The following is a 144,179-nucleotide window of genomic DNA, read 5'->3' as shown; positions in this document are numbered from 1 at the left end:
ATTTCTTGTGTAGAGTGTAATGAATTTCACAGTTCTGCGTCGGCTGCATTCAGAAAGGTAAACATCAGGTAATGATGATGACACATGAAGCGACTGATCCGCGCAAATCTTTTAATGCAAAATTTAAAAAAAACAACAACAACAACAACATGGCATTACAGACTGGGATTAATTGTCTGTTGACTGTCGTTGTATGCCTGCCACTATTACAACCTAATCAAGCACACACACACTGCAAATCCCCGTCGTTTGTAAACTTAAATCTTGAATGTACAGCTAACTGATAACGATAAAGAAATAGGCCAAACATTTCATTACTAGCCTTCTATCGACCGTTACGCTTTCATGTGTCTTAATATCAAATAAAACAACAAAACGGGACACATATCAGTGACAGCAGGCCTACATTTCCACCTTTTTGAAAAATATTTTCAACTTTTGATTTTAGTCACATTATTACGTTGTTGGTACATTTCCATGTTTTTTAATATATAGGCTAATTTAAAATGAGTCGTCTCTGCTGTTGCTTGAAAAAAAAGAGCAACTTATTTGACTGGGAGTTATTGAGAAATTATGCATGTATCAGAAACTGCCACAATGACAGAGGAAAAAATGAATACATATTTATAATTATAAAACGCTGTAATTTAAGGATAGTCTACTCTTTCTTCATTACTGGGATTTTTAACTTTTAGCTGGGATAAACCAACCAGGTTAGTCTATTTCGCATTCACTCTTTTACTTTCCAAAGAAAAAAATAAATCTAAACAACAAGAAAGTAATGATTCTGACTCGAATTAGTAAAAAAAAAAAAAAAAGTGAGAGAGAGAGAGAGAATACGATGTTTGCAGTTAAACGCTCTCAGTCATCTGGGAGATGTAGCCAGATAAGTGTGCTATCGGGGATATAGCATAATCTAGGAGGCCATACCCGTGCCCATTCCACTCTCCACAGCATTGCATTGAACTTTCACCTTTCATGCGAGTAGACAACAAAAAACAGGCAGTGAGAATGTTCCTTTCTAACCCATGGAAGCATAACTTACCTCCCATTGCTTCCGACTTCGCATTTAAATTTGATAGTGAAAACACCTTCAAAAACATTGGCATTTATACAGTATGTATTTTTCTTTGAATTCAAATGTCTTGAAACACTTCACTGTCAAAATATACAACAGTAGCCGGTTGAGAATATTTTAAAATTGAACGAAGGAATGGAGAAAAGTGAAGATAAAAGATTAGTGTGTGAATTGGTGAAATGACGCATTCCCCATCACAAAGCAGGAGAACAGCTGTGGATGGAGCGGGTCCTGGTCCAGTGCAGATGCACAAAAGAGGACTAAAACTTTCTTAGAGGGGCACTGGAAGGGACACAGGGGTAAAAACCATTCGACTCACCCTGAAATGAGGTAGAAATCAAGTCTGCATTTAAAACTTTAAGGTTAATCCAAAGAAACATTCAGAGAAGTTGCTACACACACTCACGGCAAAATCGTAAGGATTCATACGACTTTTCTAAATTTGGCTAATTTGTATGATATTGTATGACTGCACTCCTATGAATTCGTACGACTAATCATGTTTACACACTCTACTGATCAGTTAGGTTTAGATAAGGGGTTTGGGTAAGGGCATACTATTAATATGCATGTCCTTAACACCTCATGCCCAAAACTCAGGCTTACTTCTGCATTAGACATCTGGGCATTTGCATGTGATGAAATCGTTCAAAGAACGACCTGGTACGAAATAGCCAACTCCTCAAATATGTACACATTTTCATGAGACTGCGTTGGACCTTTTACCTCGCATGTGTTTTACCATGATTGGCAACAGCTAAAATGTCCCTTTTCAGTCGGATTTAGGAAGCGCTCTCAGCTGTGGTAAAAAAATAAATATCTTAGGGGTTAGGTTAAAGGTGGGGCACACAACACATGGAATCAGCCTCTGTGCCGAAACACTCTTCTCTCTCTATATATTCTTAATCTCAATATATGATTAGCTAGTTATGCCACACAAGAATAATATCCAAGCCCATTTATTTTCCTCATTTGCACAGCCCTACCTAATAAAAAACAGACCCACAAAACAACGACAAACAGGTACACATATATGTTCACATCTTGCTGCTTATAAAGCCAGTTGCATAACTTCAACTTCTTTTGTCTTTGATACTTGTTTTCATTCTTATGCACAGTTATAATTTTGACAAAATGAACTAGTGGCAAATTAGTTCATTACTCACTTTACAAAACGTTATGCCACACTAAAGTGGTTGAAGCAACAAGTGCACAGTAGCGATGAGGTGGGCAAAGTGTTTGGAGACAAATATTTACTGTGCACATGTCACGCGCCACACTTGTCCTGAGGGTCGTGAACAATCACAAGCGCGCGATACAGGTGCCGACGGAATTCAAGGCATCTAAACTCCCGAGAAGTAACCAGGATAGCTTACCATGTGGACCATGAGCTGTCTAATGTAATTTGCTTATAGTTGGGTTTTTTCGTTGACGTGCCTGCATCTTATGGAAGCTGATTTTCTTTGGGTCCTGTTATGCTCATGCCCACTCACAACGCCCCCCTCTGCTCAAACCCCCCTCTGTGTTTTTTTTTTTTTTTTTTTTTGGGTTGACAGGGACGTAAACCCCTTAACCCTATTGACGGGTATAGCCATCACGTGGTTTTTATTAGTAATTGTCACAAGTAAGACGTCCAAAAACGTGAAGGGTCTATTTGCCTTCATATTCGCTACTTTGCTGGTGTTCTGGTCGTGAAACATAAATTCATATTTAGAGATGGACGAACATTCCCAGAGGTCATTCACCGTGCATGTGAAAAAATACAATAGTAGTTATATTCGGTGCTGAAAAATAAATATTTGAATGTATTGTACATTGTACTCTTTTCATATCTTAAAGTTTTGTTTTGGACTTAATAAACTGGGCATGTAACCTCCAATGAAAGCTAATTCAGTTACACTTTATTTTAGTGTCCTTGTTACAGTGTAATTACACACGTAAGTACTAAGTAATATTAACCAACAACATGTACTTACTATAAGTTTATGGTTAGGATTTTGTTTAAGGTTAGTTGCTTGCAATTATGCACAATTAACTGTTAGTCATTATATGTCATATGTATAACAATGTACACTGGACACTGTAAAATAAAGTGACCGCTAATTCTACAATTTTGTGAAGACATTTTAAATGTTATTTAACTAGATTACATTTAATATAAAATACATTATTAATTTGTTTTTTAAACAAGTGTAATTATTTTTGCTGACTGACAATTAGAAAATAAATGAAAGAAAATTAAAAAAAAGAAGATTAATTCTTTACAACGACAGCAGAGAAATATCATCTTTGCACAGGTAAAATATGTTGGTCTCTTCGAAGAAACTGGACATGAGAACAGGAAATGGCCCACGCTATTAAACTTATTAACGAATTATTGTCCCAGTGTTATATTGCTGGCCTGGGTATAGCCAAATTATCTCAGAAGAAATCTAGAATAAATTATTATTGTTAAATTAACCCCATCAGTAATGTTTACACTATGAGATAAACAATTCAAATTTTAAATATTTACTTAAGAAAAAATAACCAAGTAAAAAAAAAAGTTTAATTTGGCAATTAAATAAAAGTATCACTTCTATGTACAACACTTCAATGAAAATTCGATCAACTTGTTTGAATGATCAAGATAATTCATGAGGTTATTACAAACCATAAAATGTGAGTTTTTGTTTCACGTTTAACATTTGAACCCCAAAGGCAAGAAAACGCATTCAAGTTTATACCATTTATAATATGATTCCACATCAATTAGACTATATAGTCTTCTTCACATATATATATATGTATATATAAACACTTGACTGAAATGTTAAACATGATCTTAAAAATCTTTTGATCTGAAGGCGTATGATTAAATGTTTGAAATTAGTTTTGTAGACAGAAATATAGTTGTGCCATCATATTAATTTATTTCATTATAAAAATAAAATTTAAAAAATAAAATAAAAAAACCTGAATAATAAAGAAAAGCAGCCAATAAGTGCCCAACATAGATGGGAACTCCTTCAATACTGTTTAAAAAGCATCCCAGGGTGATACCTCAAGAAGTTGGTTGAGAAAATGACAAGAGTACATGTCTGCAAATTCTAGGCAAAGGGTGACTACTTTGAAGATGCTAAAATATAACACAGTTTTGATTTATTTTGGATTTTGTTTAGTCACAACATAATTCCCATAGTTCCATTTATGTTATTCCATAGTTTTGATGACTTTACTATTATTCTAAAATGTGATATTATATATAATATGGGTAAGTGTTTTAAAACTTTTGACCGGTAGTGCATATATGAAGAAGACCGTCAACGAACCTGTCGTAACAGTGTAGAGAAGAATTAGATACGGTTGTTTATTTATTAATTTTTTTCACTTTCGAAAAAGTTACTGACAACTGCAGCACAAACCAATTTGAGAAAAATGCGTTTGATCTGTGATGTTAATGAAATATAATTTGGGCTGGCGTGTCTGAGAGCACTCTAAATGAGAGTTTTCACGGTGAGAAAAAGCTTGGTATTTGTAAAATGCACCTGTGGCACTTTGAATGTCTTGCATATACAAAGCCAACCATACAGTTGTCTGAAAAAAATTCAAGCGTCTTCAATATATATATACACATTTTATTTTTTACTTTAAAGTTGGAAAAAAGGTCCACTCAACCCATTTTGTCACTCTGGTTCACTGAAATATTCGAAGTGGGATGCCTGAAGAGAGATACATGGCTAAAGCTTTGACTGTCAATGAAGCCATTTTCTCCAAAAAAGGGTCTTAAGATGGGAGCAGCATTCAATTAGCTTGATCCCATCTAAAGAGCCTTAATTAGGTTTGTGGAGGACGCCGCATGCACGGTGGGTCAGGGACAGCAAGACTATGTCGACTGAAAGGAGACTTATTTACGCCAGGACGATCAGACGTTTTAGAATTAAGGGCATTTAAACCTATCAACTCTATCCTCCCAGCGTTTTCAAAGTGTCCACTCTGCTAAGACCCGGACCCCCACAGTTCTCTGGCTTTGATGGAGGAATCTGGATTGAAAACAAGCAGCATCAGTCAGGCATTTAGACCAATACCCACAGAGGTATTGGTTTCACTTCAAAACAGACCAAATATTGGGTGGCGGATTATGGATATTGCTAAATTAATTTATTGGCGGTCATTTTAAGCCATCTTTCTCGTATGAGGTAATACACGACTGTAGATATTATTCAAACTGTACATTTTAAAGTTCTTTACAAGTCTTTTGGATAAAAATATATTTGGATGTCATTTTGAAAATAACTGTCCTCGTGTCCTGTCTGTTGACTGGTGTAGTTGGCTGCTGGATCCCTGTAAGGTGTCAGGAGGACTCATATCACCCCCCCCCCCCCCCAAAAAAAAAGGGTGGGGGTGGGGGGGTTCTCCTTTATATTGGGCTTTAAGCACTATGATCGCTGAGGCTCACTCGCGCGTCCATTCACAAATGGACTCAGCGCGTCAGCACCTATTGTAGTGACTGGGCCAATGGCATAAACTGTGACGTGTTAGAGCTCGAGAGAACCCGAAGACAACACAACGAGGGTCAAACACCAGGCGTCTTAAACCTAAACTGGAACATGGCATCCATTCAAATAAAACTGCACTGTAAACCCGAATAAGTTAAAAAAATTGGAGGTAATCAGTTACATCATTTTTTTTTTTTTTTAACTTAAAAAATTCCAAATTTAAGTAAAAGTAACTGTCAGGTTTTGATTTTGTACTACTTATACATGCTAATTGCTCTTAACTTGAAAAATTGAGTAAGCTAACTCATACATTTTGATGGCACTTAAATTTAAATTGAGTAAACCGCCAGATTTTATTTTATTTTTTTCAGCAAAAATCAGTTATTTCCATCACTTATCACTTATTTCCTGTTACTTGCCTAATAATGGATAAAGCAGTACGTAAGATACACATTTGGTATCGGTCCTCAACCTAAGCTCAAGCTCCACTTTTCACCGTAATGGTAACCCCCAAAATTCCAACATAACAGAAACTCTTCTAAATGGCAAGTATGCTGGGAACAAGAAATCCCCTGCCTAATTTGAGTTTACCACAAAAAAAAAAAAAAAAAAAAAAAAAGATGTGTCAGTTTCGTGAACTCAAACGAAAGAGAAAGTTCTAAATACTCATCCAGATTAATTTATTTTTCCCTAATCAATACAATTAACTACTTTGAGCTTTGGGGTTTACAGTGTGACCTGTGTGCTGGTTGCATCACTGATAATAGGGACTTTATGAAATTTTGTAGGTAACCAGTCATTTCAAGCATCTCCTGTAGCTATATTTTCCACTAGTTGGTGTTTTGATTTCTTTAGATAAAATAAACTTGGCAAAAGACCGAGCACTGGACCGTGGAAGTCCATTTTGTGTGTCTGGTTGTTGTGTGTCTCTGGAGGACAACAAAACTCGTAAACTACCAAAGCATTTCTAAAAGAGTGTAGTTGTGATGTGTACCTGTATTTCACCTGAATCTGTAACAGCATTTGCAAGAATTAACATTTATGCATGAATTATGCACCATAATTTAAATTATAAGCCCAAGCAGCCACCACTGCTTGCTAGCACATTTGACAGGTTTTGTGTGATCAATATTTATATTTTCCTTTCGGTTTCAAACATGAAAATACTAAATATTCATTTTGCATAACCAAGAGTAGATTTTCCAATATGTTTTGAATCTATTTACAAAGACGGTTTCCATTTATCCAATTTAAATAACATAATGGTTGTTATGGACCTTCCAATTAGATATTTTAATTCATCTATATACCAAAGGAATAGGGACAACGTCTTGCACTACACCTGTATGAAACTTAATTAGCCATATAGGTCATGCAAAAAAAAAAATAAAAATAAAAAAAAAAAAAAAAAAAAATAATAATATTGGGACAACATTCGTTTCAACAACAGCATCAAAAACGACAACTATAGTAATAACAAAATGAACCACTTCGCAGGATCTCCAAAATATCACCAAGGGTTATTTTAAACAATATAAAAACGTAAAAAGATATAGCTGTCGACTAGCTACCCAAAAAAACCAAAGTCATGGCCCAACCACAGTCAAGAAAACCATGCACAGCGAAAATATCTGCCTCCGGATTTACAAACAACCAAAATTGAGCGCCAATTTAATGGACTATGCCCATATAATTTCCTTAGGATAATTTAAACAGCCTCTGTACTAGACTGTTTGGACATTTCAAAGTCAATTATATTCGTTATAAATGTTTAGCTTATTTTAAAAAAAAGAAAGAAAAAGAAAAGAAACGTCATTTTTGTACCCAGGAAATTGCTTTTTTGTCAGTACTGAAACGCATCTTTGATGAATAAGGTGAAGTAAATGAAATGTCACCCATGGTATGTATGCATGCAAGTAAACGCCAACACGCAGACAGAAAGCAGACGTCAACATGCCTAGACAACACAGCAACACAAAAGAGGGACTGATGTCATATCCAGGCAAATAAAAACATCAACGTATGTGCCTAACCCCATCCAGAGGGTTTCATTAGGTTACTAGTGCAGTTATGGGTGCATGATAGAGCTGGGCCTAAAAGGAGTTTCTCGTGAGGTGAACGTGATATAAACGTGATATGAAAGACTTGGATTCCTTGAGAAACGAAAACCTTTCAGGGCACACGAAAGTTAAATAAGCTACTCGGGATTTATATTAAAATAATGTTTTTTTTTTTTTTTTTTTTTTTTTTAATCATAGGCTATTTATTACCTTTATTGGCTGTAAGCTATCAGAGACGAGGGTTTGCTGTACATTATCTTACATTATCGCATAACCTGTGTTTTGTTGATGTGGGGAGGGTAGTGGAGTGAAATCATCATAGCCTACGAACAGAAGAGGAAGCAGCAGCAGAGGTGGGGGTAAGGGAAGAGGGTGGTTCATTTATAGCATCGGTAATAACACTGATCTGTTACATTGTTATAGGCCTACAGCAAAGTATTTTAATCACCTAAATGCTGACTCTTAATCATTCCTAGATAGCAGACGTACAACCCCGAGATGTCTATTTGAGATCTTTTCATCTGGAAAGCATCACAATCGAATTAATATCTGATTAACATCTTTAAAAGATCAGATTTACAAACATTCTAAATCATAAACGTCTCAAAGACATCTGCTGAAAACATTATTATTGACATCGGCTACGTCTTACAGACGTATTGCAGATGAGCAAACAACTTAAAAATCGTCTTCCAGATGTAAACACACACATCAAATAGACGTCTGGATGATGTAAGTATGCTATCAGGGTTATAATGCTGGCATGATGCAAGTACTGACATATGCACGTTCGATAATTAATTCATTTATTTTGCGTGTAAGAAAGAAGTAACGGCGTAAAATGCACGCGCGAGCTCAATCATCGTCTAAACCATGGCGAACGTTTCAGCTCTGTGTGTTTTAGAAGAGAGGTTGGGTTAGAGGGTAGACTTCGGCGCTAGCGATCTGTCAACTCCTCCATTGTCTTTCATCCATTTCGCGCATGGAGTCGGTGAATATACTGCGGGTGATTAAAAATTGCTGCAGGATAAAGCCTTGTGTCATTATAGCCAAAGCATCCTTGAAGATCTTATTTCCACCCTTGAAAAGACCGGTAACAGGACACAAGCTGTCCCGCTATGGACTATTCGAAATGCTTGTTGTTGAGGGATCTAGCCTACATCAAGCAACAATAGGCCAATATGAATGTAGCTAATTAAAACAAAATGACTAAATCTCTATCGCTACATGGGCTATTCCTTGACAACAGACTGTGCAACAATAGGATTTCTTAGTTATTGTGCTGCAGTCAAAAAACAGTAAACACAATGCAAGACCGAAATATATATGCAAGATAGCCTATTCCAAAACACCTTAAGATGCAAAATGAAAACTTTATTATATATATATATATATATATATATATATATATATATATATATATATATATATATATATATATATATATTAGGAAATAAAAATATATTTTACGTCAGTTTGGATGGCACGATCCTGCACGATCTTGGCTCGCCCCAGAAACCTCTTAATAAGAAATGCAATTACAGAAGGTCTCTTAAGAAACCTCTTTATTTCGAAAAGCCACACTGAACTTTCAATATGACTAACCATTCATTTTGGCAACAACAACTTGTGTGATGCCTTTACAGATGTTACAGGCTATAGAGGTGTCAAAGATCTTAATCAGATCTACTGAACAAACATTGACATTATTGTTGTAAATGTCGATTATGAAACATCATAAACGTCACAGACCGATTATTATCATAGAATCGATTGTCGGTAACGACTTTGTCAGTGTAGCCTATGTGCTCCTCACTTAGGCCGAGGCGTTTATTATAACTATAACTTCACAGGGCTGCATGAATGCATAGAAAACAAAGAGAACTAAAACCATCAGAATAGCACAGATTAGAACATTTTTATGGATTTACTGTTATGTGGTTTACCTGCATGGCAAATGCGACACAGTAACCGTATCTGCAATAAAAGGTTTAGTCGTTGCCACGGTGCCTGCAAGGGCTCTGGTTAAGGTGGTTAAGACTTACAGACAAGTGATAGTGAAGTCTCCAAAAGCGTCATCTTTGGCGCCTATTATAATATTTTTTTAAGACTTCAGGTTCTTTTTAAAGAGTCAGCAATGAGCATCCAACCAACACTATCATCCAAACAATTAAGAGGGAGTCTCTCTCTCCCATAGCAAAGTATTCTGGGTCCCCTGACTGTATATTGCTTAGGGCCCCTTTCCTATAAAAATTACAGTTTAGAATTTGTTGTGGGCCCCTCCTGGACCTGTGGGCCCCTAGAATCATTACCACCTTTCACCCCACTAGCTTTGGCCCTGCGTGCAGTGTATCCATTAGGGTAGCCTATATGTATGATTCTGTAACAAGAACGCGCTATGTGCGGTCATAATGTAGCTATACAGCATGTCGATGTGCATAACCAATCTATATTATTGAATAACACTATAACATTTGTATAGCTACCACTGTTCTATATATGGAGTAGGCCTAGCTTACATTTCAAAGCATTTATAGAGCATAATAGTTCTTTCATGAATCATGATCGGTTTGTATAATTTGGAAACAAGAACTCCAGTGCGGAAACCATTTCTCTCTCACTCATTCTGGCTTGGCGCATATCATCCATACTTTTTTAAACATTGGTCTACCGGTCTTTACCCAATGCACCAAAACACTGATATGAAATATATATATATATATATATATATTTATATTTTTTTTTTTTTTTTTTTTTTTTTTTTTTTACTTGATTAAAAAACGTAAAACAAGTCAATCATATTGCAATTGTATTGCAAGGGCGAACATTTAACGCTCTTGTTTATGATTTTTAAAATTTCGCATCTTAAAATCTGCGCTTTCGAAAAATCTAATGTATTCAGAATGCAGGCTGCGTTTCTGGCACTGCCTGAATTTGTATTTTGGTGAAGCACTGTGTCTTTAAAAGCGCAAGGATGAGCGTTGTCTGTTACTCTCGAATCAGGGTCATGTGACTTGCTCTAAACTAATCTATTGGTCAGAGGCACGTGTCTATGTTACTGGAGTGTAACGTCACTGGGGGCTCGTATTAAAAATAAGAACAAAAATCCGGAGTGAAAGTATTTCAGGAGCAGTTAGGAGCCCCACTTCTCTGTCCTCAGAGAAACTGAAGCCCGATAGTTGCATTGCGCAGGAAACGAATAGTACCAAACGGGCAAGTTACTGATCATCCACCTTAAATAGAGTGGATACCGTTATTGGAACCGCAAAGCGAAACTATGTTTTTCCTTTGTGACCACGGTGCGCAAAGGCTGTTTATTGTTCCCAAAACTCATTGACAAATTTTCTTAGTCAGTTTTACATTTTTACTGAGGTGAACAAAGTGGACGGAGTCGCCCGTGGAGCGGGGTGCGACTGCCTGAGTGCGGGAGAGCGATAAAGGGTTAAGGACGGAGAGTGGAAAGTGTTTCCCAGCATGGATGAGAATGAGCAGAGCGCAAGAGACGCGGTACAGCGAGGAGCGGCGGACGAGTCCAACAGTGCTATACGACCCCTTCTGCAAGCTCCGGGGAACCTGCAGCTCCCGCACCGAATCACCAACTTTTTCATCGACAACATCCTGCGACCGGACTTTGGCCGTAAGAAAGACGCAAACATCACGCGCGATGAAAGCAATCACAGCCCTACGGGTCCTAGCACGGGACAGGTGGGAAGTACAGTACCAGCAGAGGGAAGTTCCACAACGCATACGAGCAGCGAAGGAAAGAAGCCAGAGATAGTGAGCCAAGAGCCCTTGAAGCCTCGTGGGGAGAATGTGGATCAGTGCCTTGGTTCAGAAACGGATAGTTCACAGGCCAATTCAAACGGACAGTCTGCCCAGCCTATGCTGTGGCCCGCTTGGGTTTACTGCACACGCTACTCGGACAGGCCATCGTCAGGTAGGCTTTCCCTTATGTTCTTGCACCATGCGCCAGGACATCTGTTGTTAAATTGATGCAAAAGCACTAAGCACTGCATTGTACGAATTGTATCACGTATATCCCAAAGGTATAGGGCCATTGTAATTTTTAATTTGAGAAAAAAAAAAAAAAAACCCGCCAAAGTCTGAAAATATTACCAATTCACAAAATAAATTAAACTCTCACATCTATCATATTTTGAACACTTACACTGAAACAGCAAAGATAGGATTATAATCTATAAACAAAACAAAGGTCCGAAAACGCCGAAACACAAGCTTATGTTGTCTTTTAATGTGTTCTGAAAAGCATAAAAGTGGTTTTAACTAAATATACGTAAATCCGACAGATGCGTATGGGTTCAACGTAATGGTTTGGATGTTTTAAATGTCTTTAATTACCAATCCATTCCATGGCTTTTGGTTGATAGCCCAATGATAAAGTAGTTTTTGTTTTGAGAAGAGATATATTCGAGTAGAAGAGTCGAAATGGTTCTACTTTCATAAAGAAGAGCGATTTTTTTTTCTTAAACAAACGCCATTAAATGCTGAATGGTTGTAAATGAAAGCTTTTGCCCTCTAAGCCTTCCGTCTTTGTTGATATTTCATTAGCATATTTTTGACAATGGAGCAGGCCTCGTATCTACGATATCCCGAGCAGTTGCCCATCATGGTTTTTGTGTACCTTAAAGTAGCCTACATTACATAGCCTACCTCGTGTTAAACTGCATTGTTTCACACTGGAAATCAACTAATATTTCATAACTAGTCATTTACTATGTAGGAAAATAAAAAATAAAAAGGTGTTGTGGGAATTTTGCACAACCCTACCGAGGTTTAATGCAGGCTTCCCATCGGAAATGTTCGAATCCGTTTTTGGCACAACATTCCCCTTCTTGCAAATGGTCAATTGCTTAAACAAACTAGTGGAGTGCCCCGATTGACAGTCCACATATTCGCGAGAGAGTGTATTTCATATGATGATTTGCATAGCCTATATTCTTTTTAACCAATCTTTCTATTTCCAATATTGTAAACTAATAGTCAACACCATTCAACTTCGACGTTCAAGTCAACGTCTTTTCGTAATGTTAACGGTATGGTGACTTTTTTTGTAGCCAAATATTCATGAAATGATAGTCAAAGATTAGAAGGTGTCTATGCGTTTTTCATCGTAGTAAAGCTAATTTTGTGTTACGTTTATTTGTTCAGAGTGCTCTTACCATTTCTAGAGCCTTAGACAATTGATAGCAACTGTGCTCGCCATATAACCATACCCATGCTATTCCAAGGCTTGAAAGGGTTTTTTTTAACCAAGAAATGTCCAAATTGGAGCTAGCCGTGAATCCCTCATCAATATTCTGCTTCATCTCTGAGGTTTCCCGCATTACCTATTAATGTAGCCTCCACTGTGCAAGAGAGAGAGACACTAGCGTACTGTTCACACCCAAATGTGACGCAAAATAATAAATAAATAAAGGACACCTAAAACAGATTCACAAATTATAACATTTCGTTAAGAACACGTTTACACCCCTTACTCCAGACCCTACAAGAACATAAACAGATTACACATAGGCCTGTTTTTGCTTCGTTTTCTTGCTTCGTTCTCAAACGTATCATTTTTGTGTTATTTTATCCACACACGCAGGTCCCAGATCTCGTAAACCAAAGAAGAAAAACGACAGTAAAGAGGACAAACGACCACGCACGGCCTTCACGGCGGAGCAGCTTCAGAGACTCAAGGCCGAGTTCCAAACCAACCGCTACCTGACCGAGCAGCGACGGCAGAGTCTGGCACAGGAACTCGGCCTCAACGAATCTCAGATCAAAATCTGGTTCCAGAACAAGAGGGCCAAAATCAAAAAAGCCAACGGCAACAAGAACTCTCTGGCATTGCATCTGATGGCGCAGGGACTGTACAACCACAGCACGAATTCAAAGGACGACAAATCAGACAGTGACTGAGACAGAGAAAGCGGGGAGGGGTGAAAGGTGGTGGTGATGGAGGGGTGGGGTTGGGATGGGACAAGGTTATATTTACAATGCAATAAGACTAAGATTAAAAGAATAAAGGGCCAGTGAATAAATATACCAGCATTACTGAAGTTAAATATAGGCTATATTGAATTATGTCGAAAATACATTTATTGAATTCTCCTATGAAATAACGCTCAAATTATTTCAAACACAGGCTATATTGGTGCCGTTTCTTTGCACTGGGCAGAGTGTCTCTTTTGAGAAACAAGCGTTTCTGTTGCGCGTATTTTTCATGCCATCACTAGAAGAACGAAGCGTTAACTGAGCGTTAGCGCAACTGACGTTTAGTCAACATGCGAAAAAAATGCGAAAATCTTGCTCAAGTCCAAAGAGTCTTTCTGCTGCATCAAGGCAACTGTGAATAGTATCAATTGCATAAGAGTCGTTTTATTTCCACCATTGTCGTTTTATTTGATTTGATATTAATTTGATACAAAATGTAGCCAACGCAGCAGTCGTCGGATCTCAGAATATAATTTTTATTGTAAATAAGTTTAAAGTCTTTGCCTGCATAATTTCAATTAGAGAGTTTGAAAAAAAAAAAATCATCGCGATGGACTATTCAGATCGCAAGAACTTCTTTTACTGTGCATTACAAAGTAGGTGTAATAGCCAATAACATGCGTAATAACAATGGATTAACCTTCATTGCCTGGTCAAAGCATTTCAACTAGGCGCGCTAAATAAATACATGTACCGAAGCGTCTTAAATCGCATACATAATTTTTTATAAAAGAGCAATACAATCATCTTTTGTAGCAAAGTATGTTTTAATCATTTCAATGCTGCCTATAAACGTGTAGCACACTGACAATGATTTACTCTTCTGCGAACTCTTGGCAAGAGTCAGGGTAAGCGCCACAACACATCACACACAGAAATATAAATAAATATATAAATATACAGCTATATATAAACACACACAACCATCAAATAAAAAATGAAACCAGCTGTTTACTGTATTACAGATGTTAAAATACTGTTTTATTGTTGACTTCATATTTGTTATGTATTTATATAGATTATATTAAGGAAAAACTTTATCCAATGACCGGTGTTGCTTTTTATGTGAGAGTAGATTTCTAAAGTGTTAAATTTGCTTATTTATATTGCAATAATTCTTTATGTGAATGAAGCAGTATTGGGGCCTTTGCATGAAAGCTGCAAATAGTCATATTAGGGCATATTCACGCGTGTTAAGAAAAGTTAAAAAAAAAGTATGATCGAGATTTAAATTGCAGACTGTATATCCATATACCAAATTGTGGAGTTTACTTTTTTTTTTATTATTATTATCTTATTTGTTTTATATCTGAAAAGAGTGTGTGACATAAAGCCACCAAACTTAACACACTTTGCCTTACAAGTTCAAGTGCGAACTTAATAACATAGAACTGTGCCGAATCAGATAACCAGTGTTAGTTCAATTGCATATGAGCATATCTATGAAATATGGCCTTCTATCTGGTATACGACTTAATGAATTTACTTATCAGCGGAGATCTATCTATAAAAGCTATGTTGAAAGCTAAAATGACAAAAGATGTGTAATACAATGCTATTTTTATTTTGTGTTTACAAGTACTCTTTGTTACATGTGTAAATAATTTGTATCACGTACGTATTAATTGTGTAATTAACTGCCTCCTGAAATCTTGATAAGAATTAAATAAACAAAAAGAATAACAATTTTCAATGTCTTATTAGCTTGTTTCTTCGTAAAGGTTAAATAACGATCTCGCGCTGCAGCCTTCTCTGGCTCTGGCAGGTTGAAAAGAACGTGCCACCCTCTCATCAAATGGGAGCTGAGCCCAGCGGATGTGACGTCAGGGCGCTGGCACACAAAGCTTTACCAAATCAGGAGTGAGTAGTGCACCCTCACCAACAAGGCATTTGAGGAGAACTGCAGATATTATATAATAAACACTAAACAACGCATAGCCATATGGGTGTTTGTTCAACTTTTGAATCCTCTGTTTAAGCTAATTTTGGTGGACTGGGACTGGGAAGATAAAGTCATTACCATAGAAGCGCTGGATAGTTAACAAGTGATTTAACCGTAACTGACTAGACTCACCAACAATATCGTTTCCATGTGTTTCAGAAATAGCAATATGGCAATTTTAATATATGCTTATGTTTGCTTGCAACTTACAGAAATGTAAGTGTTCACAAACGTAAATTTTCACACCGTAAAAGTACTTGTATCATTATATTTCTAATAAAAAAAAACTGAACCTATTAACGAATTATTCATGTTGAGGACCAGTGTTCGAGCAGAAAGCGGGTTGAGTTGAACTCATTTGTTCGGGATCACTTTTGTAAGGAACTTCAGTTGGAATAAAACAAATATAAGATAAGTCCCAAATAAGCAGAAATTAACATGCAAATTATAATTACTGGTTGTACAGCCTAAACCTGGAAAGTAACAAATAGTAATTTTTCTGGATCTTAATAATAATAAAAAAAAAAAGATTAAAAACGGCCTTTATTAATTCCTGCAAGATTAGCCACTGAAGAACACTGACGACAGTTTTTATAAATATAGAAACGAATTAACCAACAGTGATTTTATTGTTGATTTTATTTAAAATACCCGCCCAAATGACAGTATCCACAAAGGCTTTGTTTTTTTCCCCCCTCGAAGATCATGTGCGCTAACTTTTTAAACAGAAAAAAAGTGTCAAACTTAATCTACTTTCTGTTTACAATGTTCAATAAAATTCATAAAATCAATTCATTATCTCATAGAATTATTTAGATCATCAAAAGTCACAATCATAAACTTTACAGCCTAAAAAATAATAATAATCGTGAAATAACCCTGGTCATTCATACATCGGTCTCCGTTTATGGCCTAATTACTGTAAACTTTGATCAAAAGAATTACACAGTACTAATATGGATAAATGGAAGGCTATATTCTTGCTTATTTTCTTGGCTTTTTGCAGACAAAGAAAAAATACCTATAACAGTTAAAATAAACTAAGGCATGTCAAATCTGGAAAGATGTACTTGGGGTAAAACTTATCACAACAAACTTCATACAAATATTACAGGAAATCTAATACAATGACTATAATATTAACAGGTCAACATATATTTATACATATAAAGTTTGTTAATACAAGCAGCACATTTCGTTTGTCTATAAACAAACAAAGTGAGCTATAACAAACTTTCAGTTATCTATGATATGTGAAACTGTTGCCTTTTGGAAAGCTCATCAAACCAACCAGTCTCAAACTAAATTACATCTTATTATTAAAACTCTCAACAGATGTTGTCTTTATTGGTATCAGTTATGCGCATCACTCAAAAAATAACTTGACTTTCCCCGAGAACATGGAAATGATCTTAAGTTAAAAAAAAAAAAAATCTATTCTACCTGTCCTCTGGGGAAAGTGAAGGGGTGTACAGACAACTGGCATTTCCCATGCACTGACCTGCTCAATGACAATGCCTCATCTACATTTCTTTTCTAGCACCCCTTGTATGAGGAAGTGATGCCCAATGGTTGAGGGCTGACTGGCTCCATTCTATAGAGCAGAAGTATGTGTGTTTGTGTGCAAAGTAATGAGAGAGGCAGAGAGATTTAGAGACAGAGAGAGAGAGAGGGAGAGAGGGAGAAAAAGACCCCAAAGAAGGTCAAAACCTCCTGTCATGGCTGCAGGTGGCTTATTTCCTCTGCAAGAAGCAGACCCCAATCCTTCCCACTCCCCCTTTTACTCTCTCTACCTTACACCCATATTAACCCCCCCCCCCCCAAATAAATTGAATCTCATAGGGCAGTTTAAGTACACATTTTCAGCACCGTAATAGTGCAAGACAGAAAGGTCTAGAATGAGGATACTGATACTATTGTCTGTGATTATTTTTACACTACTGTATCTATGAATCATCATCTTTAAGATGATGCCTTTCTGGTCATTACAGAGCACTTTCATGAATTCATTTAGACTTTCCGAACAAATGTAGTGTGAAAAAAAAAGTAGTCTAAAAAAATCCTCAACTTTGTCTGAATCTTCTGAAAACCACGATACCATTTAAACAAGAGAAAAGCTTGAGGGAAAGTATTAGAATACGGATGTCTACTCATCTGCTTTCCATACAAAAGATTGAGATTCCCCTCCCCGCCCCCCCACTGAGATTCCCCTCCCTGCCTAGAGTTTTCCAAACGCTTCCTATGGACCAGCGAGGAATACGCCTGCAAGGTTCGGAAACGTCGTTAAAGTAGTGAGGGATGCAAATGGAGGACAATAGGGATGACATCAGGCCGATTTCACACCAGGCCCTTGGATGGCCAGACCCAAGCCAGGGTCCTCACTACGCACGGCAGATCAAAAAGACTGCTGCACATATGCAGACCAGTCCAGTAAAGGAACGAAAAGGATGGTAAAGAATGCTAATCCGCAGGACAAATATATTTTAATCTTGTTAGAAAACAATAATGCTGCAGCTAGATGATGGCAATAAGTTGAAGAAAAGGGATGGATGCATTCGTCATCTCATTCCTTACCTAAACACTATCCATCCATCCATCTATCCATCCATCCATCTATATATCTATCAAGTTCCACCTTACAATAACACTCTTTTCAAACAAGAACATACACACAAACTCAGGGGCTGGTTTTTAATTTAGGGGAAAGCTCAACTAGTGGTGTCAGTGACCTCTGCTGAAACCCCAGCAGGGCTCTGACATGCAAAGGAAATGAGTCTGAGTGTGTGTGTGTATGTGTGTGTGTCTGTGTCTATCTTCTGAGCACCTTGGTAACTCTTGATCTCTCATGTATGGAACTCCAGCAATGGGCTCCTAAGAAGTCAACTCAGAGGACAAAAGGAAGCAGAGGCATTGAAACTACAGTCTCTTGCTTTTTCTAGCTCTGTCTCTCTCTAAAGTCTCACACACATACCATCACAAACACAAATACGTCTAATTTAAAGGAACCTTAATAAGAACTCTTAATGAACGCTATAGTGACTTGGAACCTGTTAACATGTGAACCCTTACATTGTGCTTTCAATTAAATGGCTTGCAGATGCATTGTGAAATCTGAACAACAACTATGAAGCCTAAAACCTTCTTGAAGACATTAAAATAATCTTTTGGGTATCTTTAAAAAAGCAGTAATTCACTTGATCTTCAAAGTCTAACTTTCTACACATTCAAAGACAATTAAGGATTTTTTTTAAAAGTACCCTATTTTGCTTAAGGATGATGTCGTATTTCCTAAGAATATCCAGCATTTACAAACAGCATTTTAGAAAGGTGTGATGTGATATCTGTTTTATGCGTTGTATCTGTATGAAAATTAACATTTGTAATTGATAAAACAAAAACAACAATGTTGAAAATACTCCTCAAGGCTGAGTTACTTTAATAAAAACAATTTCCTAAATGTGCAAATAAACACTGATGACATGATATGAATAGGATCTTGTTTCAAAATTAGTAAAGGCATTAATCTAGACATCTCTCAGTGGTGGATTACATACCAGTTTACAAATACAAATACTGTATAAAACAAACAAACAAAATAACGCCCCCACAATGCAGAAACCTGATCAAACGGTGTCCAAATCCAGTGTATACTTACACACCAGAAGCGGTTGAATCACCAAAAAGGGTGTTATTGAGGGTTGAAGAGTCCTTTTTAGATATACAGCATTCCAAAATTCAAATTAAAATAGCCACACATTAAAACGAAATAACTATCTGCCCAAAAGCTAAACAAATCTCACATGACGGTAAAAAAGCTACAGACCGTATTTTGAAGTCTTAATGGACAGCTCTCACCGAGAACATCTGGATGAAGATTGTCATTACACAGGGAGATCTACCATTGGAAACAAACAGTGTGGCTGACCTTTCCAGAATGGTTACTGTCGTCTTTTTAATACAGAACAGCGACTTTTGACCTTATACTTTATGACATTTGGAGACATAATTGGCTGTGGCTCCCACTAACCATGAGCAGGACAAAATAACCATTTAAAACATTCAATTCAGCTTAAAGGTCTACAAATACTAAGCGAATGATGTGTGTATGAGCCAGCTCCTACTTGATATGAAAACTTGAAAAAATGTTTATCCACATTTAAATTGTTTCATTGGACATTAAAGTCTAAACCTAAAAGCAGTAACACTTTATTTTACAGTGTCTGTGGTAGACAAACATTACATGTTAATATTATTTATTATTATTAGTTGTTATTAATATAGTTTAACTTTGGTAAATGGGTCAATAACATGATGCTCATTTTTTTGTCTGGATCAATACGTTTTTCAAAAACCATTACCTGAATACACATCTACTTAAATCTTTTCAGTTTCGGAGTTCTGAAGTCAATTTTATATTTTTATGATGGCATGATATTTTTTATATTTTTTCTAGAGGTTACTGTAAGAAATTAGGTAAAAAAATAAAATAAAAATTAAGTCTCTTTAACAGCTGAAATTCTTGAAAAAAATAAATGCATGTTGGTATAAGTAGTTTATAATAATCTTTTATTATTATGCCTTTAAATAAGCAGTGAAACAATTTTGTTATTAATGTTTGAAACACTTTTGTCCAAAACACCCAAGTCAGATGGTGTAACCAACATGAAAATGCAGGTAGCCATTCTGTTGACGTGAGAGAAGAAAAAAAAACAAAAAACAGAGAGGACCCCTTTAGACTCTCATCCCTGTGTGTTTGTTTTTAAAAATGAATATTAGATATTTTTATTTATTTTTTCAGGTCAGATGGAGTAATCCTAAGAAAACATTAATATTCATGACTCAAAAGAAAATGATATTAGTAAAATGTGTAAATTAGAAAAATTCGTTTTTCGGGGACGTACAAATGTATTTTTTTTTTTTTTAGAAATGGATAAATTATTATTTTAGAAATGTTTTTTGAAAATGTATGAAACCAACATGGACACAAAGATTACATTTACTGTAGACAAACTTGACACTTTAAATTAGATTCTAAATTCTAATTTGTCTCTGACCCAAATACACAATAACATGAATACTGTAAAATAGAATATGACCATAAAGGTCTGCAAATATCCTTTATGAATGCACCTGCACTAAATGCACTACTGTTAAATAAATCAGTATAATGTTATTGCATCTTAAATAACATAAGACTACAATTTCATAATTCACAATTGCTGCACACTATGTAACCATACTTAATGCATCAATATATGATTTATAGGAGTATTTAAGCTGTGGTGGTGGATGGTGGTGATGGTGCCATTTTATAAAGAGGCCATAAGGTTGAGCCTCCAAGTAATAATGAAAGGACTTCGAAAAACTGAATACAGGTGAAATACTAATTTATCTAATAAGACAACAAATAACAGTTGATTTGTTTATATAAGCCATTTCGAAAATTAAGAAAAAAGAAGAATGTGTGTAACTTGTCAAAAGTACTAGAAAGAGCTTACTAAAACTTTAATATGTTTGTCATTGCCTTGTTAACATAAGCAGATAATATGCCATATTTGCATTTATATGAAGGCAGTTAACAGTTCTGCATTCACAGAAAGGAAATAGAGACAGAAAGGAAGTGAGGGTAGTATAGAGAGATATACATACAATTACTTGAATAGTATACCCGTTTTATCTCAGCAGACACCTCATCTCTGTTCCTTTTTGTTATTCCTGTGAAAAAAACAGTCACATTCACAAAGAGAGCATCAGTGAGACAAATTAATGTAAAAAAATAATATATATATATATATATATATAGAGAGAGAGAGAGAGAGAGAGAGAGAGAGAGAGAGAGAGAGAGAGAGAGAGAGAGAGAGAGAGAGAGAGAGAGAGAGAGAGAGAGAGAAAATTGCAGGCTTCATATTCAATGGCACCATCTGAAAGTATGGCATTTAAGTATACAGAGCGTAATTGTGATTCTGACGTGCAATGATCTATTCATTTGAACTGCCGAGCTCCATTTTAAGATCAACTCAAGCTGGAAAATAGGGAGGGTGACATGTTTTCCACAGAGTAAACTTGACATAGTCTCTTTAAATGCTCACATACACAAATACATTCAAAGGGCAATATCAGAGAGGGCAGATACGCTCCATTATAATATAGTCAGGGAGAGCTATTTTACGTTCTTCGTGGATCTGCCCTGCCTCTCTCTGGTGTGCTGGCAAAGCCAAACAAACTGGGTCATTGTTTAGACCGTTTCTTGGCAACAATGATTTAATCAGACACCTCAGTATGTTAAACTTTTCTATGACAGTCAAATTTCAAAATTCAAATTTGCTTACTTTGAACTAGAAATGTAGAAACACATTATTATGTTACATATGGCTTACAGAATCTAAGCGCCCTTCATGGAAAAGGCCACACTTGTGGAATTAATAGTAAAGCAAGGCTGGAGAAAATGCAGCAGAAATTCATAGATTTGACAAATGCTCAGGGTATCAGTGGAAGTACAAACATCGAGTATGTTATGCAAATTCAAAAACTTCATATGTGCATTTTCTATAAATCCTAAATGTGCACTAAATTTGGTAGAACAACAGTCAAGGTTTTAATGGACCCAACAAAACACAATCAGTATGCTTAAGATGTACAAAGAAAGGAGACTTAGCCGAATGCAAACACCTGAGTGTTTTCCAATCATTTGTCATGTGGGAGTACAGCATGACAACATCCATTCATCAGAAATGAGACACATATGACAGCATTCATTAAAACATTCATGACATTTTGACTGCCATAAAATGTATTTACTCGAGTGTCCTCTGTATGAGGCTAAATTAGTCATATTGCATTCTTTGTGGTTATGGACCATTGATTATAAATTGAGAAGAGCTGTGTATGTGCAAGGATAGGCATGACCGAGGGTTAACGGCCACTTCGTTTTCACTAATGAACTGCTATCCGTGCAGTATGTTCAAGCTTCATACACAAGCCAAGACAGTATTAAAAACATGGGCTTGAGATGTGATAGTGGCAAAGAAGCATCGATAGCATCAATGCAAAAGGGGTCGAGACATTCAGACTGCAGAGGACACAAGAATCTAATTCATTTGATCGCAAAAAGGTGACAAAACATTGGAGAAGGAAAATGGGTGGGGGGACTGGGGAATGGAGGGGTGGGTGGAGAATCAGTGTTCTCTTGGCAGCTCACTGCAGCTGCCATTTTCTTGGCTCTGAGTGGCTGGTCAGAGGGCGGGGCAGGAACAGCCACACAGAGTATGCCATAACAACCCCCACCACCCCGCCCGATCTACAAACCACCTTTATAAAGGCGTTCTCTTAGGGCTGTTCCAGGGTCAGATTTATCCAAACTGGTCAGAATTATAACCGACAGAACACTCGACCAGAACAGATTCTAGGTCTGTTGGGGATACTGCTGCATGACACTGGAGGGAACCAGCAAAGCAGCAGTTGTAGTAGTGGTGCGGGCACTCACCCACACAGGAACAACAACAACGGCACTTCCTGCAGTTTCAGTGAGAAAATGATGCCTACAGCCATTCATAATGAAAGGAAAGCCACTGTGTACACACAATATTCACAGCAGCATTTCGGAGATTTTTTGAAATTGCAATATTCCTGCGACCAAATATTTCACCTGTCATCAGGTTTTGTGTATCTAACTCCCAAAAGCGCAATCATCATATTTTAGCAAAGACCTTGACTCAGCATAATACAAGCAAGTAAGGACAATGATGTGGTTTTAAGATTCAGTACCTTCCACCTCACGCATATCAAATAAAAAAATTGATTCACAACAGAGAACAATAACATTATTCTATTTTGGTGTGGGGTTTGTTTCTAATGATTAATTTATACATGCAGAAATTAGTTTACATTAACACTGAAAATAGCATATAGGTAATGCAGAAGAAACATCATTGATGCTATACTTGACAGACATATGGCAGTAAATCTAAATATAACGCAAATTAAATTACATTCCAGTAAAGTTCTTTTAAAACTTTACCCCATAATGACATATTGCTTGGTTGTGATTTAGAATCAATACAAACAGCAAAAAAATAAATAAATAAAAAATACTTACAGAAACTGTGGAGCCTCACAATGTGGGGTTTTCTGACATGAGGTAAATGTCAAGAAAGTTTACTTGGAAGAAACCCAGTCTAAAAGTTTCTAAAACAAAAAAAAAAAAAAAAAAATCTGAATACTTCAACTCCTCAAACTGCAGTGTAATTGTTGACCTTAGTTATCTTGAATGTAAAAAAGAGAGGGCAGAAACTCTACACCAACTACATGAAAAAGGTCACATTATCCATTTGTTAACAGCAGAGTCTAGACAGGTCAAGGTGCAGGATGTTCCTTCCCAAATGCCCTCTTTCAAAATCTCTGGTCGCCTCACATGATTCTCTTTGGAAGGAGGGGTAAGCAGTGGCCAAGTGCAGTTTAATCAGGGCAGAGGGTAGTGTGACCCCCCAGTGTCTCCACTTGGCTAATCAAAGCTGCTAGTTCTGGGTGTCAGGCTCTGGGCTGCAGAAGGCAATGGGGACAAAGATGATGGGGGGAGTTGTGTCCACTCTTCTTTGTCTCCTTTTAGACACAGAGACAAGCTTCCCCTCAAACGGATGACATTAGGGCAGGGTTTTCTCAATAAGGACACCCTTGATTCCAGAACAAAAGTGTAGACAGAAAAACAGACAGACAGAGAGAGGCAGACAAACAGACAGACGCGCACACACACTTACATATAAGCGTGCGCGCGCGCGCTCACACACACACACACACACACACACACACACACACACACACACACACACACACACACACACACACAATACTGCTTTCACACCTCTACACCATCTGGGGCCTTCATATCCCAAAAAGGCTGAGGAGGGAAACCAGGGTTTAGCACACCTCCTCTTTTCTCCCTGCTTCATTCAATCTTCTCTTCTTCATTACTCAGGGCCTGTTTAAACAGACAGCCAGGACAGACACTGCAAACACACTGAAAAGCTCCTTAAAATCCTCATGCAAATCACAAGGCAATCTGTGCAGAGGGAGACATAGGCATTTTGGGTTTGGGTGGAAATAATTAACTCCCTTTTCCATGCTATTTCCACCAGACACGGCTCTTCCAGATGAGTCTGCAAGGCCTGTGCTGTGTGGAGGGTAGAGTCCACAGTTTTCTATGCTAAAACTGGTTTTATTAACTTACCACAACACATTGTATTGTTATTTATTTTTTCTTGTGGAAGAACATCACTGCATCACTCTGACGTTAATCTAAATGTATGCAACAGACTGATTTCACAATGAAATCGGAAACATCACTCTGTTAAAGATTTTCCCATAAAAAAAAAACTGTAAAGAACTGGCAGCAGTGTTGCCAGCAAGTTACTGTAAAATTAACAGGATCTTGCTGTTACTGAAATTTACAGTTTGCTACTGTTTTTGCAAATACAGCATAAAGCTGTAGTCGCCAGCATCATACTGTAAAAATACAGTGTTTTTGAAATTAACAGCTAGATACTGTTTTACAGTTACAGTATACAACTGTAATTTAGCAGCATATAGCTGTCAAATTACATACTATCTACTGTTGTTGAAATTAACAGCTAAGTTCCCAGCATGCACTGTCGCATGAAGAAATTAGATTTTTTACTATTTACTAGTTTATTTTGATGTTGTTTTTGTTGCAGTCTAAGTTACTTGGATTTTAATGTTCAGCTTTTACTTTTTTACGTAAAAGTATGTTTGTTATTTGTCACCATTGTTGAGTTTTGTATGTCGAGAGTTGATTTCTGTGTGTCTTGTAAAAAACTTGCGTTATGCTGCAAGTTCATCAAAAACATCAAACACTCAACTTGCTGATATCATTTTGCTGAAATATCTTCTACTGTTTTTGCTTTTATGTTTGTATGTGTAATGCATCACTATTGTCACATATAGTGCCATTTGCAAGGTAGGATCAGACATTCAGTCTGACTTTAGGTTTTGCCTTCCAAGTAGCACAGTGCAACAACTTGTGTTTTAAACACAAACTGACTGGCTGGAAGAACATGATATAATAATAAAGAAGGTTCAAGTTGCCAGCTCAAGAGAACACTAATCATCATAATGGTGACTTCAAACAAAACACAACTACTAATAACGAAACAACAACACTAAATAAAACTAAGTCTTCTATTAAGTCTGAATAAAACATTTTGTACATGTTTTATATTTTTGTAGCTCCAATGTATTGCCAAAGCATACATACTTATTCAAGCGCAAAGGCTTATGGGTATTTCACCATTATAACCCACAATGCAGTGCTATACTCTTATTTTACTGTGTACAGTTTTTTTTTTTCATAAAAAAAAATTATTATATATATATATATATATATATATATATATATATATATATACACACACACTGTTCAATCCTGGCAACATTTTACATTTAATATGTACATTGCTTCAAAGGTTGATTTATACTTCTTTTTTTTATTTGACTTCTCATTAGACAGACAAGTGAAGGCTGATGTGAGATGATAACGAACAGAGGAGTTGGTCAGAAACATCATGAACACTAGCCATGTGCCAAAAACTTGATTTTTCATGGGGTATTTTAAACTATATGTTTCAAAATGTCACTATAGCTTTCACCAAGATGATATCATGATTTTGAATGTTCATTTTCCCTTAATGCCTTTCATAGAACAGCTATTTACCGTAAAACTAGTCACTTCATAGTGAGCCTGCTCTTGATCTCCCAGAATGCAACATTTTTAACAGCAAACTACTGTATTTAAGAATCACAGTAGATTGCTGTAGGAATTTGCCCGTAAATTTACAGCATTTTTTTTTTACAGTGTAGGTTCACTTCTTTCATGCAAACACAAGTCATATTCCTTGCCCACCATCAAAACACAAAACCAATTATTAAATTAAAAGTAGAGATCATTTTAATCACATCACTTTCATTGTAGCATTTTGTCTCATTTGCATTTAAATTTTTCTTGCACAAAATTTCACAACGCTTTAACAAAAATAAATAAAAACAAAATCAAAGTGTATATGAACTACTGTTGCAAATGATAAAATATTGGAATTATTACAGCACCTACTAAAAAAATAATAAGCAATTATATATATATATATATATATATATATATATATATATATATATATATATATATATATATATATTTCTATGAAAATTATTACTAAATATTGGACAAATTAAAAAAAATGTTGATTCTTAAGCAAGTTTACCAATTGTCGGTTTGTATATTCACTGAATGACACTTGTGTTTTTTAAATGCCAATTTAATTATTATTTTTTTTAAAGTGTGTTTTCTCGGTTCAGTCAAGGACTTGCAAACTTGTATAAATGTAAAAGGAACAATTATTGCCATTAAAACGTTTATTTGAATGATTAGTGTTCAGTTAGGCATAGAAATGCATTGAAGACCCCTTAGTATTGTGTAAAATAAAACCATGCAAACATAAGACAAAGGACTACAGTTCACTCAGGTAACTTGAGCTCACATATTTTGTGCTTGATTGCACTATATTAAAATTACTTAAACAGTGAAATGCCCAATTTGATCATTTTTATTACTTTTTTTCAGCCGAATCAAAGCTGCTGTCATTTTTTTCCCAACATGTCAAAACTCTGTCAAATCAATTACATTACCTCTTTTGAAGTTAAAAAAAAAAACATTTCAGGGTTTGATGGAAATGCACACAGCTGGAAGGCCAGAGAGAGCGTGTGTTTTTATACTGCATGTTTGCCTGAAGCACCCAGTTAATGAAAGTCTGCGGCAGCATCTTTATTAAAACGAGTGGAGAGGAAAAATGACTACAGAATATGACGAGAAGAAATGCACACAAAACATAAAACTACTTACAAAATCTTTTCTATGTGCTAATTGACGATTGAAGCATGAAATATGTATTTGACATTGAGATACATGTTTCAGTCTCCATAAGCACATACTACAATAATTCAGGAGAAACTAAACAGCCTTTCATTAAAAAGGATTCTGATTGGCTATCAGGTGTTGCATAATTTCAAAGGCGGTGCCCTTAAAATTCTTGAAACATATATTGCAACACAAACAATTTTTGACATACAGAAAACAAAAAAGGTTTAAATAGAAAGATAATGTGGTATTTCAGCTTATGTAGGTAGTCCACTGTCTCAGAACAAAATGTAAAGAAAAATCCTTGGCTAGGTTGATTAAACTCTTTATGACAGTTTAACTGGAAAGTTCTAACAAGTAAAACAAAAGGAGAAATAAAAAGCACTCTTTATGTTCATTAAATCTACTACAAGGGGGTTAGGGATAATTTACCCAAAAATGGAAAAAACTCTGTCATCATTTACTCACCCTCATGTTGCATTAGTGTACATTGTGTTTAGCAGCGTGCTGTTTCATGATAAATCGCACAAATTTGAAAAATGGTATATCGGATGACACTAGAGACTCTTGACTCAAACAGGTTTCAATGTAGAAACTTAATTAGGTTTCTTACCAGATGTAGTTTTGTTGGCGTTTCTCCCAAAGACAATCTCTGCTGTCATCAGCGCCATATTGTTTTGTCACGTGCCTCTGTACGTGGAACGTTTAAACCTTTACTGACAGCCCAGAGTCTCCTGAACTGAGATCAGTCGGTTCAAATGAAATTAAATTATGCGTTGCATACAGCAAAGCCAAAATACAATGTCCACGCATGTTTACACAGGGGTCGTATGAGGATAATCAACATACTGTACACACACCAGCTGGAATCACCCAAAAAGTTACACTAGCACACCAATAGAAAACACAACAGTCTGCTTCGTAGAGAGTAAATATTCGGACTAGTACTATACCAGTGTTTCATGGATTCGTCTTCTTGGTCTTTTTCAATTTCCATTAAGAAGGGGGAACACCTCTACTGCTCTATTTTGATAGGGCCATTTGGTACTATAATATTTCCTGTCAACAATTATTATGTAGTCATGTGATCTACTCAAAATGTAGGATTTAAATGGAGATCAATTCCAACCCACACTTCCTGTTGAACAGAGAAATAAGAATAGATTTCTAACTTGTTGCGGAGAACATCCATGTTACCATAAATACTAACAGCAAAGAGAAATTACAAGTGTTCTTTTCCTTACTGGCACTCAAACTTTATGGATCTTCGCCAGGAACAATTGTGATCACACAAATGGATTTCTGTACATAAAGGTTTATTGCATTAGTAATTTAAATACTTGACCAAAGGTTCTACAAAATAGTATTGTATTACAGTAATGTACGTAATTTTCAGTATTACAGAATCTAATCAGAATCACCACTGAGTATTATAGAAATTACAAAAAACTTAAAATGTCCAGACACATTGAAGTAAACAGTAAGCACTCTTTTGTAAGCATCTTTAGCACTACAGGAAAAGTTCACAAAAGAACTGAAATCATCTGCTCATACTCATGTCGCTTTAAACTCATATAATTATTTTTCTTCCATAGAATGCAAAAGGAGATATTTTGCAGAATGCCCAAGCTGCTCTTTTCCATACACTGGAAAAGGATTCCCATTTTTATGGTCAAGCTCCAAAATATAAAAAAAAAAATTATGATATATTCCATGGCTACAGCCACTCATACCTTTAAGAAATTTAAGCTGTTGATCACTGAAAATCTTGCTTTCCGTTCATTCAAATCACGATGATATTGACATTCAGCCGGAAGTGAATCGCATTCGACACCAGGAGAAGGAATTGTGAACTTCATTGGCTCCCACATGTGTGCAAGTGTGAAAGAGATTTGAAAGCTAGGGAAAAGGCAATATTTTCAGTGAAGAACTACTTAAATGTGGTCTGTTCCGTACGCATTTGGACTGCTGTTATGGTGGTTTTTGTTGGGGGTTGTTTTGGGCCTTTTTGGAACTTGACAGGGCAAATTGCCATTTATGGAAAAGTGCAGTGGGGTCATTCTGCCAAATATATAGCTTTTGCATTCATGATGGTGTGTAGATGATAGATTTTCTTTTTATAGCAGAAGTGTGTAATTTCTCCGACACTAGCGTCACCAAACATTATTTAAAAAAAAAAAATCACTTTTCAAACTGATTCCACTAAAAACTCCCCCCGTCTTGCATTGGTTGTATAAATAGATTGACTCAACCCAAACTGACACCACTGATCAAGCCAGTGTTGCGGTGTCTGGATGGATGGGAATGTTGTATTAGCACTACAGTGAAATTAACCTACAAATTGCTTACTTATTGTTGACTGCATATTAACCTGGGATGTGAGAAAGAATTTTAACATCGAAAAAATACACACATTAATCTTATAGGCCTCTATACAAACCAGCAAACAGTAATCTGGCATATTTTATACATCTTTCCACTTTCCACTATTGCTCTATTTAAAGCCAGAATGTTGAAACTTTTTTAAATTACACATGGTCACACTTACTTGTAGTTATTGTTGTAAAATCTAATTTTTCTTGAGGAATACAGCAGTTTTACTATACAAATATTACAGGTCCATGAAAATAAAGTAAGGTCAGCTGCAGTTTATTCCCTGAATGCCTGCTAAACACCAACATTACCCAGACTCAAACTGTGAGTTTCATTTTGCTGGCCTTGTTATAAGAGAAATGCTGTCAACACTGAATACATTGCTGATTCACTCTCACCAGAACAACACCAGCATTCACTCCACAGCATGACTAATCATCTAATATCTAAGCATCCTTCCCCAAGACACTCATGATAACATGTCCACAAAAACTCTGAACATATCAGTCTACTTCCCCTATTAAACTAGTGAATATATAAAAAAGTCAGACAGAGAGTCAGTGTGAATAGGAGAGAGAGAGAGGTCATCACTAATGAGGGAAGCAGGTGACCCCTGCAATTCAGCAGACCTACACACTGATCCTATTGGTTTCCTCTGTGTTGCAGGGGTTAATCCCCTTTAGGCACTAATTGATAGGAGATAACATGCTCATTCTTATCGAAGCGTTGCAGTGTTCATTTAGTGCTTATGTTACAGACTCTTTGCTGGGATTAACCACTTGGCCTTTAATCACTGTGACCAGATCATTTGGTTTTCAACCCATCAGCACATGCTTTAGCAGACTGGCATCAGAAACAAATTCACTCATTTTACTGTTAATGAGTCTGAAACCTTTGTCAGTTTGGTGAGCCCCAACACCTTGCAGAATAAACATGGAGCCGAGATTACATCTGAGTGTGACTTCTTGAGTCGTTAATCAACTGAAAACCATTCAAGAAAAATATACAACCACTGCGGAAGACATAGGAAAAAAAAAAAACAGAACTGCAGTACAATATACTGTAACTAAATTATTGGTTATTGCAATTTTGAACAAAATATTGCAGTCATAGTTAAGGATGGAGAGATAATTTCTGTGCTAATCAGTGATTTAGTATCAAATAGTGCATACAGGGATTCATCTGCACCGTTCATACTAATTAAAAGGCCACTAAGTGAACAGCAGCTGTGAAAAAGGAAACAGGGCTGAAAAAGACAAAAGAGACAGACTGTCAGAAAGACAGAGATGAGATTTCATTAACATACTATGCCTTAAGGGATGGTGGAATGAATAAACCCTTTTCCTCCAAATCTTAATGAAATATTCAAACACTTAGGAAGCATGCCTATCACAACAAAAATAAATAAAATGTGCAACATAAACAACAACATGCATAACCTGGAAAATGTTTGCCTACAGCCATATCACCCTGTAGCTCAAGACCGGTTGTCCACTCAAGCCAAGCAGGGTTAAGCCTGCTCAGTACCTGGATGGGAGTTGCTACTGGAAGAGGTATGAGGGAGGCCAGCAGGGGGTGCTCACCCTGCAGTCTGTGTGGGTCCTAATGCCCCAGTATAGTGACGGGGATACTATGCTGTAAAAAGGCACCATCCTTCGGATGAAATTTTAAACTGAGGTCCTGACTCTCTGTGGTCATTAAAAATCCCAGGGCACTTCTCGTAAAGAGTAGGGGTGTAACCCCGGTGTCCCAGCCAAATTCCCCCATTGGCCCTTCTCAATCATGGCCTCCTAATAATCCCCATCCATTAATTGGCTCTATAACTCTACTCTCTCTACCAATAACTGTTGTGTGGTGAGTGTACTGGCGCACTATGGCTGCTGTTGCATCATCCAGGTGGATGCTGCACACTGGTGGTTGTTGAGGAGAGTCCCCTGTTCACTGTAAAGCGCTTTGAGTGTAGTGTCAGAAAAGCGCTATATAAATGTAACATTCATTGAATATGATTACTTTTCAGTTCTACAAAAGGCTGAACAGTATTATTTTATATTAAGCTTTAGAATCATAGACTAGTAAAAACATCCAAGAAATATAGCAAAATATTTTTAAACCAACTCTGCATGAATATTACAAATATCACCAGCAACTTTGGAAACGCATGAAAAAGGACATATCCAAGTGTAAAACATTGCAAACCTTTAAAAAGCCCTACAATTTTCACACCTAATATTCAGCTGTGTGTTTTGGTATCATACGAGTCATAATTACAGATTCACCCATCATAGTAATATGCTGTGTTCATGGACTCAGCCAAAGGGTGAACACCGTTCTCTGTCCACTCTTAGAGATGATTGGCATTTCATCTAATATAAATAAAAACAACATAAAAAAAATAAAAAAAAGAATCAGACATTTAGACATTACACTTCTGTTGAACCGCCCTAAAGAGTTTAATGTAAATACATGAAAATCACTGAAAATATAAAACCGGCAGACATAAGAATAATGCTCAGTGAGCCTAAATATCTTTAGTTAACAAACAGTGCATGGTGGGAATGTTTAAACAAAAGAGAGATTATGCCAATATACAAGAGAAACATAACGTTAAAGAAAATTAAAACTGGTACATGTCTGTCGGCACACAAGTCTTGTGCAAATACACGAGGCAAGCGTGAATGGAAATCTGAATGGGAATCTCTTTCTATAATGTCTTACAAAGGTTAGAATTAAAACGTAAAATTATAAGTTGCACACACGTATGCCTTTTAAAAAAAGAATAAAAGAAAAATCACTGTTTCTTTTGAACATAGCTATACCAATAAATATGTAAACATCAATGCTTTTCCAGTTGCAAGCAAGATTTTGGGCACACTGGGTCACTTTAAAGGCCAAATCTTCCACAACACTGTGTACCTCATATACTGAGGCACAAGGCCCTAGACACCAAGCCAAAAATCCACCCTCCAACACACACACACACACACACACACACACACACACACACACAGTCAATGGCACTGGTTTTAGCAGCTCATACACCCTCTACACTCCAAACCAGTCTTGCTCATATTAAGTATAGTTTCGACTTACAAGAAGACACTGTTATATTAAAGTAATTTAAAAAAGGATTTTATTACAATGAACAATTATGATTTTTAAATTCAATTCACGTTTAGAATTATAAAATATATAACTGTTCGGGATAGCATACAATTACGTAAAAAATGACTATCAATTTAAGCATATATTGTTTTATCAGAGCAATTTAAAATAATTTTATTACAATAATAATAATAATTACATTTACCCAAATTTATGAAACCATACTGTTTAACAGTTACAAAAATCACCATGATTTAACAAAATGAAAAAAAAAAAAAAAAAGCTTTTAGACATGACACTTTAAAAAAAAAAAGCACATAGGTTTATTGTGTAATTTTTATTTACATCGATGAATGTTTGATTCAAAATCCGCTCACATTTTCTGTTGAACATAAATATTGTTCTGTTATTAAACACAATCACCTTCGGAGATAAAAGCACAGACATTAACAAATATTATTCAGAATGGCAGATGGAATCATTACACACAAAAAAAATTAATTAAAAGGACAAGAACAAACAATTGTAAATATACACTTTCATGTACGTAAAAGACAGAATCAACAGAATAAACATTGTTGTATCCCTGCTAAACGTATGCGCTAAAATATTTTATGGTCATCCTATCTGCCAAATGTGCAATTTAGGGGGGAAAACAAAATATACCATAGTTAACCGCATGAGTAATATAGAATAAAATAAGACAAATAAAATTTCACAGCAGATTAGAAAACAACTGTTTACCAGTAAAATCCTAAATGGCCTGAGGACACCATTATATTTGGATATTAAGTTTTCTTTTTATATATATATACCTTTTTTCATTACTAACAATTTCAATTTCAGAAATATGTTTTAAAAGCCAATTAAAATCTGTCAGAGTGTACGGTCATACAAAAGTTCTTTAAGAACAGCTTTCATAATAACAGCTGAATAATGAAGAAAGCAAAAAGTAGTGAACATCCAAAAGGCACATTCTGAAACTGGTAAGCTATGCAACAAAAGCATGCTTCATAGTGTTACAACTGCAAACATTTTAATAACTTTTATTAAACATTCTTTTTATAACACCACAAGAGCAACTGAATCAAAATTGGGAGTAAATCGATTACAAACAAATAACAAATGAACACCGAATGACAATTAAAACCTCAATTTAAATCTCACTTTGGATAAAAGCATTTGCTAAATGAATAAATGCAAAAATATAGCTAAATCGTTGCAGACAATGCCTCAAGTCAGAACTCATTCACGTTGCAAATTCTGGTACTGTAGAAAGGGTGTCTATCTTTCTCTGTAAAACTCCTCCCTAAAATGGAGGCAGCTGTCCAAACAAATCCACGGTCTCGCTCCAGCACTTGGGCAAAGCTTTGAGAAGAGTCAGACATTATGCTGCCATCAACACAAGGACATGAGTAAAATGAAGAAAGCGAGTAAGCCAGGACAGCCACCAAAAGGAGAGAGTTTAGAAGGAGTGTGGCTCTTTGTTTCTGTCTCCCTGCCAGTGATCCCTTTAAAATTCCATTGTGGCTTTAATATATAATATATGCACGCAATTCAGGAGAGTGAGAACATTGTTCTTTCCATACGTTCACTCCATAAGAGCTAGAGAGAGACCTGGGAGGCATAGTGTATCTTGTGCTACTAACATTACAACAAACATGGCCGCCATCTTTATTTTGCAACAGCTTATTTCTCGCAAAAAGTCCCAAAATAGATTGGGGGTTTAAATGCAAGCTAGAAATTTCTGCACCTTTTCAACAGTCCATTTTTACTCAAAAAACAATTACTTTTGTAAAGAGTCTTTTTTGTAACCTTTACATTAAAATGCAGTGATAGGCTCTTTCTATGCCAAGCTGTCTGTTCAATGTTCAACATTTTTTAGACACTGAATTACCTGTCTACTAATTTACCCATCTAATCATGGTGTTCAATGAAGAAATCAGTAAGAAATTCTTATAAGAAGTGAATACTGGAAAAGATTGGTGAGCCAAGCTGAAGGTGCGATAACTAAGCAATATTTCAAACGTCACATCTGACAAAGAAAAACAGCGACTAATTTCGGTTAGCATTAGCCTCTCTAATGCACACTCATCAGCCTGCAGGCCTTCATAATCGCACCTTTGCACACCTCTTCGCATTCTTGCCATTCCACCTCACTCTCACTCTCACCATGACAGGACCAAATGTGCTTCACAGAGTACATGGTGGGAAAAAAATGCCCTTTTAAACCTACCGTCAGTTCGGCAGCATAACTCCAGAACATGGGTATCACCTTTTAGTGTAGCTGATTCTGTGGCAGCACAAGAGGTCATCACAAGGTACCAGAATGTCATTCTTCTTGCCTGTAAAGAAAGCCCAATTACAAAAAATTAAAAATGAATAAATTACAAATATATATATATATATATATATATATATATATATGAATCAAATGGAAGCAATGCTACCAAATACCACTTGTTGTCCAGATGCATATTTATATATAATTGCCGATCAACAAACAAAATAACTTGAAGTTATAAGAATAGGTTCTCATCACTATACTGGGATATAGTGAGGTTAATTCTATTTACAGTTCTTTACATTTATCACATACTCTTAAATAAAAAAAAGTTTTATTACAATTTTATAAGATCATCACTTTTAACGTGTTGAATAAATTCAATAAATTCGGAAGGCTGCAACACATTCAAAATCTTTGTACAAGCATAAAATGTCTAATAAAACTTCACCTTAAGTGCCACCTTGACATATTCATGAAAGACAAATCAAAAGCAAAGCCAATTGAAAAACCGTCAAACCGAGGAGTATACTTTCACCAACAGGTTGTTGATGTGCACAGCAAATTTTTCATCTTTGTAATACCGAGTACTATTACAAACAATTTTTACAGGCCTGTGGGCTGAATAGACAAGCACACACACAGATGTCTTGACCAGCTGAAACATGTCATGGAGTACTGAGGTTGGACGCTGATAGGCCTGTAAGGTGAACTGAGATACAGAGGTGTGCAGTGGAGCATTTATAATACCATCAAACATTACAGTAATGAAAACCTTGAGTCAAGTATGAAGAAAAATAAGCACCTTTTACGCTCACTGAACTGCTCAAATTGGCCGAAAATATCAGTCCATCAGTTTGTGCTGCATGCAACCAAAAATAAATGCCCAAACCGAAAGAAAAATAATTTCTTAAGGGCTCTCAGCAAGCCACATCTCTTATAAATTGGCCGATGTACACCAAAACTGTATACATTTTGTTTACAAAATACTAAAGCTAGAAATAAAGTAAAAACGTATCACAATGTTATAAACACTACTTTTAAAATCAGTCAGTCAGTGCCCGATTTGACTAGTTTGTGAATAAATACTGCAAGATACAAGAATTTAAATAACCTTGTGTTCAAATAAATGTAGCAGGTTGTTATGGGGGTATGAGAAACATCCACAGCACAGTACATCTAAAAACAGAATATTTTGCAATTCAACAGGACATTGGCACACATTTAACTTTTTTGTATGAATGGAGCTCTTGCTTTCTGTTAACCATAGGACATTATTTACAAGCAATCACAAAATATAATTCTTCATATTCTAAACTTACATTGTCATGAGTCGTAAAATGTCATTAAAACATTATCTAAAACGTATCGAACCTAGAGGTGTGGATTACTAAAGAACAGTTTTGTGCCATGACTTTGGGTGACCGTCACAGATTACATAAATTGTTTTGTTGTTAATTTATCATACTTATTTAATGAATTATATTAATCATCTGCGCCCGGGAAGGGAAAACACAATGCAACATTAAGTGTATATAACTAAAGTAAATCAACACAATTATATTTGTTCATATATTCGTTTTTGGATCACACAACACCTCTAAATCAGGGCATGATATCACTCTCTGAGTACAGGGTTCCAATCTCGCCTTATGCTAACTGAAAACATTTTAACAAGACAGGATTAAAGAGACTACTATATCAATGCATAGCATTTTATGTTGGAGTGTCTCCCATAAGGTAGCCATCTTGTTTCATTTATGGCTGAAAAGCTGAGTCATATGACTCTGCTGCTGCTGCTTATATGATAATATCAAAGGCAGACGTCTCTGTCTGCTTTGACACTATGAATGCATACGCATGCAATGCCAAGACACATGGGCAACCATTTACGGTGCCTTCTCAAATCTTGACACATAAGGACATACAATAGTTTAACAAGAGTAAGACTTAGAACATTCAGAGAGCAGAAAAGCAGCTGAGTTGCTGACACATTTAAGGAAGGAATAGAGACCTACTCTAAAACACTATATAACTGACACTTCATATTCAATGTACAGTAAAGGTTTGGTAATTAATGACAAATTTAAAAGACAGCAAGGATGCCTTTACTAAATCTGAAATGTTTTGGTCGGCACACCACAGAGGAATCCTGAAAATCTGCACAGGGTGCATTTTGATACAGGATTGTAAATAAAAGAAAATGTAAATCAAAAAAAGAAAAGAAAAAGCAAAGGGTATATTTTTAATTGAACGGGGGGTGGGGGGGGGGGGGGGGGGGGGGTCAATATCCTACCTTAAGGGAATGTATATAGGTATATAACAGGACCAAATAAGTTTTTTTTTTTTTTTTTTCTAGAGATGAATAAAGTAAAATACTGAATAATTTTATCATTAAATGTCTTACCCAATTTTATCACAAAAGATAATCAGTTTGTTTAACAAAAACTAGGCCTAATGCTTTAACATTTATGGATTTTGGGGGACAAACCACTTATGTATCCACTACCATCATCCATTCAATGACACCATTTGTGAATTGTGATCAGAGTTGTCATGACTGGAAACAAGTTAGCACCGCCGTATGATTACAGTCAGACACACAAGACACGTGAGCCGCTTTTGGATTTCTATTTTATGATTAAACTCTCCAAATGTATCTGACATGTTAAGTACTCCCATTTAGACTTACAATCCCTGACTTTCAAATTCTACATGGGTGCACTCTGTCTGTAAAGAACACAAAAATAAAACCCAAAGCATGATGAAATACAGTGCGGTCATACACCGCATGCGGAAATCTCAAGTGAAAGACTTAAACGGAAAAATACGGGACTAAAACGCACAGATAAACAGCAAATGTTTTGGCGCATTGCGATGAGCCAGTGTGTACACTTCCCTGTGCTCTCTCCAGACACTGCAGACTGTTTTGGCATCATGAGGTCATGGGGTTAATGAGAGAACGTGCTCACGTGAGCACAGGTGCGTCATTTGGCTGAAGAGATGCAAACTCTTTCATCGGACGACATGCGGTCACATATAATCACAATAAAATCACGAGCTGGCAGCGGTTTACGTGCGCCGTCTTGTTTGCCACGATCAAGCAACATCGCATGATTTTCATACAGATAAGTATCTTTTCATGAACAACACAATCACCTCCATATTAATAATATTAGACAAAAAAAAAAAAAAAAAAAAGATTTGCGCCCCACCGCGATCGTCTTACCTTTAAATACTGTCTGATGAAAACATGAAATAAAACTTTGAAATGCGTTACAACAGAATCTAGTTTTTCGAGCTACGAAATAGCTATAGTGTTGGACGACTGCAAAGTTCCGGTCTGTCTCCCTTTGTCTTTCTAATGAATATGAGCGAGACTCTGGAAACTCCAGCAGCATTTGTATCAGTTTCAGACAGACTCCAGACACTCTCTGGCCACTTACGTGTCGTGCACTGTCTGCGCGGCGCGTTCACGAGCGTCGGCGCGCCGCAGACTGACAAGCATCAGACCAATAGCGTCCCGAATTTTAGCATGATATCTAATAACATCAGCCAGAAAATGATAATCTCTTACTGACTTCCCGGATGCAGAGAGAAAATAATCTTTAGGAAACGCAGTCAAAGGATGGGGGGCAACTTTATGATTATGCTCTTATTTGGGATATTTGGATATTAAATGTATTTTAAGAAATATGAAAACAACAAAATATAGTTTACCAGCAGAAAGCCTGTTTTGCCATTCATAAAATATGTAATACAAAATAGAGGCACAGAAATACAATAAAAAAAAAAATGGTATATTGCATGTAATTGTAATATAATTAAATGATGCATTATTGCCTATATAAAATAAATAAGACAATCAAAAAATCAAATAAATAAATCCATGTTGGCATGTTTTGCTTCTTGTGCGAAATCAAAGCATTTAAATTGGTAGCTATGCTTGAAATAGCCTAACACTACAGAGCACAGTTAAATTGATCAGTGTGTTTAATAAACACTTTTATACTTTGTTTTGATGTACTAATGCAGAACATGGCTGATGACAGAACCTTAATGTTGGAAACTATTGATAAACACACACAAAACCTTGATGATCACTATCTTTGCTCATTTCTATAAATGTTTTCAAAAACATTTACTGAGATTGTGAATATATTAACTTAACTTATTATATTAAACATCTCACCCCCCCGCTGCAGAGGTCTGTAGAGCATACTAATACAGTAGCCTATAAGCATACAATCAAATTATCAAACCTACCTTAAATAATAATAATAAATAAATAAAAATCCATGACCAACTCACAATATCTTTTTGGTACAAAATCGGAATTTTACTTTTCCGGGCACTTTTATTATCATTTACATTTATTCATTTGGCAGACGCTTTTATCCAAATATTATCTTAATGCCTTAGCTTGTCTCCTACCTTAGTCAAAAACAAAAAGTAAGAAATAATAAAAACTGTGAAGAAGATCCTTTGAAAACACTCTTTTGACTAAATCCAAGTGGGACACTCTATTTTTTCCCCTCTTAAACCAGCTAGACATGTGCCTGTATTTTAATATAGTTTATTTTAAGTATTTATTTTGTTTGCAACATAGGCTTGCATAAAAATGGACACATTCACTTGTTAAACCAACTTAAATGATCAAATTAAAGTTGTTCATTCTGCTTAAAATATCAATATTAATATTTGTGTAAAACATTTTGTAAACACAGTTCAGTATTTTAATATACACTGTATATATGTATTCACTCACTGAGCACTTTATTGGGAACACTATGGTCCTAAAAAAGTGCCTGATGTGGTCTTCTGGTGTTGTAGCCCATCTGCCTCAAGGTCTGAGGTGTGGTGCATTCTGAGATGTTATTCTGCTCACTACAATTGTACAGAGCAGTTATCTGTGTTAACGTAGACTTTGTCAGTTCGAACCAGTCTGGCCATTCTCTGTTGACCTGTCTCATCAACAAGACGTTTCCGTCCACAGAACTGCCGCTCACTGGATGTTTTTTGTTTTTTAGCACCATTCTGAGTAAACTCTGGAGACTGTTGTGTGTGAAAATCCCAGGAGATCAGCAGTTACAGAAATATTCAAACCAGCCCATCTGGCACCAACAATCATGCCACGGTCGAAATCACTGAGATCAAATTTTTCCCCATTCTGATGGTTGATGTGAACATTAACTGAGGCTCATGACCTGTATCTGCATGATTTATGCACTGCACTGCTGCCACATGATTGGCTGATAAGATAGTCGCATGAATAAGTAGGTGTACAGGTTTTCCTAATAAAGTGCTCAGTGAGTGTGTGTTTGTGTGTGTGTGTGTGTGTGTATATATATATATATATATATATATATATATATATATATATATATATATTAAAAGAGTAAAGATTAAAAACCTTAGAAGGAATCAATTGTATTTTCATATTTATGCTTTATAAAGATTAGAATATGATCAAGAGAACAAATTGACATAATTTTCCTTTCATTGGATGTAAATACACTGCACTGTGCACTGCACTACACACATGCAAATACACTACATTACGCACTGCACTGGACTACTACCATTGAATTATTATTATCATTATTATTGCTATGTACATTAAAAATAAAGTTATAACTCCTCTTTAAATTACTTGAAATGCTGTCAGACTTTACCAGTATCACCCTGTCCCACTTTGCCAATTTGCCTCTGATAAATTAATTAAATTATTTGTAATGACTTTCTACATTTTCTGATACTTTCAAATCATGAAACATTATATGTAAAATTTTCAAACATTAAGTCAACTTTTACTTTTTTATAACCTGAACAAGATATATATATATATATATATATATTTTATTTTTTTTACCATTGCTTTTCCCACTGGTGATCGTGAAATGAGCTCTGCCATGCATCCTGATGTAACATCACCAACATAAAAACTTGAAAAGTTAATTGTTTACTTCCCAAAGATTTGTTTAATAATGATGTTTAACCATTTAAGCAAATACATATGGATATAATGGGGATCAAGCTTAGTTGTCCCACTTTACCCTTTGTCCTACTTTACCCATATTCACCCTAATGAACCCATGTGTTACAGATATAATTTATTCAGGGATGTGATACGAAGTACATATCCAAATATGAACAGGGATTGCTCACCCAATATTTCACCCTCCCGTCATTCCAAACATTTTTTTTTTCCTTTCGAGGAGCACAAAAGGAGACATTTAGCTGAATGCCCAAGCTGCTTTTTCCAACAAAAGGGCTGGGGCTGTCCATCTCTGAGCTCCATTAAAGTAGTCCATATGACTCATGTACTGTATTTCAAGATTTCTAAGGTCATTCAATAGCTTTGTGTGAAGAACAGACCAATAATGGGGGCCTGGGCAACTCAGCAAGTAAAGACGCTGACTACCACCCCAGCGTCAGTCACAAGTTCGAATCCAGGGCATGCTGAGTGACTCCAGCCAGGTCTCCTAAGTAACCAAATTGGCCAGGTTGCTAGGGTGGGTAGAGTCACATTGGGTTAACCTCCTCGTGGTCACCATAATGTGGTTCTTACTCTTGGTGGGGCACGTGGTGAGTTTTGCGTGGATGCCGCGGAGAATAGTGTGAAGCCTCCACACGCGCTATGTCTCCGCGGTAACGCACTCAACAAGCCACGCGATGAGCGGATTAACGGTCTCAGATGTGGAGGCAACTGAGATTCATCCTCCACCCACCCAAATTGAGGCGAGTCACTACGCCACCACGAGGACTTAAAGCGCATTGGAATTATGCATTCCAAATAAAAATAAAATAAAAAAAAGAACAGACCAAAATTGCAAATGTTGCACTAATTGCACTGTAAAAATCTTGTGATTGGTCCTTACTGACAAGCACTGAGAAAAGTAATAGAGACCATGTTGCAGGCTGTCAATGTGCCGCTTCATCATAACAGCGATGTAAATGTGCTGCAATGAATCGTGAACTTTCATATTTATTGGTACCTAAGGCAATTAAAAACAAACAGCAAAAAAATAAAATTAAAAAATTAAAAAAACAAACATTTATTGCATGATGCCCCTCCGGACGTGGTGCCCTTGGGCATGTGCCCAACTGCTGATATGCTTAAATTGGCCCTGCTGTTTACTAGTATGAACTCAAAATAGAAGGACAGTATCAAATTGAAACATTTTTGTTATACAGATTAGGCTATCATAACTTGTGTTTTTTGAAACAATTAATTTTGTTGAAAAAAAAACTTCGGGTAAGGGAAGAAGTCTCCCTTAAGAAAAATGTGCATTCACTTTTAAATTGGAACAACATACTATGAATTCAGATTGAATTATTCAACTTAATTAGCCTATAGGTTATAATGAATAGTGAAGATGTATGAAATGTACATGTAATGCATGGAATTATTAAACAAATAACCCATGAATTATAATAATTATTAAATTAAATTATTACAACACTAGCAGCAATATGCCACTGGATGCCTTCTGCCCCAAGGAACGTTTCACTTTACAATACCACAAATTTGTATATATTACTGTGTTCAAAAATCCCTAATTAACAAATAGACATAACACTTTTAATGTCCAACATAATAGAATGTCAAAGATCACTAGTTTCCAATGACACAAAATTAGATCAATTAACCTCAAAACTGTTCCGATGGAATAAATCTCACAAATGTTGACATGAAATACATGAAATTGTCAAGATTAAGAAGAGCATAGCCATTCAATAAATGTGTTGATGAGATTTAGTGCCATTTAGGGTCATTTTACCCCAGGGGGTGTCTTCCCTCATCTTCCAAAATTACCAGTTACAGAATGTTTTACTTTGGAAATGTTAATATTTAATGCACTTAATATGGACTTGCTAAACATTTTGCAAAGACTTTCCCATGTGCTGTACTGTGTTTTTCAAGCAGTGACAAAATTGTCTGTTGTGTGATAACAGGTGTAGTTCCATTCATTCTGTGATCATTATTTAGAGGTTATAAGCACTAAAGTTGGTCCATTGGTCTCATGCCCAGCAGGGAGAGGAAAACAGATGTCATGAGCTCTGGGTTCTATCTTCATGAATTCCCTTCAGGATTATTAGATATTTTTGCAAAAAAAAAAAAAACTGGATGCAGGTTTTATTTGGGCCTGCATTTCTAAATCTAATGGTTAATTAATATGGAGTAAAATAATTTATAACTGTTGAATGCATATAGGACTATGTTTCAATGGAAAACATTGATTTTGTGCAATTAGTCATGTAAATGCTTAAAATAGTAACAGCTTGCAAACTCTCACTCCCATTAAACTGAGCTAATTGGATATGTTGTCCCTGATAACTTTCCTGCTAAAAAAACAATGTTTAAAAAAATGTTTTAGCAACATATATATATATACACACACACACACACACACACACACACACACACACTACCGATCAAAAGTTTTGAAACACTTACTCATTCTTTATTATAATTTTTCCACACTTAGAATAATAGTAAAGTCATTAAAAACTATGGAATAACATAAATTGAACTATATGGGAATTATGTTGTGACTAAACAAAATCCAAAATAAATGAAAACTGTGTTATATTTTAACATCTTCAAAGTACTCACCCTTTACCTAGAATTTGCAGACATGTACTCTTGACATTTTCTCAACCAACTTCTTGAGGTATCACCCTGGGATGCTTTTTAAACAGTATTGAAGGAGTTCCCATCTCTGTTGGGCACTTATTGGCTGCATTTCTTAATTATTCGGTCCAAGTCATCAATTTCAAAAACTTTTTTATTTTAAATTAAATGTTAGTTTTATAATGAAATAAATTAATATGGTGGCACAATTATATTTTTGTCTACAAAACTAATTTCAAACATTTAAGCATACGCCTTCAGATCAAAAGATTTTTAAGATCATAAGAAACATTTCAGTCAAGTGTTTCAAAACTTTTGACCGGTAGTGTGTGTGTGTGTGTGTGTGTGTGTGTGTATATATATATATATATATATATATATATATATATATATATATATATATATAATATATCAAGTTTACCTGTTGAGAGTGTTGACACAGTCTGTGAAACTGGTTGGTTGAGCTGCCAGGACTCCAGTGCTGAGTCAAACAATCATGCGGCAGCTTTGAAAAAACTGACTGACAGTTACATATTCAAAAACCAAAAGGGCGGGAACCCCTGAACCCCTAAATAACTATTTCAGCACAAAGGGGTCCTGCAAGAAGTTATGGTTCTAAATAGAACTATTACTGTTAGTAAAGAACATTTAAAGAACCATCTTTTTTTTTTTTTTTGTGATGGTCCACACAATGCAAGTGAAAGGGTACCAGAATTTTAAAGATCCAAAAGCAAATAAAGGCAGCATAAAAGTAATCCATAAGACTCCAATGGTTAAATCCATATCTTCAGATATGTGGTATCTTCATGATAGTTGTGGGTGAGAAATAAACAGGGTTGGGAGGGTTACTTTTGAAATGTATTCCACTACAGATTACAGAACACATGCTGTAAAATGTAATTTGTAATATATTCCGTTAGATTACTCAATGTCAGTAACTTAATCTAAAGACTTTGGATTACTTCTTCAGCACTGGCAGATTTTTTCAATTGTTATGACTATAAGCAAGTAAATAAAGAAAATACACTTGACTGTAAAAATAAATTATCTAAAAAATGCCTAAATATCTTATGCAGTTTTGCTACTCAAGTAAATGTATCTTGTTTTAAGGATTTTTTATATTTTTATAGGAAAACAATATTTCAGTTCTAATTAAGAATAAAAATTTTGCTCTAATATCTAAATCTTTGTTTTAATATCCAAGGTCTTACTAGAGAAAAAAAGTTATGCTCCAACATGAATTTTCTTCATAGAATTCATTATAAAAAATAATCACGCCTGGTAACAGATGCATGTAAAGGCAAGATATAGCATTTTAGCTTAGCATAAAGCTAAATGTTCATACGAAAATTTACACAAGTTTAACTATTTTTGCTGCTACAAACTTCATCGGCATCCTTTTCTGATTGTATGTGGATTCTGTTCATAGAATGAGGCAGAAAGTATAATATGTGTAGCTCATTAAGGGAAATTGCCAGAGCAAAACTGACCAGAATTTTCAAAAGGCTGGTGTTCACACATGACATCTAACACGAAAATTGCAGTACATTTTCTGGGAAAAGGGGCTTATATCATGTTTCACTTTTCTACTGTCACTGAGAATAGCATTACCCTAAAGTTGCTGTACAATTATAAGCGCAATTTTATTTTAAATTATCTCTAAGTCACTGAGGGTTAGAAACATATTAACAACCATATAAAGTTGAAGTACCAGCAGCACATCCCTCCTCACAGTCTAATACCCATGATGCAGCGCTGCTAAGACCGGTCGCCATGATTCTTCTGCAGATGTTTTCACGCTAAGCTAACGGCCTGAAGCTCTGCACTTAAACCTTTTCCAATGCACTCACTGACGTTATAGGGATACCAAAAGTATCCAAGATAACATACAGTCTTGTGTTATGGCGACCAATGCCGGTGGTATGATATATATGTTATATTAACTGACATTCAATTGAGCTCCCTGCTAATGCTAACGAGTTAGTTGCTTTTGTTCAATAATGTTCTGGGCTTCAGAGACCTGCCGCTGGTTTTACAATTGAACTCAGCTTACCTTTATGCTATGCTTTTTAACTATACATTTGTGTCATATTAACGGTCGTGGAGCATGTGTTATGCGCAGGGATGTATTTACATATTTTATTTGCGAGTGCTAGCTGAAGAATATCATCTGCTGCAGTGAGCGCGCTGTCTCTGTTTATGAGCAAGATAATGCAACTGCACAATTTTAGTCATTTGTTCTTCTGTGATCACGATGTTCATGTGGTGAATGAAGAAGTGTCGTGAATTGTAAAATATGGTCGGGTCTTTATTGGTTATGTAACCAGTTAAATTGGCGTCTGAACCAGATCAGAGATGCAAAACAGGCTTTAACCCGTTTTTCAGAAGACTATTACAACACATCTGCAATGTCATTATCGCGGTCAGCCGCACAGACCGGATCTGATTGAAATGATACGTCTTTTAAAGGAATAGCTCAGTGGAAATAATTATAATGGGAATTGTTTTCGTACTTTATCTATAGATAAATGCTAGCTTAGGAGGTAAATATTCGTAGAACAACACTTGATGTAATCGTGCAGTGGGATCTCCCATATAACCTTTTAAAGCTGTGTTAAAATTAGAGCCTTCACTTTTAAGACTAGTAAACACAGCCTTTTAGCTGAGTCAGAAATTCTGGGTGTATTAGTGGGATGTGCAGAAGAAAGGTCCTTGTGAGGTTACATGTATTTTATTAGCATTTAAACATATAGGGTAGAAATACTTTTATCTGTACCATAATAGCTGAGTAAAGTATTTCTCTCTCCTGTCCACATGTAGATGATGAGTTTGATGAATATGATAAGCCTGGTGCTGAAAGGTCAAGAAGACGAAGAGGAGAAGATGATGATGACTTGGAGAGGTAAGTCTTTATCTCAGCCCCGTTGTTGGCTCAGTGTTGCTCTATACATTTCAGGCCACAATGAGGCGGATTGAAAACAATGTGTAAGGAGCATCAGTTCCCTAGAACCCTTTTTAGTATTTCAGGATAGAGTCTCATGCAACAGTATAGATTTATAGAGTTCATTAATATTATCGCTGTCATGCTTCGCTCTGCTGAAATGGCATCAGGACATTTCAGAGTCACTTTAGACTACATATGATAGTAGCACATTTTTAATCTTAATTTTATCAATTCATAGTGATTTGGAGGAAGACTTACTTGAAGAAGATTGGCTGTCATCAAAAAAGGTAACATTATTTCCATCACTGCCAGTTTCATTCCCCTCCACTAACTTCTGATCCCTCTGTTGTCATATGTTGTGTTTTATAGCAGTGAACATAGTTTTTGTTCTTACTATTGCAGACTTTCAACTGCTTCTATTTAACTGATACTGTAGGAATACAAAAATTATACTTTTTCTAGAAAAGCTAATTTTGCTAAATGTTCAAAACTTGAAAGGCCAACTGTAACAGTCTCAAAATGAAATCATAAAAGCTGAAGTTTAAATGATTAAGCAGAGGATTTCACTTATTCTACTTTCCTTTACTCTTAGAACCCATCAGAACTGTCAGATGAGGAGCTGAACGATGACCTCTTGCAAAGTGATGAAGAGGACCAAAATGCAAGGTACTTCAACAATATACATTTAACTAAAATCCTAGGCCCATAAAAAATCCATCCATTTCTATGTGACCTTGTGGTGGTGTTTTAATCACTTTTGTGCAATTACATTTTTATCAAACGCAACTGATTTACACTACTTCACTACTGAAACTTGATGATTTACACAAGACAGATGAGTTCACCAGAATGACCTGTGAATAGGGGTTGGGCAGGATGGTCATCTAGTCATCCACCAACCCTTTAAAAAGGATTATTAAATAAGGAAATAAATTTTTAAAAAGTTAAAACAGTACTGCTAACATTTCAGTTATTTCTTAGTAACATGACATCTTACAATTATCAAGGAAAATTGGAGAGAAATTTTTGTGTGTCTGAGTACAAGAAACAAACTCAAAAAGCCATAGCAGCAACTGACAAGCGGGGAGAAAATTAGTGATATGTCAGGCAACCACTGACAGAATGGTAATGTGTTAATTGTACTGTAGCTTCCCAATGCCATATTTATTACAACAGCTGTACTATTATTATTACTAACAGTAGATGACTTATTAGTATCATTATTATGCCATGATATAGTCCTGTGTTACACCAGCACTATATTTTATTTAGCTCAACTGGTAGAGCATGCGCGCTAGCAACGCCAAGATCATGAGGTCGAGTCCCAGGGAAAACACAAACTGATAAAATGTATACTTTGAATGCAAGGCGCTTTGGATAAAAGCATCTGCCAGATGCATAAATGTAAATGCTGAGTGAAATCTTTGCTAACAAAAAGCAATTTGCATTTATTTTGACAAATATTGTGATTGCGATATGATTAACATTTGACTTCTCATATCGCTGCTGGTTATATATCAAATTTAAAAGAACAAAACTATCTGCTATATTGCTTAACAGGGTGTGCAGAAACAGGGTTTTCATGGGTCAAAATGTTCTTTGTTGGTGGCTGATGTATACGGTCATCCACATGCCCGGAGTTGGTTTATTACATAACTGTAATTAATTTATATATAACTTAACTACTTCATTTGATATATACACTACCTGTCAAAAGTTTTGAAACACTTGACTGAAATGTTTCTTATGATCTTAAAAATCTTTTGATCTGAAGGCGTATGCTTAAATGTTTGAAATTAATTTTGTAGACAAAAATATAATTGTGCCACCATATTCAATTGTTTCATTATAAAACTAAAATGTAATAAAATATTAAAAAAAAAAAAGTTTTTGAAATTGTTGACTTGGACCAAATAATAAAGAAAAGCAGCCAATAAGTGCCCAACATTGATGGGAACTCCTTCAATACTGTTTAAAAAGCATCCCAGGGTGATACCTCAAGAAGTTGGTTGAGAAAATGTCAAGAGTACATGTCTGCAAATTCCATATATATATATATATATATATATATATATATATATATATATATATATATACATATATGTATAAAAAAAAATGATAATAAAGAGTAAGTGTTTCAAAACTTTTGACCGGTAGTGTATGCAGATTTTTTATTTTTTATTTTCCAAGCATCTGGAACATTTTGAATTTGACACAGAATAAAAAAAAAAAGAATTAAAAAAAAAGAAAAGAAAAAAGATAGTTTATATCTTCTTACAATACGACCAGTTATAATATCCTGAATGCACCCATGAGTAGACTAATTCACTGAGTTGCGACTGTTGAGAGTGCTTCTAGTGAAAATGTTTGTTTCCTACTTCATAACAGATACTGTTTTTCTTTATCAGACTCTTAATGATTTAAGTAATCTTTAGGAAAACAAGGCCAATTTATTTCCTAATATCAAACAGAATATACAGTATATTACACAGGAGGAAAACTTTCTCCATAATCTGTCCATAGGTCTTTAAAGATTTTAAAACCCTTTACGTACTTGCCCAAACATTTACTGTGCAGTGCCATAAGCAGAGGTAAGCCTCTGGTTGGCTCTTTATTACTGTGGTCAGTGTAGCTAGTCTTTCTAAAAAAAAATGAATGATAGTATTTGTAATGGAATAGATATTAGCCTAAACACATTTAGAAACAACAACTGCCACAGTTATAAAAATGAGGTCTAATAGATTCTACCTAATAGATTATTTAATATAATCTATATTTAATAGCTGCTTCTCACAAGCTGTCAGAATCCTCAACACTTAGAGGTACTCCGTGCAATCTGGAACTGATACAAGTAACTATACACACATGAACACACTAATGACAATAGAAAAGTCTATAAACCACAATTGCTGAAATTCTATATCCTGGAACACTTGAACACTGCTTAAAATAATCTCTTGATGATGCATCATAATGTTTTAGTGTGTAATCTGAATATATGTCCAAATCCAACCATGTCTGATTGCTTCATTGTTTCAATGTGTATAGTGGAGAAAAAAGGTTTCTGTTTTATGTATGCATTGTGGTCCATGAGAAACGATATCTTGTCCTGTGTTGCATCTGCATATGGTGATATCCTGTGTTGCATCTGCATATGGTTAAATGACAATAAAGCTCAAACTCAACTCAATATGAAACCATAAAAAATGTTTTGTCAGAATATCACAGTTAATGTAGCTACTGTAAAATCATGATCAGGTTTAGTAATAGTGTTGATGTGTAATTTGAAAACCTTTATTTTCATGCATGGCACAGAGGTTTGAATTCTTCCATAGCACTTTAACATCCTGAGACCATGGTGAGATTGCTGTGTGCATTTTCCTTTGATTTGTAACAAGTAGCACCTAATAACCATGCAAAAAAAAAAAAAAAATTGTTTTCTTAGAACAGCAAATAGTTTCTTAAAAAGTAATGTCCTCATATAGGGACGTTTTGGAATCTGTAATTAATACCAACATATAGAAAGTCAGCTTTGTATATACATTTTTATTATAACAGTGTTTTCTCTTCTTTGGCAACAAAATCTTTGTTCTCTCTCTGCATTGTCAAACAATCAAGTAGCAGTAGTTGTTTGCCAGAGCTGTAGCATTTGAGAAATCAGAAATTATCTTAATCGGTTCTAAATCAAAGTAATGGTCAACATAGTCCAGTGGCTGCCAACCATGTTAAAATCAAAATAAACTTGAATTTATGTACTGTTCAACATGGTACAATGACTGCTTATAATTTGGAATGGTGCAAAATGTCATCTGCAGTCTGAAAGTTAACTCCAGTCCTTACCTGATGTCATGATGCACTTGGCTGCATAGAAATGCCATAGACAGCTGTATTGCTGCCTAAACAGTTAATAGCTTAACCTACAGCATTTTTTTATTTCATTCATCTCAGATCAGTTTGAAAGGCACCTTATTTTCATCCTACTTATGTATATAGCCTCCAAATACACAAAACGTGGTTCAGATGAGAGGGATATTTAGCACTTATAAAGTGGAAAACGTGAAATGTATATCATTGAATTTACTTCAATGGCCAAAAATTTCCTTTGGGCAGTGGCAGAAAATTTTTAAATGGGGGGAAAACCCTTGAAAAAAGACAAACTGGCAAGCTATTCCAGGAAACCCAATTCTCTTCGCATTCATTTTGAACCTATCCACTTTTCATTCACACTTATTTTTTTTTAACCAAATCAAGATAAATATTATTTTATATAATGGCAAATTATTTTGTAAATATATAATAATATGTTATTGAATTTAATAGTAATTTGACATTAAAGGAATAATGTACCCAAAAATGAAAATACTGTCATCATTAACCTCATGTTGTTCCAAACCCATATGACTTTGTTTCTTCTGTGGAAGATCATATTGAATCAAATTATCATATTCATTATTTTAGTCAGAATTATTGGGAATTATTGTTGAGCTTTACCATTTTTAAAATCTGTGTTTTTTTTTAAAGTTTTTTTTTAATTATCTATAGAAATACATTTTTCACTTCTGAAAAATGATGCCACTGATGGAGGTTTTCTGTGCCTATCCGACTAATTGATAATTATATTAGTTAAATGCTTTCATTATTGTTTTTATTGATTAGTTGTTGCAGCCATAATTGTTACTTGGATAAAGATCAGCTTACAATTGAAATCAAATACAGGACTACATACACTGTTCAGCAGTGTAGTAAAGTATCTAATTTATAATCAAAACTGACATTTCAGATTGTGGGGTCAAAATTGTCTTAATTGCCCATAGTTTATGCAAAGCCGTCAGTACTTTGACAAAATCAGTAGAGCAGTTCATCCATAACATAATTAGAGATGACATTGAACTAACTTTGACACCTATGCGTGGATCTCTGTGAGGTTATCAAAAGCATCTGTCTTCCTTTCTGTATTGTGTTATTACAGTGTTTTCAGAGCGGTTCTTTGTTTCACAACTCCATCTCGTGTTCTGTTTGCTTACGTGCGCTGAGCACCATATATTTAAAGCATTCCAGATTCACTTTAGTTTCACTTTTGTTTAATTCCAAATATGTTTGGCCAATACAAGTTAATATACAAATACAAATAATACACCCCATGGCATTGGGTATTTGTGGACAGAGGAGGAGATGTTAAAATGAGGAGCACATTATTCAGTTGATGTAAATGTAAACTCGGCTAGCTACACACATACACTTCATGCAGATGTTGCCAAAATAAAGCTCAACAGTTTAAAATGCATTGGTTTAACTGAACTGCATAGCAATGCCCCATGTAAGTTAAGAAGGTATGAACAAGATTATTTTTTCCTCTGTTACACTGTTTTATTTATTTGTTTGCTTGTGGCTGAAGTGAAAAAGGTCCTAATTTAGTTATATTTTAGAGGTCTCAAGTGTGAACCCTCAAAGCCTTTTTGGCAGTAGAGCATGGGCAAAACATGGAATCATTTACTAATTTTTATTTCTCATATTGCAGTTCAAATCGCATTTGCAATATGTTTTCAAAATAATTGCAGTATGACTTTTTCCAAATTGTGCAGCCCTAACGAGAAGATCCTAATGGTCATTCTGCCATAATGAAATAAATGATTTTTTAAAAGAATTGTTTATAAAATAAAACAGGCAGTATTTACTTACCCTCATGCCACTATAAACCTGTATGCTGTTATTCTTCCATGAAGCACAAAAGGAAATGTTTGAAGAATCTCCACACAGCCCTTTTCCATTCAATGACAGTTCATAGTGGCCTGTCTGTCAAGCTCCAAAAAGGAAACACGTAGCTTTCAAATCAAACATGGCATAATAGATGCATTTAGTCAGGTTTGATGTCAATAATGTTTGGTCATGAGACATAAGAAAAAATGACTTTTGATAAGGGTGTAATGGTTCACTCGTTTTCTCGATGCATCGATTACTAATCCTGCCGATTCATGTACATCAACTTGAAATATGATTGAGGATAGTTAGTGTTGGCCAATAACCGATTGAATCAGGTAAAAATCTAATGAATCGCGATTCAGCAAAATAGAATACAGTATTTTAGAAAATATAAATATGAACTTGGTTAAATGTGCGATATAAAGGAGACATGCATGGCGGCATTCTCTAGCATGCCTCGGAGTGTGCGCCTCCACAGCTCTCCCCTAAAAGACTAACATTGCACTCTTTTGTCGCCCTTCACGAGATCACGCACTTCTCCGTTCTGTCCGTAACTTTCATTGAAACTAAGTAACAATAACACATGCAGCAAAGACATTCAGCAACCCACAAAAAGGCTCTGGCCTATGTGAACTCTTCCAGTTGCATAAGATGAGTTTAGCTGCTGTAATAAATCCAGCAGACACCATCCAAAACTCTGTTCTGGTCACACCCACTGAAAACACTGATATGTCCCCAATTAGACACTGTCTTGAGAGCCTCCTATTCCATCCCCCTATTATTTGTAAATCTCCAAAAATTATGCACCAATGAACATTCTCATATGGCATGCAGAAAAGTACCCCTTTCTGATTTAGATTTTCAAGATTTATCATCCTTTAATAAACCCATTTTATAAAGTCTGTTCGGAGTGTAATGTACAATATTATAGTGGATGAATTTACTTGTATCCATGGTGGCCCATCCCACATTTGAAATAATATCTTGCCAGATCTCTCTCCCCATCTCATCCCCCAAATCTCTTTGCCATATTAATCATAAACTTTCACAAACTGATCATCATCTTGTCTACTTAAACATTTCCTGTAAAACACTGAAACTGAGTGTAATACTGTGGTTTCTCTAGAGAATTCTTCAATGATATTCGCTCCCTATTTATTAGATTTTATTACAGAACCAGTACCACTCTGCATTTGTAAATATTTCCAGAAGTCTTTCTTATCTGTTAGTCTATATTGTTCCTTCAGTTTCTAAAAATATTTAAGTTTTGTACCATATTAAGGATCCCCAATCTTTCGGATACTGCTTCTGAGCCACCCGTCCCATACAACAGGTCTTTCGCCAATACAAATTACTGGATTATTCCACACTGAGTAATATTTCTGCCTGTATTGTGACCTTAAGAACATATGTACTTTTGCCCAGACCCCTTGCGAGTGTTGTTTTATTTAGTTCCTCACTTCACATCTTATTTTCTGTGATAAGACCTCCACAGGCAAAAATGGTGAGATGATGTAACTTTAATGTTTAATATTTGTATTAGTTCACTGATTCAGGGTCCCCACGGTCATGGAAATCGAATCAAATTGAATCGTTCTGAATTTGCAAAAAATCGCTTTTGAATTGAATGAAAAACTTATGAATTGTGAATCAAATCGATTTGCTTTCAACCAAAAGATTTACACCCCTACGTTTGATGTAATTGACGTCCAACTTGCGGCATATTTGGTAAAGGTCCCCATGGCAGAGGTGAAGATTTTCACTGAATAATGACTTCAATTTCAGTCTGTTATTCGCACAAAGTTATCTTCTGGTTTCAGGAGACTTAAACACAGTTATATGGACAACTTTTATGGTGCTTTTATGGTGTTTATGTATTTTCATCCTTTTAGAGTTTGACAGACATGGTCAATTTGTTCTATGAAAAAAAAGCTTTTTGAAGTTTCTTCACCAAATGTTTCTTTTTTTGTTCCACTGCTACGAATGACAGTAATAATGTCATCCTTCAGTAATATCATATATAAGTATTCCTTAAATATACAGTATAATAATATTGTTATTGTGGTAACTTAACTATTGTGGGCTCTTGTAACCAAAAATCTAACCAAATCTAAAAATTTAGCACTTTGTTTTTTGTCTGTGATACAGTGGACAGGGTGAAGTTTTGAGTTTAAATGCGACCCTGGGTCTGGATACCTCAGGTCACCTTCAGGATGAAGACCCCAAAGGGGGCCAATATACAGAAGAGGCCTATGAAGAGACAGAGGCAGGACAAGAGGGTTTTGCTCATGATGGCCAGTATGAAGGTGTGGAGTACCAAGGAGCAGATGAAGGGGTGGAATACACAGGAGAGCAGAATTATGATGGATATCAAGATGAAGTGCTGGACCTACAGATCGATGAGCCACTGGATGATGATTTTCAAGTAAGGAACTCTTGCTATCTGTATTGCTTACACTCACACACTCTCTATACTCCCCCCACCACATCTCACCCCATGTCTACATCTTGACACCTCATGCTTTGTGACCCTTAGGCCTTGTGGTTTTGTTCAGAGTGAGAGTCTTTGTTCAGTAGATGTCCTGCCAATCCATGCTGGCTAATAGAAAGAGCTCTCAGACAGGATCTGATAAAGTTGGCTGTAGGTAAAAAGATTATTGACCTACTTTAAAGTGGTCTTTAGCAAGCATGACACAGGGGCATGATTGATGAGTTGTTGATGTGTTTTTTTCTGTACATGCTTATTTATTTATTTACATGCTTAGAACTTAAAGGAACTGACCAGAAAGACCAAATTCGAAACATGTAACTGGTATTTTATGAAGAAGCTGTTTTACTTCATTCAGGCATGATTGAACCAACAATGACAACATGTTTTGTCGTGAGTACCAAGAAGATAAGGCACATTTGCCAGCTATTTGCAGCATTCTTGAAGAATATTTTCACTGCTTAAATCCTGCTATGCGAGTGTTTTGTTTTACCATTTGATATCTCTGTTTACAAGGTCGCTTAGCTGCTGGGGCTTAGCATTTCCATGTTTGCTGTTATCCAAATTTAATGTGTGGAACGGTTTATAGGATTAGCCATTTGCCCTGTAGGTGGTCAGTTTATGTGCTGTGTGTGCAGGATGCATGTCATTGTGATTTGGTTCTATCCAACGGTCTGTGTTGAGGCCCGTTCACACCAAATCCATGACGATTTTGCGAGACGAACTTCCGATGGAAGGTCTATTCTCATCGAGTCCGTAAAAATTACGCAAAAAACGATTTCACCCCTGTACAGTAGACAGCGCTGTTGCTGTTCTACAAACATTTATACCAGTCTCCTGCCCTGCCCAACTGTCAATACTAGAGATTAATATACTGAACATTGTTAAAGCATTTATTTACCTATTTGCCATAACTTCAAAGTTATGTTTCATTATGTTCTTTCCATGGTGTTGATGCATTTTTAGGAGTATATAATCTGTGTTTTTTTTATGCGAGTGAGATGGGTAAAGAGCAGTGTTGGATATGTGCACATGTATTTTGCTACGAGTATATTCCAAATGGACTCGCCAAGCCAACTTCTCTTTTTATAATGTCTGGATGAAAAACACATGCTGGATTGAGCAGCTGCAGCAACTCTGGAGAAATGACAAAAAGCTCTTATCCCATTGGTCAATCAGTTTTCATCACAGTCCAAAGAATAAAAATATGCCCTTCTCCATAAAGAAAACCTTCGGATTGTCGGCGGACAATTTGTCGGACACAAATGTGAATAGCACCATTGGAAACCATTGTTCCCGTTCAAAAGCTCATTTCGGAATGAACAATCGCATCGAAAAACAAAAGTTAAATTGCAATATTTTTGTTACAAGTTTCCCCCAAAACACATCTTAATTAATATGCAAATAAGACACTTTCTGTAAAGTGGGAATGCTTTCATTTGTTTATTTTTCAAATTGTGTATTAAATTATGAAGTTAATTTAATATGAACAGATCATTCTGTAATCTGTGATATATTTTATAGCGTAGTTATGAAACAGTGTGGCAAAATGCTAAAAAACACCAATATAATATTAACTTAGATGATAACTTAGTTTGGACATGAACTCTGTCGGGAGTTCTGTTGGAGTCAAGACTCAAGACTGCTGAGCTGCTGCTCTTTTTGCATTGACCAATCTTTCATTGACCTTTAATGCAGTACAGGTGTCGTTGATCATTCTGCCTGTCCATGTGACCACCATAAAAGGTAGAGATTTTGCTGTACTGTCATTAGGGCTGGGTTATATGACAATATATATCGTGCCGATGATATAAATTGTCAATCGATAGAGATTTTGCTATATCGTGTAAATCACGATACGTAAATATCCATGCGCACAGTGTGGGCTTATCTATCAGTGGGCAGGGCTTCACATGCGACAGAGAATTTAAGAAACATTAACAGAGTTTTTATGGCATTAAAACAAATTTCGACAGCCACCAAAGCAAATTCAGTGACATTCATCTTGTGTTTGGTTAATATGCTTCTCACCTGACACGCGCACGTATTTCATATGCTTGTTGCACGCTCTATCTTTGGAACGAGTCCAGCAGGCTTCCCGATATTTACTGGAGAGCGCAGATAATATAATAATAATATTGGTCAATAACATATCAGACTGAAATGTGGCATAATGTGAAATTTAGTTTTATGGTAAGAATTATTTAAAACCAAGTTGAGTGTTTTTTTTAATTTTTATTATTATTATTTTTATTTTAATGTTTTTGCTTGGAATATTGTCAAGTTCCAAATAAAGAGAAAATTATATAAGAGGAAGTATTTAATTCACTAACTAGATTACCCACAGTACTATATGGTTATTTAATATATTAAAAATTGTCTATTGATTTTTCTATTTATTTTTGCTATATCATGATATATATTGTTATCGTGATATAAAATTACTCGCATTGTGATATAAGATTTTGGTCATATCACCCACCCCTAACTGTCGTACTGGTACTAGGTTTATTTGCATAGCTGTTGGTATACAGGACCGCTTTATATTAAAATGTACCTATTTATAGTGGTGCACCGATCAGGAAAGTTTTTACGAGACACTTTTTACAAGCACTACAGACGCTGAACAGATGAGACCCGCCTGTTTAATGCTTGAACTAGTGTTGTCACGGTACCAAAAATTTTGTTGTCAGTACCGATATCAGTGAAATTTCACGGTTCTTGATACCAGTTTCGGTACCACAGCATAAATATGCTAATATGACAATGTGCTATTGAACACACCCATTTAGCCTATTTAAAAAGTTATATATTATATATTGCTTAATTATTATTTATTATTATGATCATTACAGTTAATATTACATTTTACTATACAGTTGTAATATATTTCTGTCACAATTTCTTGAATTTCAGGGCTCTAGTTTATATTTTGAAGTGTGCTTTTATTATGACATGTATTGTTTGCCTGAATCTTCACTTTCCGGATAAACAGTTTGCGACACTTAAGTCACGTCTGAAATCTCATCTGTTTACACTGGCCTTTGAGTCTGACAAATGAAATGTTGGACACAGTTTTGAAGTGTTTGTGTATGTGGTCATTTTGAAATGTTATGTTTTAAATTCTATTACTGTGAAGCACTTTGGTCAACTGTTGTTTTAAATGCTATATAAATAAAGCTGAGCTAAGATTAAAGCGCAAATGCTGTGATTTAATTATATAAATGTATAGTTTACATGTGCTGTGTGATTCACAGTAGATTAGTGCTCTGTCATCTGATACAACGTGAATGATTCTCAATGTCTGTGGTGTTTCTAGTGGATGAGCGGTTGGATTTATACATTCATTTAAAGTACGCATCTCTTCCACACTAAGATTGCAGCCTTTAGCGGTTTAATAAATCACACTAGGACTTGTCACGATTTTAATTTGATTAATTGACCATTGCATGATCTTTATATGACAAATTCTTTATAGTAATTTCACTCCAGGTAAATGTGTTCACGTGTGCTATTGATATTAAATATAAGTTACTATAAGTATAAATATACGTTTATTAATATTAAATCAGTTAATATTGTCACTTTGACAGCTCATCAGTATTAGTTTACAGGTAAAGCCCAGAACACAATATACATTTCATTTTCACTGCTCGGTTTTTAGAGAGCAGTCAATAACTGTAAATTTACTTTTCTCCTGCTATGGCATAAAGTATAAGGCACAGTTTAGTGCTGTGTACGGACATTCTCTAATTGTCTGTCTTTTTTTATATACAAATATTTCCTTAATCATATTCTCTTGGTAATCATCAACAGCCCATGTTGAACATGATCTCATATATTTAATTCTGTATTGCATTTCAAATCCTTCTGGTCATGGTGTGTGTGTGGATTCTGCAGTGATTTAAAATGAGACCTTAAAGGAAGAACGGGCAAGCGGAAGTGGGGAGCTGCCCATTGGCTGCTTAGGAAAGTCATGGGTAAGTAGGGCTGTCAACTGGGCTGTGAAACTAAATTCAAATTTTTACCTTTAAATATTACCAAAATGTGAATAAAATTAGAATTTTAGATTTTTAAATTGATGTTGTTTCTTTAGTCCAAAAGAGGGCACAATGAATACAAAGAAGTCAAACACCACCGTGTTCTATTATTGCAAAGAACATTCCTGGCTGTTAAAAAAAAGTGCATTCCATTTTAAACTAAAGTGCATAAAATAATTTCAAAACTAATAATAAAAAGATTTACCCAGTTCATATTCTCAAATGTTAAGTAAAAAGTAAACTGAGGGGAAAAAAAGCTCTATGTTAGCATGGTGTTGCACTGGTGCCACAGTACTACCCCAGACTCAGGCTTCCTAATAATGGCGATACCAGTGTTTTTCATTACATTACAACAGTGATATTTCGCTGAACTTGGTGGAGAAGCGGCTCAGACTCTGAGCCCAGGGGCTGTTCAAACAGATGGAGCACAACAATCTCGAGACACATTTCCAAATTGAACTCCTTCCAGACCAATCGATTTATAGCCCATTGCTTAATCTTAGAAACGCTGATGAGAAAGCAAGACGCAACGGCCAAATACTTCCACCTAAGGGGCTGTTCACACCGAATGCGATTGCTGTCCAATGCTTTTGCATCCATCCACACAGTTTTCCAATTGTTTTTCTATTTAAACGTGCTACACGGACATCTTGAACGTTTCGCCTCATTTTGTAGTTTATTCAGTGTCTCGCGCATTAGTGCTGTGTTTTTTAGATGTAGTGTCAAGTTAAAAAGAACTTTAACCGAAACACGTCTCGAAAAATCAGCGTTCAGTTAAACTTTGTTTAAAATTTGTTGCGCTACATCTAGTCTTTTTAAGCACAAGAATGCAATTAGTCGGAAGTCATCATCAGTGATTGGCATATATCCAAAATTGGAATGCACAGTTTTAGCATTCAAATGTGTATTTTTATCTTAAATTCAACTAATATTCGAATTTCAAATTTTAATTTCACAGCCTTAGTGGATAGTGGGGGGACGCAAACAGGATTTGAGGCGTACTATTGCAGTAGAATGGTCACAGGACCTGTAAGCTATAGCTAGGGGACTCAGGGGGGCACATGGGGTTCAGCAAGGTAGTCAGTAGAAGCAGTCTGTCTCTCCGGATGCTTTTGTGCATTCTGTGCACGAGTGTGTGTGTGAAAATTTGCTCAAAGTCAGATGATGATATTTTCCCTGTCACTGAGCTATGTGTGCACCTCAGCTTTCTTTGTGTCTGTTTGTGTGTATAAGGACGACACAGTCAATGATATTTTCACCACCACTGAGCCGTGTGCATGTTTATCTCCCCTTCTCTGTGTATCATGTCAAACATTTACATCTCATTGAATTTCAAATATCAGCAGGAATGGTAATAGGGCATAGTAATGAGACTGGGCTCCCACTATTATGCTAATTTAGGAAGAGTCCCCTTCAGCACCCACCCTCCACAACATCAGATCGCTACACTGGGCCTTTCTGGATTCTCCCTCAGATATGGCATTAACATTCTTTTTATTCAGAAGTGATTTTCCTTCAATCTAATACTTTATCTTCATCATCAGTGTCTCTTTTTGTGTTGAACAGGCTGTGGTAGTACTGACCTAGTATACACACCCCACAACAGGTGTTTTAATAGATATTCAAGATCAGCTTTACCCTGATGTTCAGAGCCAGCATGAATTTCCATTGAAGCAGCTTGATTTTAATGTTAATTTGAGATGCTTTTAGGGAGTAAAGATTTGATTGTTCTTCGCAGGTGGATGACTATCTGGCTGACTATAGTGAAGTGCAGCAGGAAGAACAGACTGACCAACATGAAGTTGCTGAGGAACATGAGGAAACTGAGGATAGCTCTCAGGTCACAGAATTAGAAGAGGTAAAAGAAGGCTACCTCAATGGATGGGTATAACATAGGGGTTGCACGACTACTGATTTTTATAGTCAACTAGTCGAGCCCATTAGTCGAGTTGAATTCGACTAGTCGGACGTCATTTCACCCCCAAACCACCACACACCTGAACACAACCCCCCCACACACAGAAATCCCAATCCCCTACCCATATAAGCCTACTGTACACAATAGATAGATCTACGTTCGCTACAGTGTAATGGTTTTTAGCTAATTATTAGTGGTCGCCGAGGCCGATAAATCGGCCGATATTCTGACTTTTTTTAATTATTGGCCGATACATTTTCCTGTTTGGCAGATTTGTTTTTTCTTGAGGGCGCCGAAGATGTAAACTACCAGTCATGGTTCATTTTGTTGTTACTTACTATAGTAACAGACCGGTGTGCAACACAGTGTCAATAAAACGGTCTGCATATCAGAGCCGCGGCAGATGCGTTTGAGCTCATAATGTTAAAGTGCTCGCTTTTCATTCTCCTTCTCTCTCCTCAATAGTTCCCTGTAACTGACTGTCTTGTCTAATGATAAAAAGGCAAATATCAATAAAACTAACATCATATACCATCAGCAAATATGCACATATCTCGTTTAAACAGATGTAATAAACCAACCTCACACAACTTGAGCAGATCCAGCGTCCTGTGGAGCGCTCATTTATTTACCTCTAAATCACGTATTCTAACAGTCTCTCCTCTGCAGTTCCCTGTAACTTTTAACTGTCTTTTCTAATGATAAAAAAGGCAAATATCAATAAAACTAATATCATATAGCATCTGCAAATATGCACACATCTTGTTTAAACATATGTACAGTAATAAACAAACCTCACAAAACTTGAGCAGATCCAGCATCCTATGGAACGCTCATAAATCTTCCTCTGAAGCACGTATTCTAACAGTCTCTCCTCAACAGATCCCTGTAACTTTTCTAATGATAAAAGGAAAATATCAATAAAACTTCTATTATATACCATTTGCAAATATGCAGATATCTTGTTTAAACAGATGTAATTCATGAACCTCACGAAAATCCAGTGTTTTCTTCCCGTCAAGTGCTCATCTAATATCTTCCTCTGAATCGTGTATTCTATCAGCCAGAATCAAAACTTCAGGATAAGGATCAAAAGTTCCTCTGATTCACAAATCATGACGACAATCCAAGCAGGCGATCCAGGCTGTTTAAACAGTCAGGAGATTGAGGCTCGCGCTGGATCTGCATGAGCGTGTGAATGCAACCTAAGTCTAGCAAGTCAGTCAACTGTTGGCCATGTTTGGAACGCTCTCGGGAGGCTATTTCCAGTCATAATAGTGCAGCTCCTATTTACTTGAATGGGGAACGACCAAAATCTCCAAAACGGTTTGTCAAGATTATGATCAAATAACATATTTCAAATCAGCAGTAAAATCTGACAACACTGGTATCATAAATGGTGCTTTTCCTCAGGTTATGCTAAAAAATGCAATTTTCCCAGCTTTTGTAGCTAATGCGCATGTGCTTCTCAAGTTGTTTGACAGGTGATGTCTGTATCTAAAAGGTGATTGGCTCTTTTACCTGTAAGGCAGGACTTCCTATCTACATCCGTTGACCACTGGCTGCAGTTGGGTTTTCTAATTTCTCCCATTCATTTTAATAGAAGTGGCCCGTCTCTGGTGTAACTTCAAAGTAAAAGCACCTCATGTGTGCTATAAGTAAATGTCTTTTTCACTATGCACTGTATGTACAATTGGTTTGATTATTTTTTGAGTGAATGCGATTGCTATGTGGACATGCCATCCATGGTTGCTGGACTACTGTTATTTCCTTCTTCCTAATATATTAACAATTTCTTCATGTGCAAATAAATTACTTAAATTTGATGACTTTGATGCATTTGGCTGTACCTGGGATCCTTTAGGTTGCCATGGAAACACGCATAGTATTTTGACACCTGAGGGGAAAGTAATGAGAAAAATGTATTTGACATATTTGCACTACCACTGTTTTGTGATGCTCTTACTGCAGTCAACGGCAAGCGCACACACTGACATTGCGCACAGATGAAGACAGTCCGTGCAAACTGTGCTGATGAAGAAATTTGCGTTATGCTTAGGACTGGGCGATATATTGAATATTCATGATATTATTGGGATGATTTTGCTAACGATATAACATTTAAGCAATATCATGAATATCGTGATGGTTGTAGTGTGCTTTTTATTTGGCCACTACGTTTCCAACAGAGTGTGTCACTAGGCAAATTTCACGATCTCTCAGAGCTGCGCAATTGATCAGAATAACACAGAAATCTCAGTGTTATGTGATTATTTAACCGTAAAAGGTTGCGATTCAGTGCAATAAATATATGGGTTGTGGGAACAGGTGGTGCATTGTTCTGTGTTCACGAGTGGAGCTCATGACAGTGTTTTTAGCACTCTCTGAGCGGTTTGCGTGCATTGTGAAAGCAAAACACTGCAGGTTCACACAATTCCAAACTTTTGTAACAGCTACAAGTTATACAAATCTAAAAATGGGACACGGTATCACAGAAAAGGAGGTTACCGCGTTCCATCAGATTTGTAATGTGCAACATTTCAGTGTTCCACCAAAATAAAAGCTCCAGGTGAAGTCAATACGACAAAAATTCTTTCTCATGTTCATTTCGTGAAAAACTGTTGAAAACATGCCTTCATTACATAACATTTTCAGTGTACTTGACTATAATAGCTGTTTGGTTGAAATTGTTTTTTTTTATAAAAAAAACAAACAACACTTTTAATGCCATTTTAGAAGAAATACAGAATTATCAAGATATATATTAAATATCGTCAATAAATGGAAAATATCGAGATACAATTTTTGCCCTAGTCCTATATAAATCTTAGCCCTAGTCCTGCATACTGTGTGCGTTCCAATCAGTAATGTGGACAACCAAAGCATGCTTTGGCCTTTGGTTTTCTTGTCGCTAAAAAATAACACTGCAAGGGAGAGTGCTCATTGCATCATCATTAACAAGATGAACGATCTGTCATTTTCTCCCCTTTTTCTCCCCAATTTGGAATGCCCAATTCCCAATGCACTCTAGATCCTCGTGGTGGCATGGTGACTCGCCTCAATCTGGGTGGCGTAGGACGAATTTCAGTTGCCTCTACGTCTGAGACCGTCAACCCGTGCATCTTATCACGTGGCTTGTTGAGTGTGTTACCGTGGAGACATAGGGCATGTGGAGGCTTCACGCTATTCTCCGCGGTATCCACATACAACTCACCATGCGCCCCACCGGGAGCGAACCACATTATGGTGACCACAAGGAGGTTACCCCATGTGACTCTACCCTCCCTAGCAACCGGGCCAATTTGGTTGCTTAGGAGACCTGGCTGGAGTCACTCAGCACACCCTGGATTCGAACTCGTGACTCCAGGGGTGGTAGTCAGCGTCTTTACTCGCTGAGCTACCCAGGCCCCATCTTTTACAGACCAAAAACTTAACTTCTCTGCCTGCACTAGAGGACATTAGCTCGCAAGAGACAAATGACATGCGCTCCACTGGCAGCCTTCAATGCAATTGGTAGCCGCTATCAAAAGTCGCTCCTCATTTATATTAAGTTAAACTTTTATCAGCTTTCGAAAGTCCCTGGACACAACAACATTTAGTCACCAATGGATGCTGTCGCTTATGTCGCAGAAGTGGCCAGCTCTCATTAAAATTGAATGAGATTATGTTGCTTTGTTGCGGCATGTGTGAACGAGACTTTAGTCCTGGTTCTCAGTTTTTGGACACAGTGTTGCTTTTAACTGTCAGTTGGATGATTTATCTGTCCCATGTACTTCAGGCAGAGAATGACCCTGAAGCTGAGCCTGACCAGGACATGGATGTGAAAGAGGAGTCTGATGAGGAAGAGGAAGATGTTGAAGAATCGGGCCGTCTGCGATTTAAGACCGAGCGTACAGATGCCACTGTGGTCAGGCTGTCGGATGCCACCAGTAAAAGAAGGAACATCCCAGAGACATTAGGTTAGACCTGATCAACTAAAATCTTCTCTGACTGTTATGAGTGTAAAATCTGATAAGGTCTTACTTTGAATCACTTGTCCTTTTGAGCATGACAAAAAAATTGCATTGATCCCCCACAAGACCTTTTACTGAAAGATGATTTAGATAATGCTGCTTTTAAACATTATTGGCATGAGATATGGCATCTCATTTGTCCATATCAAACAAATAACACCATGTGTGTAATCTCTATCTTTTTTTGTTTTTCCTTTCAGAGCTCTCTGAGGAAGCTAAAGCAGACCTGCAACAGTTTGAAGAAAAAGAACGTCAGAGGAAGCAGGGCTGTTTTGGAGGGCGAGGGAGAGGCGGGCCACGGACAAATGGAGGGAGAGGAGGATTGGCTGGTAGAGGATGGGTGAGGGGAAGAGGAGGAAGAGGAGGCGGTGGAAGATGCGAATTCCCTCCGTTTGGAATGGGGAATTTACGTGGAGATGGAGTCGGAGGGCGGGGGAGAATAAATGAGCAAAGGCCTCCACTGATGCAAATGAACTTGGGGATGCAGGTAAGAGACTGAACGATCTCTGTAATGACACAATACGAATGCCCCCAACCTGTTCTTTGAGGTGAAGCGAGTAATTTTTTCGATGTTAAAATATTTTCTCTCTATAACTTTATATAAAAGTTTAATTGTGTAGCGACAGCTACAAATACATTTCCAGATAAGTGTAAACACGGTCTCTTTGGTGCTTTTAATACAAATCTTTGTTCAACTTAACCAACTGCCTAAGCCAATGCCTTTTGGTGCAGAAAGTGTGCAATTTCTGTGCCACTAGCATCACCAAATTGAATTGCAAAAATAATCACTGTTTTATACAGATTCCAGCAGATACTCTGTCCTCCATTGGTTGTATAAACAGATAAACCTGCTGCACACCATTGGCTGAGCCGATGTTACTGTGTTGGGCTGGGTGGGCCACTCAAACAGCTTTATTAATTCATTTAGCGCCTCAGTGTTATGCTATTAGGTGAAAACAACTTAGAAATGGTGTACTTGACATGTTAGGCTGGGAAATGAGGAAGATTGGAATATTGCACTCATCAGCGTTAAGGACCACTGAGTCCTGAGGTAAGAGTCTTAAATTGGGATCAGATTTGTCCCAGCTTTACAGATTTCTTACCCACTAGTATTTCACAGATTTTAAAAGATTGATTTTATAAAGTTTTACATATGTCAAGTTTAGGGTTCAAGGGTCAATGGCCAGAAGTCAATAGGGCCTGTGTTAAAGCTGCAGTGTGTAAGTTCTGCATCACTAGCAACATCAAACAGGGTTGTCAAACAGGTTCCCAAACACTCCCCTTTTCTGCCAACACACTACTCTGAGACACAGGATGCATTTGTGAGTTCTGTCTGTGCTGTTATTTAATTGTTGGTCTATATACACATGAGCCAGGCACACTGTGAGCAGTGAATTTTAAGACACTGTGTTTAAAGTAAAAGTAGTCCAACTTTGAAAAATATGGCTTGAGACCCCTACATTCTGTTCATTCTGATTTTTGCAGTGTTGTGCATTTTGCTGCAGCATATGGTGTAATATTCAAAAAGAAAAAGTGAGGTAAAAGGGGCTCTTATAAAATAGTGGTTATCAGTATAAGTCTCAAATTTCCTGATCAGTGCACCCCACTTTTAAACAATAACATTCTTCAAAACAGTTTTTTAAGACATTGGTCAGGCAGTACTCTTGTGGTGATTGAATGGTACCAAAGTCTTTCTAGCAAGTCAGTCCACTGGCGGCCATCTTTGGAACACTCTCGGGCAGCTATTTCTCTATGTATACAAGCGGCATACAAGTGCAGCTCCTATCTACAAAATGGTTGGTCAAGATTACGATCAAAGAACACATTTCAAATCGGCAGTAAAATCTGACAACACTGGTATCATAAATTGTGCTGTTTTACCTCAGATTATGTAAAAAAAAAAAAAAAAAAAGGCAATTTTCCCAGCTTGTATACAGTTGTTCTCAAAAGTTTGCATACCCTTCGAGAATTGGTAATATATGTACCATTTTTAAAGAAAACATGAGTGAGCAGGCAAAACACATTTCTTTTATTTCTTATGGGATTCATATTCAACTGTAGGTTATAACAGAATGGCACAATCATAAAACAAAACATGGCAACAAAGAAAAAAATGAAATGACCCCTGTTCAAAAGTCTGCATACCCTTAGTTCTTAATACTGTGTATTGCCCCCTTTAGCATCAATGACAGCATGCAGTCTTTTGTAATAGTTGTCTATGAGGCCCCAAATTCTTGCTGGTGGTATAGCTGCCCATTCGTGTTGGCAAAATGCCTCCAGGTAATGCAAAGTCTTTGGTCGTCTTGCATGAACCGTACATTTGAGATCTCCCCAGAGTGACTAGATGATATTAAGGTCAGGAGACTGTGATGGCCACTTTTTCTGCTGTAACTACTGGAGTGTCAACTTGGACTTGTGCTTAGGGTCATTGTCGTGCTGGAATGTCCAAGAGCGTCCCATGCGCAGCTTTCGTGCAGAAGAATGCAAATTGTCTGCCAGTATTTTCAGATAACATGCTGCATTCATCTTGCCATCAATTTTCACAAGGTTCCCCGTGCCTTTAGAGCTCACACACCCCCAAAACATCAGTGAGCCACCACCATGCTTCACAGTGGGGATGGTATTCTTTTCACTATAGGCCTTGTTGACCCCTCTCCAAACATAGTGCTTATGGTTGTGACCATAAAGCTCTATTTTGGTCTCGTCACTCCAAATTACAGTGTGCCAGAAGCTGTGAGGCGTGTCAAAGCGTTGTCGGGCATATTGTAACTGGGCTTTTTTGTGGCATTGGTGCAGTAAAGGCTTCTTTCTGGCAACTCGACCATGCAGCTCATTTTTGTTCAAGTAACATCATATTCTGCTCCTTGAAACAACCACACCATCTTTTTCCAGAGCAGCCTGTATTTCTCCTGAGGTTACCTGTGGGTTTTTCTTTGTATCCCGAACAGTTCTTCTGGCAGTTGTGGCTGAAATCTTTCTTGGTCTACCTGACCTTGGCTTGGTATCAAGAGATCCCCGAATTTTCCACTTCTTAATAAGTGGTTGAACAGTACTGACTGGCATTTTCAAGGCTTTGGATATCTTTTTATATCCTTTTCCATCTTTATAAAGTTCCATTACCTTGTTACGCAGGTCTTTTGACAGTTCTTTTCTGCTCCCCATGACTCAGTATCTAGCCTGCTCAGTGCATCCACGTGAGAGCTAACAAACTCATTGACTATTTATACACAGACACTAATTGCAATATAAAAAGCCACAGGTGTGGGAAATTAACCTTTAATTGCCATTTAAACCTGTGTGTGTCACCTTGTGTGTCAGTAACAAGGCCAAACATTCAAGGGTATGTAGACTTTTTTGATCAGGGCCATTTGGGTGATTTCTGTTATCATTATGATTTAAAAAGGAGCCAAACAACTATGTGATGATAAATGGCGTCATATGATCACAATCCTTAAAAGACAGTTTTTTTTTTTTTGCATGATCAGTCATATTTGCCAACATTTCACAATTTCTGCCAGGGTATGCACACTTTTGAGCAAAACTGTATCTAATGCGCATGTGCGTTCCCGAGTTGATTGACAGACAATGACTGTATTTAAAAGGTGATTGGCTCTTTTACCTGTAAGGCAGGACTTCCTTTCTACAACCGTTGACCAATGGATGTTCTAATTTCTCCCATTCATTTTAATAGAAGTGGCTTGTCTCTGCTAAATAGTCTCTGATCGTACCTTTTGAAATTGTTAAAGAGTTTTTAGCAGTAGTTTTAGATGATTGTGAATGGACTTGTGTCTTGTTAGATTGTCTCACTGTTGTTGAGTGGAGTCAGTTTGTATTTGAGAAAAAGTCAATTATCACCGTTGTCACTCCCCCTCTTATCCATGTTGATATATGGATTAGGGCAAATAACTTGGCGGGAGTCCATTGAGGAAGCATTATACCAAATTAATTTTGTACTTTGCTGAAGGATTTAGCTTCCTGTGCTTATTTTATTATTAAATGTCTGTCGAGGGGTGTAATCCCTTTGCGCTTGAGCTGTTCGTTCGTTCTCGCTGCACCTTTTTCCTTTTTTGAAGCAAAATTTCTTTATGGGGAAGGCAAGCCTTTTCAGGCTTTTGACATAACCTGTCAATCCTCGACATTGATGTGTTCTTTTACTTTCAGGCAGCAGCATATAGGGCACTGCTGTAATGATTTAATTGAATTCCCCTGCACTGCTGTCAATGAGTTGTCATATGGATTACAAGTTGTCTTTATCTGATGATGCATTAATGAACATAATATCTGTCTTTCTATAAGAGAATGCAATATGCATCAGTGAGAAAAGTCTTTATTTGAAATGAAATGCTGTCCTTTTAGTCATTTGGGAAACAAAGTGATAATGTTTTTAGAGGGTACGTTATTTTGTATTCCTCTTGGCAACTCTTTATTTAATTTAGATTCAGTTCATCACATGGCTTTTATGATTGATTACTTAAGGGGTCGCCTTTAGTCCCAAGGTCACAACACAATAAGAACCCGGTAATAACTTTTTGGCTGAAAGAGCAAGTGAGAGAGCTTAAGAAATTGACTGATGGTCTATCCAAACCTTTCTGTTTCTCCTCTCTTTCTGCTTTCTCCTGTCTCAAACCAGCAGCTCAGAATGACTTCTCCACTCCAGCATCATCATCAGTCTCGTCTGCAAGACCAGAGAGGTGCTGGAGGTCCAGGGCTTTTTCCAGAACCGGGTGCCCCAATCTCTCAGCAGCCACTGCAGCTGTTGATGCCACACCTGGCCCACCGTTCACCTGGGCCTTCTCCCAGAGCACAACACGGCACGCACGGGCTGCGCATGTTGAGCTCACCGCCACGGCACGCACCCCCACACCCCAGCCAGCACCAGCAGCATCAACAGCACCACCCTAAGAACATTCACATCAACCCTCACTTCAGAGGACCCTCCTCCTCACCTGTGCAAGGTACAGCCCCAGAGACAAAATCGCCAATCTGTTTTTATATATAGTTTTATATAATGAGTGGAGGCGATAGAAAAAGTGTAAATGTATTTAACGTCAAAGTGTCTGTTTCCTGTCTGTTTTACACCTTCACACTTTTTGTGGTTGCTAACACTCATACATTTTCACTTGGAGCCTTTGAGAGTTTTTTCTGTGGCATGTCCCTCACTCTGTAGGCAGCACATCAGCACTAAACCAGCTTTCTAAAATGCACACATCTCTGGAGGTGCAATGATTCACAGTGAAATTACTTCTTTTGACTGTCAGTTATCTCATTAGTTGGGCCAGTCTGCTCGAGAGAGAAGCACACAGTTTAATCAGCAGAACAGCCCTCTCTCTGTGACCAGCTGTGACAAACCATGATCTAGACATGTGGCAAGAAGAGACTTTTATGGTGTCTGTCTGTCTAACTTGTCTTCTTTTTATTTCCATTTAATCTCAGTTTCCTCGATGCCTCCTGTGCAACCAAGGCCTAACATCACTCCACAGAGACTCCCGGTAAGGAACCTCACTTTTCTTTAAGTTAGAATTAAGTCATTTCACAAACATTACAAACAACGTCTAAAAATCACGACTTGTCCTGACTTTAGGATAATTGATTTTGCTGGCTTATATCCACTGAAAGCAGAATTTATCTTGCTGTGTGGATGGTGTGTCTCTAAAAACGTCCTCGTGTGGGGGAGAACTGAATGATTGAAATTGAAATGGAGACTGTGAAAACTCTGAACAAGATGTAAAATCTCTTTACTGTTTGGTAAAGATAAGCACTAGTAAGGATGTAGAGGAACCATCAGGCAGCTTTTCTTTGGCTAAAGTGATTACTGCTGAGGGGAAGACCATCTCATTCCCCCACACTCTGTCTCTGTCCCCTGCTCCTTTCCTTTTCCTCTTTCATATGATACTTCAGTCTTTTTCCTTTTACTGTTGGTGTAACACTGTTATAACCAGGTGTGATGCGACAGCCAGGGCGACTGTCTGCAATTTGTGAAACTGCTACATGACATGACACAATTACGACCAATCGAGATATTTAATGTTAAATGTAAAGTTAAGTGGATCAGAATTTTGTTCCAATGAGATCGGCTACCCAGCACGACACCGCAGAGAATCCAAGGGATTGACAAAATGTCCTTCGCTTAATGTGACGGCAGCTGGATGGGACAAAATCTAAGATTTACATAGAAGAGTTTGTAGTTATTATATCTTTATCGCCTTGCGTCACTTTAGGACATAAGGCCTGTTCACACCAAATACATCACAATTTTACGAGATGAACTTCTGACCGAAGGTCTAGTCACACCGAGTCCGTAAAAAAAATTAGGTGAAATATTATTTCACCACTGTTGCTATTCTACAAACATTTTTACTAGTCTCCTGCCTGTACCTTCAGCTGTTAGAGATTAATATATTGAATGCTGCTAAAGCATTTATTTACCTAATTTGGCATAACTGTTTCATTATGTCCTTTCCATGGTATTGATTCATTTTGAGTATATAATTTTTTGAGATGAGGAAAGAGCACTGTTGCATATTTATTTGCACATGTATTTTGCTACAAGTACAGGTGCATCTCAATAAATTAGAATGTCGTGGAAAAGCTCATTTATTTCAGTAATTCAACTCAAATTGTGAAACTCGTGTATTAAATAAATTCAATGCACACAGACTGAAGTAGTTTAAGTCTTTGGTTCTTTTAATTGTGATGATTTTGGCTCACATTTAACAAAAACCCACCAATTCACTATCTCAAAAAATTAGAATATGGTGACATGCCAATCAGATAATCAATTCAAAACACCTGCAAAGGTTTCCTGAGCCTTCAAAATGGTCTCTCAGTTTGGTTCACTAGGCTACACAATCATGGGGAAGACTGCTGATCTGACAGTTGTCCAGAAGACAATCATTGACACCCTTCACAAGGAGGGTAAGCCACAAACATTCAAGCTGGCTGTTCACAGAGTGCTGTATCCAAGCATGTTAACAGAAAGTTGAGTGGAAGGAAAAAGTGTGGAAGAAAAAGATGCACAACCAACCGAGAGAACCGCAGCCTTATGAGGATTGTCAAGCAAAATCGATTCAAGAATTTGGGTGAACTTCACAAGGAATGGACTGAGGCTGGGGTCAAGGCATCAAGAGCCACCACACACAGACGTGTCAAGGAATTTGGCTACAGTTGTCGTATTTCTCTTGTTAAGCCACTCCTGAACCACAGACAACGTCAGAGGCGTCTTACCTGGGCTAAGGAGAAGAAGAACTGGACTGTTGCCCAGTGGTCCAAAGTCCTCTTTTCGGATGAGAGCAAGTTTTGTATTTCATTTGGAAACCAAGGTCCTAGAGTCTGGAGGAAGGGTGGAGAAGCTCATAGCCCAAGTTGCTTGAAGTCCAGTGTTAAGTTTCCACAGTCTGTGATGATTTGGGGTGCAATGTCATCTGCTGGTGTTGGTCCATTGTGTTTTTTGAAAACCAAAGTCACTGCACCCGTTTACCAAGACATTTTGGAGCACTTCAGGCTTCCTTCTGCTGATCAGCTTTTTAAAGATGCTGATTTAATTTTCCAGCAGGATTTGGCACCTGCCCACACTGCCAAAAGCACCAAAAGTTGGTTAAATGACCATGGTGTTGGTGTGCTTGACTGGCCAGCAAACTCTCCAGACCTGAACCCCATAGAGAATCTATGGGGTATTGTCAAGAGGAAAATGAGAAACAAGAGACCAAAAAATGCAGATGAGCTGAAGGCCACTGTCAAAGAAACCTGGGCTTCCATACCACCTCAGCAGTGCCACAAACTGATCACCTCCATGCCATGCTGAACTGAGGCAGTAATTAAAGCAAAAGGAGCCCCTACCAAGTATTGAGTACATATACAGTAAATGAACATAGTTTCCAGAAGGCCAACAATTCACTAAAAATGTTTTTTTTTATTGGTCTTATGATGTATTCTAATTTTTTGAGATAGTGAATTGGTGGGTTTTTGTTAAATGTGAGCCAAAATCATCACAATTAAAAGAACCAAAGACTTAAAATACTTCAGTCTGTGTGCATTGAATTTATTTAATACACGAGTTTCACAATTTGAGTTGAATTACTGAAATAAATTAACTTCTCCATGACATTCTAATTTATTGAGATGCACCTGTATATTCCAAATGGACTCCTGAACAATATTCTCTTTTTATAATGTCTGGATTAATGCCTGGATGATATAACACAAGGCACAGTGAAATAAATACACGTGTATAATGTGTATTAAGAATAACATAAAACATGATGCATAATGTTGAAAATAATATAAAAAAAAAAAACACTGGCTCATGGTCTTTATTTAAATTATTGCAATACTTTGTTATATTACCCTTGCAATAAAAATAGCAGTGTGGTTCTGCAATTCGTTTGCCTATAGTAAAATATTGCATGTAACAAATCTTTTTTTGGGATATTGTACTATGAGCTTAAAGCGCAAAAGAATTGCCAAACCTTGCTGCTATTTTTAATGCTATGAGAACAGGAACCGTAATATACTTATTAAATTATTTTTACATCAAGACAAAAAGATAAGACTTTAAAAAAAAATACCGGGTTTATGTTTGTGGTACAAAAGGGTCAGTGGTGGTCAGGGTCAATTGATGTACTCAATTTCCATAAGTAAAAGTACAGATACCACACAAATGTATTACTTAAAGAGCCCATATTATGCTAATTTACAGGTTCATGATTTTATTTCGGGGGTCTACTAGAATAGGTTTACATGCTTTAATGTTAAAAAAACACTTCATTTTTCTCATACTGTACATTGCTGCTAAACCTATTTACATCCTCTGGCCCAAACGCTCTGATTTAGGTCCTGTTTCTTTAAAGCCCCCCCTTTCTGAAAAGCCCAGTCTGCTCTGATTGGTCAGCTGGCCTAGTCTGTTGTGATTGGTCAACCGCGTAGAGCGTGTGTCGGAAATGTAACGCCCCTCACCATAACTGAGTTTCAGGATTCCTTAACAGCGGTAAACACTATTGTACAGTGCATCCGGAAAGTATTCACAGCGCTTCACTTTTTCCACATTTTGTTATGTTACAGCCTTATTCCAAAATGGATTAAATTCATTATTTTCCTCAATTCTACAAACAACACCCCATAATGACAACATGAAAGAAGTTTGTTTGAAATCTTTGCGAATTTATTAAAAATAAAAAATGATATACATCACATGTACATAAGTATTCACAGCCTTTGCTCAATACTTTGTTGAAGCACCTTTGGCACCAATAACAGCCTCAAGTCTTTTTGAGTATGATGCTACAAGCTTGGCACACATATTTTTGGGCAGTTTCTCCCATTCTTCTTTGCAGGGCCTCTCACGCTCCATCAGGTTGGATGGGGAGTGTCGGTGCACAGCCATTTTCAGATCTCTCCAGAGATGTTCAATCGGGTTCAAGTCTGGGCTCTGGCTGGGCCACTCAGGGACATTCACAGAGTTGTGCCGTAGCCACTCCTTTGTTATCTTGGCTGTGTGCTTAGGGTCGTTGTCCTGTTGGAAGATGAACCTTCGCCCCAGTCTGAGGTCCAGAGCGCTCTGGAGCAGGTTTTCATCAAGGATGTCTCTGTACATTCCTGCATTCATCTTTCCCTCGATCCTGACTAGTCTCCCAGTTCCTGCCGCTGAAAAACATCCCCACAGCATGATGCTGCCACCACCATGCTTCACTGTAGGGATGGTATTGGCCAGGTGATGAGCGGTGCCTGGTTTCCTCCAGACATGACGCTTGCCATTCAGGCCAAAGAGTTAAATCTTTGTTTCTCATGGTCTGAGAGTCATTCAGGTGCCTTCTGGCAAACTCCAGGCGGGCTGTCGTGTGCCTTTTTACTGAGGAGAAACTTCCGTCTAGCCACTCTACCATACAGGCCTGATTGGTGGAGTGCTGCAGAGATGGTTGTTCTTCTGGAAGGTTCTCCTCTCTCCACAGAGAAATGCTGGAGCTCTGTCAGAGTGACCATCGGGTTCTTGGTCACCTCCCTGCTAAGGCCCTTCTCCCCCGATCGCTCAATTTGGCCGGGCGGCCAGCTCTAGGAAGAGTCCTGGTGGTTCCAAACTTCTTCCATTCACGGATGATGGAGGCCACTGTGCTCATTTGGACTTCAGTGCTGCAGAAATTTTTCTGTACCCTTCCCCAGATCTGTGCCTCGATACAATCCTGTCTCGGAGGTCTACAGACAATTCCTTGACTTCATGTCTTGGTTTGTGCTCTGACATGCACTGTTAACTGTGGGACCTTATATAGACAGGTATGTGCCTTTCCAAATCATGTCCAATCAACTGAATTTACCACAGGTGGACTCCAATCAAGTTGTAGAAACATCTCAAGGATGATCAGTGGAAACAGGATGCACCTGAGCTCAATTTTGAGTGTCATGGCAAAGGCTGTGAATACTTATGTAAATGTGATTTTTTTTTTTTTTTTTTTTTTTTTTTTTTTTATACATTTGCAAAGATTACAAACAAACTTCTTTCACGTTGTAATGAATGAATAATAATGAATGAAAAAATAATGAATTTAATCCATTTTGGAATAAGGCTGTAACATAACAAAATGTGGAAAAAGTGAAGCGCTGTGAATACTTTCCGGATGCACTGTAACTATGGTAACAATGGGGTCGGATAATGAAAGTTTGGAAGAACAAGCTGATCGACCTGAAGCACCTTCGCAAGCACGACTTAAGCAGGACGTTTCACAGATGGTAATTTTTAATTTTGTAGCTTTCTTACAAGTACACTGTTGATTATTGTGAACCTAACAAAGCTTCAAGTAAAAGATACATAGTGCATCTAAGTTAGTCATCTTTTGCTGGAATGGGTGTAGCCGAACTTTTTTCGGCCAAGCTATGAATGGAGAACAGTGGCTTACTCCAGGTTGGACATTACCGGGGGTATCAGAGAGTTAGTGCGCAAGTTAGCCGTGGACTACCGATAGCAGCCGTAACATTACAGCTTGTAATTATATAAGACTCTTGAGATCGACCATTTTGTTACACAGTTTTAGGTAAAAGCCGGCCCACAGCTGAATAGTAAACCCTTACCAACACTATAATATTAGCTAGCAGGTTAGCAGACAACACAAAACTCCGCATTTGAACTCTCGGTAGCAGATAAATCCACAAATAATCAAGCTTACAGGTTGTGATCCTGAAGTGCCAGATTGTCCCAACAAAGTGGGAACTGCACCATCTTTCAGGAGTAACCATCTTGAAAATCTGGCATTGGTTGTGGTTGTACTGCTGAGGAATAGTGGCACAAATAAATTTTATCCACTGATTCTTCAATTCGTCTGCCTTTGGAAGTCCAAACAAAGAGGTTTTGCTTTTGCAGTGAAGAAAACAGCGTCTTCTCAACATGTGGACAACACTAACCCAACTCATCCTGGCCTCTGATATAACTGCGTTTGTTTGAGGGCAGGCCAAAGTAGCCCTTAGGCGAGCATTTTGCAAATGTTACATAGTGACGTAGATACTTTACGGAAGAAATGGCTGGACTACAAACAGCCCGTTTCTTGTAGTTCTTGAGCAGTGTTGTCTGTGGGAGAGAATAACTCCCTTTTGTGTGGACTTTGGGCTTTGTAACGTTGCAGACCTTTTACATGCACAAACAGCTATATTACACACTGCAGGAAAGGTAAAATCCTAAAAAGCATAATAGGGCCTCTTTAAGTAAATGTAAAAGTCAGCCATTGCAATACTAAAGTTGAAGTAACATATACCTTGTTTTAAAAATACTTATGTATCAAAAAGTAAAAGTAAATACTGCAAATTCAAATACATTAATCTTTAAAAAATGTGACCCGTTCATGTTGTTATTTTTGAAACCTAATTATTTAGTCTCTTACATGTAATATTGAATACAATAAGTGATATTTCAGTGTAAGTAAAGCTTAGTCACTGGTGGATAAGTACAGGGCATTTTATTGAATGAATGAATGAGCATTACATTTATATAGCACTTTTCTGATACTACACCCAAAGCGCTTTACACAGTGACCAGGGCACTCTCCTCAACCACCACCAGTGTGCAGTATCCACCTGAATGATGCAACAACAGCTATAGTGCACCAGTACGCTCACCACACACCAGCTGCGGGTGGAGAGGAGAGAGTAGAGTTATACAGCCAATTTATGGATGGAGATGATTAGGAGGCCTTGATTGAGGCATTACACCCATCTACTCTTTACGAGAAGTGCCCTGGGATTTTTAATGACCACAGAGAGTCAGGACCTTGGGATAACGTCTCATCCGAAGGATGGCACCTTTTTACAGTATAGTGGCCTCGTCACTATACTGGGGCATTAGGACCCACACAGGCCGCAGGGTGAGCACCCCCTGCTGGCTCCCCTCAAAACCTCTTCCAGCAGCAGCCTTAGGGTGTACTCACATTAGGCAATCTGTACTGTGCACGTTTGACTAGTGTGATCGCTCCGTACCGTGCAGTTCAGTTGGCTCAGGCACGGTACGCATCTAGTGTGATCACTAACCATGACCGAGTACGGAACTCGAAACATGACGTCAATGATGCTACTGGGCAAAGGGATCACTTTGGTCTATGGCATAGGAGCAGTGTTTACTGGAAATTTGGGCAGACGAGAGTATACAGGAACAACTGGATACAACACACAAGAACTACGAGATATTTGGTAAAATTTGCGACTATCTTAGTGCTCATGGATACCAAAGAACCACTGAGCAATGACATGACAATCTGTCAGCTCATCGGACGAAAAGGATAAATTCCAGTGGTATGATGCTGTCGACAATTAGGCACATGAGAGAGCTGTGTGTCACCACGCCCCAAATGACTCAAAATAAGCCACAAAGTAAGTAACGTTACAATGATGGACTCCATTGTGCTGTGCGAGAGCACTTTTCTTCCTGTTTTCTTCAAAACAAAAAGTCACATCGTAATGACGTAAGCGTGCAGGCTAGCGGGGGAGTGGGGAGGGGGGACAATCGTGCTTGGGCACGGTACAAGGCAACCGGGCCTAGTGTGTGTACGCTCTTAGTTTTCCCCAGGAGGTCTCCCATCCAGGTACTGACCAGGCTCAACCCTGTTAGACTTCAGGGGACAACTGGGCTTGAGCTAGAGGGTGATATGGCTGCTGGCAACCATATAATAAGTTTATTTATTCTGAAAATAAGCTTATAGTCCATGGAAATGAACATGAACAGCATATAATTAGTTCAAATAATAAAATCAATAATTTTATAATGTATAAGTTTAAAATATTTACTTAATGTGTCCCTGAGCAATTTTGAGTTGAAGCTACCCTTTTAAAAAAACATTTACTACACTACAAGCTATTAACAAAAGGGCCTTGCTAAACAAGTATTGTCTTTATTAAAAATAAATAAATAAATATATATAACTATCAGTATTAGACAGCATTTTAAGAGATAATGTAAACACACCCATGTAAATAAGAGTTGAAAACAGTGGTGAACAGCAGCATTTAACTAAATATTCAGCAACTAGTAAGTTGTAGGTAGACGTAAAAATAGGGTATTCGGCGTGAGAAACAAATGAATCATCCTTTAATACGGTTCATGTAAATGAATCCTCGGAACAAACCAATTCACTGAAATGAATCGAACTTCCCAATGCTTCATTTCAGAGGGAGAGAAGAGAACAGTTTTGGTGAGCTTCATACACATGAATCGTCCAAACGAACGAACTTTCTAAAGATTCATATGAGAGAGTGGTTTAGCAGAGCACGTTTGATCAATGTTCTGTAGAAAAATAAATGGTACCACTCTCCGTGGAAAAAAAAAAAAAACCTTTGGATCGTCAGCGGACGATTTGTCGGACTGGTATAAAAAGCGCCATCGGAATCCATTGTTATCATTCAAAAGCTCATTCGGAACTAACAATCACACCGAAAACACACCGACTTGATATGAACAGGCCTTTAGTCTAAGGGCTGCACAGTTCAGTGTCTCAAAATGGCATAAACCGAGTTTCCTACAGTTTTCCCTTCATCTTTTGGAACATTGGTGAGCTGACTTATGATGGTTGGTTGTCCCTCATTTTGCTGAGGAGGTTCCACGCATGTTCATGACACATTTCCAGCTGTCTGTCTCCCATAACTAGTCCGGTATAGACAGGACACCATTTAAAATTCCAATGACTAAACAGGCAGCAGCGTCCATTAGCCCTCTGGGCGCTTGATTATCATATATTAGCATACGATCACATCTCGTCCTACAATAGGCTGATCCACAATTTCTCTATTTACTAGTGCAGAGTTTTTGAATACTAATCTCCATGCTACATATTTATGTTTGATACTGGCTGTAATACAAAAAATCATAACACTTGTATATTTGTAATTGGGAAATCAAGCCCTGGCTGCATATGGCAAGTTAGTAAGAGTTTGCTTTAATATGACAGCTTTTTCCTATGCTAGTATAATTTATTGCAAAATATGCTATTATTCCAGTTCACAAAGTTGGGCTTTTAGCACAAAATTGTATCGATAGCATGAATTATTTGCTTTTCAAACACTTTTTGTATTGGACTGATTAGTTGTACGGAAACAATGTTTATATGTATACTAGGGCTGTTAATCCATTAAAAAGTTTAATGGATTCATTACATATGCTGATTAAACTAAATCACATATCACTATTTACTGAGAAAGGCCCCAAATAAAGATAATTTAATGTATAACAGTTTGAATAATTATAAATATATAATAAATATTATAATGCAGATTATTCAAATTAGGGCTGGGCATTGATACAGATTTCCTAATTTAATTCCGATTCACAAGCTCTCGATTCCGATTGCGATCGATATCTATTCATATGGGTGTATTTCAGTTATGATGTCCCTTTTGCATACATACAAAACAAATTATCTCCCAGTTAATGCTGTTAATTATACAGGGGACCTTCTAACTAGGTACATTATGAAAATATTAATTTTACTATTTATATTTTGTTAGTTTTTCATCATTTTGGTCAAATTTTTGCTTTTTAAAAATGAACAAATGAATGTAATCAATAAATAAGATATTATATTTCATAGATTTTTTTTGTTGCATGTTTGTTTAATTTCATAATTTGTACTATTTACTAGTATTTACATTATTTATTGAACACGTGCTAAAAATGGTTCTGTCTCTAATAAAACTGGCTTTTCTGTAAAGAGCGTCTGAAAATGAGCACATATTAACCAGAGATGACTGGAATGGCTTTATCTCATCTATGCTATGCATGATTAGAATGAAATGTTTATTTTTTTGTTTTGTTTTTTAACTACTGACTGTAGAGAGCAGAAGGGTATTAAAAGAGACCGTATACGATGACACATGGGTCGTGTCGATCTCGTCCTTGGACACACATTACACAGAACAACTTTTACTCTAATCACACAGTGATATTATTATATATATTACACAATCACTGGTCAGTGAAATTTAAACATTTACCAGCCATTTGCCAAGTATATAAATTTTAGTTGCATAGCATGAAATTTGGTTGAAAATGCGAGTGATTTCTTCTCATTGTAGGTGGACAGTGTTGGGTAACGTTACTTAACGTTACTTAACTAAAGTAACTCGGTAGAATATTGCGTTACTTCTTAAAGTGACTAATTAAAAAGTTACTTTTTATGGAAAGTAAAGCATTGCGTTACTTTTGTGTTACTTTTTTCTCACAGCCACTTTCTCTTCTGCTATGCTATGTATTCCATACAAATAAGCTATGCATTGCATACAAGAAAGAGACATTACAGGTCATGCTAGCTACTGTACAAAACTCATGTCAAAACAACATAGTAAACAAACAGATATAGAAAATAGGTCTTCACGTCATATTTATAATAATCAATAACATGAATATGCATGATTTGTTTTTCCATCGACATGCCAGCCAATTTGAATAATGAAGAATAACCACTGTCTTACCTAAAGCAGCAAAGTCCAGCAATTAAACCTGTATCATACGTCATCATATGCTGTGCCAGTCAAAAATGCCAGAGACCACTTGAAATTTCTTTTCAAAAATCAGGATAAAATTAAGTGGGGAATGCCAGCCTAACATGTTCAAGGAATGTGTCTGATAATAAAATAATATTTTTCTCTTAAGTCATCTCAGTGCACGCTTGCTTTGAGTTGATCCACGGTGCATACAGACGCCATGTACTGGTTGATCGCATACAACTGCAAACATGCATATTGATACAACTTGTATGGCATCATTTTTAATGCTACCAAAATGTCATAAAGTTTTGTTTCATGAATCAAACTACTTGTTTATTATAAAACAAAAATATAGAATCTTATTAGAAATTAAGACATTTTCTCTGCATACACAAACAATGTAGAAAGTTGCTCGCAGCTGCTGATCCAGAGTCAGCTTTTCTCATCACATTCTCCCAGTTCAGCTGCATAAGTCAGTGTATTGAGAGAGTATTTCACCCTGTATAACATGCCGTGGCCAGTGGAAGACTAGTCTTATAATCCTTCTGCCTAAACGTGTTTACTGTTTTTTTTTATTTATTTATTTATTTTTTTTATGCAGTATGTATTTACACATAAGTCAATCACGTTTCACTCAACAGAATGTTGAATGTTAAATGCTTTAAAGTGGAGTAGTTGAATGCAAACTGATCCTAGGGCAGTGGTTATGGCAGCTTTAAAACAAAGAGATTCGGATGTACAAATAGCCAGCGATCATTCCACTTTGTATGTAAGTATAATCATGCCGTGGCCACAGGAAGACTTCTCCAGGCTTATGCCTTTGCTATATTATACTACGAAAATTTGTGTGTACACAATTTTAAATGCAGCGTATATAAATGAATCACAAAAAAACAAAGTCTCACATACCACTTTCATGTATGAGGACACATTTCTTAACTCTCGGTTTGATTGTCATGACAGAGGCAAAGTTTATGACGGCTGCTCACGTAAGCTCCAGCGCACAACAAATCCACCACTGCAAATGATGAGTACAACTGGATTCCACCGAAGTGTTCAGATTTACATTCCTTTACCAGCAATATCTCAACAAATCTCAGGGTGGGCTAAAAGAAGACTTGTTGTGCTTTGCCCGTCGCTGATAAGCATGGCTCATACTCTCTAGAATTACAATACCCATCATGCACTACGTCTCCTCCCCGAAGTTTGCACATTTTATTCTCGCAATATGGGGAAAGAAGTGTACAAAAGCAATGTGTTACTTTATTTAAAAAGTAACTCCGATATTGTGGTCTAAAAATTTTTTTATTCTGTTACTTTAAACACGTTACCCCCAACACTGGTAGTGGAGGGTTATGCATAGAGCAGGCCCTCCAACTGCCGGCCCACGGTCAAAATCTGGCCTGCCAATCATCTTTGTCTGACCTCCGACTGATTTTTTTTAATTTTTTTTTATAAAATTGCGCCACCATCTGAAATACCAGAGCGTGCTCTGTGCAAACTCAGTGTTCGCAGGCACGAGCCTCAGCAATCAGTGGTGAATTTAACCAGAGACTATTTAGCAGAGATGGGCCACTTCTATTTAAATGAATAGGAGAAATTGGAACACCCAACCAAGAAGCTCTAGCACCCAACGGTCAACGGGTGTTGAAAGGAAGTCCCACCTTACAGGTAAAAGAGCCAATCACCTTTTAGATACAGACATCACCTGTCAATCAACTCACTAACATGCATGCGCATTAGCTATACAAGCCGGGAAAATTGCGTTTTTAGGGTAATCTGAGGTAAAGAAGCACAATTTATGATACCAGCATTGTCAGATTTTACTGCTGATTTGTAACGTTCTTTGAACGTAATCTTTTCTGGTGATAGTTTAGTACACTGCTTTGCTAAACGTGGATCACACTGTTTAGGTGAGCATTTGATTGTGTTTTTTTTTCAATCAAATGTATTTATATAAATTGCTTAGTTGTGTGGAGTGCGGTCAAATCTACAGATGTAAAAAAAGATCACCGCAGTTGTAACAGAAATGTTAGTACATAGGCACATCTTGGGCAACAAAAGAGAAATCGATTATGAAAACTGAACGTTCAATGAAAATGTGCTGAAAAGTTTGCTTTTGTTCACTGTTCTTGAAGTTATATTTGGTTCTATACAGCTGTGAGTCAGCCCTCTCAATCACGAACAGCACCAACTCAGTTTTTCTTCTTTTGCCAATGCTACACAAAAATCTGGCTCCTGCACTGGCTATTGTGTGCAAATTCACAATATTTGCTTAAGTAAACATGACATTTCTATATGACCATCTTTTTTATATGTGGGTTGATATTGTGAGAGGGCTTTAGCAGATCTAAATGTTTCTCCTGTTCTTCTTGTCAGAACCCACTATCCATTAAAAATATTTTACTGGACTGTCGTACTTCTACACATTTGAGGAACCTGTATTATTCTGTTGATACTTTTGAAAAGGTTTTTAACCAATTGAATCCAAATTTAGTTTTAAGGTTTTTAGGAAAAATTAATCTTAAACACCTTATTTAGCTCTATTTTGAATAACTAAACCTGGCTACCGCCATGAATATAACCATAGAAGCTGGCATGGCGTAAAAAAAGGAAAGAAAGAAAATGTTTCTCCTTGGTTTTCATAATTTGTAAACAATAACACAAAAATGATTTTTTGTTTGTTTGTTTTTTCAAATTAAAATTGGTAAATTATTTGTTAGTTAAGAGTATAAGTCATGTTTATTTTTCAGCCAGATCTTATAAAGGAATTTATGGCCAGACCTTAAATTATAATTCAATTTACAGTATACCCTGTGACTATTTTAATATGAATAAATGCACAGTATTAAAGGTGTTTTTTAAAGACGCAATATGTAACAATATTCATGTAATATTCACCCTTTTTTTGCCAATGTGTGAACGGCTTGTAACGCAACTTAAAAATGAGCCCTTCCCGGTCTTCCTAGGTTGCCTATTAAAGCCTGTAGACTGATTTTCATGCGAAGGGAGTGGGTCGCTTTTGCTGGGAAAATCCAAAGGATGTGACGTTTATGCGTGCTCCCGAGAGCCTTGCCTCAGTGCTTCTCTTCCGCTATTCAACAGCAACAGCAAACTGCAACACTAGGTAACGTTATCTTAGAGATGGAATCCAGCAAACGTTCGGCTCCTAGCACAACACCGACTCCTACACAAACTCAGAGTAAGCCAAAAAAATAAAATAAAAAAACATTTATCTACTGAATCCCGTCTGGCTAAGCGGGAACGTGATCGTGGTCGAGCGAAAACTAGAGTGAACATTGGCAGGACGTTTGATTCCTGGAGGGACCTTCGTTTGGTTTTGGGGATCAAAACGTTCTTCTTATTGGACAGGTAAGCTTACATAACTGCAAAGCATGTAAACTATAGTGCCATAAGGATTGATCTGTGTAATTTTAGCTAAACTACAATAACACATGAAATGAATGCTAGACAATGTTCAAGATAATGCAAAAAGCTCCATGCATTAGTAACTTGGTTATACAGAAAATATATACATTCTTTTATTATAAAACAATAGCGCATCAAAATATCAAAATGACAGTTGTGATGGAATCACATCAATACTGAATTGTGTCAACATATTTATAACGTACAGTCTATTTTATAAACAACTACTGTCATCATCCACCAGATTTAGCTAACAGCTATTGATAAAGCTGGCTAGCTAGCTAACGCCGACATAGGCTATCGTATAAATGCAGTCAATGTATCATGCAAAGAAAAGTGATTACTTCAAACTACAGTCTTGCATAGTCAGACCTATATCCACACTTTGTTTTAGTGCTGTTCTGAGCCAAATATAATATGCTGTCTCAAAGTTTGTAGTAAAGCAATCATAACTGTGTAATTTTAATTATGCTACCTCATCTGTCAGCATGATGCCGGTGAATCACGTTCAGCCTCTTTGTACGTTACATCATTGTTTTGGATGCGAGTGAGCGAGCATCCCTATGGAGTGTGTGCGCAAGCACGAGCAACAGCTGCAGTTCACTTAATGGCCACAGGTGTCAATAACAAGGGTTTCCTTATCTTACATACTGCACCTTTAAGTAACATGTTACTTGCAATGAAAGTGCTAGCTAAGATGAATACTGAAAAAAAATGTTGGCCTCCACAAAGTTTTCATCTGGATAATCTGGCCCCCACAAGAAAGTTGTTGAGCCCTGGCATAAAGTATACTTCAGTTGTCCGCATTGCTGTTCGCTCCGCACACAGTATGCGCAACACAAATTTTGTCATCAGCACAGCTGCTCTGCCTGACCGCGGCCACACAGATTTTCTTGACCTGCAGACGCGGTCCTCATCTGTGCACATTGTCGGCGCATGCAACGGCCATTGGCTGGATCAAAAGAGTATCACAAACCATAGTAGTGCGCATGCGACGAATGCGTTCATATTCTCTCGCGGTCAGAAAAGTATACTTTGGAAGGGGATGCGGTCGGCCGGGTCCAATCCGGAATGTGGAAAAGCTAAGTATACCCGGGTTTTTACGCATAGAGTAAAAGATCGATCTTGGGATTTAAGAATCAATATCGGGATCATTCAAATAAAGATTGCGAAGCATCGGGAAATCGATATTTTTATCCACCCCTAATTCAATACATTACATCATATACATACAGTATATTGTTGCAGCAACAGACAAGTTTATATATAGTCAAATAAAATGTCAAAATATTGTTTGTTTTATTTTCATATCATTGAACATAACCCCATTATTGGCCTACTTCTGTCTGCTCTATTTTTAATTGTTGGTCTATGTACTTCTCACTTTGGTTGCATAACATCTCACTACTTTTTAGCATGTCTTTTCATAAGCGCTGTGTTTTTAGGATGCTGTGTTAAGTGAATTGTAGTTTAAAACTTCAGAAAATGCATCAACACCCCTGCATTCTGTTGTGCCCGGTCCTGTTGTCATTGAACGCAAAAGCGCGTCTGTGGAAGGCTGTGCTGCCAGCTCTTGTTAGTTTGACAATGTGCGTTGCCTGTACAGCTGGAGCGTCGACTCCCCCCAACTGCCACGAATTTGCAAAAACATCAGTGTGGTACTTTAAGCTTGAATCGCTCCAATGGTAAGAGCATTCCTTATTATGTAATTTACATACGGGTCGAGGGCATGATTAATTGTGTTAATTTTGTGTGTTATTTTTCATATAATCGCACTAAATTAATATGTTAATACAACAGCCCTAATGTATACAGAAACATACAGACTTACTTACAAACGCACACACATCAAAAACATTGGCCATGCAGGTTGGGTATTGAATAGGTTTAGAAATATGAAAGATTTGTGGAACATAGCTTTTTTTTTTACCTTAAAATTTGAGTATTGATGAGATACCGGAGTCAACAGCAGAAATGAACAAGTTGGAAAGTGAATTTTATCACTCAAGAGGCTCGTCTTCAAAACGACAGCTGCTCATGTTTGGCATTTGTCTTTCCCACTCCTTCTCTATCTTTTGAGCTCATCATAACCGGTTACATATTAAACAAATCCATGCGTATTTGCGAAAGATTAGCCCCCAGAAAGGGCATGCTCCTTTGATCAACGAATGCAAACTAGCAAAGGTATTGTGAATATACTTAAGCTCTCATTGTGTTACAGGAGCTGACCTTTTGAATAGAGCAATGAAGTCTAAAATAACAATGTGATTCTCTCTCGCTCCCTCCTGTCCATCGCTTAGCTAAGCTGGCTGATTGACTTTCTGTTAAGCAACTTGGCAGTCCTTTGTGACATTCATTGGCCGTCTGAAGATCAGAGCTGAAAACGTGGATTAAAAGTTTGATTGCATCTGAAGTCATTTATAATGAGTTAAAGAGCTGCTAAGCATCACAATTTGCTAGAGTGCGGCCCCTTTGAACGAATGCTAATTTCTTAAGAGCAAAGGATATTTAAAAAAATAAAGGAGAGGGGATTCGTATTCACTACAGGATTAGTGAGGATCGTTATCTTTTTGTCTCTGGAAAGGTAGAGGAGGGATTTCAAGTTTTATGAGCAATTGGTTAGGTAAGCACTGAGAACGGATAAAGATTGAAAAGGGCATATGCAAATTGTTTTCTTTCTAGCTAAAATATTTCTCAATGGTGTAAGCTGATCTTATTATGAGGAGTTACATTTTGAAATTGCGCTAAGCTGCAAAGATAAGCTTTTTGACTTCTGAACTCGTGTGTCAACAAAAATAATATTCTTGTTCTGGCATTGTCATTATCTTTTCTCTTGAGTTAGTGATTTTTGTCTTTATTCAGTGCTGTTTTCTGTCCTCTTACAGGCTCCTCCTGATTTTCAGCAACATCTCCATGAGAATTTTGGCCCACCTCAACGGCCCCTGCCCCCCCAGGAGCAATGGAGAGGACCACCACCTCGTCACCAGGATCGAGAGCACTTCTTCACTGGCGGTAAAGACAAATCATTTGAAGTTTTGATGCGAATCTTACCATAAAAATCAATCACACAGGATAGACTTGCAGAGACTGTGTACCAGCCCTAGATCAATAGTAACCATAAAGTTGCACCATCTTGTTTTTTTTTTCTTCATTAAAAGTTTTTACACTAAGAAATAAATAGTACTTTAAAGAAAAAGTGTAGAATAATGTACACTCAAATCAGATGAAGACTCCAGTTATATCAGTGCTGTTTTAAAGCATAAAATATGTTTTTTATCTATATATACACTGATCAGCCACAACATTAAAACCATCTGCCTAATATTGTGTAGGTCCCCCTCGTGCCGCCAAAACAGCGGCAACCCGCATCTCAGAATAACATTCTGAGATGTTATTCTTCTCACCACAATTGTACAGAGCGGTTATGAGTTACCATAGACTTTGTCAGTTCGAACCAGTCTGGCCATTCTCTGCTGACCTCTCTCATCAACAAGGCGTTTCCGTCCGCAGAACTGCCGCTCACTGGATGTTTTTTTGTTTTTGGGACCATTCTGAATAAATTCTAGAGACTGTTGTGTGTAAAATCCCAGGAGATCAGCAGTTACAGAAATACTCAAACCAGCCCGTCTGGCACCAACAATCATGCCATGGTCCAAATCACTGAGATTAAATTTTTTCCCCATTCTGATGGTTGATGTGAACATTAACTGAAGCTCCTGACCCATGTATGCATTCTTTTATGCACTGCACTGCTGCCACATGATTGGCTGAATAGATAATCGCATGGATGATTGTTGGTGTCAGATGGGCTGGTTTGAGTATTTCTGTAACTGCTGATCTCCTGTGATTTTCACACACAACAGTCTCTAGAATTTACCAACCAAATAATTACTCGCTTTATCTTTGTAACCCCCCTGTTGGACACTCACTATATACATTAAAAAACACATTTGGAATTTAAGCAGCAGTGATGTACAAACGCATGCAACAATTTAATTAATTAGATTAATGAATAAACATAATGACTCCCATATGTTTAGAAAGTTTATTTGGACACTTTTGAATAATTCCATCATTAAGTATTCACACTCATGTCTTTCCAAACCCTATGCTGCTATTTTTCATTGGAACACAAAGGAACATATATCTTTACACAGGGCTTTTCAATACAATAACAGTTTATAGTGAGCACGGCTGTCAAGCTCAAGTTTTGATGTCAGTCATGTTGCTATGTCATTGCCGTCAAACCTGACGTGGTGCGTCTAAAGCCGCCATATTTGATTGAACACAGATGTATATGAGATTATAGAGCCACAGTGGAGAGCATGTTTCCCTAGCAACTGTAGCCTGTGACATGAACAATGCCCTCAGAAGTGATGCTGTAGCTTTCCGGCTTCTCATTCACAATTTTTCTCTCTCTCTGTTCTCTTTTCTAGAACCACATTTTCCAGGCCAGCACCTGTTTGACCAGACAGGCCCTCCCCCTCTCATGAATAACAGTGTTCTTCCTATGTCGGGACAAGGCCCTCCGCCTTTTCCCCCACAAGGGGGGCTCGGAGGTTCTGGATTTGGTTCTTTGGGACTTGGGCAGAGCCAAGGGCCTCAGGGAGGAGGTGTTTTCCAGAGAGAGCCCCCACGACCGAGCATGGCCCCACTGCATGCCGGTCCTCCAGGACCCCCAGGTCCCTGTGGCTTTGTGGGTCACAGACAACCCTTCTCTCCCCAGCAGCAGGGACCCCCATTTAGCTCCCAGAACATGCCGTTTGGTATGCAGGTACGCCAGAGAGTAAGTTGGTTTACCAACCAAGTTGGTTTTATTTGTATTTACAGCATGGCTTGGAAAGATATTATTTTATTTTGTATAAGTGCTGAACAAACATTTATTCTATTTTAATCTATTTTATTCTATTTTCTATTCTGTGATTGTGATGTGGTAAAATCACAGACCTGGAATTTAGGTTCATGAATACAGTATGGGACATAGAGACGTAAGGTGTTTTAGCTCTGTTTTAAACCTGTTTTTGCAAGCAATAAATGATCTATACATAAGTACATAGAAATCTTTTTGAAATTAAAATGTGTGATAGTGGTCGGCTGTGCAGGGAGAACCCTCCAGTTCTTTAATCCAAACAGTGGACAAGACTGCCCTCTTGTGTTAGCTTTGTTAGTTATTTGAGGTTATTGGTTTTTTTAGGTCACTGTGTCACTGAAAAAATACTTCCTCTTGATAAATTGATGGCATCAAACACAAATTGGTGTTATTTTTTTAAATCTAAGAATATAACATAACATTCAGGTAATAATGACAGGGAATATTATTTTTGAAAGGCTAACTATTTGTGGTCAAATCTAATGAATATTGTACAGATGCTCAATGGCTGATTTCCAGGGTAAGCCATTCTTAATTGTGACTGACCCATTTTTCAAGTCTAAAGGTCCTTATGAAAATGATTATTTTTTAAACTAGATCTGATTCATTGATACATTTGTTTAAGGTGGCAACTTTGTGATGCATTTGTTAACCGTGCAGTAGAGTGTGTACAGTGTCAAGAAACAGTATGTTCTTTAATTTGTCATAAAATGTGCTCTGATCTTCACCTTATATCTCCTAATAATAGACTAACACAATTTGCTTAAAGTATTGACAAACAAATAATTGTAGTTCATGTCTTTATTGAACACGTTGTTTAAGTATTCATACTGGAAAAAGTATGTGTACCCTTGTAGAACCTCCTTTAGCAGCAAAAACTTCCACTAGATGTTTCCTGTAGCTGTTGATTTGCCTTGTATATCACTGAGGAGGGATTTCAAATTTGATTTCTTGCGTGAACAGCCCTCTTCAGGTCATGCCGCAACATCTCAATTAGGGGTGGGCGATATACCAGTAGACATGATAATCCGGTAGAAATTTGCCAACCGGTATACATGTTGGATTATCGTCTATCGCGGTAATGCAAAATTGCCACATAAGAAATGTGTACAGCAAATAACACGTACGCATTACACACTATGTCGGATAAATTTAGGAAGGCGGAGGGACTGCTCGTTCCTCAAATTCATTTAATGAGATAATGAGAGGAGATTATGAAGGAAAAGGTGCATCCTCCATAGCTTTAGAAAATGCGATACTGAGCAGAAAACAGTGATTTGCAAGGTTTGTACATTGTGTATGTCGATATATCCATGTGTGCATGTATATCAGTGGTCAGGGCTGCACATGAGACTGATAGATATAATGAAATACTGTTTTTCACTGACAGCTGCACGTGTCATTAGTTGGAAAGCTTGTCTAGAACGTGAGAAAAAATGACACTCAATTCGTTTCTGCAGCATGAAATTTCACTTGAGCCACCATCAAAGAAAATTCAATGACATTCATCCCATGCTCCAAACATGCCTCCCATCCAAACACGCACAGCTGTGTTTTGTGCGAGTGTTGTGCATGCAGTCTGAAACACGCAAGTGTGCACGAGTATTGAAGTCGTCCCAGTCCCTTCATTTGTGCTCCTGTGACAGAAAAAGCGCAGATCACACCCGTTACTTATTCTGGTTTCTCTCGATGTCAAGAGGGTTTTTAAGATACAGATCAAAACCCTTTCTAAAATTCTGTTTGATATCAGGAAACAAATCAGTCATATTGTCCTTCAGATATTTTATATTTTCTTTATAGAGATTACTAAAAACACAAAGAGCCTAATTAAGTGTTTTATTTATGGATATTTTTTTATGTTATTTTACTTCTTGCATTGCTTTGAGAAGATGTTAAGTTTCTTGAGGAAAGTTAACAATAATAATAAAAACAACAACAAGAAGAAAAATAAAGTAAATTGGTGCACATCATCAGACTGATGTGGTATTTTGTTTATTGTTTTACTTTGACTATGCTTGTCAGTTCAAAATAAAGAGAAATTATACAAGATGAAGTTTTCATGTATAAAGTATTTAATTCACTGACTGGATTACTCAAAATTACACATTGCGACATGGCTTAATATATAATAAAATTGTATTGATTTTTCAGAAAAATGTAACTATATCGGGATGTATATTGTTATTGAGATATAGGATTTTGGTCATATTGCCCACCCCTAATCTCAATTGAGTTAAAGTCTGACTTGGCCATTCCAAAACATAAATTTTCTTCCTCTTTAGCAATTCTGTTGTTGATTTGCTTATGTTTTTGGTCATTGTCTTGTTGAATCACCCAACTGTTAGATGATGGACCGCTACCCTGAAATTCTCCTGTAAAATCCCTTGATACAATTTTTAATTTATTGTTCCCTCCATGATTGCAAGCTGTCCAGGCCCTGATGTAGGGGTCTGCGCGGGATGGATTTTCAGACCTGCTCCCGCCTGCTTCTGCAAGATTCTGTCCCAGTCCCGCCCACTCCCACAATAAATGTAATATTTTGTCCCGCTCCCACCTGCAACTTTCACGTTTTGTTCCGCTCCCGCAAAAGCCCGCAGGTAGAGGTCTACGCAAATTTTTCAGTCACACTCACATAAGATTCTGTCCCGCTCCTGCCTGCTTCAGTGTCATTGGCTATTTTTTCCAATTCCCAACCGTAAAAAATGGAAAGAGAGAGAGAGAAACATTTCGTCAGCACATTGCCAAATATCTGATTTACCTTTGGTTGGTTTCAAATTTTGTTTGTACCTTTCTTTAATAACGTTTTAACATCTATAGCACTACTGGATCTGCCTTCATGCTCAGAGTAATTTTTATTTTATGTTTAGATATTTATATTATGTGGGAGCCCCGTGATTTCATTTATTTCTCCCGCTTCCCTCGCACACATTAGTGTCTTCCCGTTACCCGCACTTAGCAATCAAAATTTGTCCATGATGCTTCCTCCACCTTGCTTCACAGCTGGAATGAGGTTTTGGTGTTGATGTGCAGTGCCAAGTTCAAGAGATTTCTGCAGATATTTTGATGTTCCTTTTAGGGATGGGCACGAGTACTCGGGTACTCCGACGCGGCAGCAATGATCGATCAGGAAAACGATGATCGATGGTGATCATGTATGATGTGACTTTTCACTTAATTCGAAATTCAGTGACAGTTATCTGACAACAAAACACAAACTTGTCAAAGAGGGAGCTTATTTTTAATTTTGAGGTTATGTTTTGAGGGGTACACTGATTGTCAGAGATGTCTCATAGCAACCAAACTGATAAAAGATGCATCATTACAATCATCAAAAGACTCTGTTTTGAACATCTGTCTCTGGAAAACGTTTGCTATACACATTTTATTATCATTTAATTCAAGAAGTTTGACTTGTTAATGGATATTATTTAATAAAAGTGAATGTTTGTCACTGGCTGTAAACTTCCCTGCCCTGGGTGCTGAAATGTTAGCGTGAAGTAACGCACACCTGCGTCTCGACCAAATGAGAGTTGAAGATTTTCGCAAGAGTTTCCAAGTTAGAAGTCTGACAAAGTGTCATTCCGTTGCACTTTCCCCAGTTGAAAGGTGGAAATTCCGACTCTGAGTTGAATGGAATGCTTCATGAGACACACACACCAGGCGTGTGGCAGTGGACTCAAAACTAAATGCAACATGCAACAGAATGCAGCATCTTCAAAGCTGAACTTTTTTTTTTTTTTTTTTTGCTGCTTTTTCACAATTGTTTTACAATTGGAATGCCCAATTCCCAATGCCCTTTTTAAGTCCTCGTGGTCGCCTCAGTCCGGGTGGTGGAGGATGAATCCCAGTTGCTTCCGCGTCTGAGACCATCAACCCGCGCATCTTGTCCCGTGGCTTGTTGAGCGCGATGCCACGGAGACATAGCGCGTGTGGAGGCTTTGCGGCATCCACGCTCAACTCACCACACGCCCCACCGAGAACGAACCACATTATAGCCAAATGCGATTTGAAAATAGATGGTTCAGACGGTCACTAAAAAAACTGGTGCACGCTTAATAAGATTACTAGTGTAACCTGAAGGAAGAACAGAAAGCGTGTTGTGCACATTTTCATTGAGTTGGGCAGCAATAATGACAAAATATGTTCACACAATAATTCACATAATGACAAAATATGATACATTATATATTGATTATGCAATCTTTTGTACATTTTATAACAGATTATTTTATAACAGCCTATAATAATGAATAGATGATACACTGGAACAACAAGATGCAATGCATCAGACAAAGATGTTTGTCAGACATGTTATTATATATACATTTATGTACATGTCATTGCCCCTCGAGTACTCAACTCAAGTAGACAAAATGGCCAAAATGCCCATCCCTAGTTCTTTTTCACTTCCTTTAGCATTGCACATTGTGCTCTTGGGATGAACTCTGCAGGTCGCTCATTCCTAGGCAAACTAGCAAATTTCAACCATTTGTAGACAATTTGTTATACTGTGAAATGGTGAACATCCAAGTCTTTAGAATTTTTTTGTAGCCTTTAACAGCTTCATGTATCTCTATAAATCATCTTCTAAGTCTTTTGACATTTGTTTTGATCAGGGCATGGTCCACAGGCTTCTTGAGAAGTTCAGACTCTGTCAGTACCCAGACTGTACTCTTTTTATACAGTAGGGCACATCTAAAGTCCAAACCTACAATCTCAGCGCATTGACTGGAACACCTTCCTCCAATTAACTTTTTTTTTTAAGTCAGGAGCCCAGAGGTTCACATACTTTTTCAACCCTAGACTATGTATGTTTAAATTGTATATTCAGTATTGAAAAGTGGATCTTTTGTCTGTCATTAAGCAGATTTTGTTTGTCTATTATTTGGACTTCGATGAAGATCAGACCACATTTTATGAATAATTAATGCAGAAATTCCAAAGGGTTCACATCCTTTTTCTTGCCACTGTAAGTGTCTGTCTTGCTATACGTTAAGGATACATTTGTTTTATGGTTTACACAGGGTCTAATGCAACAGCACTCTCAACCCCTGCACCATGATCCTCCACTTTCCCATCTGCCCTTACACCAGCAGCAGCACGAGCAACACAGGCAGGACTTGCCACCCCAGGGCCTGCCTCACTCCCAGCCACTGCCCCAACACCATCAGCACCACCAACACCACCCAAGGGACCAACATCCCACTATGCACCTCTCCCAGCCTCATTTCCGCCAACCCTTTCAAATTGGGCATAGACCGATGCAGTCCCGCCAACAGGGCATCCAGCAACGAAACAACCCTCCCAGACCTAGAATGGTACGTTTTTAAATCGTCTATAAATTCAATTATATATGTTGGATTGTGTTTAGTTGTGGAGCTATTGCAAGCCTCTCAAGGTTTCTCTGGGGTCATTTGGTATTTTGATGTGTTTAGAGTAGGGCTGCCCTCTAATAGTCGACCAAATGTTAGTCGATGAGAAGAGTCTTGGTCGACCAAGTTTTGATTGGTCGGTTGGTCGCAGAAAAAAAAAAAAACTCCACAGGAAATCAACGAACACCGGTATTACCGCTGGTTGGACGCTAGGTGGTACTATGGGGTAATTTTCGTTAAGCAGGGTTAGGGTTAAGTCTACACAATAAAGCAAGACACCTTGATTTCAAACTTTTGAACTTTATTTTTTTTATTTATTTTAACTAAAAATTCAAATGAAACTGTAAAAAATTAAGTGCAGTTAAAATGTGTGTTGTTCAACTTTTTGAAAGATGGCTTTACAACAGTTGTGAAGGACAATATCTCTTTGGAAACTGACCTACATCTGTGCATTCTCTTCGTTGTCCGGGAAAATATATCATGTGTGTGAATAATTTATTTTGTTCCCTCCTTCACGATATATATATATATATGTGTGTGTGTGTGTGTGTGTGTGTGTGTGTGTGTGTGTGTGTGTGTGTGTGTGTATGTATATATATTATTTTTTTTTTTTTTCTCTTGGAGAATTGGTAATATATGTACCATTTTTAAAGAAAACATGAGTGAGCAGGCAAAACACATTTCTTTTATTTCTTATGGGATTCATATTCAACTGTAGGTTATAACAGAATGGCACAATCATAAAACAAAACATGGCAACAAAGAAAAAAATGAAGTGACCCCTGTTCAAAAGTCTGCATACCCTTAGTTCTTAATACTGTGTATTGCCCCCTTTAGCATCAATGACAGCATGCAGTCTTTTGTAATAGTTGTCTATGAGGCCCCAAATTCTTGCAGGTGGTATAGCTGTCCATTCATCTTGGCAAAATGCCTCCAGGTCATGCAGAATCTTTGGTCATCTTGCATGAACCGCACGTTTGAAATCTCCCTAGAGTGGCTCGATGATATTAAGGTCAGGAGACTGTGATGGCCACTCCAGAACCTTCACCTTTTTCTGTTGTAACCACTGGAGGGTTAATTTGGCCTTATGCTTAGGGTCATTGTCGTGCTGGAAAGTCCAAGAGCATCCCATGCGTATGCAGAAGAATGCAAATTGTCTGCCAGTATTTTCCGATAACATGCTGCATTCATCTTGCCATCAATTTTCACAAGATTCCCCGTGCCTTTAGAGCTCACACACCCCCAAAACATCAGTGAGCCACCACCATGCTTCACAGTGGGGATGGTATTCTTTTCACTATAGGCCTTGTTGACCCCTCTCCAAACATAGCGCTTATGGTTGTGACCATAAAGCTCTATTTTGGTCTCGTCACTCCAAATTACTGTGTGCCAGAAGCTGTGAGGCGTGTCAAGGTGTTGTCGGGCATATTGAAACCGGGCTTTTTTGTGGCATTGGCGCAGTAAAGGCTTCTTTCTGGCAACTCAACCATGCAGCTCATTTGTTCAAGTATCGTCATATTGTGCTCCTTGAAACAACCACACCATCTTTTTCCAGAGCAGCCTGTATTTCTCCTGAGGTTACCTGTGGGTTTTTCTTTGTATCCCGAACAGTTCTTCTGGCAGTTGTGGCTGAAATCTTTCTTGGTCTACCTGACCTTGGCTTGGTATCAAGAGATCCCAGAATTTTCCACTTCTTAATAAGTGGTTGAACAGTACTGACTGGCATTTTCAAGGCTTTGGATATAAGTTTATATCCTTTTCCATCTTTATAAAGTTCCATTACCTTGTTACACAGGTCTTTTGACAGTTCTTTTCTGCTCCCCATGACTCAGTATCTAGCCTGCTCAGTGCATCCACGTGAGAGCTAACAAACTCTTTGACTATTTATACACAGGCACTAACTGCAATTTAAAAAGCCACAGGTGTGGGAAATTAACCTTTAATTGCCATTTAAACCTGTGTGTGTCACCTTGTGTGTCAGTAACAAGGCCAAACATTCAAGGGTATGTAAACTTTTGATCAAGGCCATTTGGGTGATTTCTGTTATCATTATGATTTAAAAAGAAGCCAAACAACTATGTGATATTAAATGGCTTCATATGATCACTATCCTTAAATAAAAGACAGTTTTTTTTGCATGATCAGTCATATTTTCAAAATCAATGCAAAAATTTCACAATTTCTGCCAGGGTATACAAACTATATATATATACATATACACAAATATATATATATATATATAATGTATCATTTCTAAATTCAAATTGCACTCCAAATGAAACGAAAAAGCAATTAAAATAATGAAGTGATCAAAAAAATTATAATATATACACACACCTTTCCATTTACCGTCAGGCAAGAATCCGTCTAAACATGCAGGCGGTAAATTACACAAATGAAGACATAAAAACAATTATACATGTAAAAATAATAATTATAATGATGATAATACTCACTGAAATATAAATCATGGTTCGAGGTGAACATGTTTTTGTATTATTTTTTGTTTTATTCACAGATGTATAGGCTGCAGAGTTGTGGTCACAATGAACTGCTCTGTGGAAATAAAGTGAACTGAACTCAAAGCACCTCGTAAGCTGAGATGACTGAGGTCATTTGCAGCACTCATAAATGATACTGTTCTTGCAAAAAAAAAAAAAAAAAATCAGAAGACAGAAACAAAGAAAGAGTGAGAACCTTTTACATATGCATGTTCCACAAGACTGCATGCCTCCGTATCAGCACGTCATACATGCGCAATAGATGGCTTTTCAGTCATCTGTTCTTAATAATATAATAAACTGTGTTTCTTCAAGCGCGTGTCTGTGTCTCTACAGACAAATTATTTGTAATATTAATTTGATAATAATAATAGCTTAATAATAATAATAATAATAATAATAATTTAATACATTAATGGGAAAACAAGCCAAATATCGTCTTGACCGCCACAGGCATCAGCTATTGGCGATCACTCTGACCATCGTCGATCCCCGAGATCATCGTCTGTCGGCACAACCCTAATGTGCATTTCTCTCTATAAATTAGCAAAATGTTCAGACAGTCTCCTTGCTGGTTTTTCCAACACATTCAGAATCATTACCGCTTTTGTGTCGCTGCGGCTCGCTTCGTGTGCTCTTGTAAAATGTATATTTTAAAGGCTCATTATTACGGTTTAGTATTTCTCTGTAATGTACAACAGTGTTAGCAATGTTACTTATAAATAACATTCTTTCTCAGCCCTGGAACTCAAACCATTTTCTGATGCCCCCCAAAAAAATATATTTAAGTAATTAAATTAATACCATAAATGTGTGATGACTAGTCGACTAATGGCTTAAACTAATGCCTACTAGTCGACTAGGAAAATCTTTGGTCGGGGGCAGCCCTAGTTTAGAGGCAATGCTATACAGCTGTCGATTTCCTCTGGCACTTTTTGACATGCAATTTATGTATTAAACTTTAAATGGTTATGGAGATAAATTAAGGTGCTTTGGCTTGTTCTTTTTTTCTGAAATGAGCAAAGGCATTTTAATGGATTGATTTTCAGTCATGGCAATAGTTCTTCAAATGCTGTTTCATTCATCTGTCCTCCTCTTCTTCTTCAGACATCTCCTTCTCCCCTACAGCAGATCCCTCCTCAGCGCAACAGCAACCTTCGTGAGCTGCCCATTGCTACTGGCAACAACAATATCAGTGCGTCAGTGCCTGGTGGGCAAACAAAGCCAGTTACCAGGGCAATACAGAATGCTAAACCAGGGCAGCCTGCTCGTGCTGGACCAGCTGGAAGAGGAGGACCTGTGGCACAAAGGCAGGGCGCTGCCAAAGTACTGCAGCAGCCCAGTGCACCTCAAATGAAGAAAGAGCAGCCAGCTGCACAGTCAAGCACCACTCCAGAGGTAATACTGCATTGGATGACTTTATAGAGACACCTCTCATGTGTAAAGGGATTAACATTACGCATGTTTTCCACCCATAGAGATTGACTGAAAACTGCTCTAGAATAGGCATGTTCATTAGCAGTCATCATTGAACGGACAGGATTTTTGTGCATTTACCAAAGTGCCATGACCACACACAAAGGTATAAATTTTTCCTGAAATGAAGGGAGGCTTAATTTAGGCTTAAATTATTTATTTTTTTGCCTTTCGCAGTTGACCAGCAGTGCTTTGTAGATTATTTCTGAAATTTAATTGGGTACTGATTACAAATGACACAATTTAAATTGTAATCTGTTACATAATCTTTTAGGTTACACTTTTTAGATAATCCAATCTGATTACTTTTGATCTTACTTGGCTGATTTGTGATGTAATCAAGAATGTGATCATGTAATCCATAAAATGTAATTGTAATCTGATTATGCACATTTTAAAGTGTAAAGTAATTCCATTATAAGTACTTGATGTTTGTAATCTGATTGCATAATCCAGATTATATGTAATCCGTTACTACTCAGCACTGTTGACCAATAAGGCTCTTAGGTAGTCAGTCTAACATGGTTGGTCTTTTTATATTTTTAGTTTGTTTTTCTAAACTTGTTGGTTCAAAGTTCCTGACAGTCGCATGGAACCTATGAAGACTGTTGTAAATGTTCTATTTGAAAAAATTTCTTAGCATTTTAGTGCAGTGGCGATTGCTTTTAAGACTACACAAGAAGCATGGCTTCCCCTAAAATTTCATAAGAAATGTGGGTTCCAGTGGGCAAGACTTCGCTACAAACAGATAATAATTGAAACGGTGATGTACAGCGTATTAAATGTAAAGCAGCAATGTCAAGCACAGAGTGTTCAATGGATTGTAGAAATGCACAGTTATTTGCAATTTGATGTAACCCATTTATTTCAGCTTTGATAATTGGATATTTTGTCTTTTGTTGCAAGAAATTTTACTGTTTGAGTAGTAGTTTGAGCTGCTTTTGGGAGCAAAATTGTAGATACCAAAAAAAAAAAAGAAATAGTCTGTGCTTCCCCACTTTTGAAAAGCACCGGCCGCCTCTGGTGTAGCACAATCCTGCTATTGTGACCAAGGAGCTTTCCTTATCCTGACTGTTCTTCTGCTGATATTCTTTTAAATTCAGCAGTAAAATGTCCAACAACATATTGTTAAACAATATCTACTGCTTTTCTTTTAGAACCTTATATAGTTGTTTATCATCAAACAAAATCTCTAGTTCTTATCTTGAATTTTTTTTCTGTTTGTTTAGGACCCAGATGAAGATGAGGAGACACGGCAGTACAGGCTGAAGATCGAAGAACAGAAGCGTTTGCGGGAAGAGATCCTCAAGCGCAAAGAGATAAGCAGGCAGCTCCAGGCTGGTGTGCGCAAAAAAGAACTGATGGAAAGAATCAGTGGCCAGAGCAAAAACCAGGCCTCACAAACACCAAATCCCACACAGCCCCCTGTAGCCCAACGTTCATCCCAACCCCCCCAACAGGTGCCTTCACTGGTATCTAATGGTACAACCCAGAACCCTGCTTCAGGTCTTAGCACACCTCATCAGAATGTTAAAACTCGTCTTCAGAACACTAAACCTCAGACACTGGCTTTAGGCTGGTCTGGGGCACAGCCACAAGGCCAACGGCAGCTACAGCAGAAGAGGAACATGAATCCACAGAACGCTCAAGGACCGGGCACAATTCAGAGTAATCCAGCAGGAGGGCACAGCCTGGGTCAGCCTCAGTCCGGGGGAAAAAGGACAGTGATGCAGCGAACAAACAGCTTGGAATCACCTCAGGTTCCACAGAAAGTGCGAGTGGTTAAGCTTTCGGGGGAGGTTAGTAAATGTGTTAGCCGTTTAAGATCTCTAGACATGATCTTTAAAGTGCATATGCCACTGATTCTTTCATGCTCTTTTTGTCTTTGTCCTTTTGTTAATTTTTTCCTGAAGTGGTTATCACCAGAATTCTTGATAGAATAAGTAAAAGAACCCATCTCAAAGACAAGGATTCCAATTACTCTAAAGTCAAGGAGTCCACTTTTTTCCAAAGTTGTTAGCATTTAAAGCTGTTTAAAATATAAAGTGAGTTTCTCTTTTTGAAAGAATCGATACATAAAGTGGTTTCTGTGCTGTATTTTGTGACACCAATGTGACAACACTTTTACCATTTAAGCCCATAAATGGCACCATCCTCTTTTCATTAAAGTGAGTCATTTGGGGGTCCTGGGTAGCTCAGCGAGTATTGACACTGACTACCACCCCTGGAGTCGTGAGTTCGAATCCAGGGTGTGCTGAGTGACTCCAGCCAGGTCTCCTAAGGAACCAAATTGGCCTTGGCATTTGCGCCAATGAGTGACAACGGATCTTGCTGTTTGAAAGGTTTGTGTCTTCTTTAAGTCAAGGTGCTGTTCTAAGTGCACAGTTGAGCAAGACCTAACTGAGTTTAGGTAGAGATTGGTGCTAAGGGTTTCATCAATCATTTAGCATTAACAAAGACTAGATTTTGAGGTGATTATTTACAAACCTGACAGGGAATTTTATGCATCTTAACCAAGAAATCAGGGCCAAAAGATGATTTATGGGGTTTAAGAGATGATTTTGCAGCATTGAATGAAGAGAGCATCCTTTTCCGCTCTCCTGCCTGAAGCAAAGCTAAGTATCTCTTTTGAGTGCCGGATTTCTGTGGATGAAGATAACTGCATGTCAACTTAGTTAATAGAAAGCTACACACAGCTATCTGAAGTGCTGTGGCTCTGACTGACAAAGAGGAAGAAGGGGGAGGGGGTGTAAGACCAAGAGATGCTGATCCTCTAGATGCTTTCCTTCTGCTGTCAACCTCAGCTGCCTGACAATGTTATCTCTCTTTCTTGTTCTCCCTTCTAACTTTGCTCTCTTTTTCTCTTCATCTGTCCTCTCCCCCTCCCCTCGCCTCTTGCTTTATCCATCCATCAGCTCATCATTGAAGTGTGTTAGAATAGGTGTCAATCTGGGGACGTCTGCAATTAATCTTCCAAGCCTATGTTGATAGCAGTCTAATAATACCTGCGAGAGTCGGGGAGAAAGAGAGATGGCAGTTTGAGCGGATTTGTATTTTTCTGAGCTTAGCCGCACTGATAAGAGTAAATTAAATTTTCATCAGGAAGAATACAAAGCCTGCTCCATAAAAAAAGAAGCCAGGGGGTGAAGGAGTGGGTGGGGGAGGGGAGGTGCTTGTCAAGTGTAGTCACCCCCCCAGTGTATTGCAGTGGAGCATCTGATAGGTGTAATCTGAAGGTGTGGATTTTGCATTGAGTTGGATTAATCCATTAAACTCCTCAGATAGAGACAGACAGAAGAGAGATTGTTTAGAAAAAAGAAATATGGGTGAAAAGCAATTATGTACTTGTCATAGTAATGTCAAGAATGTAAGTTCTTAAGTAACGTCATATGAGCAAAACTGCCGTTGTCGATAAGAGTAACTTGCTTTTTAGACACAATATGACCAGCTCTGGCAGGTCAGTTTTTGCTATTCCAACGAAAATTGTTCCAAAAGAAGTTAAAGCAGTGTCAACCATTTTGTGTCACCAAGAATCGCACAGACTGACAGCATGTCTCAAATGCTGCAGACACGTACAAGCAGAGTGATACAAACAGCGAACGTTCCAGTGTTGTTTTACATAATATCATTATCAGCAATTTTGGAATGCTGCTTGACCAGTCAGATTAGAGGCCCAAAACCAAAGTCTTTCTAGCAAGTCAGTCCACTGGCGGCCATCTTTGGAATGCTCTCGGGCAGTTATTTTTCTGGAAACAAGCAGCATACAAGTGCAGCTCCTATCTATTTGAATGGGGAAAGACCGAGTTCTCCAAAGCGGTTGGTCAAGATTAGTGCGACATATCGGTCAGCCGATATTAGCCTTTCACCGATGTATCGGTATCGGCGAATATTTTACCGATATGCGCAGATATGAAAACTTTTTTTCAGAACATATAATGCAGAAAACAATGCTTTAGAATTGGTGTCATTACGTAGTTTGTCCAGCAGAGTGCGCTCCGACTCCATTGTTTACAGAGTTGACTGTGAACTGATGGTGGATCTGCAGACAGAGCAGAGTTATACGGTGTCTTAGCAATTTACCGATAAATAGTTTGTGAAATACATACTGGAAAGTTAATAAACAATGACCCCATCATTTTATATAACTAATATAATGTTAACCCTGTCCCTGACAACCATGTCACTCATGTTTATCACATATGTTAGCCAGCTATAGTTTGTCAGTGCAGTCAGTAATGTAGCAGACTGAAAGGTAAATATCAGAGCATCTTTTTGCAGCTCAGCAGACAACGTTGCGGTGGTGGATTCTGTCTGTTGAGTGTTGATTTCACGCTTCGCTGTTACCTAGTTGGTGAGACACAATGCTGGAAAGTAAATAAAGTCCATCTGTTGCTCTCCGTGGCAACGAGCTTATAGCTAACTAGCTAATCACGTAGCTGCTTTCATACCTTGTCAGCGTATAAACATGTATTCAAACTGTTTTGTTCAGGATTCACAGTTTGGTAACCCCTTCAACTGAACAATTCCAGTCGTTGTATTTATAAAATGTAATATTTAAAAGTCTGGTTTTCTAGACATTAAAATAGGATACGTAATAAAAGTAGATTTAATAAATAGTATATTTGCCCTGTGTAAATAACAATATATAGGAACTGTATCTAAAATAATTAAGGGGTGATAAATACTAATACAACAGGCTGGAAAAATAGACATTTATTCATTTTAATATCCTATACATATTTTGAATGTGTTGAAACTTGACACCGGGCGACGCACCCTAAAAACTGCATGGTTAGATCGGTTTCATGCTGAAGAGCCGCTTAAAAGTACGTTTTTTTTTGTTTGTTTTTTTTCTCTCTCGGAAATGTAAATGAGTGTAAATGCCAACATCATATGTCGAAAGGACTGAAGCCTGTCAACCAAAACATGAGCTCATTGATGTCATTAAATGAGTCTGCCTTTTTGTAGGGTTACGTCCTACATAAATGTAATGGTGCAACGCTCAAATATTTAGTAGTGCATACATTTCGACTTAGTGCCCATTTACACCACAACTTGGCTAAGTTGTAATTTACTTATAGCTGGTGCAGTCGGCCCCTGATGTTTATTTAACTATTTATTGTATTTTTATTCTTTATTTTAATGGTCAGCATTTGACTGATACTAAACAGTACTGATGTTTATTTAGCTATTTATTTAATTTTTATTTATTCTTTATTTTATACTAAACAGTACTGATGTTTATTTAGCTATTTATTGTATTTTTATTCTTTATTTTAATGGTCAGCATTTGACTGATACTAAACAGTACTGATGTTTATTTAGCTATTTATTTTATTTTTATTTATTCTTTATTTGAATGGTCAGCCATTGACTGATACTAAACATACAGTACTGATGTTTTTTAAGCTATTTATTGTATTTTTATTTGTTGTTTATTTTCTCAGTGTTCATTTCTAGAATTTGATGACAATGTATAATAATAATAATCAAATATTCTTTGATAAAAATATTTGTTTAAGAAAGCAGCCTTCTGAGTACCTTTGCATAGTCATATTGGTGTAAAATTGGTGCACAATCCACATAGAAAAGGTCTGTTTTCATTCCAGCTCAAAAATTAAATATATTGGTAATCGGTGAATTTTCCCTCTCTAAAATCGGTATCGGTCTCAAAATTCCCATATCGGTCGGGCTCTAGTCAAGATTAGGGCTGCAACTAATGATTATTTTGATAATTAACCTAATGATTATTAGAACGATTATTCGACTATTCTGCGATTATTGCAGTGATTAATCATTAGCTCTTAACCGATTCTTCAGCTTGTGTCCCGACTTAAAAGGTTGTATTAAACATGCTTACTATCAATAAAGAGGACAAAATCATCTTTAAAAATACCTCTAAATGTCATTCACTGAATTAAAGGGGGAAAAACTACTTTTTATTAAGTTTAATTCAGTAAAGAAATTCACTGCAAAAAATCTTTTTGTTATCAAGTGTTTTTATCTTGTTTTCCATTTAAAATTGTCTAAAAATACTTGAAACAAGATAAATTTGCTTGAAACAATATATAAGATATTTAGACTTGCTTTAAGAGAATGTATCTTAAATATAAGTGTATTTTGTATATAAGTGTATTTTTTCACTTGGTTATACTTCTGTGAGTCCAGTAAAGACAAAATATACTTCTATTCAAGATATATTCTCTAAAAGCAAGTCTAAATATCTTATATGCTGCTTCTCAGGTGAGTGCATAAGAATTTTAAGGATTTTTTGATATTTTAAAATATTTGTATTTTTAATATTATCTTCCACATTCTTAGATAATAATTTTTTCTTTGCGGTATAGCTGCTAAAGACAATGTGTGTTGTTTTAAAAGAGTTTTAGGTATTTATATTGGAAAACAAAAACAAATCAAAAACGTATTTTGTTGCAGTGTATAATGGGGCAAAGACTACCCTCTCTCACCTTTCTGTTCACTTCAATCCATCTTTAACTCTCAAAAAAACTAACTCTCTTATTAATAAAACGGTACTGCCAATTTTCTTCACGATAAGAAATGCTCAGTGACACACATATTATGATTCAATAATTCACGAGCCATCACGATATAATCTAGCTGCAGCAAGTGCTCGAGGGACGAGTGTCCCCGCAACAGAGTGTGCATCAGCCAGGTGCAGTTTCAATCTCTCCACCTTAGATCGGGACACTTCACGTAACTCATAGAAGAGGTGCTGACCGCACAGACAAATGCCAGTTTCGGAGTTTGTAGTTATTTACATGATCTGCTTCCGTATTATTAGAACTTTAATAAAGCTATAATGCATTAAATATAACTGCATTTAAGATGTAACGCTGGGGTGTTTCCATTAAAGAGCTCCGGCTCTGCTTATTCCACAACGAGAGTGCTTCTGTATTTACTTATTTACTTATTTGGTGTTTTTGTATAATTCCCTCATACTTTGTGATCTACATCACCTGAAGCTGTGAAAGTTTAGAGTGCATCTGGACTGTGAGTTGTGTTTTCTTCCTCTCCTCAGTCAGGCGAGAGCTGCAGTGCTGCTCTCGTGCTCCATCATTAGAGTTTAATGTGATCTCATGTTACGTTAAATGAGATCAAATGACTATTCGACAGCGACATTTTTTTGTCTACATTTTTTTTATTGTCGACATTGTCAATAACATCGACTAATCGTTTCAGCCCTAGTCAAGATTACGATCAAAGAACATATTTCAAATGAGCAGGAAAATCTGACAACACTGGTAGCATAAATTTTGTTACTTTACCTCAGATTATGCAAAAAAAATAAAAAATCCCGGCTTGTATAGCTAATGCACATGTGCATTCTTGAGTTGATTGACAGGCAGTGTCTATCTAAAGGTGATTGGCTCTTTTACCTGAGTCGAGACTTCCTTTCTACATCCGTTGACTGTTGGGCATTCCAATTTCTCCCATTCATTTTAATAGAATTGGCCCATCTCTGCTAAATAGTCTTTGCCAAAATAACTGTTGTATAATATATATTTAACCAACCTGAATCCATTTTATCTTGCTGTCAAAAAAGTTTGGAATACATGCAAATGTTTGTATCCCTTTGCAGGGCTTAACAAGGATTTTTTCAGGCTTGCCCAGTGAGGCCAGTAGTTCCAATTTTTACATGCCCTTGTGACAATTTCACTTGCCCTGAGGGAATTTTTTTTTAAATTTAGCTATTTTTAGCAGCTTCTTTTTTAAGTGTCAGAAGTGTTTTTTTTTTTTGTTTTTTAATAAACATTAATGTTCCATTACATGACAACTTTACAACACATAATTTTCAAAAGGGCTTGCAATTTGCAATAAAAGCTGTAAATTAAACAGCCATAATGTAACTCCATGCAAAACACTTGACAGACATACAGTAGATTTATAAACGCATGACATGAACCCATGTCCTCTTGGGCCCACCACCATCTATACCGAATCTGCATCTGAAGTGCATGTAGGACTAAAGTTCTAAAATGTTTAAATGAATAAATATAAAATTATAAAGGAGGGTTTAAAGAGATCAATTTAAAATAACAAAATACATATCTGTATTGTAATCGCAGAAAACATTGCATCACATGCTTGAATTTGACATCTTTGATGAAGTTGCCTTCTGTGTTAAATCTCATGATATCTCTCATATTTTTAATTTCCATTTCATCACTGTTTGATGCAGAGATAAGCGTATTTCTGCTGGTCCATGTTTGAGGCTGCAACAAATCAGTTCCCTCTGCTACCTGCTTTTGCACACATCTCTAGATTTTGAATATTTCTTTGTTTAAAAAAGAAGCCTTCTATGGTAAATCATAACCACAATTGAGTTAATTTGCTAAAATTGTGGAGTGGCTGAAGAATTCAACATCTGAAATGACTTACATTAATGACCACATTTCTGGAAATTCATGAAACACAAAATGGTATAATGAAACATGCTACAGCTAGATTTATCTTGATGGATTGGAAACACGTAGGTGTAAATTTTACATAATGGAAGAGTTTTATGGAAATATAGTAGATAAATATAATAGAAAATATATCATACATTTAAGCTAGAAGGTGTAAATTTTACATGGAAGTGTTTTATGGAAATATAATAGAAAGTAGATCATATACATTTAAGCTAGAAGGTGTACATTTTACTTAATTTAAGGGTTTTAGGGAAATGTGCCGTTTAGGCTAGAAAATATATTCACTATCTGAAGTTACAGTGGGCATAGTTATAGAAGCAGTTTTCCAGTGATGTCATAAAAGAAATTAAACATAAAAAAATGGCTTTTAGGAAAATATAAACATCTCAGGAAAAAAAAAAACTTATATCCAATAGGTATTTGTAGGACATGTAATATTAACCAATAGAAAGCAGAGGTTGACAGTAAGGATGTCAATGTCAGTGCTGCATTTATGCCATCAAATCTGTTTCCTTGCGTGTAGAGCTGCTGTTGCGCAAGCAGACAACAGCTAAATAACAAATCTTAGTACTCAAGGGGAAGAGTTACCTTTAAATGTTGGTGCCATTAAACAAGATGTATTATCTCTCTACCTGAATACTGTTTAGAATGTCTTGCTCAGCAAGATTGTCTACAAAATGTTGCTCCTCCATGACAGTAGTTGACCTGAAAGAGAACACTAACCATAGAAGAAGATAGTTAATCTCCAATATAGTGGCCCTTGCAGCAATGCAACGTGGCATAGACATTACAATATTTATGCCATCACCTCAAACAGTACTTGCAATATGCACAGAGCCTGTTCTTCAGTTGTATATTTATATAGCACATTTCATACACAATGGTAATTACTGTGTATAGCTTAAATCGGGACATTTCTAATGCCTGAAACATGTAAAGAGCGCCAGCAGCCATCAGATCACACAGACACTTAATTGAAGGGTTCGCCAGAAGATGAGGAAACAGAATTACTGAGTTTGTGTAGTCTCATGTTGACTTCAGGTCCTCCTGGCAAGTTCAAACATATAAGGTCAGAAATCGTAAAGATGGTGTGATGTGCGTTTAAGTTTTAGTCGGAAAGAATGGGCCCGTTTTGCAATTCCATATTTCTTTTTCTTTTTCACTTACTAGCATAGGCAGATCAATCCGACATGACTTGAACGCACCATCAGACAGGTACCCATCCATGGCATTTAATGCTCAGACACAGTCAGGACTATCCTGGAAGTCTGAAAAACGGATTACACTGTCACCCCTAAATACAACCCAAGATATTTACACTATTAAGAGATTAATTATGCCATGAGGAAATATTTTCAACAAATGTGTATTTCACAATTCATTCACCATTATCTCAGATTATGTAATAGGAAACATTCTGTGAATTTGCTGCTTCTGGCTTAGGTAGGAAGTATAGTCTTTTTATTTTTATTTTTTTAAATTATATCCCCTTTTCTCCTAATTTGGAATGCCCAATTCCCACTACTTAGTAGGTCCTCGTGGTGGCGCGGTTACTCACCTCAATTAGGGTGGCGGAGGACAAGTCTCAGTTGCCTCAATATGTCTGAGACAGTCAATTCACGCATCTTATCACGTGGCTCACTGTGCATGACACCGCGGAGACTCACAGCATGTGGAGGCTCATGCTAATCTCCGTAATCCACGCACAACTTACCACGCACCCCACTGAGAGCGAGAAACCCTAATCGCGACCACGAGGAGGTTACCCCATGTGACTCTACCCTCCCTAGCAACCGGGCCAATTTGGTTGCTTAGGGTACCTGGCTGGAGTCACTCAGCACGCCCTGGATTCAAACTCACGACTCCAGGGGTGAATAGTCAGGGTCAATACTCGCTGAGATACCCAGGCCCCCAAAATGATGAGTTTTGATATGAGCTCTTTTACCTTGAACATTTGTGATACAATTGGACTCATTCCAGCAAGATGGATTGTAATATTAAATTTTGTATTTGATGGTAATCATCAAGCTCATGTTTGCTAAGTGTACCCAGTGTGTTTGGGATTTTCTGTGTGTGGGTCATTAAATGCCTCTGTTCTGTGTCCTGCAGGCAGATGCTGGTCCCAACACTGGTGCCCCACCTCAGCCACAACATCAGCAGCAGTCAATTGGTCGGCCTGCCCCCCAACAGAGGCTTGGTCCCATCAGGAAAGTTACCATGACAACTGGCGCAGTACAAAATCAACAGGCTGGCCGTGGCATGGCAAACCAAACAAACAGGGTATGATATTGAATCTGGATTATTCTTCAGACCCCTAATTGGACAGGTGCACAATGCCATTTGTCAACAGCTGACACCAAGCAATGACTAGTACTTTGTCAACAGTCTAGCTTTAGTATGCTACACAGAAAACAATAGCTATACACTTGGCAGTGTTACAAGTAGCTCTTTGAAGGGAAAAGCAAGCCAGATTGAAGCTATAGTTAGTAAGTTTACATGTGTTTGAATTGAGCTACAGCAGGTTTTTGCTTAGTCAAGCAACAGTCTTCATCTTTTTGTCCAATGAGAATACATTGCTTATAGAAAGTCATCATACCATGTCAAAATCCTTACAGTTTGTCACATTACATCCTGGAAATGTAAATAAATTAAATCTAACATTTCCAGCTGTATTTACACATCATAACCTTGAAAGTGCATGGTACCACCAAAACCTTGCATAGATTGGGGCCAACCCTCCAAACTGGATGACCATGCCAGGAGGATGTTGATCAGGGAAGCTATCAAGAGGCCAAAGGCAACTTTGAAGGATTTACAAGCCCTTATGTCTGAGATTGATCGGTCTGTGCATGTGACAACAATCTCCCAAGCTTTACACAAAGCTGGCCTGTATGGCTGGGTGGCAAGAAAAAATCCTCTTCTGAAAAAGTGCAATACTAATTCTCATTTGCACTTTGATTCTGATGCCATGTGGCCAAACATTTTATGGTCAGATGAGACAAAAATGTAACTTTTTGGACTGAACTGCAAGTGCTATTTTTGAAAAAATCCCACAGCACACCATCCAGAACATACCATACCCACTGTTGAACATGGTGGTGGCAACATTATGTTGTGGGGGTGTTTCTCTTCAACGGGGCAATTGGTCAGGATTGAAGGGAAAATGTATGCTGTCATGTACACCCAAATTCTTCAGGAAAATCTGTGGCCCTCTGCTCGACAACTCAAGATGGGCAGGAAGGTCAAAGTCCTTGAGTGGCCAAGTCAGAGCCCTGACCTAAATCCAATAAAAAACCTGTGGATGAACTGAAGAGAGCAGTCCATCGCCGCTGACCCCGCAAACTAAACTCCAGCAATTCTGCAAGGAAGAATGTGCAAATATTCACCATATTCAAACAGACGTATGACTGTCGCAAAAGGCTCTACAAAGTATTAAATCTAGGGGTTATTCACTTTTCAAATCCTGTTATTCTAGTTTTTCATCTTTTTAAAAAGAAAATTGGAACTGTTGCCTTTTTTTCTGTTACTTGAATATTGTAAGGCAAGATTTTAAACTAAAGTGTATTATTATTATTATTATTATTATTTTTTTTTTTTTTTTTTTTTTTTTTTTAATTTCATTTTTTTATTATTATTTTTTTTTTTATTGGTTTAGATTTCAGGCTGCAAGACAAAAAAAAGTGACTATTCCTAAAGGGTATGATGATTTTCTATTGGCACTGTGTATGCCACTATGCAGAATCGAATATTTGAAGAAAGGACATCAGCTGAGGAAATGCTGGTTAATACATGTCACGTGTTGCCTCTGTCTTTTGGAGCAAGCACACTACAGCAAATTCGATTGTGGTTTGATTGACATGTATATATGCTGGATGAAGCAGAGCTGCAATCGCATTATCTAGGAATGTTAGTATGACTTCGCAAATATCAGACTGGTACGAATTACGTTGGGCTAAAGTGTTTGCATGACATTTTAAATGATAAATTATTGTTTTAGTCCTACTGAAATCAAACATAGAAACTGCATGTAAATGTACGCCGTGTGGCTGTGATGAACTGTGAAGTGTTTGTAAGGTCAGCTTTATTTATTTATTTATTTTTGTACTCTGGTAAACAAAGGAGTAGAAATTTCTTGTTGGGTGGTATTGCGTATTTATGTAATTACCCCATACAATGATATCCCTGATAAATTTGTTATATTCCACATAGTCTTGTGTAGTGCTGTCCAGAATATAGAATTTACATCTTCACTTTGCTAGATTTATTATATATATTTTTTCTCATCATAAAGGGCTGTTCTAAGTTGTTCTCTTCCTCACGCATCAGCACTAGTAAAGACAGCAGATTTGGTTTCCTGTTATGGTTCAGCTGTGCCACTGCTTCTCCCATGGGACTGGTAGCTGTTTTGGAAGAGAACTGGAGCTGTAATGATATGGAACAGAGTGCCTGGTTTGATGATATTGACAGGCTGAAACAGGAGAGATGAAGATGCCTTGGCCTTTCCACACACTGCCGTCTCTGTACAGTAGTCCATTCTCTCGGGACAGATGCGGTGCTTACATGTGTCAGTCAGTCACGCAGAGTGACTTCTTGCACAACCACTCACCAACTATCTGTCACCCTGTCTTACTGCATCTGCCTGAGCTCTTATGTCGAGTCAGATATTGTAAACTTGCATACAAACACGTCCTGCTGTTTACTGATATACCCATGCCCTTGTAAATCACTCGCTGACATTGTACCTAGTGTCTTGCTTGGAGCTAAAGTAGATTGTATGCTCGATAAGTGGTAAGAGCATGTGTAGTTTATTTATTCATTTATTTATTTATTTATTTTGACAGCCGCCAGAGCCAACCCATTCTTCTTTATGCTTCAATTTGAAAAGATGAACTAGATGCCTTTGCGTTGTACTGGAATATTTTGTTGATATTACACCTACAAATTTTAACACATTTAACTTTTTCCTTTCAGCGACACAATATGTCAGCACATTTATTATTAAAGGCTATTCCTTTCTCATGGATGAAAGACTAAAATTTCCCTTTTACATAGTACTTTTTTTATTTAATGCTGACAATTTTTGTTTGAAGCTTGATGGTAATGATGGCGTTAACTGTGTGTGCTTGAGTGCTTTGCTTTCAAGGCCAAAGAGCTCTGCTTCAGTCTCAACAGACCACAACATTTTCATTCATCAGGTTTTGTCACATGGCCTCTAGCAAACTCCAGGCCTGACTTAATGATGACCTTTTTCAGAAGTGTCTTCCCTCTAGCCACTTCACAGGCTTAATGAGTAAAGTGCTGAAGTGATTGGTAGACAGTCTCTCCCATTTCAGACAAAAAGCACTGCATCTGTCAGTGCTGTAGCTTGCCTCTTGGCCACAAATACACGTTTTATTTCGTAGACTGCACAAATAAGTTTACATTGTTGTATGTATTGAACAAATGGTTTTAATTGAAGTTAATTACAAGTTCAAGGTTTATAAAATGTTTGGACTTAGTGATAATAATAATTAATAATATTAATATTTGCTGTAGTGTTTTCTGACACAACTTGGAACTCATTGGTCCCATATTGTGATTTATTATTCAAGCACCGAGGCAGCAGAACATTTCACACGTTTATTCTCTCTCTGACTGCTTCAAATATGATTTTTTGTCTTTACATAATGGTGTATACATTTATTAGAAAGTTTAACGTTTGTTGATCTTATCTGCTGATAAAATTTTGTTGCAGTATTTTATTAATTCGCATGTTTCCTTTTGGTGGCCTCCCAGAATACCAAAGCGGACGTTAACTTTAGAAGGGTAAAGTTGCTGCTGGCTTAAGACCGTAGCAAATATTTTTGCATTCCTATTTGCTCCAACATCAATGTGGCAAGGAGGGAGGGCTAATCGGGCTAATCAAAATGACGAGAGGGGATAAAGGTGGCCGGAGGCGGCAGTTCGGCAGAGAGAGAGAGCTACAGGCAGCTGCCCTGTATTCGTTTGTGGTGTATGTCTTTTGCTTTAAGTTAATCATTAACTTATTATTTATATTGTCAAGCAGGTTTTCGCCACCTCCTTTCCCTTTTACCCCATTGCATTTGTGCTGAAAACCCGGGAAGGAGGAGTGATGCGCCGTAGTAGAGTCCTCGTCACTAACATCCACCCCAAAGGAGCAGCCGCGGCCATCCGCCAGGGGACTGAGGAGCCCGGTCGCCTGAAAGCGGAGGAACGACCGCCGACCGCGAGGGGAGGAGGGGCTCCCTACCGGCTGCTAAAACGGGGCGGGGTCAAAGATAATACCACCATCCGCGAGCGGGGAGGGGCTCACTGCCGACCGTCTGGAATTCAGTGTACTTATTCAACACAATCATACATATTAATTTTTCAGAAAACAAAGAATCAACTAAATGATTGGCTTGTAACCCTTCTCAGTGGAAGGAGGCGGCGAGAAGCAGATTTCCTGGTTCAGGTAAGCGTTTTTTTATTTTCCTCAGTGCAGCACAACACACTCTCAGGGCTTTACGTTGTTGGCAGACACAGTCTAAAAACATCCACAAACTAGCTTACAAAATAAACTTTCAAATTTACAATCATCAAAACTTCTGGCTTCATAGTCCATGCCCAGGCTCTCTCTCCCCTCTAACTGCTGTGTGGCTCTATTTATGCCGCTCTCCCCATGCTCACTGAAATTAGAGACAGGTGTTAGACATCATTTAACTCAGGTGTAAGCACCCTTACCGCTTTCTCTCTCTCCGGAGAGATGCTTGACCACGCCCCCGCTGTCACATATCCCCACCGCCCGACTCAGGCCGGGGCGGCATCCGGCCTGCCTACCACTCCCCCCATTCCTGGAAAGGAAGTCGGCGACAGCCATCTGCGCCCCCGGTCTGTGGACCACCTTGAACTTAAACGGCTGAAGAGCCAGATACCAACGGGTGATCCGGGCATTGGTATCTTTCATGCGGAGGAGCCATTGGAGTGGGGCGTGATCGGAACAGAGGGTGAAGGCCCGCCCCAGCAGGTAGTATCGGAGAGTGAGGACCACCCACTTGATGGCAAGACACTCCTTTTCTATGGTGCTGTACTTAGTTTCCCTTAACGAGAGCTTACGGCTAATGTACAGCACCGGGCGCTCCTCCCCCTCCACCACCTGCGAGAGTACGGCCCCCGGCCCCCTGTCTGAAGCATCTGTCTGTAAAATAAAAGGGAGAGAGAAGTCAGGTGAATGTAAAAGCGGCCCCCCGCAAAGTGTGGCTTTAACTTGAGTGAACGCCTGTTGACACTGCTCCGTCCACTGGACCGGATCTGGAGCTCCCTTTTTAGTGAGATCAGTCAGCGGGCTGGTGACGTCCGAATAATTAGATACGAACCTTCTATAATAGCCAGCCAGCCCCAGGAACTGTCTCACCCCCTTTTTGGTCTTGGGTCTCGGGCAGGTCGCAATCGCCGCTGTCTTGTCAATTTGGGGATGCACCTGCCCGTGGCCCAAGTGGAACCCCAGATACCATACCTCCACCCGTCAAATCGCGCTCTTCTTCGGGTTCGCTGTGAGTCCCGCTCGGCGCAGCGATCTCAGAACCGCCCTCAGATGTTGCATGTGCCGCTGCCAATCATTGCTATAAATGATGATGTCATCTAAATAGGCAGCGGCGTAAGCTGAATGCGGTCTGAGGATTCGGTCCATGAGACGCTGAAACATAGCCGGGGCCCCAAACAAACCGAACGGAAGTGTCACAAATTGGTGTAATCCAAACGGTGTGGAGAAGGCGGTTTTCTCACGGGAAATTGGTGTCAAGGGGATCTGCCAATAACCCTTCGTCAAATCCAATGTCGAATAAAAACGAGCAGTGCCCAACCGATCGAGCAACTCATCAACACGAGGCATTGGATACGCATCAAATTTAGACACCGCGTTGACTTTTCTATAATCCACACAGAATCGCACAGACCCGTCGCTCTTAGGCACTAGAACAACTAGGCTGGACCAATCGCTGTGGGATTCTTCTATTACCCCCATATCAAGCATCGCATCCAATTCTTCCCGAACTATTTTCTTTTTGTGTTCGGGTAGTCGATAGGGGCGGCTACGTACCACGACCCCCGGCTCGGTTTCGATGTGGTGATGGATGAGGTTTGTACGTCCCGGTAGAGGGGAGAACACATCTGCAAACTCCTGTTGCAACCTAGCAACCTCTGCGAGTTGGCTCGGTGAGAGGTGGTCTCCGCAAATGACCGGGGTGAATTGGTTATGTTTTGAACTCACCTCCGGTGCGAGCTCCGTCTTCTCGGGAACTACCGTAGCCAACGTCACGGGAACCGCCTCCCTCCACAATTTCAGGAGATTGAGGTGGTATATTTGACGTGCGCCCCCTCTATCGGTAACCTCATAACCTCATAATCGAGATCTCCCACTCGTCGTGTGACCTCAAAGGGTCCTTGCCACTTGGCAAGTAATTTAGAGCTCGATGTGGGAAGCAATACAAGCACTTTATCTCCCGGTGCAAATTCCCTTAGCTGAGTTCCCCTGTCATACAGTCGGCGCTGTCGTTCTTGAGCTTGGAGCAAATTCTCCTGTGTTAGCTGCCCCAAAGTGTGGAGTTTTGCTCTAAGATCAAGAACGTACTGAATTTCATTTTTACTGTTTGAAGGTCCCTCCTCCCAGGCCTCTCACAATACATCAAGCACACCGCATGGGCGTCGCACATACAGCAGCTCGAATGGGGAGAAGCCAGTGGAGGCTTGCGGGACCTCTCGTACTGCAAATAACAGGGGGTCGAGCCATTTATCCCAATTTCTAGCATCATCGTGCACGAATTTACGAATCATGTTTTTGAGGGTTTTATTAAATCGTTCCACCAGGCCATCCGTTTGAGGATGGTACACACTGGTGCGAATCGATTTAATATTTAATAACTCGTACAGTTCGCGTATTGTTCGTGACATAAATGTTGTGCCCTGATCGGTGAGGATTTCTTTCGGAATCCCCACCCGGGAGATTATTTTGAAGAGTGCCTCCGCAACACTGCGTGCTGAGATGTTGCGAAGAGGCACTGCTTCCGGATATCGCGTTGCATATTCCACTAGGACCAATACAAAGCAATGTCCGCGTGCTGACCGTTCTAATGGCCCGACGAGGTCCATTCCAATTCTCTCAAAGGGGACCTCGATTAGAGGGAGAGGACGCAATGGCACTTTTGGGGTGGCCGGTGGGTTAACCAGCTGGCATTTGCGGCAATACCACACACCATCTGCGGACATCGCCGCCAATGCCCGGCCAATAGAAACGGGCTATTAGACGGTTCAGTGTCTTCCTTTCTCCTAAGTGACCTGCCATGGGATTATAATGAGCCGCCTGGAATACCATTTCCCGACGGCTCCTTGGAATCAAAAGTTGGGTTGTATCCTCTTTGGTCCGAGTGTCCTGTGTCACTCTATACAACCGCTCATTTATAATTGCAAAATAGGGGTATGAAAGGGCGATGTCCGGCTGGAGTCGTTGACCATCAATGACTCTCACTTGGTCAAAGGCTTGTTTGAGGGTTTCGTCTCACGACTGCTCCAAAGGGAAATCCCCCTCAGGGAATCCCCTGAGAAGGGGAGGGGCTGCAGCCTCTCCCCCTCTCTCGTCATTATGACGTGGAGCTGTCGAGGACGGCCCCGGCTCCGCCTCCCCTGCCAGAGCATCGCACATCACACATCTCCCTATTTTCGTACAGGACCCATCCGCGCAAATTCCCTTTAATAAAGCTCTAAAGTCAGGCCAATCAGTCCCCAAAATCAGCGGATGGGTGAGGCGGGAACTAACCGCAGCCTCCACTCCGCAGGTCACCACCGGATACTTGTGAATATCCCTGTGTACACATTTCACTTTCACCGTTTTAGTTGTGACCAATGCCTCGGGTTGAACCAAGCGTTGGTGGATAGTGGTTTGATTACACCCGGTGTCCACCAACGCTTGGTGAGTACCCCCTTGACACTTACCGGTATCCGGTATGCTCCGGCCCGGTCGGGGGCAGCCTGTGGGTGGTCAGAGACCCGCACCACTGTCCCCAGCTCCATCAGAGGGCACTGATCTCGGAAGTGGCCCGGGTCTCCGCACCTCCGGCAGGCCGGCCCAGGCGCTACGCCCGCACTTGCGTCGGCGGGCGCCCCCCCCTGAGGGGGAGAGCGGCGGGGCATTGGTATAGGGGAAGGTGTCGCCTCCCACACCCGGGGAACTGGTCTCCGTGGCTGAAGTCCTCCTCGTCTGCGTGGGGCAGGAACAGGACCTGGAGAGAGAGCAGAATGAGAGGAGATGGGGGAGGGGAATGAGACAGGGGGAAGAGAGAGAGAGAGGGAGGGCTCTTCCGCCCTCGGGATCGCCGCCATGTGGTCCTCCGCAAGCCGGATAGCTTCCTCCAGCAACGCCGGGCGGTGGCACTGGACCCACTCCGCCGTCCCTTTCGGCAGTTGTCGTACTAATTGCTCCAGTACCACCTGGTCGATGATCGCGTCGATGCCGCGGTCCCCCGCTAGCAACCATCTTTGGCTGACGTCGTGGAGCCGCTGGGCGAAGGCAAACGGGTGGTCGGAGCTCTCCAACTTCAAGCTCCGAAAGAGTTGACGACTTCCCTCCGGAGTACGACCAACCCGTTGCAAGATGGCTCTCTTTAGATCTCCATAGGCCAGGAGGCTCACCGCTGGTAGTTGTTGAGCCGCGAGTTGGGCTTCCCCGGACAGTAGCGGTATGAGTCGGGCCGCCCACTGGTCGAGCGGCCAGCCCCAGATCTCGGCAGTGCGTTCAAAGAGATCCAGGAATGCCTCTGGGTCGTCCGCCGCCCCCATCTTTTGTAACGCAGGCAGGGGTAACGGCGTGTGGGTGTCCGAGGTCGCGGCTGGGGATGCCTTCTGGCTGAGAAGGCTCCGGATCGCCTGTCGGTCCTCTGCTTGAGCGCGCATGAGCTCCACAAACCGGCGGTCTTGATCTTGCTGGAGCTCAAGCAGGGATTGTTGGTGGCTCCGATGTAAGCCAGCGAGGGCTTGAAGGATCTCCGCCAACTGGGAGGACTCTACGGGGCGACTTCCATCCATCTTCAACCAAACTTTAATTTCCCGGGTTTCGGCACCAGTGTAACACTTCTCAGTGGAAGGAGGAGGCGAGAAGCAGATTTCCTGGTTCAGGTAAGCGTTTTTTTATTTTCCTCAGTGCAGCACAACACACTCTCAGGGCTTTACGTTGTTGGCAAACACAGTCTAAAAACATCCACAAACTAGCTTACAAAATAAACTTTCAAATTTACAATCATCAAAACTTCTGGCTTCATAGTCCGTGCCCAGGCTCTCTCTCCCCTCTAACTGCTGTGTGGCTCTATTTATGCCGCTCTCCCCGTGCTTACTGAAATTAGAGACAGGTGTTAGACATCATTTAACTCAGGTGTAAGCGCCCTTACCGCTTTCTCTCTCTCCGGAGAGATGCTTGACCACACCCCCGCTGCCACATGGCTAAATATAAAAAGTAATTAACATAGAACCTCCTATCTCTCTTCACCTTAAATGGACAGGTTCCGGTCCTGAAATGCACTAGTCTTCATCCACACTAGTCTTCCTCAGTACATTCCATATTATGTTTTTCACTCTTCGGCTGTGTCCTCTGATAAGACACAATTTTCTGCCTCCCTTTTCTCTCTGACCTTGGCAGAGATGGCCACACAAAGAAACTTCAGTCGACATAGCTACATAAAGAGAAACTATTTATCTAAGCATTTGAACATGTTTGGTTCATTTACAGAACGCAATTTACAGTTAATAAGAAATGATAGCAAAGAAACAGAGCATAATGTAAATTAATTTTACACATTCCCCCCTTTGAACCTATGTGTTCAAATTCAAATAGGTAAACAGAATTATGAAAGTTAAAAACAGAATAATTAACCAAATGATTGTTTTAACACACATCATCATTAAAATCGTACTCATCAGGATATGGAAAAAGATCAGGGTAGTCTTCATCACAGTAGGTGTCTGATATAGTTTTGGTTAAAGACATATATTGACCTTGGACATGAGAATGAACCAAATTTGATAATTGTGTTTTGAATACATTGACTCAGAACAGTTTCATTTCGATTGATCACTCAAAGGCAGGACAGTGAGACCATCCGTGTCACACTTGCCAGGGGCAGTGGTGGCTCAGCAGTTAAGGCTCTGGGTTACTGATCAGAAGGTCGGGGGTTCAAGCCCCAGCACTGCCAAGATGTTGGGCCCTTGAGCAAGGCCCTTGACTCTATCTTCTCCAGGGGCGCCGTAACATGGCTGACCCTGCACTCTGATATGTGAAAAACAAAGAATTTCACTGTATATGTGCAAATGTATAATGTGTGATAAATAAATAAAATTAATTAAAATGAGTTAAAAAATTTTTTTTAATTAATTAAAAACTTAGAACAGCTGGGTGAATGCCCAAACAGTCTGCACCACCACGTGCTGGGTGATTCTTCCTCTTTTTGTTTGGGTCTGTTGATCATATGTCCTTGTGTCTTTCTTCTGCCCTACTCCCAGTTTCAGGGCCCCCTCAATTTTCCAGACCTTCGTTGGTCCCCCTAGGGCACTCTTCTGCCTCTGCCAGAGTTAGAGGCACACCTAGTGTGAATTCAGGAGGGTTCATCCTATGGCAGTGTGAGCAATGGATTCAGGAATCCCTTTCAGCCACTTGAACAGCCGTTGGAGTAGTCAGGAGGATTCTCCACGGTCCTAACCAGCATGGGCATTGCCAAGCTTTCCGTCTGAAGTCTTTCACCAGAACCCAGTCTCCAACCTGCAGCTTATGGATGGCACCCTCTATTGGAGATGGGAGAGCTTCCTTGACCTGTGAATGAATAGACTGGACAGTTTTGCGTAGTTCAGACATGTATTTCACCATCTGATCATCTGTCTGTTGCAGGGTGCCTTCGTGCTGTGGGAAAATGTAAGGGAGAGTGGCAGTCAGTCTCATAGGAAGACTGGTCAACACTTCCAGTGGGCTCAGACCTGTTTGTTTATTTTGACGTCCCCAAATGTACATAAGGACCAATGGCAAAGCTTAGATCCAATTCAAAGTTGCGTCAGACATCACTTTAGCTAATTTGTGTTATATCATCTGATTCAGACGTTCAACAGCACCCACCGATTGTGGGTGATATGAACAATGTTGTTTCAAATCAAAATTTAGCTTTTCTGATAATTTTTTTTTACCACTGTGTTCACAAAGTGAGAACCATTGTGTGAGGACCGTTTACGGGGAATTCCCCATCTGGGAATCACTTCCCTCATCAGGTGTTTAGCCACTGTCAGTGCATCTTGTCTCCTGCATGGAAAGCATTCAGGATATTTTGAAAACAAGTCAATCACAACCAAACAGTATCGATAACCTTGAGCTGGTGTTAATTCAATAACATCCATCATCAGATGTTCAAACGGCATCTCTAGTGTCGGGTGTGCACTCTGCAAGATGGCTGGCATCTTTCCAATACTCATCTGTATTTTGAAAATTTGAAAAGCCTGGTGCGTACCAGTATCTTTTAATCATAACAACAATACCTCCCTTAGATACGTGGTCTACACCATGTGTCAACTTAGCCATAAATGGAAAAACAGATTTAGGTAAAGCTGGTTTATTTTCAGAATCAACCAAAGTGCCTGTTGCAGAATCCATCCTGCAGTTTGCACGCCAGAGGATTAGTTCTTCCTCGGTAGCATTTTGCTGTAAAAGAGGTAAATCAGAAAGGTTAGTTAACGAGACATCTGACAGGTCTGTCATCTGTAGCTGTGGTAAATCTGTCGATTTTGCTGCTGCTTTTGCAGCCATGTCGGCACGATTATTGCCTTCTGAAATCCAATCAGAATCACAAGTATGTGCTCTACATTTGCATACTGACAAAGACTGTGGGAGGAGAACAGAGTCCAAAAGGTTAATTAGAAGTTTTTTGTGTGCTATCGGCTTTCCAGGGGAAGTCACAAAACCATGATGTTTGTATAGTATGCCAGTGTTATGTAAAGTGCGTAAAGCATAATTACTGTCTGTGGAAACAGTAAGGGATTTTCCCTTAGCCAAAACGCACACACGTGTGACTGCAAACAGTTCAGCCGCTTGGGTGGAAAGAGATGGTGGTAATCTAAAACTTTCCACAACTGTATATGAGTCACATACAGCATAAGCAGATGAGGGAGACCCATCAGACAGCCTCAAACTAGATCCGTCTACAAAAAAATACAGTCAGGATTGAGATTAGGCAGGGGAATGCCGTCATCTGCAGATGGTAAGCGTGTAGCTGGATTTAGAGTGTTACAAAGATGTATAGTGACATTTTGCAAAAAAGAATGAATGTTCTGAAATATTAAAAGTCTAGCATTAGACAAATGCACAGTGCATGCCAAAGTAATAATTTTGTGCACATCATGTGCATGGCAACCAAATCTGAGGATGCAAATACAGCCTCTGTGGTGGCTGCTAGCAAACGAATGCACGGTGGGTGGCCATGAATAACCAGATCGAAACATCTTGAAAAATAAGCAAGAGGTTTCCATTTTTCACCATGCGATAGTGTTAACACAGCGGACATGAACCCATTGTTCTCGTGTACATACAATCTAAAATGTTTACTATAATCAGGATTTGCCAAACAGGGTTGGGTTAGTAATGCAGTTTTCGGCTTCTGGTGTCCAGGAAACTAAATCATGCATTTGTAGCATATGCATATGGGCCAAATCAGAAAGCGGTTGTGACAATTCAGCATAATCAGGTATCCATAATAAGTAGGTCATCAACGTAAATCAAAAGTGCACTTCCAGCTAGAGGTTTAAATGTTTCAAGATTGCGCAACAGTTGAGCCGTAAAAAATGTTGGGGAGTCGGTATACCCTTGTGGCATGATGTTTCACTGATATCTTTTATTTTTGAAGCAGAACGAGAACCCGTATCGGCTGTCCAGATGTACTGGAATCGAGAAAAATGCATTTGCCAAATTAATTACAGAAAAATTTGTGGAGTCTGGCGGTATTGTAGAAAGAATGGTCGCAGGATTGGGTACAATTGGTGCTGAGGGAACATGGCTTTGTTTACCAAACGTAAATCCTGTACCATTCTATGCTTGCCATTCTTTTTCCTTACTGGCAAAAGAGGACTAGAGACTAGGAAGTGTGGACATAGAGCAATGGCACCTTCCTCTAAATGAGAATCAATGATCTCTGTCAGGCCTGCTTCCGCTTCTTAAGAAAGCAGGTATCAAGCACTATATGGTCTATGGTTGGATTTTGGAACCACCTGCAGGGGTTGTGCATTTTTCATGCAACCGATATCGTATGTATATTTAGCCCACAGACCTTGGGGTACGTCATCTAAAAACAAAAGTACATTGTTATTGCTGTCTGTTACTTATGAACTATAATCATTTGTTTCTTGTCTGGAACGAATAACTGTAGCCATCATAAAATTTGGAATACGAGTAACTTGAAATGAGGGTGAAAAATACATTTCACCTATTCTATTCCGATCTCTACATGCTAAAGCCTTCTGTATAAATCTTTCCTTGTCTTTCCATTCTCCTACCTTTTTTGCCAGAGAAATATGGTGTGTGACTTCCTTGAAAATGTTTTGTTGTTGATTTGAAAGCTGTACAGCAATACCTATGTATTTAACCCACAGAAAGATGTCACCTAAAATCAAACATTCACTGATAAGCCCAGGGAACCAATATTTTTCATAGGACAGGTCTGGGCCCGTATGGGAGAATAGACTGGTACAATGCAAGAATTCTGGGAACTCCCAATCAGTTAAATCTAATGTTGCATACAGCTGTTGATGAAAATGGAGTTCAGTTATATTCCATGACTAAAAACAGCTGGAAATGGTCTATAACGAGTAAAGGCCAATTTCAGGGCTTGTAAATTGCAAGCCATAGTCTGAGCAATCAATTTCAATACTGTTCGTCCTAACAGATCTCTGCTCATTAGATTAACTGGGCAGTGCTCTGACGGGGAATCTGTGTTTGAGTGATTTATTTCCCAATTTTGCAACTATTGGTTCAGAAAAATATTCAGTGAGTGGAAGACCAGAGGGTGCCTATGGTTATAATAGAGTCTGAGCTGGGTTTAAGAGGCAAAGAACCCTTTGACAACACCAGTATCGACAAGAAGCATAATGTTTTTACCACAAACAGAAAGCATGTATGGGTCATTTTTCAAATCATGGGTCAATTTTGGGGCTTGAAGAATACATTGACATTCATTTTCACATTGTTCACCAGTCCACTCTCCCTCCTCATCCTATTTTTGTTTCGGATTATTTACTGAGAATATTGGGAGATTATATTCCTGAACCTCTTGACTATCATCAGTTTTATTATTCTGTGAACAACCTTTAGCTAAATGGCCATATTGACCTCAAATAAAACAGGTGCCTAGGGCGCCCTTACCTCGGCCTCTGCCTCGTCCTCGTCCTCCACGTCCAACGCGTCCCCCTGGCTGTTAAACTGTCCCTCTTGATAATAGTTCAGCTGTGCGATGTGAAGTGAATTCTGAGTCTTAGACTGTTTGTCACATAGGATGCGTTCAGCATGTTTGGCATGGTCAATAAACTCCTGTAGATTCTTGTTCTGCCATCCTATGCAACTGCTCTTTGTCCTTGTGCTATAACTTGTCTGGCATACTGAGACCTGTCGCCTTTGTCATTCAGTCCAGAGTGATCCTTGACGGCCTGGACTAAGCAATCCACGTAATCATCCACTGTCTCCCTGGGTTTCTGTCTGCAGTTATTAATTTTGTCCCAGTCATTTATCATGGGAAATTCCGCTCTTATACAATCCATGAGTTGTGTTCAGTTGGTTGGGCGGTGGTCAGGGTGTTGTTCGCCTCGTTGATCCCATGGGTGTGTTGGATCATTATGTAGGCATTCCCATTTCAGTCCAAAAACAAGAGCCATCACTTTAGTCCATTCCGGGTTGGTCAATTTGACCACGTCATCCAGAGTCTTTAAGTCCCGGATACATTGTTTGATGTTGGTTTTTGGGCTTGGTGCTTTAGATCTGGGTTGAGAAGAGACTGGTTCTTCTTTCATGGTTGTTTTTGGGTCCTCTGGTTGAGAGTATGAAGCCCCAGTAACGTCAGCTGATGAGGGTTGGCTCGTGGAGGCTGGAGCGGAGAGTGGCGTAGGATCATGAGGAGGAGGAGCAGCAGCACCTGGAGACAAAGACAGACTCACAGCAGCATCAAAATCATCTTTCTTTTGTCCCTTATAATACTGACCATGTTTTTTCTGTCTATTTTCACCTAAAAGTCTTTTCTTATCCTCATTTTCCCACTTTGCAAATTCATTCCAATCCATTCCACCACTCATATTCCTGTTCTGCAATAAATACCTACATTCTTCCAACTTAGTAACCGTAACACTTAAAGTGCCATTTTCTGGGAACTTGCCCTTTGTCCATTTATGCCATAGCATTACTTGTTTTTTTTTATCTATTTCTCCATAAACCTTTTCCATTTCTCTCAAAGGCCCTGTTCCATTTATCTTTGCTCTTTGAGGAACCCTTTTTTTTTTCTCACTATAGAGCTCTTCTGAGGGCCTTCCCTCTGTTTCTTAAGACTTAGAGTCTGTTTCATAAGACTCCAGTCATATTCCTCTGTTTTCTTCCCTCTGTCTTCTTATCCACTAAGAAGGTTGCAAGCTACATACTAGAAATTATCCTAGTACAGTCCCAGACTTTAAAGCTTTATGCAATAGTGAACTCTCTAGTTCACCAGGAATCCCCCTGGTACTCCTCTCTGATCAGAACTTCTCTAGTACAGCCCCTGACTGTAAAGCTTTGTTGCAGCTGTGTCCCCCAGGACTCTTTTCTTATGCTTAATTTACCAAAGTAGCCAAATATATAAAATCAACTCACCGGGTCGTTGGCTCCATCACTCAGCATGAGCAATTACTGTAGCTAGGTGAGTGTCTCGTTTTCCGAGAAATCCACTCGTCCAATTTTCAGAGTGCTCTTCAAATTTGGTCTAATTGTCGTCAGTCAGTCACTCCGCTGAGATGTTGGACCCCACCCAGGGACAGCAAGACTGTGGTGGAAATTCACCTGTGAAATGAATCGGGCCACTCAAGTGGTAAAGCTTAAGCAAAGAAAATCTTTATTCTTCTTATTCACGAGCCTGGTAGTAGTAGCCTCTCCTACTACCAAAGTATACCTCAGAGAGCTGTGAGAGTTATTCCCAAAATTCAGAGTAATTATTCAACACAATCATACATATTCATTTTTCAGAAAACAAAGAATCAACTAAATGATTGGCTAAATATAGAAAGTAATTACCATAGAACCTCCTATCTTTCTTCACCTTAAATGGACAGGTTCCTGTCCTGAAATGTACTATTCTTCATCCACACTAGTCTTCCTCCGTACATTCCATAATAATAAGATGTTTTTCACTCTTCGGCTGTGTTCTCTGATAAGACACAGTTTTCTGCCTCCCTTTTCTCTTTGACCTTGGCAGAGATGGCCACACAAAGAAACTTCAGTTGACTTAGCTACACAAAAAGAAACTATTTATCTAAGAATTTGAACATGTTTGGTTCATTTACAGAAAGCAATTTACAGTTAATAAGAAATGATAGCAAAGTAAATAATGTATAATGTAATGTATAAAAATAATGTAAATTTTCCACAGTGTCGTTAGATGGGCGCTCCTACTGCTGTCTCTTTAATGTTATAGGTGGACTGTATGTCTGGCCAAAGTAGCTTTGAAAATTCTGATTGCAGATTAAAACTAAGATATTATTCTAATTTGACAAGGAATCAGTTCTATCGCTTCTAAAAAATTAACATTTTACAGGGTAGAGTGTTTTATATAACCTGCAGCAGTGCTCAATGCATCGTATCATGAACAAGATGAATGATTTATCAGTGTATGAATCAGACTCACTTGGAATGCCGACATGGTTATCCACGCATCATTTTTATTGGGCTATATCCATGTATGTGTTTATAGGCAAATGATATAGAAAAGTGAAATCGCTCACAGAAACTTGTAACTTCTCCGTCTTGCCTGAATTCTCTGAATATCTCGCACACTCGCTGCCTGGAGACGGATGACGTGAGCTTCACTGTCTTCACTCTCATTGGTAGTCGCTACTGAATGTCGCTTCTCATTTGCATAAAGTTGTCTTTCATCTTTGTCTTGCCACTCGCCACAGTGATCTCTGTCGCCAATGGTCAATGCAGCTTTTGTACCTGGAAGTCGCACTGCTCTCAATGAAAATGAATGGGATCATGTTGCTTTATCATTCGATGTCGCTGGCGGTGGGAACAGGGCTTACGGCCATCAGAAGTTTTCTGTCACTCCCTCAGCAGCTGTATTTAAAACCCCATTGCAGCAGTGGTGACTAGTTTGCTGTTTTTTTCTTTTAATGTCAGGGTAATAAAACACAATATATAAAATACATTAAACATTCAAAATAAGATCATACAAGTATGTAAAAAGGGAAAACAACAGTAAATGTCTACCATTTGTAAATCTGCTAGACTGTGAAGTGATGAATCCCCAGTGGCTTGTTTTACATATGGCGCATAATACATTCAAGATAATGTGACATATACCAGATATCCTAATCATGCTAATTATTTTCTAATTTAGTTCTTACAGTATCTGGTTTGAGTTCCAGATTGTGTGAAATCGTCAACAATGAAATTGAACTAAGTAATCCACATATGAGGCCTGCTTCTTTATAAATTATTTTCCGAGGTCTGCACAGGCATTCAATTGAAGCTCTGACCTGACCCATACCTCAGAGTGTGTGACCCAACCCAAACTGTATCATCAAATTTTAAGCCTGAATCTGAAATTGCTCACTCTGTACTTTCCTCTTCAGGCAAGTAAAATCATTGCAGTATGCTGTATTTTTATTTATTTTTTCAGCATTGTAGGCAACATTCGCAACATAGAAATAGTGAACAAATAGTTCTAACAAGGCATGGCGGCTTCTCATCACACCAAAACAAAAGGACAAAAACTCTGGCTTACCGGTTATGAAGTGCTAAAACTTTGCTGAGTAAAGAACAATCTGGTGAAACAGTGTAACAATTCTCTTTGCAGCTAGAATGTAGTATCCAGTTGTGTTCCACAACCATTTACACTTGTAACACCTCTCTGTCAGTAAGAGTTGTGAAGGAAGAATTAAGTCATAAGTTAAAACGGCATATCAAGCCCTTCACTGGCCATAACCGCTGAGCCGTTGTAACCATCATAATGTTTCCAAAGCAAAGCTTTCCCCACTTGTTTTGCAATAGTAATAAGTTATCCCGTACCAATTTTTGGTTCAGTTTGAGTCATTGAGTCATTCTAAACCTAAAGATTGTCTGTTAAAGAGTCAGGGCATGTGCGTGAAACAAGTTGTTAAAGCTCAAACTAAATATCTAAATAATAATATTTTTTTTTCATAAACCCAAATCAAACCCAAAGTTATACTTTTAAAAATTGACCCCAACCTGGCCTGAAACCTGACCGTTTGCCGGGTCCCATTGGGCTCAGGTCCGGTAGCAGAACTCTAAACCTTTTGTCACCCTTTCTGGTGTTATAAATAGCAGCCAAGATTATAGGTGGTAAATATCATGAAGGTTGTTGTAAAGTGTAACCTAATTGTTAAGTCCATTTTTATTTCAATATTGTCCTTGCTTAATTTCCACAGGTGGTAGTTCGGGGACGAGGGCGTGGAGGGGGACGTGCAATGATGCAACAGAACCCAAGAGCTCAGGATGGTCAGCGCACCAGCGTCTGCATTGAGGGTTTGTCCACCACCACCACCGACAAACAGCTCATGAGCCTGCTCAACTCAATTGGTCCTATTGAGGTAATGCCACCTCACCCTTCTCTTTGGCAATGAAAAAACATGTATTTATAATTTGTGTAAATCTAGCCTCCGTGTTAATTTTCACTTTTTTCTGTTATTGTCTTTTGATGAAAATGTTTTCAATTCTGTCAATATTTCATCATATCATATTCATTAATTTTAGTCAATTTTACTGACTGAAATAGCATATAATTTTAGAAAAAAAAACATATTAGTTGAGGTTAATGTGCAAAATTAGAAACACATTTAGGCTTATCAAATCCTAACAGACCAAACTTTATGCAAAAATTTAGAAAAATTGATAAACTACATAAAATTATTTAAACATGTATCAAACACATTAAAGATTAATATGTAAGATTAAACAACAGGAGAAAACTGTCCTGAAAACCAGAGTTCCTGAGAACATTTCAGAAGTTACTCTGTTGTGAGTTCCTAATGTTTACATAGTGTAGGATAGGAGTCCTTCCTCCTGATCATGCATTGTGTTTTCATCAGCTGAATGGGAGGCTAAATGCTATTAAAGTGTGACGAGACTTTTCACCCTTTTCGGTGAATCACACCTCTAAAATCCTAAAACTTTATTTCCAGGTTTAATTTATATTTTGAAAAGACTCAGATATTTGAACCCCACGATGTGGGTTTATGTTTTCTCTTTTAATCTTTTAATGTAATTTTGAGTGTGACCATGGTTTAAGGAGTGTGTACCTGTATGTGAAATCTCAAGGATTAATAGTGGTGTTTTCCTTATTACATCGCGTGTTGTTCTGAAAGGAAAAAAAAAAAAAGAAATGAAACTCGGAATGCAGGCTGTCATCAGCGCAGCCTGACCGAAGCAAAGCGGGTGCGTTTTTACTTGCACGATTAACCGAAAGTGAAGCGCTGCCAGCTCGTGATGGCTTGCACGTGCTGCACAAGTCTGTTGGGTATACTGCAGTCTCATCACATTTTAACTTTTTGTTTAGTCTCCCATTCAACTCATGAAAACACGCTGTGTGATCATGAGGAAGGATTACACCAAGATGCAGATTGGAATGCAAGTGCAGAATTTATATAAATAAAATAGTCTAAACCTCTCTTGCCATTGCTGGCGTGCTAGTGATTACCCCTCCGCGTGCCAATGCTGGCATGCGTGCCATTGGTTGCCGACCCCTGGTTTAGGATATTGCATTACATGCAGCAAGTTTTTAAGGAAACGATGTATTCACAACGCAAGTAGAAGTCTGACTAGCATGTAACTTAGTTCAAGTTCACCTGTTCATTTGCATAATTGTGTGTGCAGATGTAAGTTGTAATATTACGATTATATTGTGGATATTGCTGATGAATCTCCCATACATAGGATGTGTTTAAGTATGGTAATCAACCCTTTAGTAAAGTTCATTGTACAGGTGTTCAGCTCTTGCAGCTCACGCAGCTGAAACGGAGAAATACTATGACTGGATTGTTTGATTCAATTCTTTCTAGATTTTTCTTTCTTAAAATAAATAAATGGTAACACTTAATGTAAAAATGATAGATAGCCTTACTCTACATTCAGTTAATTGTTAATTACTGTCTTATTCATGTTTAATGGTTTAATAATAGTGCATTATTGTGGACTCTTAAAGGGTTACCAAATAAATAAAACCGTGTTAGTGCACTGTTAATATCTTGCAAAAAAAAAAAACATTCTCATATTTTCGTCAACAGTATGTTCCAATTAAAATCGGTTAGTTATCATCAATATGTGTCTTCATTTTCTTGGACAAAATAAAAAAAAAACATCAAACATTTTCGATTAACACTGTATTACCTAAAACCTTATTTTATTTTATTATTATTGACCCATTGACAATGTGGTCCCTTCTGTGTCTTTTATTTACGGATATTTGGCTGTTATTTAAAGGTGCACTCAGTAATTTTTCGTCATTAAAAAAGTTTAACTCCTAAAGACATGAATTGTAATTTTGCAATATATGTAGTAAATCATGAGCACTCACATTAAAATGAAGACACCAGTCATATCAGTAATCTTATAAAAGCTGTTTTATTCTACATGGAGAGGGTCCACACATGGGGGCTGCCATGTTAGAATCACATGACCAGCCGAATACTACTCGCTTAATCTCCGTAATCGTCCTGTTATTAGACACTTTCACTCATTGATTAAAGTAATCATGGCTGACTGTGAATACTACATTTCTACAATGACATCTGAAACTGAAAACTATTGATTTTAAATAATGCTGCATCCAAGCCGCTAGGTGTCAGTATAAGTCCAAGATGACACAAAGACAAAAGTTACTGAGTTCACCTTTAAGCATATCTTGTACTACTACTGTATCTATCAACTAACAGCTCAGTTAACCGTTTTGAATACCATTATAATATCTTTAAAACAAAAATGTGAAATTGATAATAGTACCATTTGTAAACGGGGCGCTTGAGTATTGTGGTGTCTTCAAAATATTACAATAGCACCATCTAGCGAATGCATTCTGTGCTGCTCTTCTTATATTACGACTTATTCATGCAGTTTAGGTACTGTTCACTCTTACACTGTTATAAAACAGAAGTCATCCCTTAATAAAAATGTACACTGAATTTAGGCAATTTAACACTAATAAACTTATATTTGTGTGCTTTATTTTTAGATGTTTACAATGTTTCCCGAGCAGCAGAAGGCCATTGCCAAGTTTGTGAACCCGCAGCATGCTGAGAGTTTTCAGCACAGCTTTCACAGGTAAGCTTTTAGCATTCAGTGTGCTTTTATGTGCCCAGATACGTGAATATGAATAAAGTATTTTAAATTTGGGGCCTTTTTGTGGCTTTCCCATCATTTTATAAAATAAGGAGCATAACTCTTGAGCTACAGCAAAAGACCAAAGGTTACATGAATGTTGTTCTGATGTAGTGGTGTCTTTTCCTTTGGTGTTATTGGCTGAAGCAGATCAGAGTAATTGTGCCTGATGGATTGTTAATGAAGGGTAAATGAAATGTGCTAACATGTAGCAACGGCAAGAATTAAAACTCATTCAAACAGCAGTAGCCAGTGTAACACTGAGCAGATCTCTACTGTGACCCCAAGCTAACATGTTCTGATGGAGATAAATGCTTGATATTAGTTTGCCTTTAAGTGTGACTTAAATGAGTTAAATCCCATTTTGTCTTACACAGCTGAGTGTCTCATCCAATCACATGTTCCCTTGATTACATAGGCACATGATAGATTTGTCTCACATCGATGTTTCCATCATTGATGGCTGAGGAACAAGTCAGTTCAGTTGAAGAGAAGAAAAGACAAGTGAGCAAGAAGCTTTTCTGAATGATGGATGGTCAAGCAGGAGGCCGAAGCTGTGAGGAAAGTGCTGTCAACAAACTCAAGCCACTTGCATGACAAAACCAAAAACAAAGAGCCTAAACACTTGTAGTGTCCTGCTGAACATGGCAGCAGCAGAACTAATGTTGAGAATGACTTAAGCATGACGTCTCGCTCTTGTTTCTGTATCTTCATTTGTATTGGGAAATTAGTACATAGATGGGGGAAAACTCTTGCCGGTATGAACCAACAAGTGAAAAGAGACACAAGGTATGAAGCCAAGACTTTTTACATGACAGCTGATAATAGTTGCTCCCATCCTGTTGCTTGTAAGACAAACAATAACTATTTTAAATGGCTTATTATAGTCAAGTGATATAGGAATGCTTGCTTGCTTTGGATTTTCCTAAGTCACTAACAAAGTGGCCCCTTGAATGAAAATGTTTGGTACTCTGCAGTTGTTTTGAGCCACCTGTAGAGGGCAGCATTTGAATGCAAATCTTCTCTTTATTGCGCTCTTTGGATTGGGGCATTTGGACATCACAGTGAAAAGCACTGCTTTGCTATGCAGAGAAATTGAAGTGAGCCTGTTGTTGGACTTCAGGGTCACGGTTGGTGGAGGTTTTGGAAGCCACTGAGATTGCAAGCCTCTCATGTTTGTGCATTTGTTTCATGACTGTTAATGTTAAGTTTATTCATTTTCTATTTCACCACTATATGTCTCTTTCAGCTTTGCTTCAGGTTGGTTTTTGTTCTGCGGAGCTGGAGTGGTGTTGCATGGCTTGTGAGTCTTTTTGGCCTAGTGACATGATCTTTTCAGTGTTCAAAATTATTTGACAGTAAATAGCTTTTATACTTTGATTTTAAGTTTAGGTGCTAGAGTGGCATATTTTGATTGTTTTAATTGTTGACAATGGCTTCTAAGAAAGTATTAAAGGCTGGGGACAGTCATAAAGCATTTCATGCCCCCTCCTCCCTTTTTAAAGTTGTTTTTTGTTTTTTGTTTTCCTCAATGTTTGGCACATATTGTGCATGAAAGAGGATGATCGAATCATGGCCCATATAATGATTTCGTAGGATTTTATTGTGATGCTCTGCTTACACAATCTGGATGGTCTAGAGCACTAGATGCTTTTGTGAATTCTTCTTGTGACTATTCTGTTACAAAAGTGACTTTTGGTTATTTGGGCTATTTATAATGAGTGTATGGTTAGAAATTTGTCTCTAATCAGGTGGTTAGTCGTAGTTTTGAGGTTTGTCAGATGGGGTAAAACCTGTTACTAACTGAATTGTGAATAGTTAAAGTAAATACCCATCATCAACTGACAGGTGACCTTTAAGAACCCTTAATCTTAAAATATGTTATAAGACTTTTGTCAAATTTGTTAGATTTTTTGGAAGACGGATTTTTTTGCAGAAATCTCGCTCATAAATTGTCAGTCTCCAGTTAACATATAGCATCATAATAATAATAAGCACTCACTCAGGATCTCCTCACTTGAATTTTGATTTATTATTATTATTATTATTATTATTATTATTATTATAATTGATAGTCCATCTGTAGTGTAAGCAATCTGCTTAATCTTTTCTAACTATACAGCTTAACTTAAACTTTCACACAGTATGACCCCACAACTGACCTTCGTTGTAGTGCATTGTAGTGTTCATATTTGTGATAAAATGTAAGTGGTCGGGTTGAATTTATTAAGATAACGCTAAGTTACTTGTGTACCAAAAACCAAATCTTGTTACTGTATATTATCTAGAATATCTAGATAAGTCTGTAATACATTTGAGCAACCTCAAAGAGACCAAGACAGAATAAGGGTTCTTGTAGCTATTAGTACATGCTACAATTTCACAGGATTTTGGAGCAACTATTATCAGTGGTCACTTTCTTGTATATAATGAGGGAAAAAATGTTTGTATGAAGCTGTCTATTGTTTTCTCATCTTGAAATCTTTTCATGTTTTGAAAATGGTTTGAAAAAACCTACTGGTATGTGACAGGTGAATATCTTTTCTCAGTTTGTTTTTATAAAAAAAATATAGAAGAAGAAAAAACTATTCCTTGGTCATTTTACAACAGTTTTGTTATTGGAAAACTTAGAGCTTATTATTTGAGGACATTTTAAAGATGAAAAATAAAAGATGGTCACGTATATACCATGTAAACACGGGTATGTGAAGCCAACTAACTTTATCACCCTTAACTGTTGTCTGATGTTGATTTGTGTTTAAAGATTCCCTCTTGCATTTTAAAGTGCTTTTTATTATCCAAACACAACATTCTTATTTATCTCATTTTCCATCCTCCTAAGTGTTTCTTAATAATATAAAAAATGGATTTTACTGGGGAAATGACAATGTTCTTAGTAAGGTGCAACATTTGATCTCAAGTCAGGTGAAGTCTAATGTTTTGGTGCTGATGATCAGACAAAATAGCCCAAGGTTTTGGCCACACTGATTGTATTCATTTCGTAAAGCTGCTACCTTTAACCTCCCGCTTGGTTTAAGAAGTACTTTTAATTTGCTAACATACCCTCTTCTATTATATTATAGTTGTCGGGAATGGTTAATCTCAAAGCCCTTTTTGTCTTTTTGTTTCTTTTAATAATTTGCGATTTGAGTTTTCAAGGAATCATAGAAAATATACATAATGGGTAAGATTGTGAATAATGTTAAAGCAAAGTGTATAGATCCACTTAAAAACTATTCTTTTTCTTTTTAACTTTTGATTTTGTTCATCTTGTTAGTTTTTCTAGTTCTGCTGCCAATTTAAATGGTGCATAAGGCACAGTTGATGTGTTTGCCCAGTTGCAAACAAAATTTATCCAGTTTATTGGATTGTTTAAAATGTATATAATATATATATATATATATATATATATATATATATATATATATATATATATATATATATATATATAAAGAGAGTGAATCCTGTGGATTTAAAGAGTTTCAGCTAGGCTGAATAATGTTTCTTAAGACCTTTTCTAAGTCTTATAAGACATGACATTTATTAATAGTTTGTCTTATAAGAGAGCAAAAATGATTCACATTGAACGTTTACTAGTAACTTTATTGTAAGTATAGCATTTTACATTTGGGAAACTGTCTTTTTCCAAGCTAATTACTCAAGTGATGTAATTTTAGGTTTTAAGAGGTTCTCTTTTCTCAAATTGGTTTTGAGAAAAATGATTGCTCAGAGATTTTAGACACCCTGTATAGTCCAAAAGAATGGAAAAGGGTATCATGTTATACAGATAAGTATAGGCTACATGTTTACTTTTTTTGTTCATATGTTTATTTGTTTTCTTTTTGTTTTAATGTCTGTCAATGAATTGTCTGGCACGCTCCAGATTATTTTTTAACATGGATCCAGCTGCAATTGGACAGTATATGTAAAAGACCAGTATAGCCTGTTGTTTGAAAATTTGGGCTTACATATATATATAATGATAGCCTGCTCTTAAGACCAGAGATGCAGAGATTCTGGTGCTCATTTTGCCTAACCGTTTTGCCTGTTTTTACTAAGTTTTTTTTTTTTTTTTAGCATCAAACACGAGATTTGCATTTGGCAGCAGTATGTTCATTTTTAATTTGAAATTAAATCATTCTTCTTTCTTTTCCAGGACAGAGCTTCCAAAAGCACAGGAAGGAGGGTTTTTCATAAAAGAAACAGTCTTTTTTATTCCAAGATGTAATTTGCATTGGTCCTTTATTAATGCATCTTTGGATTTATAGCTGCACACGGTTTACAAGTGAAACAGAATAAACCGAAAACAAAGTCTTGTAGTAATTGCTGATATTTTTTGTATTTTGGGGCCTGTATTCCATTTGTAGGAGAATATGTATCACAGCAAGGTTGAATCAAATGTGCAATTTGTTGCATTTTAAACATACAGTTTTTAACATTAGTGCTCATCCTGTGGCTTGATTGAGAAAGATGATCAGCAAAGTTAACCTAACATATGTAAATTATAACATGGTGTGAGTGGGAACGACCTTACGAGACCATGTTTTGAGAATAGACATACTAATTCAAATAAAACGTTCTGGTTCCATGATATCTATTGCATTTTGCGGAATGATGTCATAAAACTTCATTAAGTGTTTATGTCTTCTGACTGGCAAGTTAATTTTGAATCTGGGCTTGTTCAGTGCTGTTGAAGTGGCTAGACTGTCAGTTATTTATTCTTATTTTTTTGTGCTTCTAAGCAAATTTGAACTAGTATATATTTGTGTCTTGTTCATCAGCTTAGTGTAATGATTGACTGTAGGAGAGATTTTTACCTGATACCTTCCCATACCTGCATTCAGCTGTTTCAGCCAACTGTAGCCCACTGTATTCAAGATGTTTGTTTTCAGGGGCCTTTTTAGATCTGGTGTTTAGCTTAATGGCTTTGCAGATAGTGTCAGAGATGGGTAATTAATAAAAATAAGGATCTAATAGTTAAAATAATATAACATTTGCATAAGTAAACTACATGTTTTATAGAATTCATTCTTGAACAAGGATTAAACACACAACCACTGAGGTGTAGGCATCTCGCTCAATGAAAGGAAGATTATTTATACAAACCATTGCATATCAAAAGACAGAATTAATATGATTTTGTGATGCAATGCATATCAAAAGACAGATAGAAATAATACACTAATACATTGCTGTTATGAAAAACCCTCCTTTTCCTACCCTTTCTCCAGATGATGCTAATTTGTACATTTTTTCAACAGGTGTTCTTCAGTTTAAGTGGTACCAGATACCAGATGCATTCCTTCTGTCGTACCTTTCTGCCTTTCTTTCTGCCTTTCTGCCTTCCTTTCTGCCTTCCTTTCTTTCTTTCTGCCTTCCTTTCTGCCTTTCTTTCTTTCTGCCTTCCTTTCTTTCTGCCTTCCTTTCTGTCTTCCTGCCTTTTTTCTGTCTTTCTGCCTTTCTTCCTTTCTGTCTTCCTTTCTGCCTTTCTGCCTTTTCTTTCTTCCTTTCTGCCTTTTTTCTGCCTTCCTTTCTTTCTGCCTTCCTTTCTTTCTGCTTGTTTTCGGCCTTCCTTTCTTTCTTCCTTTCTTCCTTTGTCTTTCTGCCTTTTTTCTGCCTTCCTTTCTGCCTTTGTCTTTCTGCCTTTTTTCTGCCTTCCTTTCTGCCTTTCTTCCTTTCTGCCTTTTTTCTGCCTTCCTTTCTGCTTTCCTTTGTTTCTGCCTTTTTTCTGTCTTCCTGCCTTTTTTCTGCCTTTCTGTCTTTCTGCCTTTTTTCTGTCTTTCTGCCTTTTCTTTCTGCCTTTTTTCTGCCTTCATTTCTTTCTACCTTTCTTTCTACCTTTCTTCCTTTCTGTCTTTCTTTCTGCCTTCCTTTCTTTCTGCCTTTCTTTCTGCCTTCCTTTCTGCCTTTCTGCCTTCCTTTCTTTATGCCTCTCTTCATTTCTTTCTGCCTTCTTCTGTCTTTCTGCCTTTCTTTCTGCCTTTTTTTTACCTTTCTTTCTGCCTTTCTGTCTGTCTTTCTGCCTTTTTTCTGCCTTCCTTTCTGCCTTTTTTCTGCCTTCCTTTCTTTCTGCTTTCCTTTCTTTCTGACTTTTTTCTGCCTTCCTTTCTGTCTTTCTTCCTGCCTTTTTCTGTCTTTCTGCCTTTTCTTTCTGCCTTCCTTTTTTTCCTTTGTCTTTCTGCCTTTTTTCTGCCTTCATTTCTTTCTACCTTTCTTCCTTTCTGTCTTTCTGTCTTTCTGCCTTTTTTCTGCCTGCCTTTCTTTCTGCCTTTCTGCCTTTTTTCTGCCTTTCTTTCTGCCTTCCTTTCTTTATGCCTTTTTTTACCTTTCTTTCTTTCTTTCTGCCTTTCTGTCTGTCTTTCTGCCTTTCTTCCTTTCTGCCTTTTTTCTGCCTTTCTTTCTGCCTTTTTTCTGCCTTCCTTTCTTTCTGCCTTCCTTTTTTTCCTTTCTGTCTTTCTGCCTTTTTTCTGCCTTCATTTCTTTCTACCTTTCTTCCTTTCTGTCTTTCTTTCTGCCTTCCTTTCTTTCTGTCTTTTTTCTGCCTGCCTTTCTTTCTGCCTTCCTTTCTGCCTTCCTTTCTTTCTGCCTTCCTTTCTTTCTGCCTCTCTTCATTTCTTTCTGCCTTTTTCTGTCTTTCTGCCTTTCTGTCTTTCTGCCTTTTTTACCTTTCTTTCTGCCTTTCTGTCTGTCTTTCTGCCTTTCTTCCTTTCTGTATTTATTTCTGCCTTTTTTCTGCCTTTCTTTCTGCCTTTCTTTCTTTCTGCCTTTCTTTCTTTCTGCCTTTCTTCCTTTCTGCTTTTCTTCCTTTCTGCTTTTCTGTCTTTCTCTTTCTGTTTGTCTGTGTTTCTTTGTCTTGCTCTCTCTTTAACTTTGCTCTTTTCATCGGGGAATGAGGCTTGATGGGAAGGCAGTTGATGCTCTCAGTGTGGTGTTGTGTGAACATAATCCTCTTGTATCAAAGCAGGGGGATCTTGCTTCTGGATTTCCTTTCTGTATTAACACACGTCCGTGGAAGTTTTGCGTCTCTGGAACCACACCCAACTGAGTTTCAAAGTTCAAAAACTTGCACAAAGCCACAAGAATGACCTGTACACTCTTACCAAATGTACACATGTTGTTGGATGAAAAGAGCACATTACTTGGAAGTGAGTGTATGAGGGGAAGTGATTTATGCATTGCACTGTTTTGATAACTGTTTTGTTATCCCCCCCCCAGTCTTGGTTTAATGAAATTGTTTTGATGTTTACTCCAGTCTTGCACCTTGAATTGTGAGGAATAGAAACAGTGTTTGTTTAGTAGCCTTTATTATGCTTGTCAAATGAAAACCAATAATGTGTCTTGATTGTACTTGAATAATAAATAATTGTATGAATAAGAACTTAAATACCTGTGTCTTGGTTTTATCTCCTTGAATTGTCTGTGTTCTTATCATTGTGGAAAATGACATGACTTACATCTTTCTAAGATTGATAGCTGGTACAGTTGAAAACTGATGTTTGGTACCATTTGAAAGCATCCTTTGTTTGGGAGGGCAAAAATATTATCCCACAGATCTTGAGAAATTAATGAAAGCAATGGTCCACAGCAAGGTCAAAATCTGTATTTACAATTTCGAATGTGCATACCCTAATTTTCCCAGATATTTTGAGTTTTGAATAAGTGATTACCACTTCGGTAAATATTGAATGCAGTCAAGATGAATGATTGGAATTTACCATTATGCAACCTTTATTCCCGTCTCACTTCATAACAGTTGCAGCCCAGGTTTGTTTGCAAATGCCAGCAAGCGGTTTGTTGAAACAGTTGCTCTCTGTGCAGACGCAAGGCCCCTCTAAAGGATTAGTTGGTTTTATTTACCTGCTCCGAGGAATGCTTTCGCCGGTCGCTTTTGTGTCTGTGTAAATGCTCAAGGTCAGGTCTGAGAGTCTGCCTCACCAACAGTTTGCAAAGCAGCAAAAACCACGGCACAATGAAGTCTTCTCAAGAGATGCTCGTGGAATTTCTATTCGTGTTGCAACAGAGTTCAAAAGCTCAAACTTCCATTCACTCACTAGTTAACACCCTTCAAAGTGTGCATGCACGCACACACATGCACCCATTAATCATAAAAGACAAAAAGGGATATATTTGTATATTTAGGTTTATAGTTGGTAAAGCAAAGAGAGGCTACTAAAGACACCTGCCCAATATTTTATATTTGCCGATCGTTCATGCTGGATAGCGAGATTTTAATAATCGCTGCCTCAGTTTTGCCTCCTAAGAAATATCAATTCATGAAGTCAAGCAAGAAAATTCAATTTAGACAAGTGTTCTAAAAAAAATAACACCCATTTTTATCAGCTGAGCTCAGACTGACTCTTGGTGATCGTTCCTCTCAGTGTGATAATATTTAGTGACCGAATAGCAGAGAGTTCAGAGGCATTTATCGCATTTAGGCAGGTACATGGGAAAGTTTACTTATATATATATATATATATAAAGGTGACACCTGGCGATTAAGTTTTACAAACCAACACAAATTCACTCAGTTATTGCTGTTCTATGGTGCCACTGCTGTGGTCAACATTGTCTGAGAGACTTTTGCTATAATTGTTTATTTATTTCTGAAAACACAACGCGTCTCTTGGGTAGGCTATGTCCGCTGAGCTTGTAAATGGGGTTTAGCCCCATTAAAGGAATATTATGGGTTTAGGACAGGTTATGCTCAATGGACAGCATTTGTTGAATAATGTGAATTAGTAAATAATAATAATAATAATAATAATTTAGATTCGTCCCTCTTATTTAAAAAAATAAAAAATGCATTTAGCCTACAGTAAGGCACGTACAGTGGAAGTGAATGGGGCCAGTCCATAAACACTATAATACACACTGTTTCAAAAGTATAGCTACAAGATGCAAACATTGTGTGAACTAGTTTTTAGTGTGATAGAATTGCTTTATACCTTATCTGTAAAGTTACATCCAATATCACAACTTTGTTGTCATGACGATGTGACTTTGATAAAACATGAATCTGGTGAAACCCGTAATGCTAACACGTATAACGTTTACTTTTTGTGGCAATGCTTTCGAAACAGTGTTTATTTTAACGGTTATAAACTAGTCCCATTCACTTCCAGTGTAATTGCCTTTTTTAATAAATGAGGGACGAGTCTAAAACAATTTGTGGTTATCAACATTATGTAAAAATGTATGTATGTGTGTGTGTATATATATATATATATATATATATATATAATAATAATCTGTCGATTGAGCTTTACTTGAACTGAACCAGAAACATTCCGGTCACTTCCATGCTTGGAAGTAGAAACCACCTTGCATCTCAGACTTAAAAGGAAACAAAGATCCCTCAAATTTAAGTGGAGAGTTCCTTTACTTCCCCCTCCTTGCACCTGATGGTGAGGCCAATACACTGAGCCACCTGTTTCAGTCCTCAGATTAAATATAACATTGCCGTTATTGGAAAACGATGCAACTAAATTGCAATTATGATGTGTTTAGTGGCGAAGTTTCCTTGAAGATTAACGAATCAACGACCACATATATGATCCTGGCATGGGAAATCCTATGGCTACAGCAAGTAGCTGTTTCCTGTAAATGGGGTCGGTGCGTTTTAAGCATACAAACAGTGGCCTTTTTAATCTGCGTGAGACATTTTCAGATGTTATTTGCGAAAGGCAATCCTCTTCATATTTAACATGGGACCACAACTTTTCGCAAGCACACTCAGTGCAGATCAAAGACTTTTTCACGTCTTACCGATGGCCGTTTTCAGTAGTCCGATTTACCTTCATTTCACATTTCCACACGTTTGTTAGAATGCACTTCTTCTTTCTCCCACTCGAGCTTTATAAAACTGCAAATTGAACTGCTCGGTTTACGTGAGAGAGAAAATACTGGAAACTTGCTATGCATCAGAAACAATTTAATTGCAGCAGTTAAATAATTTGTATTTAATTTACTGCACTTGTACTGTTAACTAACCTGTCGGCTGTCATTTGTCTTGTGTCATGTTTTCAGGCGCTAGTTAAACACGACACGTGAGTTGTAGTGCTTGTAGTGCATGGTCCCAATAATATTTTAATAAACAGCCACTGTGAGCCAACTATTTAAATAGCACAAATAATACAATCATATTTATAAGCATTATTAATAACCAGATTACAGGCCAGGATTTAATCTCAGCGTTATCAAACGAATATTCTTGAAACAAAACAAAAAACACAAAAATACCAGTGAGGAGTTTGATCATTTTATCTCATTTTATAATAAACATATAAATAATAAATTCGATACATTTCCTGACACCTTGCCTTAATGAAAGGTAGGCTAAATGGCATGGCCACTCAATCATATGCTATCCAAGCTGTGCATCAGCTGCATTTTATTTCTATAAAACTATTTACCTATTACAAAATATTGAAAAGAAAAATACATTTTTAGTACAGTAGGTACTTATTAATTTATTTAACGAAACATTTTGCTCTGTACTATGGGACTAGTATCGTTACTGAATTGTCAGAATGTGCATTTCGTATTTTCTCAGAAACAAAAATGACATCAGGAAACAATGAAACCAGAGAAGAGTGAACAAAAGGACTTTGGGAATTTGTCCGTCCCACTCTGACAACAAAACCAATGACAAACTAATAGAAAATTCTAAAACAGAAAACAGCACAAGACTCTGCAACTATTTAAATTAAAATATATTCTCGTATCTTACACTATTTCAAATAACGAAAAGTGATTAGGTCACGATCGGTCAAAATCGAATGTACAATTCTGTGTATAAAAATATAATTTCTGGAGCCCCACGGCGTTTGCTTACCCCTAAAATATAACAGTCAGTTGCACATATACACAGAATGTTACAACCTGTCATGAAAGTTCCTTACAGTATCACTTTTTTTTTCCTGTTTACATGAGATATACAAAAATAAATTCTGCACAATAGGCTAGTCACACTGCATTAGAATCCGTATGTGTGCCACCAGCCTGAGTTCACGCGAGAATAAATTATGCAAAGAAAACTTTGAAGGCTCCATTTATTCTTTGAAAATGACAAATTTTAAAGTCATTGTAATAAATATCCCAACTCCGCTCGGAAACTTTGTCTCTTTATCACTCTCTCTCTCTCTCTCTCTCTCTCTCTCTCTCTCTCTCTCTCTCTCTCTCTCTCTCGTACTAATATTGTCTTATATCCTACATTAGTGTGATTTCTCTTGCTTTATTTCCATACGAGGGTTTTCAGCTCGAGTTTACTGACATCCCCAAAGGATGAAGCATGTGACTGTCCAAAAGCCACGTTCCCATTTGATAAAGGAGCTTAGAGTACCAGTGGACTCCCTCCTGTTGTAAAGTAGCATTGGACTGATTGACGAAGTCTTTTCGGAATATGACTGATGACACGTCATAATACAGCCTGACTGGCGCGAAGGCCAAATGCGCGAGACTGTGGTCCTCTATTACCGCGTAACAAGACGCCAGTATTCGGTCGACCACAATGGTTCCATGAGCAGTCACTGGTGCGAAGGAGCCCTCGTGCTCCTCCGTGTATATCCGGTCGACGATGACAGATTTAAGCTGACTGCTATCATCAACAACCATCACCTTTTGTCCAGGTTTGACACTGCTGGCAAACGCGGCGGTCATGGTGTGGAGATCATCCGTTGAGTTGTCGAGGACAAACAGGAGGTGAGCTGCGGTGAGGGTGATCTTTTCAACGGGTTCTTTAGTTTCTATGACGTAAAACACACGTCGCGTCGTCGAGTCTCGGTCCGTGAACATGATGAAGTCGCTGTACACGAGGTTTCCCGCGCTGTCCGCAGCCAGCACCTTGTCACCGGGGTTCAGGTCCCTCAGGGCCTTCAGCCCTCCGTCTTTCAGCGTGACCAAAGCCGAACCCGGGAAGCAGCCTCCAGATTTGGCGGCAACCGAGTTTTCTGTCAAGATAAATAGCACGCAGTGAACAAACAAATCAGAATGTCATGGCGTTTTTACTACATTGCACTCTACATTTATATATCGGGAAATTAAAGCTCTGATAAATTATGCTCTAATAGACTTTGAACGAAATGTTTTGAGTCGTTAAAATAAGGTTGAGGGAAATGAGTCAAAAAGCTGGAAAGAAGTCTGAATCAACAAAAGAAAACGTGGAGACGGGAATTGGGCTGTACATCGAAAAGTTTTTCAAAAAACAATGTCTTTGTGTGAGATGAAGGACGAAAGAGCTTGGACTGCTCTAATTAAAAACCAATAAAGCCCCGGACACTGTCATTCTAATGCAGCTTGTGTACAGAGCACTCTTGGAAAAGGACATTTCTGCCTTTCCTCGCGCCTCTTTCATATTTGCTCAGGTGCAGAAACGTCTATGTGACAATTCACACTTATACCCTTCTTTCCCGAAGAAAGAGAAAACCCCAAGCAGGCGCAAATAGGCTAGTATTTACACAGCCCAGACACTTCTCCGAGGCTCCAATGGTGTAGATTTGAATGTAAATGAGAAACGCTTGCGGTATTCAATCAGTGCCCTCCTCTTCGTTCCTTTCATTTTTAAACCATCATGCTCTCCGTTGTCAGGCTTAATGACAATAATTCCGGCCTTGTGGGAACTCTTCACATTCCGATCTCGTGGAAGGGTAAACAGAGCTACAGAATGGACTTTTTAAGTCTAATCCTCTCATAATGTTCTAGGGCATGAAATAGGATGGTTACCACTGAGAAACAGATTTGGGCCCTGTTCAAAGCCTATAATGTATTTGTAAATGTGTTTAGAATTTAAAATGAAAGATTTTGCGTAAGGAGGGAGAACGTAGGCTAGGCCTTTTCCCGCAAAATCAGATAATAATGCATTTCATTACTCCCCTTCAACCATTGATAAAAAGTAGAATAAACACAATTCAAGAGACCAGGAATTAGGCTACATCGTATTTGCGCACGTGATGTCACAAAGCCTTCACAGGCATCACCGTCGCTTATTTTACAAGCGCATGTGTAATAACATCCTCAATTTGATCACGTAAATCTCCAGTTATGTGTCTGCGCCTGTCTTCTGTTGCAGTGAGTGATCTTTGATAAGCGCTTCCTTCACAGAAACAGAGTGGGGCGATATAAGATCAGTTAATAGCCTATTTTTACTGTATTAGTTATAACTCGGTTATAATTATCTGTCCTATCAATGCTAATTCTTAAGATGTAAACACTTAAAAGCAGGTATACTTTAAGACAGTTTGGCTCATCAATAGGTGATTATTCACAATATTTTAAATATAAATGTTTTATTTTAGAATTATATTATTATGCCAGAAGTTATTTGTAAGATACTTATAATTTAGTAGACTTCCAATACTAAATTAGGAGCACCTCCCTTTGATGTTCACTGCATATGCTTTTAGCAGTTTGTGTTTTTATACGTGTTACTTTAAACCATGAAATGTGTAGTTTTATGGGTGCTTCTTTATTCAAACATGGTTTTGGTATTCCAGTCAAGCCACCATGATCTTACCTGCTTTGACAGAGCAATGGATGTGGGCTTTGGACTCATAATAGACCCAGTCAAA

The 144,179-nt window shown here is 38.0% G+C and overlaps 3 protein-coding genes across 7 annotated transcripts in view; 2 read left to right on the top strand and 1 right to left on the bottom strand.

Moving 5' to 3' along the window:
* Positions 1 to 9,652: 9,652 nt before the first annotated feature.
* On the top strand, positions 9,653 to 15,300 carry LOC127451881 (homeobox protein engrailed-2a-like). Its single transcript, XM_051716920.1, has 2 exons — positions 9,653 to 11,553; positions 13,225 to 15,300. The coding sequence occupies exons 1-2, from the start codon at positions 11,091 to 11,093 to the stop codon at positions 13,539 to 13,541; spliced, it is 780 nt and encodes a 259-aa protein (XP_051572880.1). The 5' UTR covers positions 9,653 to 11,090; the 3' UTR covers positions 13,542 to 15,300.
* Positions 15,301 to 45,629: 30,329 nt separating this feature from the next.
* LOC127451583 (RNA-binding protein 33-like) lies at positions 45,630 to 134,030 on the top strand. 5 transcript variants are annotated; one of them, XM_051716377.1, is made up of 20 exons: positions 45,630 to 45,795; positions 46,696 to 46,777; positions 47,058 to 47,106; positions 47,412 to 47,485; positions 54,668 to 54,944; positions 60,786 to 60,905; positions 64,744 to 64,924; positions 65,179 to 65,465; positions 69,612 to 69,933; positions 70,412 to 70,467; positions 87,238 to 87,364; positions 88,789 to 89,138; positions 94,247 to 94,540; positions 98,203 to 98,493; positions 99,801 to 100,370; positions 109,113 to 109,283; positions 113,050 to 113,457; positions 127,671 to 127,832; positions 130,469 to 130,557; positions 131,033 to 134,030. In XM_051716377.1, exons 1-20 carry the CDS (start codon positions 45,777 to 45,779, stop codon positions 131,079 to 131,081), a joined length of 3,978 nt encoding a protein of 1,325 aa, XP_051572337.1. In that variant the 5' UTR covers positions 45,630 to 45,776; the 3' UTR covers positions 131,082 to 134,030. The 5 variants fall into 5 exon arrangements, with proteins under 5 accessions (XP_051572337.1, XP_051572346.1, XP_051572328.1 ...); XM_051716386.1 differs by having other exon boundaries at positions 69,609 to 69,933; positions 88,789 to 89,126; XM_051716368.1 differs by having other exon boundaries at positions 69,609 to 69,933.
* Positions 134,031 to 140,694: 6,664 nt separating this feature from the next.
* The window catches only part of LOC127451846 (sonic hedgehog protein-like), an 8,207-nt gene continuing 4,722 nt past the window's right edge, over positions 140,695 to 144,179 (bottom strand). The window contains exons 2-3 of the mRNA XM_051716827.1: positions 144,125 to 144,179; positions 140,695 to 142,562 (exon numbers count right to left, since the gene is read on the bottom strand). The exon at positions 144,125 to 144,179 is cut by the window's right edge and continues 207 nt beyond it. Coding sequence (XP_051572787.1) covers positions 141,868 to 142,562; positions 144,125 to 144,179 — 750 coding nt within the window. The 3' untranslated portion in view covers positions 140,695 to 141,867. The remainder of the gene's footprint in view (positions 142,563 to 144,124) is intronic.

Source organism: Myxocyprinus asiaticus, chromosome 2 (genome assembly GCF_019703515.2).
Source record: "Myxocyprinus asiaticus isolate MX2 ecotype Aquarium Trade chromosome 2, UBuf_Myxa_2, whole genome shotgun sequence".
NCBI lineage: Eukaryota > Metazoa > Chordata > Actinopteri > Cypriniformes > Catostomidae > Myxocyprinus > Myxocyprinus asiaticus.
Note: the sequence above shows the minus strand (reverse complement) of the source record. Positions and strands in the feature narration are given on the sequence as shown.

What these genes read in the sequence shown, in the direction of transcription:
- LOC127451881 (XM_051716920.1), top strand. Translation starts at nt 11,091, where the DNA reads ATGGATGAGAATGAGCAGAGCGCAAGAGACGCGGTACAGCGAGGAGCG. An exon ending in CTCGGACAGGCCATCGTCAG is followed by an intron (nt 11,554 to 13,224) that starts GTAGGCTTTCCC and finishes CCACACACGCAG; the next exon opens with GTCCCAGATCTCGTAAACCA.
- LOC127451583 (XM_051716368.1), top strand. An exon ending in CTCCTCCTCACCTGTGCAAG is followed by an intron (nt 69,934 to 70,411) that starts GTACAGCCCCAG and finishes ATTTAATCTCAG; the next exon opens with TTTCCTCGATGCCTCCTGTG. An exon ending in ACTCAATTGGTCCTATTGAG is followed by an intron (nt 127,833 to 130,468) that starts GTAATGCCACCT and finishes CTTTATTTTTAG; the next exon opens with ATGTTTACAATGTTTCCCGA.